Source organism: Aquarana catesbeiana, linkage group LG10 (assembly GCF_042186555.1).
Source record: "Aquarana catesbeiana isolate 2022-GZ linkage group LG10, ASM4218655v1, whole genome shotgun sequence".
NCBI lineage: Eukaryota > Metazoa > Chordata > Amphibia > Anura > Ranidae > Aquarana > Aquarana catesbeiana.
Window position 1 is genome coordinate 20,767,695 of NC_133333.1, and position 124,611 is coordinate 20,892,305.

General features: G+C 45.4%; 3 protein-coding genes across 3 annotated transcripts in view; 1 reads left to right on the plus strand and 2 right to left on the minus strand.

Annotated features, from left to right (window-relative positions):
• LOC141110429 (phospholipase A2 inhibitor and Ly6/PLAUR domain-containing protein-like) overlaps positions 1-3,018 on the minus strand; it is a 15,822-nt gene extending 12,804 nt beyond the window's left edge. The window contains exon 1 of the mRNA XM_073601774.1: positions 2,860-3,018. Coding sequence (XP_073457875.1) covers positions 2,860-2,908 — 49 coding nt within the window. The 5' untranslated portion in view covers positions 2,909-3,018. The remainder of the gene's footprint in view (positions 1-2,859) is intronic.
• A 17,994-nt stretch (positions 3,019-21,012) lies between these two features.
• Positions 21,013-32,239, minus strand: LOC141109944 (phospholipase A2 inhibitor NAI-like). Its single transcript, XM_073601197.1, has 5 exons — positions 32,191-32,239; positions 29,137-29,253; positions 27,159-27,305; positions 23,145-23,285; positions 21,013-21,616 (listed from the first exon to the last, which is right to left on the minus strand). The coding sequence occupies exons 1-5, from the start codon at positions 32,237-32,239 to the stop codon at positions 21,423-21,425; spliced, it is 648 nt and encodes a 215-aa protein (XP_073457298.1). The 3' UTR covers positions 21,013-21,422.
• Positions 32,240-60,601: 28,362 nt separating this feature from the next.
• Positions 60,602-117,309, plus strand: LOC141110430 (phospholipase A2 inhibitor 25 kDa subunit-like). Its single transcript, XM_073601775.1, has 5 exons — positions 60,602-60,732; positions 77,214-77,330; positions 90,028-90,177; positions 93,706-93,846; positions 116,814-117,309. Exons 1-5 carry the CDS (start codon positions 60,681-60,683, stop codon positions 117,005-117,007), a joined length of 654 nt encoding a protein of 217 aa, XP_073457876.1. The 5' UTR covers positions 60,602-60,680; the 3' UTR covers positions 117,008-117,309.
• Positions 117,310-124,611: the final 7,302 nt, after the last annotated feature.

The window sequence follows — 124,611 nt, forward strand, 5'->3', positions numbered from 1 at the left end:
AGTTGTACCTGTGCTAAAGCTACTTCATGGTCCCCAGCCGTGAACATATCTAGTTGTAACCAGGGCTTTTTTTCAGCTGGAACATGGTGGAACTCAGTTCTGCCACCTTTGGCTCAGGCCCTCTGCTCCCTGCTCACCACTATCATTTGTAAACACAGAAGTCCGGCTTCTGTGTTTACAAGTGACAGCGTGTCTCAGATCTGATCTCCTTTGCAGCTCCCACTAAGTGCAGGATGAGGACAAGGGAGATGCAGGTGCCCAAACTGCAGTGGGGTAATGGGCGGGAGGGGGGTATCGTGTGGTAGGCTGACCCCTCTGTGATTTCCATTTTTCCCTGGTACTCGGATGTCGACACCCCCACTAGATGATCTTGCTGCAAGTGAGAGGTGAAGCCACCTATAGTGTGCAGGGAGGTACTAGAGCCTCCTAGGTGCTTCAGCTTAATATGGCAACAAAAGAAAGACATGTTGAAGATGGCAGAGCTTTTAAGAAGGGGGAGGAGAATATGGGACAGTGTAGGTGGGGGGGTGGTCAAAGTTGAAAGGGGTGAAATTGAGTTGTGATTGGGGGATGCAGAGGTAAGCAGCTGTGAAACATGGCTGAACTCTGCACTGTGTGTGTAGTTAACTCCTGAATTCTGCATGTAGCGCACCCCTGAACTCTGCACTCTGTACATAGTGCACCCCTGAACTCTGCACTCTGTATATAGTGCACCCCTGAACTCTGCACTCTGTATATAGTGCACCCCTGAACTGTGCACTCTGTATATAGTGCATCCCTGAACACTGCACTCTGTATATAGTGCACCCCTGAACTCTGCATTCTGTATATAGTGCACCCCTGAACTCTGCACTCTGTATATAGTGCACCCCTGAACTCTGCACTCTATATATAGTGCACCTCTGAACGCCGCACTCTGTATATATTGCACCCCTGAACTCTGCACTCTGTATATAGTGCACCCCTGAACTCTGCACTCTGTATATAGTGCACCCCTGAACTCTACACTCTGTATATAGTGCACCCCTGAACTCTGCACTCTGTATATAGTGCACCTCTGAACGCTGCACTCTGTATATAGTGCACCCCTGAACTCTGCACTCTGTATAGTGCACCCCTGAACTCTGCATTCTGTATATAGTGCACCCCTGAACTCTGCACTCTGTATATAGTGCACCCCTGAACTCTGCACTCTGTATATAGTGCACCTCTGAACGCTGCACTCTGTATATATTGCACCCCTGAACTCTGCACTCTGTATATAGTGCACCCCTGAACTCTGCACTCTGTATATAATGCACCCCTGAACTCTACACTCTGTATATAGTGCACCCCTGAACTCTGCACTCTGTATATAGTGCACCTCTGAACGCTGCACTCTGTATATATTGCACCCCTGAACTCTGCACTCTGTATAGTGCACCCCTGAACTCTGCACTCTGTATATAGTGCACCCCTGAACTCTGCACTCTGTATATAGTGCACCTCTGAACGCTGCACTCCGTATATATTGCAGCCCTGAACTCTGCACTCTGTATATAGTGCACCCCTGAACTCTGCACTCTGTATATAGTGCACCCCTGAACTGTGCACTCTGTATATAGTGCATCCCTGAACTGTGCACTCTGTATATAGTGCATCCCTGAACTCTGCACTCTGTATATAGTGCACCCCTGAACTCTACACTCTGTATATAGTGCACCCCTGAACTCTGCACTCTGTATAGTGCACCCCTGAACTCTGCACTCTGTATATAGTGCACCCCTGTACTCTGCACTCTGTATATAGTGCACCTCTGAACTCTGCACTCTGTATATAGTACACCTCTGAACGCTGCACTCTGTATATAGTGCACCCCTGAACTCTGCACTCTGTATAGTGCACCCCTGAACTCTGCACTCTGTATATAGTGCACCCCTGTACTCTGCATGTAATGCACACGTGGTATTTAATGCCCTTTTACAACCTTCCCACTGTTAGTGAAATATGGATACACCCCATATTTGATGCAGCTTGGAGGATTTGTGTGGGGGAGGAGGGTTGTGGGGGGTCGTGGTTGAGTTCCTGCACTTATTCCCTGAGAAAAAAAGCCCTGGTTGTCACAGTTCTGCAAACTGTCTCATGGTTCTCAGCTGTGAGTGAAGGACCGTGTTGCTGCTGTTTAGAGCAAGAGAGAGTTGTCCTGTACAAAAAGACAAATGCTGCCTAGACTGTTTTATGAGCTGGACTGAATGGCTGTGTACCTGGCTTCCTTGGCATTGTTGAAGGGAAGAACCAATTAAATCTACAGCCGCCCCTTCAGGGGTAGCATTACACCAGTCTTGAGAGGAGCACTGCTGCTTACAATCCTCTTCCGTCTATGACATTTGGGGGTGTTTGTTTGAGGTAATGGAAGGTAAAATATAACCATATAATTGAAACATTAAACCAGGGGTGTCAAACTGGTGGCCCTCCAGCTGTTGCGTAACTACAAGTCCCATGAGGCATTGCAAGGCTGACAGTTACAAGCGTGACTCCTCCCATAGGCAGAGGCATGATGGGACTTTGTAGTTTTGCAACAGCTGGAGGGCCACCTGTTTGAGACCCCTTCATTAAACCCTTACCTTATGGGTGTTTTTTTTTTTTAAATATCCATTCATAAATTGTGGAAAATAAGGGTGAGTAGTGAGACAGGGGATAATTATATGTGTAGGTACAGGCGTATTTAAACCCCCAAACCTTTTGTTTATAGAAAAGTACCAGATTAGCAGTGATGAGCAAAGATTCATTTAGAAATATTGCACTTTTGCAAGCATATCGAGTGTCAATAATTGTCATGGCAGAAAGCAGGGATGTCCCCGAGTGCTAAGACAATCTTACCTGTAGAAGCGAGGCTGCAAATCACGAGCAGGAGTCCCAGAGGCTTCATGATGTTCTCTGTGTATGGATGGATGTGAGAACTCTATCTAGGAACAGCTCTGACGACCTTATACCAGAGAGACGTCAGGGCGGAAGACTGCAAGGTGAGGAGGAGGTACCTATGAGATATCGTCTTTCATAAGACGTGCCGTATATCGATTTTCACAATTGTCTTTTTAATACCTTCGATGATTATCAGCTTTAGTCTTTATTCAGCGGAATGTTCTACAAGTCTCAGCATGCCGGTTGGGAAGAAAATGTGAAACTCAAGGCAGGAACAAAAATGATCCTTGCAGTGCCGTACTATGTAATAAACGATCATTAATGTTAAACTAAACCCATCAATTTAGTTTTAAAAACAGTTCTATCCCCATCATGCCCTGATGCGAACCGTCACATCTGCTTGTGCTCTCATCCAAACTGTCAAACCATCAAAAGGCTGGTGTCATAACTGATCACATGTGCAGCACCATAGCAGTTGCAGGTCAAACAGAGACCAAGGTGGCGGCTTCCTTGGCTGAAAGTGATAGGGGGGTTTACTTCCGCTTTAAAGCAGAACTGCAATCTCCTCTCCTTAAGGCTGGATTCACACCCATGCATTTTTAGTGCTTTTTGCATTTTGTAGATTTGCACTACAGAAGGTGTTCAATAGGAAACCATGGTAAATGGATTGTAGTGCAAATCTGCAAAATGCAAAAAGCACTAAAAATGCATAGGTGTGAATCCAGCCTTACAGCCAAGGAAGCCGCCGTCTTGGTCTCTGTATGATCGACAACTGCCATGGTGCTGCACATGTGATCAGTTATGACACCAGACATTTGATGGTTTGACAGTTTGGTTGAGAGCAGAAGCAGATGTGATCGTTATCACTCACAAGTCACGGCATGCCTTGTAAGGAACTGTTATCAGAAACATTTGAAAGGTCAGAAAATAGCCACTTGCCGACCCCATAACCTGGTTATACGGCGGCAGAGCGTCTCTCCTGCACCGGATCGCATACCTAGTACATGATCTGGCATATCCAGGTAGGGGGCGTGTCTGGCTGCTGAATGACCGGGCTATTTTTTGCGATTCGGCACTGTGTCACTTTAACTGACAATTGCGCGGTCGCACGACGTTGCATCCAAACAAAATTTACGTCCTTTTTTCCCCACAAATAGAGCTTTCTTTTGGTGGTATTTTATCATCTCCGTGGTTTTTGTTTTTTGCGCTATAAACAAAAAAAAGAGCGACAATTTCGAAAAAAACACAATATTTTGTACTTTTTTGCTATAATAAATGTCCCCATTTAAAAAAAAAAAAAATCGATTTTTTCTCAGTTTAGACCGATATGTATTCTTCTACATATTATTGGTAATAAAAATCTCAATAAGCGTATATTGATTGGTTTGCGAAAAAGTTATAGCGCCTACAAAATAGGGGATAGATTTTTAGCATTTTTATAATTTCTTTTTTTTTTTTTTTTTACTAGTAATGGGGGCGATCTGCGATTTTTATCGGGACTGCGACATTATGGCGGACACATCGGACACTTTTGACACATTTTTAGGACCATTGGCATTTATACAGCGATCAGTGCAATAAAAATGCACTGATTATATGTAAAAATGTCACTGGCAGGGAAGGGGTTAACACTATTAACACGGTTAAATATGTTCCCCCTCTGTGTTCTAACTGAAGGGGGGAGGGGACTGTGTAGGAGAGATGACAGATCGCTGTTCATACTTTGTATGAACACACGGTCGGTCTCTTCTCCCCTCAGAGAACTGGGATCTCTGTGTTTACACACAGAGATCCCGGTTCTCGGTGTGTCACGAGCGCTCGCGGGCGCCCGCCGGGCACTCTCATCGGCCCCGGGGGGCGAGCAGCAGGCGTGCCCCTAGTGGCCACAGGGCGAAGCAACGTAACATAACGTTGTTTCGCCCAGCCGTGCCATTCTGCCGCAGTAAAACTGCGGCGGCTGGTCGGCAAGTGGATAAACACAGTACAAGCCGATCAACGGGTGCCGGCCAATGGATGACCGCCCCTCTAATCTCCATGCGGGGCGCATAGATAGATTTCTATGAGGTTTTTTTGTTTTTTTGTTTGTTTTTTTGAGGTTTTTTTTTGTTTTTTGAGGTTTTTTGAAGCACATGATTAGAGCCTGAGGCTCTAATTGGCTTCCAAAAGGTTGGGACATTAGCAAATCAACATTCACTATTGTCTTCCTGCTTCTCCTTCTGGCCAATCAGGACAGAAAGCGGGTCCTAAGACCAGATAGGCCTGAGGCCTATTGAAGGAGCAGCTGCTCCGAGCGCGTAGCCTATTCACATGCTCACTCACTGCCAGAACCCTCCCTCGGTGGAAGCCCCCCCCCCCCCGGAGTGTACCCGGGAGCCGTTGGATGACCCGTGACGTCACGCACATCTGCCGTGCGCTCCACGCCGGCCCCAGCTTCTCCCTGATGGCCACAGGTAGAACCTCTGGCTGAATAGCTTCCACCCGCAGCTCTACACCGCTGTAACACCATCCGGATTGGGGCTCGAGGAATCCATCAAGGACCGCCTACTCACAGATGAGCTTTTTATCTATGTTACTATATGATGCGTCATTAAAAATACATACTAATACTGCACTCAGGTGGCGCTTCCCTTCTTTACCCCCTTCTTGCCTACCACAGAGCCAGCTCTCTGAGGACAGCAGCCGCCTTCTAGATCAACCATTCCACCTGCTCTACTTAACCCCTGGACTGCCAGTACTACAGCCATGGACTAAATGCCTGGCTAACCCATATATCCCTACTATTGTATGCATTTTTCTGTACATGCGCTTACAGTTATTATTACCTTTATTAGGCTGTTTCTAGACGGGTTTAGTTCGATATTAAAGTGTACCTAAAGGCAAAACGTTTTAATTTAATTTTTTTTTTTTTTAGCTTTGGATGGAGTGGAGAGGGATTGGAACCCGGATTGGAACCCCTGTCAGGTTTTTATTGATGTCTGTGTCCTCATTAGGGAGATTCACCCTCTCTATTTGTCCCGTTTACTGTTATCACCAAGAGTAGAAGTAAAATAAAATCCCCAAATCCTGGTTTGTCACCAGAATCAGGAGGAAGTCTTACTAGTTCTGGTGACAACCAGGGATTCCCTCACTTTGGAGGGATTTCCTCTCACTTCCTGTTTTGGTGATGGGACAGGAAGTAAAGGGAAATCTCCCCAAATGGACACAGATGGCAAAAAAAAACTAAAAAAGGTTATAACCCTCCCTTACTCCATCCAAAATTAAAAGACAATTACTTCTACTTTAAGGCCAGTAAATAAAAGGTAACTATAGTAACACCCCCTAGGCCCATATATGACACACTAGCAATCCTGTTGCTAATGGCAACATACCTGAAAACGGGTCTAGAGCCTGGGCAAAGAGTCAACTCCCCTGTTTCTATGGTGATGTTTCCTCACCTCTTCCTCAAGTGTTTGGTAGTCTAGTGATGCTGTGGCTGGTTGGTTGCCGTTAGCAACAGGCTCACTAGCATGTCATAGGCCTCGGTTTGCCCAACCACTGTTCACTTTTGGTAAACATATACAAAAATATCACCTATCCTGGAGGTCTTACAGAACATTCACCGCCACTGGGTGCATACCTACTGGGTCCACCGCTGTGTCCAGATACAAAGAGGCTGCACTTCCTGTATTTTTTTTTTCAGGATATTCAACAAGCTTTATTGTAAGGGCCGACTCACACCAGAATGCAGTATAAACCACTTCCATACCACTTCATATGACATCCAGGGGATGCCCCCCCTCCTCCCGCCGCCCTCCGATGCTTCTACTGACTCGCCCGTGTAATCGGCGAGCCAGAGAAGGAATCCGCCGGCAATGGAAATTAGCCATAGAGAAAACCGAGGGCCAGATGGTCCTGTCTCTATCACTCTCGGAGGCCCGGGCGCGACGTTATGACATCATGTCTGGTGGAAGTAAACATTGCTGGGGACTGGGCTGGAAAGGCCGAGATTGTTTATTTATTTTTTTATCTCTGTCTTTCCTGCCTAGAGGAGAGATATGGGGCCCACATCTCTCCATAAAGAGGACCTGTCATGCCCTATTCCTATTGCAAGGGATGTTTACATTCCTTGTAATAGGAATAAAAGTGATAAAAAAAAAATGAAAGGGAAAGTGTAAAAATAAACAAATTTAAATAAAATAAACACTAAAAAAATTTAAATTAAATTAAAGCACGCCTGTCCCCGCGTGCTTGCACGCAGAAGCGAACGCATAAGTAGGTCGCGTCCGCATATGTAAACGACCTTCAAACCACACATGTGAGGTGTCACCACGAACGTTAGAGCGAAAGCAATAATTCTAGCACAGGACCTCCTCTGTAACGCCAAACAGGTAACCTGTAACAAAATTTAAATTGTCGCCTATGGAGATTTTTGAGTAGTGAAGTTTGGCGCCATTCCACGTCTGTGCGCAATATTAAGGTGTGACATGTGAGGTAACTATTTACTCGGCGTAACATCATCTGTCACATTATACAAAAAAATTGGACTAGCTTTACTGTGTTTTTTTTTATTCATGAAAGTGTTTTTTTCCCAAAAAATCGTGTTTGAAAAATTGCTGCGCAAATACCGTGATATTAAATAGTTGCAATGACCGCCATTTTATTCCCTAGGGTCTCTGCTAAAAAAACATATATAATGTTTGGGGGTTCTGCAAAATTTTCTAGCAAAAAAATGATGATTTTTACATGTAGGAGAGGAATGCCGGAATTTGCGCGGTATGGAAGTGGTTAATTGGTAAAATCAGACACCTTTCACACTGGGGCCGTGGCCATGTTAGTGCTAAAGCACCGTTCATTTTAGCGGCACTTTTGCGCTGTTTAAGTGGCACTTTTTGGCCGATAGCGAGGCGCTTTTAACCCCAAACAAGGAGCAATTTTTCTCAATAGTGCTTCTTATGCCTCATGCACACTGGGCATTCTAACCACCACAGGACCAGGCCTATTTTTTAAACTTGTTAAAATCAGTTTTTTTTGCTAGAAAATGACTTAGAACCCCCAAACATTATATATATATATATATATATATATATATATATATATATATAATGTTTGGGGGTTCTAAGTCATTTTCTAGCAAAAAAACTGATATATATATATATATATATATATATATATATATATATAATGTTTGGGGGTTCTAAGTCATTTTCTAGCAAAAAAAAATGATTTTAACAAGTTTAAAAAATAGGCCTGGTCCTGTGGTGGTTAGAATGCCCAGTGTGCATATATATATTTTCAGACACCCAGACACCCTAAAGAATAAAATGGAGGTCGTTGCAATACTTTATTTCACACCGTATTTGTGCAGGGGTCTTACAAACGCAATCTTTTTGGAAAAAATACACTTTTGTTAATAAAAAAAATAAGAAAACAGTAAAGTTAGCCAAATTTTGGAATGGCGACAAACTTTGACCCTTAAAAATCTCTATAGGTAACTTTTAAAAATTTCTACAGGTTACCAGTTAAGCGCTGCATTTAGAGGCCTCTTGCATTGTTTATTTTTTGCCTCTAAACGTCCCTCCATGGTAGCCTATGTGTCCATGCACATATAAGTGTTTACAGGCATTAAAAGGCAGAAAAAAAGCAATACCAGTGCATTCAGGAGCAGCAGCGTTTTGGCAGAACACCCACCTAAATGTGCCTAAATGCATGTAAAGGTCCTGCTAAAAAAAAAAAAAAAAAAATACGGGGGGGAAGGATTTCTTGGATTACCCCCGCTGTGTGCAGAGGTTTCTCCCAACAGCCCTTTCACTACTACAGGACACCTTAAGTGGAGTTCCACCCACTTTTACAACTCTTCAGCATCCCTCACTAAACTGTGCACTGTAAACAAATTGGATATTTTTTATTTTTTTTTCTCAGCACCTACTGTATATCTGCTGTGTTCATTTTTCACTTCCTCCTCCCTGGCCGCGGCCCGTCGCATCATTTCCTGTTTGCAATGCCTTCTGGGAAGGAGCAGCAACTTCCTCTGAAACTGCCGTTGCTATGGAAACCTGACCTGAAACCTGTTACATTGCTTGTGCTGCACTGAGCATGTGCGAGATCTGCAAAGATGAGATCCAGGAAGAAATACAGTCTGGCTTCAGATGCCCAGACTTAAGATGGCCACGGCCTGTTGTAAGTTTATAAAATAACAAACTACTGCTATAAACTAACAAAACAGACCTTAGTTTACAGACTAACTTTAATAGAATACATTAAGCTTGTGTATTATAGGGGTATTTTTATTTAAAAAGTATAATTTTGTCCGGAACACCACTTTAGTGATGTGGGGAGTGGTGGATCAAACCACTAAACACAGAGGGGATCAGGAGTCTGGCACTTTCATAGCTCCCAACTGTCCCTGATTTTGAGGGACTATCCCTCATTCAGAACAAAGTCCCTCTGTCCCTCTTTCCTCCTCATTTGTCCCTCATTTTGGTCTGATCTATAGCGTTGTATATAAAATGCACTACGTATCTATCAATAAGTGTTTTACAGTGCTAAACGAGTACTGTGCGTGATATTTTTTTTATTTGCACTAACATACAATTTTTCAGGACGAGCTTTCGGGGTATGTCCCCTTCTTCAAGGTCCAAGCAGTACTGATTCACAAATTTTTAAGCAGCATGTTAAAGAAGAAGAAAAAAAAAAAAAAAGAGAAAACCAAACACATACAAATCAATGGTAGTAAAGATAGCAGCAGAGTTAATGAGATAAGACAGAGGGAGAGCTATAGAATGGAGGGGGAGGGGGGTCTAGTCACAGAGGGGTCGTAAAACTTTAGCATAATGTGTAAGGAAACCGTTATATTTCGTGTCAAAAAGAAGTATCATTCTTAGTTCAAACGTTTTCCTTTCCTGGATAGTTCTGAAATTCCCTTTAAGAACTAAAAGATTGAGGTCTTCTATAGTGTGGTCCGGTTGTGAAAAATGATGTCCCACAGGTGTGCATAAACTGTCTTCTTTATGTTCTTTGATGGTATGTCTGTGCAAATTCATCCTAACTTGCAACTTCTGTCCTGTTTCACCAACATAAGATCCTTTGCTGCACCTTTTGCATTGGATGAGGTACACAACATTACTGGAGGTACAGCTGTATGATCCCATGATATTGAAGGTCCCATTTGTGTGTGTAACACTTTTGGATAGATTGATCTGGTTGCATAGTTTGCAGCATTTTTTATTGCAGGGTTTGCTTCCATTATTTGTGACTTCATAATCAGAGTGAAGTTTCCTGCTGATTAGTTTGTGTCTGAGGTTGGGTGGTTGTCTGAAAGCCAATAATGGGGGTTGTTGGAATATTCCTTTCAGAGTTTCATCCTCTGTTATAATGGGTTGTAAATCTTTGATTATCTTTTTGATCCTGATAAGGTCAGGGATTTAATTTAGAGTTCTCACTTAATATGATGCCTACATGTAAATCTGTTTTTGACTTTTTGGCTGTTGAACTCAATTGAAGCTGCTTTTGTTTTCTTGTAACTATATTGCCATGGTGTTGAAGCTTGTGTTCGTAGCCCAGGTGACTCCTGTTGTTGTTTACCCTTGCCCTGTGTGGGGGGCGGTTGAGCTAATGCTATTGTTTGTATAAAAGGCCTTTGAAAGAAGTAAAGGCAGCAGTCCATTATGCTCAAGAACTGATACACGGATTTCTGACTCTGTGTCTTAATTCCTATATGAAGCAATAATTTGACAAAGCAATATAAACATAAAGCAACTTATTTAAAAGTTGCCCCTAACATTTTGGCGCCCAAACAGGGACTCACCGATGATACTACAAGAGGTGGACGAACGCGGCTGACGGAACAAAAAGGAATAGGCATTCCGGGAACCACAGATCAAAACCTGGCCAGGTAAGAAAAAGCTTTATTTTTCTTATATTCTGTGCTCCCCTGATTTGTGCCTATCCGTTCTGTCAGTTACGGTTCTCCTGGTTTTAAAACACCAGCCTCTGTAGTGGTGAGTCTAGAATTACTGCATATTTTAGTTTATATTGCTGGAATTATTTGTTTGTTTTTGTTATCTGTGTTTGTCTTGTCTGTCTTGTTGAGAAAGTGAATGAGCCTTGTCAAGGATGGTATGAGTTAGAAGGGGATTGCCGAACTAAGCAACGGAATGCGCCTTACCTCACACGATTGGGAACCTGAGGGCTTGTGAGCTTGGGGGTCTGACGCTTATGCTTAACCTCACATCTAACTCATAAACCATAGACGGGTTGAGAGTATAAGCCCTGTCTGCTCCATAAAGCAGGGATAAGAGTGTATGAGAGGGATTCCCAGATACGGGAGGGGAATGAGGTCTCTATAAAGCCCGGAGATCTAGTCGGATACCTGGTCACTTCAAGGAATGCTTGTATATGTTGTAGTCGTCAGTCTGATCACAATATTTTGTCAGTTGACTAGCATATAAAGTAATTTGGTTTCAAGAATCTCATTTAGGAGAGGTTTTTAGTATTCTGGCATCCTAGGAGGAAAAGGCAACGAGGAACTAGTGTAACTTGGTTAAGTGTTTTATATTGTACACTAAGTGTCCCACACGCCACCTAGGCTGGACTGTCAGAATGGGCCAGAGGAACACAAAACCCCGTCAGGGAATTGTAGCGCATTACACGGTGCCACAGATAATTAAAAACATCTGTGGGGAAGATGAAGCACGGGACTTAAAGGATGTCCTTCGTAAATTTAAGGTGAAAGGAGCAGCGGGTTTAGACCCGGATGTATGGAATGAGATAAAAAGGGACAGACAAGGGGAGGTGTTAGAGAAGCAATGGATGCGTCAGATTCAATGCTTAATTAAGGTTTCAAATAGAGCGAAAGAAGAGGGGTGGAAATATAATCCAGATTGTAATGGTTGGGACATGAAAGATAGAAGAACAAAAAATGTTGAAAGCTTAAATAAAATTACTTCAACCATCCCACCCCCATACACTGATATAGAGAAAAATTCACACAAATCAGGGTTATATCCTGTACTTGAGGGTAGAGGATGGGTTTGCCAGATTTGTGGATCACAAAACCCCGAATGGGCACAAGAATGTGTACATTGTGGGGCGCAAAAACCTCACCCAGAACCTTTAGCCCCAGTACACGTCACCACACGAACGGTAACATTACCAAATCTCCAACACGGGGACCCAGACCATCCAAATGCGCCAGCCGTGGTTAATCGCAATGTGGCCGTACATACCTGGAAACCATGGTCGGCAGACACACTCATGGCTCTAATTCAGAATGCCCCAGACCCAGTAGCCAAGCCGGCTGCTTTTAGTAGATTTGTGACTCAGTTAATGAATACACATAGAGCAACTTGGCAGGACGGGGAAGACTTGTGTAGACATAAAATGACTTTAACTATGTTCAATCAGTTTATGACAGAAATAGGTCCACATAGACCGCCAGAAGTAGCTGATGGAGACGGCAATCTGGCAGCTGGACATGTTAGACATATAGACTCACGAGCGCCCTTTCTTGTAAGATTAGAAGCTTTTTGTCAGGCAAAACAGCAAGAGAGAGGATCCACGTCACCCATGAAACAACTGCCAGGGCAGACAGTATCAGACTTTTACTTATCAATGGAAAGTATGATGGCAGATGAAGGAATGGATTTAGCACTGCCAATTACAATCCGAACCTTCAACAGACAGTTTATGGAAGGATTAATTCCACAGATAAGTGAAAGACTGAAAGCCTGCACACCAGAGTGGAGGGCAATTAGAGATAGAGGGTCGTTGTTACAAAAGGCACAAGGTATAGAAGCAGATTTAGCAGAAAACAAAAGTCGAAAACATCCGGCAATCAATACGGTTGTAGATTCCCAAGAACCAAGCAGAGGTTCCTATCGCAAACCCCTTACTTGTTATTACTGTAACAAGACTGGCCACATCAGACGCCACTGCAGAAAGAGAATAAGAGATGAGGGAAAGGAGGGTGTTGATTACCAAGTTAATCAGAGAAGGAACTGGTCTAGGGACAACAATAATGATGAAGTCAGACGGCAGGGAGATGGTCCACGAGCATGACTCGCCCCAGTTTTAGAAAGATCCAAAACTAAGATGCTTAAGACTACTATAACGGTTGGTAATAAGAAAATCTCTTGTCCAATAGATACAGGCGCTTCACGTTCGTTACTTTCTGATTCTGAACTACTCCCTGAGCAAGAATCACCTGACACTTTATTGATAACTGGATATGATGGCATTTTAGCCGACGCGCCGCTCACAAAACCCTTAAAAGTTAAAATAGGGAATCATATGTTCCTTTCACGTTTTCTGGTATCTAGAGGAGCCCCCACTAATTTGCTAGGAGCTGACATTTTGCAGAAAATAGGAGCTAATATTACCTATCACCCAGATGGTACTGTCACCTTAGCTATAAACGATGATCAAGAACACATGGAGATGTGTAACCTGATACAATACCTGGAGGAGGAATCAGAACTGTCTGGTCCATCACCTCCAGATTTGGATCAGGTCTTGTCATCTCTTCCGGAAGAACTATGGGAAAAGCATCCAGCTGATGTTGGACTTTTGCCCGTACCTCTGGTTACCCTACAGCTGATTCCAGGAGCAGTGCTACCCCAACAAAAACAGTATTCACTCAGTGCACCCCAAGAGGCGGCCATTGAAATGCAGGTCCAATCCTTCTTAAAAAGTGGAGTTTTAAAAGAAGTAAAATCGCCGGCAAATACTCCTTTGTACCCGGTAAAAAAAGAAAACGATAGCCGGTAGTCCGGTCAAGTATAGGATGGTCCAAGACCTCAGAGCAATCAACAAAATACTAGCCCCAATGACACCTGTAGTACCCAATCCACATACGTTACTGTCACAAATACCCTCAACTAGTATGTACTTTACGGTTATAGATTTAGCAAATGCTTTCTTTTCTGTCGCACTTGCTGAAGAATGCCAACTATGGTTCGCATTTTCAATAAAAAAAATCGGCAACTGACCTGGACACGCCTACCTCAGGGTATGGCGCACTCACCTACCTTGTATTCGCAAGCATTGCAAACGGTGTTGGGAGAATGGGTACCACCAGATTCTTGTGTATTGCTGCAATATGTGGATGATTTATTGTTATGCTGCCCTGACAAAGAAACTTGTTTGGCCACTACCCTTCATTTGTTGCGATTTCTAGCAGAAAAAGGTTGCAAGGTTAATAGGAAAAAGTTACAAATGTGTCAGGAAAAGGTTATCTTTCTGGGACATTGTATATCACAGGGTACAAGACATCTCACTGAGGAGAGGGTTCAAGTGATAAAGGGAATGTTACCCCCACGGAATTTCAAACAATTGCGTATGTTTTTAGGTATTGTGTCATATTGTAGACAATGGATACCACATGCTAGCGCTTTGATGCAGCCATTATACGATTGTTTGAAAATTGTACCGTATGTGCTTACAGAAGTAGCTTATGAGTCGTTTGTCACTTTGAAAAAGCTATTGATTTCTGCCCCGGCCATTGGTATTCCGGATTATACTAAGAAATTCAATCTATACGTTGCTGAGATCGCTGGACACGCCACAGGTGTACTGACACAGGCACATGTAAAACAAAGACCAATCGCTTACTTTTCAGCAGCATTAGATCCAGTGTCCAGAGGTTCACCGTCCTGTGTACGGGCGGTAGCTGCAGTGTCAATTATTATAGATAAGTCATCAGAAATTGTTCTAGACAATCCAGTTGTAGTGCATACCACACATGACATACATGCAATCTTGTCTCAAGTTCAGCCCAAACACATTTCCATGGCTAGGCAATTAAGGTTACAGTGTACTTTACTTTTACCTCCAAATGTCACTTTTCAGCGCTGTACAACCTTAAATTTGGCTACCTTTTTGCCTCTTCAGTCATCAGATTTGGCAAGGGGGAATAATAGTGCTAATAAGGAAGGAGATGAGGACACTGACACTCTTCTGTTTGAGGAAGTAAATGAACAGGATTGTTTTCAGCTCATGGAACAGGAGACAATGGGATTCCCACATGTTATAGATACACCAATTTTAAACGCTGAGCACACTTTGTACATAGATGGTAGCAGGTTTGCTGATGACAAGGGTAAATATCACACAGGTTATGCCGTAGTGACTGATACACAGGTAATTGACGCACAGCCCTTACCAGCCCACATGTCAGCACAAGAGGCAGAATTAAAAGCTTTAGAACAAGCCCTAGAATACTTAAAAGGACGAGAAGGGAATATTTACACTGACTCTGCCTACGCTTATGGCGTAGCGCATGATTATGGCCACATATGGAAGGCTAGAGGTTATCTGACAGCAGCAGGTACACCTGTAAAACATGGAGAAGGGATTAAGAGAGTCCTGAACAATCTTCAAAAAGTTAAACGAGTGGCCATCATGAAAATAGCGGCACACACGAGCGCAAAAACAATTGAGGCAAAAGGAAATGCATTTGCAGATTTGACTGCAAAACAGGCAGCTCTAGGGGAAGGAAGCCCTGAGACCTTAGCAGCGGTAGAGGTGAGTATCCCAGAACCAACATGGCAGCAGCTGAGTAAATTACAGGAGCAAGCAGGGGAGAGCGAGAAAGATAAGTGGGTCAGTATGGGAGCAGCACCAGACCTTGACAATGTATGGAGGGAAGGGGGCAAAATATGCCTGCCTGCCTCTCTGTACCCAGCAATGGCAGCGGCAGTTCACCTACCCACACACGTCAGTTCCAATTCCATGTATAGGATTGTGAACCAAGGATGGCTCGCCCCTGGATTCAGTAGTACTGCGAGAAACTACTGTGCAGCCTGCCAAATCTGTCTCCTGAATAATCCAGGACAGAGAGTAAAAACCCCACGAAAACACCAGGTCCGGGCCCAATACCCCTTCCAGAGACTGCAAATTGACTACATACAAATGCCCAAGAGCGGCCCCTTTGAATTTGTTCTCGTGTGTATTGATTTATTCTCAGGTTGGCCCGAAAGTTATCCAGTAAAAACAGCTACAGCAAAAGCCACAGCTAAGAAACTGATCACTGAGTTAATACCTAGGTTTGGTCTTCCTGAAACTATAGAATCAGATAGGGGGACACACTTTACAGGAGAAATCATGCAGAATGTAATGACCATGTTAGGGGTTCAACAAAGTTTTCACACCCCTTACCACCCACAGAGTTCGGGATCGGTGGAGAGAGTAAATGGGACAATAAAGTTAAAAATACAAAAAGCCATGCAGGAGTTAAACAAGCCATGGCCTGAATGTTTGCCTTTGGCTTTATTCTCTATAAGGTACACCCCTACAGGGAAAACGGGATTATCCCCATACGAAATACTTTTTGGTAATGCACCTAGATTAGGTTTATACTTTCCACAGAGTATGCAATTGCAATGTGATAGTTTGACTGCATATGTAATACAATTACAACAACGTCTAACTAAGATCCACAAAAGTGTGTATTCTTCTCTTCCAGACCCTAATTCAATAACAGGTACACATACACTGCTACCAGGAGATTATGTATATGTAAAGAAACACACCAGAAAGACATTGGAGCCAAGGTTTGAAGGTCCTTATCAAGTGCTTCTGACCACAGCCACTTCAGTAAAGCTGGAAGGAAAGCCTACCTGGATACACGCATCACACTGCAAGAAACAACCCGAGAAAACAACATGATGAAATATCTACTTACATATTGTTTGTTGCAGATTGTTGTTTTACAAATACATGCATGGACTCCTGGTATTAATGTAATAGAGGTAGAGGAAACAGCAAATTTTAAATGGGTTGTAGATGATCCTAAAGTAGCAAATGATTCAGGATATGAGATGAATAAGTATTATGATGTAGGTAATTACACTGTTAAAGGACACAGGTACAATCACGAATATATGTGTATACAGGAAAATAAATAGGAAAATTAGGAGAATAGACAGGGCATACTGATCAATGTGTATTGACATCACCCACTCCTGCTAAACTCCTCTTCTTGAATTTAAGATGTTAGTAATACCTAGGGAGATGGGTTCTACCCCTCTGACAACTCGCGGTCAGGGAAAGGACTCTGGGGAAAAACTGACTAAAACTTATTCATGAGGACCCAGGGGGAAGGAGAGGATGATGTCAAAGGGGGAAATTGATAAGGTCAGGGATTTAATTTAGAGTCCTCACTTAATATGATGCCTACATGTAAATCTGTTTTTGACTTTTTGGCTGTTGAACTCAATTGAAGCTGCTTTTGTTTTCTTGTAACTATATTGCCATGGTGTTGAAGCTTGTGTTCGTAGCCCAGGTGACTCCTGTTGTTGTTTACCCTTGCCCTGTGTGGGGGGGGGGGGTTGTGCTAATGCTATTGTTTGTATAAAAGGCCTTTGAAAGAAGTAAAGGCAGCAGTCCATTATGCTCAAGAACTGATACACGGATTTCTGACTCTGTGTCTTAATTCCTATATGAAGCAATAATTTGACAAAGCAATATAAACATAAAGCAACTTATTTAAAAGTTGCCCCTAACAATCCCTTCTAGTGTTGGGTTGTATGTGGTGACTAGAGGTACTCGGTTATTTGTTTTTTTCTCTGTGTATTGGTGTAGATTTTCTCTTTGGGTTTTCAAGGCTGTGTTTATGCTGTTGTTGATGGTTTTGTCTTTGTAACCTTTCTTATGGAAGGAGTCTGCCAGTGTTTTTGTATGTGTTCGGTTTTCTCTTTTTTTTTTTTTTTTTTCTTCTACTTTAACATGCTGCTTAAAAATTTGTGAACCAGTACTGCTTGGACCTTGAAGAAGGGGACATACCCCGAAAGCTTGTCCTGAAAAATTGTATGTTAGTGCAAAAAAAAAAAGTATCACGGACAGTACTCAATTTTCTCTGTCACAATTGCACTAATACGGCTACAATCAAATCAAGTACAGTGCCAAACCAAATTTCTAAATTGCTGCATTTGTAAAATCCCAAAAGTCAGTATAAAAGGATAGTAGTAGTAAAAAAGCACTTGTAGGTTTAACCAATAATTTTTTGTGCAATTCTCGTTTAACCGCTTCAATACTGGGCACTTCCTCCTCCTTCCTGCCCAGGCCAATTTTTAGCGCTGTCACATTTTGAATGACCATTGCGTGGTTATGCAACACTGTACCCATATGACATTTTTATAATTTTTTTCCCCACAAATAGAACTTTTTTTTGGTGGTATTTAATCACCACTGGGTTTTTTATTTTTTGCAAAAAAAAAAAAAGATTAAAAATTAAAAAAAAAAAAAATAGTTTTTCTTAGTTTCTGTCAGTACATTTTGTAAATAAGTAATTCTTTTCCTTCACTGATGTGTGCTGATGAGGCAGCAATTATATTGGCACGGATGAGGTGGCACTGAAGGGCACTGATTAGGTGGCACTGATAAGGAGGCACTAATATGTTGCACTAATGGGCACTGATAGGTGGCACTGATATGCAGCACTGATGAGAACTGATGGGCACTGATAGGTGGCACTTATGGGCAATGATAGGCAGCACTGATGGGTGGCACTGATGATCAGGCACTGACGATCAGGCACTGATGGGCACTGAAAGGCAGCACTGATTTGTGTCACTAATGGGCACTGATTGGTGTCACTGATGGGCACTGCTGGGGCTGCACTGATAATCAGGGCACTGATTATCTGTACAGTCTCCCCTGGGAGGAGATGTCGCTGATCAGCTCTCCTCGCCTCACACTCTGCCAGTGTGAGACGAGGAGAGGCGATAAACGGCACTTCCAAATTTACATGTGATCGGCTGTGATTGGAGCCGCGTCATTGGCTATTTACTGAGATTGGGGTCATGCCGTGTCCTAGGGACATGCTACGCGCCCCCATGGGTGCGTAAGAGCGGTGACACTGGGGCAACATCATATGACGTTGTACCAGAACGAGAGGAGATCCTGCCCGCCGTCATTTTACTATACAAAGGATGGGAGGTAGTTAAGAGGGCATGACAGGGATGTGTTCTTTGCCTACATACTTTTGCTTTAGCGTCACTACTGCAGAGATGGTCAGCACAAGCAGCAGGAGAGCTGAGTATCCAGTTGCCCACTTTAAAGCAAAGCATAAGGCAGACCTCTGCAGCATGGTGTGAATTGCCACCTCATCCCTTTAAACCCGAACACATATTAATTACACAGGTTGTGTGGCTGATTAAGGTGGTAATTAAACTCACTTGGTGCCTTATCTGCATTAAATTAGCCTCAGAACCTGTGTAATTCATATGTGTTCGGGTTTAAAGGGATGAGGTGGCAACCCTAGGTATGAACGAGGCCTAACTGCAGAGTAAATTTAATTTACTGATCTATATATGACTGTATGCCCATAGTTTTTGGTTGCCTGGCTCTGGGAGAACTTACACTGCACATTAGCAGCTCTTCATGATTCACAGTAATGGGGCGTACACACGGTCGGACTTTTCAGCTACAAAAGTCCGACAGCCTGTCCGACAGACTTTCGACGGACTTTCGACGGACTTGCGGCGGACTTTCTAACGAACAGACTTGCCTACACACGATCACACAAAAGTCCGTCGAATTCTTACGTGATGACGTACACCGGACTAAAATAAGGAAGTTGATAGCCAGTAGCCAATAGCTGCCCTAGCGTGGGTTTTTGTCCGTCGGACTAGCACACAGACGAGCGGATTTTTCGACCGGACTCGAGTCCGTCGGAAAGATTTGAAGCATGTTTCAAATCTAAACTCCGTCGGATTTGAGGCTGAAAAAGTCCGTTGAAAGTCCGGAGAAGCCCACACATGATCGGATTACCAGCCAGCTTTAGTCCGTCAGCGTCCGTTGGACTTTTGTAGACGAAAAGTCCGACCGTGTGTACGCGGCATTAGGGTTATCTGGCTTTATTAGTTTCAGTACTGCATGGGGTATTTCTTGTAATATTTTTACAAAATATTATGGTAAACCCTTCTGTGAGCATGTGCCTCATTGGCATGCTCCTTGATAATATTTTGTCCAGATAGACCTAATGCCCCCTACACATGATTGAACTTTCCGAAAACAAAAGCGTGGATTTTTGTTCGAAGGTTGTTGGCTCCAACTTGTCTTGCATACACACGGTCACACAAATGTTGGCTAACAATTACAAATGTAGTGATGTACAAGACGTACGTGACATCTCCATTACGAACGCTAGTTATATCTCTGGCTCGTACTTGATTCCGAGCATGCGTGGACTTTTGTCCGACGGACTTGTGTACACACGATCGGAAAGTCCAACAACAAACATTTGTTGGCGGAAAATATGAGAACCTGCTAGCCAACATCTGTTGGTGGAAAGACCGACAACAAATGTTCGATGGAGCATACACACGGTCGGACTTTTCGCCAACAAGCTCACATCCAACATTTGTTGTCGGAAAATCAGATCGTGTGTACAGGGAATAAGACTTATACACCTGTGCAGATATTTCAACAGGATCAGCGGCCTCCTGTATTTCAACTGCGGATGATCAATCAAGCTTGGTCATCTCCTTTTCCCTGGAACAAGTAGAAATCATGACATTGGATTTGGATTATCAGATTCTGATAAGGCGCAGTGGTTCTGGTGATGCTGCTCTCAACCAAAAAAGGGGGTCTGTAAAACGGGGGGAGGGGGGGAGAGAGAGAGAGAGAGAGGGAGAGAGAGAGGGAGAGAGAGGTTTTAAAGCCCAACTCCAAGAAACTTGAAAATTCTTCTTACTTGCAGTAGGACTGTGCCCTTACACCACTGGGTAACTTGTTTAGGTCTAGAAACCGTGGAAAACTAGATTTAATTCCAATCATCAATCCTCTGCCCTGCTAGACCGGTCCCCACAGCATCCTCTCTCCCATGCTCCGCCAGTCTAAGGTCTTAAAATCATCAAGATAAAGGCAGGGTCCTTAGCTCCTCACTGGACATGAGGCAGCCAGCCAAGGGGCAGTTCACCACCAGAGCATTGGAGAGCATTGTTGCCCAGGGAAGCGAAGGTTTAGTTAAATAAAGTGCTTTTACTCCCCCCCCCAAGATTGTCTTTGAAGTTCTATTAGCTTAATGTCATTAGGTGACATTAGGTGAGGAATATCATAAATTAAACCTAATTATATAATAATTAAAAACTGTATATAGTTATTACAGAGTCTTCAAATTATATCCAAAGCCAACACTTTTTTTTTTCATTTTGGATAAACTATAGACCATTTAAAGCCCTTTTAATTTTTTTACCCCATTGGGAATATTTCCCTTACTTCTTGTCTCTGAGCAGAAAAAGAAGTCAAAGGAAAAATCTTTCCAAAGTGTCGGATGTTCCCTCTTGGACAGTTACAACTGGCACAAGTGTCCCCGCTGGATGATTTCTCCTCCATCTTTGTTCCAATGGCAGTTGTAAGATGTTGGATTTTTTGGGGACCGGGTCTCCAGAACGAAATGAGAGAAAGAAAATGTCTTTGTTGGGAACACAAGGCAATGAAAACATGACCCCATCCAAAACTAAAAAAAAAAAAAATTTGGCTTTTAATTTGCTTTAAAACTTTATTAAAATAATTAACAGTTATGACTTTCTTGTTTTTCTCATTTAGAGCAGCAGTGTGGTCAACAAGGCAACAGTTACAAAGTAGATGAGTCCATTGTACAGGCCAGCGGCTCCATTGCTGCAGTACATCGCCATGTCAACGTTTAAACCACTGAGAGAATCCTTCTGGTTGCCCAGTATATCACAGAAGCTTCCAGTGGTGCAGCCACGGATAGCTTCCTTCATATTGATTGTTCCTGGAGGAATGTGTGGAGGGAAATAAAAACACCACATTTAGGTAATATGATACTTTGTATCAGTTCATACACTGTTCATTAAAGGGTATTTCAAGATTGAATGTTTATCAAGTTTTTTATACTGTGGGGAAGGCCCTCATACTGGTCTATGTCACACATTGGGGGTCTATCCTGACTATTTGTCCTGGTGACCATTGGGTGGAGGGTCTACCCTAACTATTTGTCTTGGTGACCATTGGGGGGATCTACCCTAACTGTTTGTTCTTGTGACCATTGGGTGGGGGGATCTAACTTGACTATTTATCTTGGTGACTATTGATCTTTGGATGGGATGAATACCAACTTGTACTGTGACATACTGAAGCAGAGTATGATCTCCTCCCTTCGGAGACTGGGCCGCAGGGCAGTATTCCAACATGATAATCCCAAGCACACCTCAAAGATGACCACTGCCTTGCTAAAGAAGCTGAGGGTAAAGGTGATGGACTGGCCAAGCATGTCTCCAGATCTAAACCCTATTGAGCATCTGTGGGGCATACTCAAATGGAAGGTGGAAAAGCTCAAGGTCTCTAACATCCACCAGCTCCGTGATGTCGTCATGGAGGAGTGGAAGAGGACTCCAGTGGCAACCTGTGAAGCTCTGGTGAACTCCATGCCAAGAGGGTTAAGGCAGTGCTGGAAAATAACGGTGGCCACACAAAATATTGACCCTTTGGGCCCAATTTGGACTTTTTCACTTAGGGGTGTACTCACTTTTGTTGCCAGCAGTTTAAAAATCAATGGCTGTGTGTTGAGTTATTTTGAGGGCACAGCAAATTTACACTGTTATACAATCTGTACACTCACTACTTTACATTGTAGCAAAGTGCCATTTCTTCAGTGTTATCACATGAAAAGATATATTAAAATATTTACAAAAATGTGAGGGGTGTACTCACTTTTGTGAGATACTGTAATATATATATATATATATATATATATATATATATATATATATATGATGTACATGGTCCGAATATGGCCATATTGCCATATAAGGTCAATGATGTCACCAGCATTTTTCCGTGTTGTTACATGCAGCTGCGGGGCAGGAAATTCCACGGTCGAAGCTGATTGGGATGGCAGCCTTCTATCATGTGGCAGTTTCCCATGGGTTTGGCTGAACTAAGTTTCACCCAAACCCAATCCCTATTAAGGAGAACTACAGAAGCATTTTAGGATAAGGTTATATAAGGGAATACATGAGTTTGTATGTTTTGATCCCAAATGAATGGACTTTTGGACAAGTCCACCAAGCATTGACAACTGTCTAAAGATGGCGTTACCCTCCAAAACATAAATGGTATGCATTTGGAACATATTTAGGTACGAGGTGGTACCTTCACCTAAGAATTACTTTATGTCTGTAAATTTCATACTGTTAATTACAAAGCATTGTACTAGAGTAGTAAGATGTTAAAAATACAAGGAAGTGAAGAAATACAGCAAACTCTAGGGAATAGTCCAGGTTCACCCTCATGCAACGTACCAGTTAGTGTTCTAGCCATACGTCCACATTTAGTCTGATCCCCGGTGCATTCTATTTTATCCCCGGTATAACAGTAGTCAGATGAGTCCGAATAACATGTCCGACATGTCAGCCCGTTCTTTATTGAGCTGTCCACTGGTACTAAAGTAAAGCAAATGTTGATAAGCACTTGAACAATATTGTATATGAGAACCTAGTCAACAATATCAATGCTATCCTATAGACAAAGCACATTGTTTCTGCATTCATAATCCTGCCTGTTCGCCCATTTTTTTTTTGTATATAAAGTTCCACTTTGGGCTCATTTACACTTGCTTCAACAAGGCTTCAACAAAATGGTTGAAAGCATGGTAGCAAAGCAAAAGCAGGTGTAAACAGGACTGTAAGCTAACCATTTTATTTAGTGACGGGAGCTTTGACTGGCGTTCAGAGAGCTTTAACAAAGCCTGTCCGAAGCCATGTTTTGAAGCAAGTGTAAACTAGCCCTAAAGAGCTATTTTAAAATTAGCTTACAGATTCTGCAGCTGAAAACATCAAATATATATATATACACATATGTTTGAGGAGAGAAAGAAAGCAACAAGCCAGGGAGATGTAGAGGTAGAGGAGAAAGAATGCAATGCCCGTATAGACATGAATGTATATGAATGCTGGATTTTTTAATATTTAGCTCTGGTGATGAGCAAATTTTCCCAGGTTTGTGCTCATTTTGCCGGGAAGATAGAAATTGGCCAGTAGTTTGCTTTGGTTGCCTCTTTTCTTGCTGATGCAAAATGGTCCTGCCACTTGCTAATTTCTGTAGAACGGTGTTTCTCAATTCCAGTCCTCAAGGCGTCCCAACAGGTCATGTTTTTAGGCTTTCATTATTTTGCACAGGTGATTTGATCAGTTTCACTGCCTTAGTAATTACCACAGTTGTTTCTTCTGAAGGAAATCCTGAAAAAATGACCTGTTGGGGTTGCCTTGAGGACTGGAGTTGAGAAACACTGCTATAGAAAATGCCATCCTCTGACACACTTGATCGAAGGCTGGTTTGACACAGCTGCCTTATGAAGAGCTGACAGCCTATGTACCAAGTGCCCGGATGATCGAGAATGAATATTCGCTGTCCTAACACTGAACCGCCTCTCTGCCAATCAGGTGTTTGGGTCTGTTATTTGTCACCTGATTGGCTGAAACGACGCCTGACAGGAGAGGATGGGTGGTGTCTAATGGAGGGAACTGTTTGGAGGACACCGCTCACCACAGTCACCCACTGCCCCACCGAGACAGGGTAAGTGCCAGGCAGGCAGCGAGTGGGCGGGGGGTCACATTTGATGGCACAGTGGCTGTATTTGATGGGCACAGTGGCAGCATTTGATGGCACAGTGGCAGCGTTTGATGGGCACAGTGGCGGCATTTGATGGGCACAGTGGCTGTGTTTGATGGCACAGTAAGGCTGCAATTGATGGTTTTTCTTTTCAGTATTTTTCAGTTTGTTTGCGCCCCCCCAAAAATTTGTAGCACCAGCTGCCACTGGTCCCAACTCTATAAATTTTGAGAGCCTCCGTAGTAGAAGCACATACATAATAATGGGTAGGTAGAGCAGGGAGCCTACTCCTCCCTAAAGGCACAGGGACGTACTGGACACCCAGCAGATAGCACAATGGCAATGAAGATGTCAAGTGCTTCCCCTCACCAGTATTCCAACAGTACAAATGGCCACTGCCCCCACTTATAACTAGCATGTCGAAGAAAATCTAAGAAAGTTCCCAGCTCAACTTACCGACCAGCCTGCAACCAACCAAATTATCCTGTCTAACAGTATGAGTTAAAAACATGCATGCTCCTACTGCAAGATATTTTATTTCTTACTATCTTCATATATGAAATATGCTCTTGTGCACATATATTTGACTAATCATAGTGTAATGCCGCGTACATACGAGCAGACTTTTCGAACGGACTGGTCCGACGGACCGAGTCAGGTGGACAATTCGACCTTGTGTGGGCTTCATCAGACCTGCAGCTGACTTTTTTCGGTCATGTTTCAAATCTTTACGTCAGAACTCCGCCGGACCCAGTTCCTATAGAAAATTCCGCTTGTCTGTATGCTAGTCTGACGGATGAAAACCGACGCTAGGGCAGCTATTGGCTACTGGCTATCAACTTCCTTATTTTAGTCCGGTCGTACGTCATTACGTACGAATCCGTCGGACTTTGGTGTGATTGTGTGTAGGCAAGTCCATTCATTCGAAAAGTCCATTGGAAGTCCTTCAAAAGTCCGTTGGATAGTCCGTCGGACCAGTCCGGTCAAAAAGTCTGCTCGTGTGTACGCGGCATAACAGTTCAACTAATTACCGTATTACATTTCATTACCTTTGTGCTATACAGACCCTGGTTCTTTATATATGCCAGAACCCATGTGCACCCCTTTGAATAACTTCAGACCAGGCTTAGAACAGTTAATGTAATTTTACTGAAAAGACTTCGACATCACAGTCCAATATGAACAAGTCCAATCCCTAATCCTAACTCCAGTTGTGTGGCTGCCCAGGCATACCTCTATGAAGTGTTAGTCCATGCTGGTATTCTCCATTGCTTGGAAGTCCTCCAGAACCCCTGCACCTTTAGTGGACTGTAAGGCGCAGCATTCCTAATACCACGAGTCGAGGCAAGAGTGGGAACATGATGAACCCTGGACCTCAGCCTTCCCCTTTTATACCACAGGTGGGCTGACTGGAGTCAAAAAGCCCGGGAACTGAGTACACATAACTTAACCCTTTCCTCCAGCCTGGGCCAGCTGCTAACTCGATAAATCAGCATGACCACAGCCTGCTTATGAAACACCCTCCTAGGTAGGTTGCTAAGATGTACATACAGTAGTTCCATAGTTGCCAACAGTCCCGATTTCCCAGGGTCAATCCTGATTTTGGGACCCTCGACCCGATCAGGGGCCGTTAGCATGGCTCCTGCTTAACAGGAGACTGTGAGGTAAAATATAGCAGCTCTCCTTTCTAACAGGGAAGCTACATTTTTTTCATCTAGGGAGTCCTGTGTGTTTCACAGTTCTGCTGTATCTGTTGTGGATCATCTGTATCCAGGCAGTTTTGGAAATGGCTGGATGGACAGGAGTGACTCATGCAGATTAGTAGCATGAATATGAATGCCATCCCAGCCAATTACAGGCATAGGGTCCTCCATGCATGCTGGTAAGGATATTTATATCCGGTGAGACATACAGGAAGGGGTCTTTGCCCAGAGAGGAGAGTCCAGCTGAGGAGGTGGCACTCTGCCCTCCTCAGCACCTCCTGCCATGTGGCCTCATGTGGGAGGCCTGGAAGTTGGACCCAAGTGTTCTAAAGAGCTTACTGTGGGGAGCCGTGCCTGAGAGGATCTGTTTGAGACTCTGCTGCTGGATGAGTGAAAGGAGACAACCATTCGGTCCTGAGGCCTTGTGAGTACAGATTGCAGAGCTCTAAGGACCTTATTCTTTAGGCTATCCCTCTGTGCTAGGAAAGTCAGCTACTGGGTTCAGCAGAAAGGGGATACTGGCTAGTGTCCTGAAGAGCAACAGTCCATAATCCTTACAGAGGACTTGCTCAAGAGTGCGCGGTGCATCAAGTAGAAATTCCATAGTTCAGTAAAGAAGTTGTCCTCAATGTAATAAGTTGAATCTGGAGTATCTGAAACACATTCCCTTCCCTATCCAAGGTCTCAATAAAACATCAAAAACAACCAAAAACCCCTAGACTGATTACTGTAGTAACAAGCCTAAGTGTGTGCCTGGCTATGTAAAATACTGTGTGCCTGGTTGAAGAGCTGAACAAGAGAGGATACTAGCAGCTCCTACAGGGATGGCACTACACTTACATGCCTGTTGGCTGACAAGACCATTTTACTTCTTAGTTATCCATTGAAGAACTTAATCATGAAAGAGACAGAGAGAAGGTTAGAAAGAGAGCAATAGATTTTTTGGAATTTGGGTGTTGTCAAGTCTTTAATGATCCAGAAAAGGGCTCATTATGTACTTACGTTGCGGTGTGGGTGGATCGCAGTTATCAGTGGAACAGCATGAAGTTCCTGTCAAGATCTTGCCATAGATGAAGTTCAGGCTTCCAGTGACGTTACACTCACTCTGTGTTCCACATGATAAGGAATATTGTGGTGTATTTGTAGTTCCTGCATGTTACATAAGACACAGTATTACATCTTGGTAGATATCAACCACATGTAAATCAAGATCACTGTATTGTAGAGCAGACTGACATAATGTAGAATGTTTGATTTCTAAATTCCGATGGTCATCACTGAGCAACTAGCAGCGTAAGATGGTTTTAGCTTTTACTTTGTGTTAGCTGCAGTCATGTGGTCCGCAGTATAGAGAAAACTGTTTAAGAAGTTGTGTTATGGAGCAATTATACACTACACTATAAAGACACTGTTCAGGAAGTTAGATTATGGATGGTAATGCTATGAAAATCATGAAAGGTACCCCATGTGTGGACATTATCTTTATTCCAGGTAACAGGCCTCAGGCTGAGAACATGTAAGAAGGTGGGCCTCAGACCAGGAGTGTAAGTGACACAATATGGCAGAGTTCCTCTCTAAAGATAGGTACGTGTGTGTCCTATCTGGAGAGGCAATGGGCCAGCTTGGCAGGAATCTCAGTCCAATCCTGGTCCCTAACATGCAACCATACAGAGGCGTAGCTTGAAGCTTGTGGGCCCTGATGCAAAAGTTGACATGCCCCACCACCCACCATTTCCACCGTGCATGCAGATACACCCACCGCACGCCAAGATATTCAAAGTGTCTTAAGAGTTTTGAGTTCCCAGAGTTCCTCCTTACATCAGAAGACAGGGATCACAGCTGGAGAATAAGAGGACAGGGATCACAGCTGGAGAATCAGAGGACAGGTATCCCTGCTAGAGAATCAGAGGACAGGGACCTCTGGCAGGTCACTTGGCAGGGCTCCTTTCCCATCCCAGCACTGTATACAGCTCCCCCCCCCACACTAAGGGATGGAATCACATTCCTTTACACATTCCTTTCTGTCAGTCTTCACAAGGTGTATCTGGCTTTTATGTTGCCGTTCTGACCTGTAAAATTCTCTGCTTGGAACGGCAGTGTAGTTGCAGTAGGCAAATACACCCTGTGAAGATCGTGGCTGACTGGCTGTGTTGTAAAGGGATGTGATTTCAGCCCTGCGGAGGAGGAACAGTATAGAGTGCTGTAATGGGAAAGGAGCTCAGCAGCCGGGCATAGCATTCAGGGTGGAGGGGGTGGTCAGGGGGCTTGGGGGGGCGCAACTTAGATCTGGGGGGGGCAAAGCCATGTGACACAATATCTGGAGCATGCAGCCCCTAGGATATTTTAAGGGATTTGTTTTAGCAGTTTCTGAATTTTTTTTGTCAGTGTTGGCAGGTGTTGGGGGAAGGTCACCTCCCAGAGGTGTGTGTCTTTTCCCCAGTTGTCAGGGAAGTGGGGTAAGCAGACATGTGGGGGTACAAAGAATCCCAGCTGGTGTCTAGGAGACACTGAGCAGTGTCTTACCTCACCAGTAACATCCGTCTCATCGTGGCTACAGGAAGGCACTCTTCTCCTCCTAACTCGCTGAGCTTGGTTACCATTCCATGTTGCCATGACACAGCGCAGACACTTCCCCATCCTGAGCTCTTCTCACCCAATGCTCCTCTCCATTCAGGAAATGGCTCACAGCTTCTCCCCAGCCAATGAGAACGGAGGGGTGTGGACTGTGGAAGGCAAAGTGGAAGCCCAGTATTGGAGCGTGGCTGTGGGGCCCTAGGGCAGATCAGAGCTGGACTTTGTGGAGGATATGATAATATGACAGGGAGGCTGCAGGGGCGGGGTTGCGATTGTGACCCCTGCAACCCCTTATGCTACACCCATATGTTCTGAACACATAGGGGTTCCCGTGTATATAGTAATAGGGGAAGATCTGGAGGACAATAAGGACAAAAAACTATGTATAAGTCAGTGGCAAACTTACCCACTATGACCTCAGTTAAGGAGGCAACACAAATTTGATCATTTGGGCATGACACAGTTGGTTCCTTACAGGGTACTGTTGAAAAATGCCAACAATTTTTGCACGAGATTGAATAACCTGTAAAATAAAAGGCAAAGTATTTTAAAGATGATCCCCAGGCTACCCAATAAATGCACAGAAGTAATAAATATAGGGAAGCTTTTTTTTTAGCCTGTCAAAGGATTCATAATTTTGACCAGTCAGTACTGAGATTTACACAGCTGTGCCAGATAGCATAGCCTAACATATTTCCCTGTGCAGGTAAAGCAGAGTTCCACCCAATTCTGTGTTTATTAAAAGTCAGCAGCTACAAAAAGTGTACCTGCTTAATTTTAATAAACAGACACTCACCTGTCCCACGGTCCAGCAATGAGGCCGTCTGAAGCCTCGCTTTTCTCCTTCTCCTCTCCGCGGCTCCGGCATTGCAAGCGTGGGCACCCGGCTGTGACAGCTTACAACTTCACAGCTAGGTGCGCACTGCGCGTTCTAAATGGCCGGCCAGTCTTCTGTGACCTGTGACGTGTCCCAGAAGATTGCAGGGAAAAAGGGGGGAGAGGAGAACTTCTGCTCTGTGCCGTGGCACTGTCAAAACTAGGTACCCTCTCCCCCCCAAAAAAAATTACATGCCAAATGTGGCATTTCCGGGGGTTTAGGACAGGAGTCCTTAAAGCGGAAGTTGCACTTTTGGGTGGAACTCTGCTTTAAGTAATTAGGTTTGGTAGTGTCCCAGCCCCCAACCAGTGACTGGACAATGAGGCAACAGCTAACTGATGAGGTTATCTTTTCTCCCCTCTCTTACTGCAGCATGTTACTTGTATTCACATGTGCATCACAGTCTGATTCCATCTCCCAGGCTGAGCTTTTCTGTACACGGTATTAAAAGCAGTTGATATCAAGACATACAGTATCTCAAAAAAGTGAGTACACCCCTCACATTTTTGTAAATATTTTATGATATCTTTTCATGTGACAGCACTGCTGCTGAGTGTACAGCTTGTATAACAGTGCAAATTTGCGGTCCCCTCAAAATAACTCAACACACAGCCATTAATGTCCAAACCGCTGGCAACAAAAGTGAGTACACCCCTAAGTGAAAATGTCCCAATTGGGCCCAATTAGCCTTTTTCCCTCCCCGGTGTCATGTGACTCGTTAGTGTTACAAGGTCTCAGGTGTGAATGGGGAGCAGGTGTGTTAAATTTGGAGTTATCGCTCTCACTCTCTCATACTGGTCACCTGAAGTTCAACATGGCACCTCATGGCAAAGAACTCTCTGTGGATCTGAAAAAAAGAATTTTTGCTCTACATAAAGATGGCCTAGGCTATAAGAAGATTGCCAAGACCCAGAAAATAAGCTGCAGAACGGTGGCCAAGACCATACAGAGGTATAACAGGACAGGTTCCACTCAGAACAGGCCTCACCATGGTCGACCAAAGAAGTTGGGTCCACGTGCTCAACGTCATATCCAGAGGTTGTCTTTGGGAATTAAACGTATGAGTGCTGCCAGCATTGCTGCAGAGGTTGAAGAGGTGGGAGGTGAGCCTGTCAGTGCTCAGACCATACGCCGCACACTGCATCAAATTGGTCTGCATGGCTGTCGTTCCAGAAGGAAGCCTCTTCTAAAGATGATGCACAAGAAAGACCGCAAACAGTTTGCTGAAGACATGCAGACTAAGGACATGGATTACTGGAACCATGTCTTGTGGTCTGATGAGACCAAGATAAACTTATTTGGTTCAGATGGTGACAAGCGTGTGTGGCGGCAACCAGGTGAGGAATACAAAGACAAGTGTGTCTTGCCTACAGTCAAGCATGGTGGTGGGAGTGTCATGGTCTGGGGCTGCATGAGTGCTGCCAGCACTGGGGGGCTACAGTTCATTGAGGGAACCATGAATGCCAACATGTACTGTGACATACTGAAGAAGAGCATGATCCCCTCCCTTCGGAGACTGGGCCGAAGGTCAGTATTCCAGCATGATAACGCCCCCAAACACACCTCCAAGATGACCACTGCCTTGCTAAAGAAGTTGAGGGTAAAGGTGATGGACTGGCCGAGCATGTCTCCAGACCTAAACCCTATTGAGCATCTGTGGGGCATCCTCAAACGGAAGGTGGAGGAGCGCAAGGTCTCTAACATCCACCAGCTCCGTGTTGTCGTCATGGAGGAGTGGAAGAGGACTCCAGTGGCAACCTGTGAAGCTCTGGTGAACTCCATGCCCAAGAGGGTTAAGGCAGTGCTAGGAAATAATGGTGGCCACACAAAATATTGACACTTTGGGCCCAATTTGTACTCACTTTTGTTGCCAGCGGTTTAGACATTAATGGCTGTGTGTTGAGTTATTTTGAGGGGACAGCAAATTTACACTGTTATACAAGCTGTACACTCACTACTTTACATTGTAGCAAAGTGTCATTTCTTCAGTGTTGTCACATGAAAAGATAGAAGAAAATATTTACAAAAATGTGAGGGGTGTACTCACTTTTGTGAGATACTGTAGGAAGGACATAGGTTACTAAAACTAGAGAGTGCAAAATCTGGTGCAGCTCTTCATAGAAACCAATCAGCTTCCAGGTTTTAAAGCTGATTGGCTACTTTGCACAGCTGCACGAGATTCTGAGTGCCCCAGATTAGTAAATCTCCCCCTGTACATCGCCATCTCATACACAATAAATGTATTCCCTTGTGTCTTGTTTCCACCTCTTATCCATGTACAATGTTTGCATGGGCAGGGTTCTGTGTCCTATGGTGTCCTGTTATTGCTGAAATTCTTTTTGCTCTACAACTGGACGTATTTGTTTTTTTTTAATTGTATTTATCTGTACCAATGTTTGCATAATTGTGTATAGTAAAATTTTTATTCCCTTCCTTAAATATGCAGAGAGATGAAAAAGGTTTGGGTTTTACAAAATATTTTTCTACTTGCGCTTTAGTTTATGGTGATTATTTTTTTCTAAATTTACAGTTGTCAGTGAAATCCTAATTGTATTTCCTGAAAATGACAAAAAAACAAGTTACCTTTCGAAGTGAAAGCGGAGAGCACAAGCAGAATTCCCAACAGCTTCATCTCGACAGGTTCACTGAATACGCGGATGTCAGAAGTAAATACTACATAGGCCGTCCTTTATTTATAGCACTCAGGTTACAGAGGCTGGACCAGACCATCAGATAAAGAGGTAATAAAGTGTATATGGAAAGAGAAAAGTGTAAAGAATTCTAATGGCAACTAAAGTTTCCAAATTTAGAACCGTATATATATATGAGGGTGAACCTGGACTATTCCCTAGAGTTTGCTGTACTTCTTCACTTCCTTGTATTTTTAACATCTTACTACTCTAGTACAATGCGTTGTAATTAACAGTATGAAATTTACAGACATAAAGTAATTCTTAGGTGAAGGTACCAACTCGTACCTAAATATGTTCCAAATGCATCGCATTTATGTTTTGGAGGGTAACGCCATCTTTAGACAGTTGTCAATGCTTGGTGGACTTGTCCAAAAGTCCATTCATTTGGGATCAAAACATACAAACTCGTGTATTCTCTTATATAACCTTATCCTAAAATGCTTCTGTAGTTCTCCTTAATAGGGATTGGGTGAAACTTAGTTCAGCCAAACCCATGGGAAACTGCCACATGATAGAAGGCTGCCATCCCAATCAGCTTCGACTGTGGAATTTCCTGCCCCGCAGCTGCATGTAACAACACGGCAAAATGCTGGTGACATCATTGACCTTATATGGCAATATGGCCATATTCGGACCATGTACATCATATATATATATATATATATACCATACCTCCTATTCTCCTAATAGGTAGAAAATGATTCTAATGTTGACGTCTACGTCTCTCAGATCACTGTATGTTCTGTAATTTCTGACTAACATAATAAATATGACACAATAGTAATTTTTGGGGAAATTGTATGCGATTTTTTGCACAAATGTTGCTATCCAGTATTTCAAAAAAGGTGGCAAACCATTATATTGAATAAAGTAATATTTTATATTGACCTGACTAGACATGAAGCATCTTTTAATAGAAGCTGACAGCTATCATACATGACAAAGTAAAAAAAAGTAAAATGTCAGGCACCTGTGAATATCTAATTATTTTGGGGGTTCACTGAGTCACTATAGACAATTTAAAGGATATAGTGCAAAATATTATATTTAGTGCTGCTCTAAATCCAATAAAGTCTATCAAACAATGCATATATAAAGTGATTGTGAAAATTTATAGTGCAATCAAATAAAGTCCATCCATATATATGGTGTGCTGAATATGTGCAACTTTTGCTGTGCAGATTCCAGTGACACTCCGCGCTCCCCTCCTGGGTCCCCCCCCCCCACTCACCAACAGTAATCTTTCAAATCGCCAGGTTTTTATCCTGTATGTGGGTTAGGGTATCACCCTTCCTGCTCCTCCAATGATCAGGTTTCCATTGTGAGTAGACACGTGCAATTCGTTTAGTTACGAATTTGTTTTTTAACCATTTGCTTACAGGGCACTTAAACCCCCCTCCTGTCCAGACCAATTTTCAGCTTTCAGCGCTGTCACACTTTGAATGACAATTGTGCGGTCATACAACACTGTACCCAAATGAAATTTTTATCATTTTTTTCCCACAAATAGAGCTTTCTTTTGGTGGTATTTGATCACCTCTGTGGTTTTTCATTTTTTGTTTAAAAAATTTAAAAAGACCGAATTTAATTTTTTTTTTTTTTATATTTTGTTATAAAATTTTAAAAAGGGTAATTTTTCTCCTTCATTGATGTACGCTGATGAGGCGGCAGTGATGGGCACTGATAGGCGGCAGTGATGGGCACTGATGGGTGGCAGTGATGGGCACTGTTTGGTGGCAATAATAGGCACTGATCTGGTACATTGATAGGCAACACTGCTAGGTGGCACTGATTGGCACCACTGGTGGGCATTGATAGGTGGCACTTGTAGACATTGATAGGTGGCACTCATGGGCATTGATAGGTGGCACTGGTGGGCACTGTCAGGTGGCAATGTCAGGTGGCACTAGCAGGGGGTACTGGTGGCACGTATGAGGCATTATTGCCTCCTCCTCTTCGGGACCGATGTCCCTTGCTGATGAACCGGTGACCGGCTTGTTTTTCTCCTCGCACTGTCAGTGCAAGGAGAAAAGAAAAACGATCACAGAGCTTTTATTTTGATCATGTGATTGTCATTGGCTGACAGCTGATCACATGGTAAGGGGACGGGACCATATGACGGCCTCCCGGGAATTCAAGTCCACGCTGTAGCCGTCATTCGGTTATAGCGCGGATATCAAGTGGTTAATGAATTTTGATAAATTTGTTAATTCCCGAAATTTCCGAATTTTTCAATTTCCGAAATTTCAAATTTCCGAATTTGGAATTTCTGAGTTTTTGAATTTCCGAAAATGTTGCAGTCCCGATAAAAATTGCAGATCATCGCCATTACCAGTAAAAAAAAAAAAAAAAATAATAAAAATGCCATAAATCTATCCCCTATTTTGTAGACGCTATAACTTTTGCACAAACCAATCGATATATGTTTATTGCGATTTTTTTGCCAAAAATATGTAAAAGAATACATATTGGCCTAAACTGATGAAGAAATTTGTTTTTGTTTTAATTATTTTTTTTGGATATTTGTTATAGCAAAAAGTACAAAATATTGTGTTTTTTTCAAAATTGTTGCTCTTTTTTTGTTTATAGTGGAAAAAAAAAAACACAGAGGTGATCAAATACCACCAAAAGAAAGCTCTATTTGTGGGGGAAAAAGACATAAATTTTGTTGGGGTACAACGTGGCACGACCGAGCAATTGTCAGTTAAAGCGACGCAGCACCGTATCTCAACAAATGGCTTGGTCAGGAAGGGGGGAAATTCTTCTGGGGCTGGTTAAAATCAACTTCCAATACACTTACATACATCGAAAAGGTTTAAACTTGCAAAATTTGCCACCTTGGCATACAAACAACCATCCCTAGGTTTCCTTTGCTCGTCCCCGCTTGATGCGTTTCGCCCCTCCTACTGGGCGTCTTCAAAATTTAAAGCATATGGAAAGGCTACTTACCTGCTCTGTGCAGTTGGTTTTGCACAGTATTGCCTTGATCCTCCTCTTCTGGGGTCCCTCAGTGGCGCTCCTGGCTCCTCCTCTTCTTGAGTGCCCCGTTGGAGAGCGGCTCTCCCTCAGGGCACTTGTGCGCTCCCCCATGTCCTGCTGCTGCATCCATTAACACAGACAGCAGGACTGTTCCCCCCTGGCTCCCACGTCATTCGATTTGACTGACAGCAGCGGGAGCCAATGGCTGTACTGCTATTAATCTATCCAATCAGGACCGAGACACCAGCTGGAGCTGGTGTTCTCATTCCCCTTCGCTGGAAAGACCGGGTTCAGGTAAGTAAAAGCGGGGCTCTCTGGGGGGCAGCTAGAGGACAGGAGGTTTTTCACCTTAATGCATAGAATACAACCTTTTTAAAGAGGCGCTCCAGTCTCCACCCCAAAAACAATAAAAGTCAGCAGTTACAAATACTACGACATTGCGGCGGACACATTGGACGCTTTTGACACTTTTTTGGGACCATTGACATTTATACAGTGATCAGTGCTATAAAAAAAAAGCACTGATTACTGTGTAAATGTCACTGGCAGGGAAGGGGGCGATCAAGGGGTTAAATGTGTTCCCTGAGAGGTGTTTCTAACTGTGGGGGGGAGGGGACTGACTGGAGGAGGAGAGAGGTCGCTGTTCCTAATCACTAGGAACAGCAGATCTCTCTCTACTCCCCTAACAGAACGCGGATCTGTCTGTTTACATTGACAGATCCCCATTCTGGCTGTCTTCCCAGCGATCGCGGGTGGCCTGTGGACATCGGGTTCCCCGCCAGTGCAGCGGGCGCTCACGCGCCTGCTATAGCTCTTAAAGGACCCGACGTACAGCTACGGCGATTCGCAGGAAAGAGCCGACCTGCTGCCGTATAATGACGGCGGCTGGTCGGCAAGTGGTTAAAGATTTCGTCCTTTTGTCCCATTTCAGGGTCCCACCAATACAGGGTAGCCTCACTCTTAGCCTAACAACTACATCTACATGTGTATGGTCTCTCCCCCAACTCACAAGAGAACTAAGAGGTTCTCCTTTATAATAAGTGCTGTGGCTGTGTGCACATACCTTTGGCTGTGTTTGCACCCCATAAATGGATATTCAATATTTAGTACTTTTGTCACATTTTAGGGTTCTGCTACACGCAGGGGTCTCAAACTGGTGGCCCTCCAACTGTTGCAGAACTACAATTCCCATGAGGCACTGCAAGGCTGACAGTTACAAGCATAACTCCCATAGGCCGAGGCATGATGGGACTTGTAGTTCCGCAACAGCTGGAGGGCGGCCAGTTTGAGACCCCTGTCAGCTACAGGGTAGCCCCACTCTTAGTACAACAACTACACCTCCACATGTATGGTCTATCTCCTGACTCCTAAAAAAAACCAAGAGGTTCTCCCTTGTAATAAGTGCTGTGGCTGTGTTCACATACTTTTGATTGTGCTTGCCCCCAATAAATGGATATTAAAGATTGAGTCGTTTTGTCCCATTTCAGGGTCTCTCTACAGGGGAGCCTCATTTGCAGTTTCTTAAAAAATAAATAAGAAATAAAACACTGCATTACTATTAAAGAGATGGGTTGGCTCTTGCATAATATTTCCAGTTTCCCTTTAGCTCGCTTTAATTCAGCAATGAGACGTACGTGTCTCCCGCCACTGTGCTGCCACGGCTGATATCTTATCTCTGTCTTCTTCTGAGTCCTGTGTCTTCCAGCTGGCTTTTCCATATGCATGCTGGAGTTACATTATATCAGAACCCTACTCCATTCTTTCCATCTTACAGATTTATGGGCAGTCAAGTGCCTAAAGTTTCATAATTACTTGTCAGTTGTGGGAGATCTGGCAGTTGACAGGCAGCAATTGTCAGGGGCCAGAAGACCCCATGGCACTCCAGCCAAGGTTTAAGGCTCATACTTGTGCCTGATAGCCCCACTCTCTATTAGAGATGGGCTGAATACCCCCCCCTGTACAGTTCCCAGCAGAACTCCGGAACAGGGGAAAAGTTCTGCTCAGAACAGCGAACTCCATTGAAGTCTACGAGAGCCGAACATGAGAAATCAAAAATGCCCATTTTGATAGTTTATATGCAAGTAATTGGCCATAAAAGGGATATGGGGGTCCAGGTACTGCCCTGGGGGACATGTATTCAATGCAAAAATGTTTTTATTTCTCAGGAGCAGTGATTTTATCAATGCTTAAAGTGCAACAATAAAAATGAAAAATTGCTTTAAATATAGTGCCGGGGGGGTCCCCTTAGTCTGCCTGTAAAGCAGCACATATAGAACATGCTGCAGCAAAAATGAAATTTCTAAAGAAAAAAACATGAATCAAAGCACATTTAAATTGACTCACGTTTGCAGTTTCTGGCACCCGGCTATTGGAAAAATAAAATAAAGAGAGAAACGATGTGGGCCCCCCCCCAGTCCATACCAGACCCTTCGGGTGAATGGGAGCCCCCCTGCTCCAAAGCACCCATGCTTTGGGGCAGGCATGTGGCATCCATGTTTTATAGACCTTGCTTTGTGCACTGGTCCAAATCATTTAGTGGAGGAGGGTTATGGTGTGGGGTTGTTTTTCAGTGTTTGGGCTGGGCTAAGGCGTCGGCATACCAAAACATTTTGGACAATTTCATGCTCCCAACTTTGTGGGAACAGTTTGGGGGTTGTCCCTTCCATGACTGTGCACCAGTGCAAAAAGCAAGGTCCTTAACCACCTCAGTACAGGGCACTTACACCCCCTTCCTGCCCAGACCAATTTTCAGCTTTTAACACTCTCACATTTTGAATGACAATTACTCACTTATGTAACACTGTACCCATATGAAATTTGTGTCCATTTTTTCACATAAATAGAGCTTTCTTTTGGTGGTATTTAATCACTAGTGGGTTTTTTATTTTTTGTGCTATAAATAAAAAAAGACTGTAAATTTTGTGAAAAAAATGCCTTTTACTTTGTTTCTGTCATAAAATTTTGCTAATTAGTAATTTTTCTTCATAAATTTTGGCCAAAATTTATACTGCTACATATCTGTAAAAAATAACCCAATTTAGTGTATATTATTTGGTCTTTGTGAAAGTTATATTCTACAAACTATGGTGCCAATCACTGAAAATTGATCACATCTGATCAGGCCTTCAGTACATCAGGTGTATCTCATTTCGTGAGACACTAACAAGTACAAATACCCCCCAGATGACCCCTTTTTAGAAAGTGGACATTCCAAGGTATTAAGTAAGTAGCATGGTGAGTTTTTTTAAGTTGTAATTTTTCCCCACAATTCTTTGCAAAATGAAGATTTTTTTTTTAATTGTCATTTTATCAGGTTATTTCTCACACGCAGCATAAGCATACAACAAATTACACCCCAAAATTCATTCTGCTACTCTTCCCGAGTATGGTGATACCACATGTGTGAGACTTTTACACAGTGTGGCCATATACAGAGGACCAACATTGAAGTAGCACCTTCAGACGTTCTTACGAGCATAAATGACATATCTCATTTCTCAACCACCTATTACACTTTTGAAGGCCCTGGAGCACCAGGACAACGGAATTGGCCACAAAATGACCCCATTTTGGAAAGCAAACACCCCAACGTATAATCTATGAGGCATAATGAGTCTTTTGAATGGTTCATTTTTTCCAGAAGTTTTTGGAAAATGTGGAAAAAAAAATGAAAACACATTTTTTTTACACAAAGTTGTCAATTTATAAGATATTTCTACATCTAACAACGTATATAGCAAAAATTACAATCCAAAATATATTCTGCTACTCTTCCCGAGTATGGCGATACCACAGATGTGAGACTTTTACACAGCCTGGCCACATACAGAGGACCAACATTGAAGTAGTACCTTCAGGCGTTCTAGGAGCATAAATTACACTTCTCATTTCATTCCTACCTATCACACTTTTGAAGGTCCTTGAGCACCAGGACAGTGGAATTACCCACAAAATGACCCCATTTTGGAAAGCAAACATGCCAACATATATTCTATGAGGCATGAGCTGCAGATAGGTACTCAGGTACTCTGATGGGCTGCAGATAGGTACTCGGGTACTTTGAAGGGCTGGTGAAAGGTACTCGGGTACTCTGATGGGCTGATGAAAGGTACTCGGGTACTCTGATGGGCTAGTGACTGGTACTCGGGTACTCTGATTGCCTGGTGACAAGTACTCGGGTACTCTGATGGGCTACAGATAGGTACTCAGGTAATTTGATGGGCTGGTGACTGGTATTCGGGTACTCTAAGGGCGGTGACAGGTATTCGGTACTCATATGAACTGTGACAGGTACTCCGGTACTCTAATGGGCTGCAGATAGGTACTCGGGTACTCTGATGGGCTGGAGACAGGTACTCGGGTAACTTGATGAGCTGCAGACAGGTACTTGGGTACTCTGAAGGGCTGGTGACAGGTACTCGGGTACTCTGATGGGCTGGTGAAAGGTACTCAGGTACTCTGATGGGCTGGTGATGGGTACTCGGGTACTCTGATGGCCTGGTGACAGGTACTCGGGTACTCTGATGGGCTACAGATAGGTACTCGGGTACTCTGATGGGCTGGTGACTGGTATTCGGGTACTCTGAAGGGCGGTGACAGGTACTCAGGTACTCATATGGACTGTGACAGGTACTCAGGTACTCAGATGAACTGTGACAGGTACTCGGGTACTCAGATGAACTGTGACAGGTACTCGGGTACTCAGATGAACTGTGATAGGTACTCAGGTACTCAGATGGACTGTGACAGGTACTCAGGTACTGGGGTACTCAGATGGACTGTGACAGGTACTTTGATGGCTGGTGACAGGTCCTCTGTATTGGGGGGCAATCAGTGTGTGTTGGTGTAAATTGTAAGCGGTAACGAGATGTTACCGCAATCTCCTTCTCACGCACGATCGGTGTGTGAGGAGGAGAACCCGGTAACATCTCGTTACCACTCTATGTTTACATTTAGTGATCGTCTGTGAAAGGATCACAGCCGATCACGTGGTAAACAGATGGCCGGGTAATGGCTGTTTACCACGCATGCGCCATGCAAAGTGGGGCGGTGCCATCTGTGATCAGCCGTGACTTCATCACGGCCAATCATGTGGTAAACAGCCATGCCCAATGACTGTTCACCCCCCCCGGTGGTGAGCGGTTTCTCCGTGACACGCCGCCACCAAAGGTACAATCCTGCGCGCACACGATCGCGCGTATTACCTGTTTAAATGGACCGACGTCAAATGACGCCCGCCCAGAATGAGCGCCGTGCCGCCTGACCGTCATATGATGGCCGGCGGCAAGCGGATAAAGACATGGATGAGCGAGTTTGGGATGGAGGCACTTGAGGCCTGCACAGAGTCCTGACCTCCACCCAGTTGAACACCTTTGGGATGAATTCGAACGGAGACTGCGAGCCAGACCTTCTCGTCCAACATCAGTGCCTGACCTGATATATATATATATATATATATATATATATATACTATAAAATAAATAGAAACCTCATAAATAGCAAAAAAAATATACATTTTGGACTTTGTTGTTTTTTTTTTAGGTTCTTTAGATAAAAGAGGAAAATATGTCCAAATAGCAATAGACATTTTTGAGGAGATGGTACAGATTTCTGTTGCCTTTTTTATGAATGTATATGTAAAAAAAGAAAAAAAAAAAAGGATGAATGAAATAATCAACTCTGATAAAGCAAATTTATCCAGGCTTGCTCCATTCTGTCTGTTATTGGTCTATCCCTGGCTTAGGTGATTGTAGTGAGAGGATTCCCTATCCTGCAGTACAATCTGAGATCATGAGCTCATTCCATTGGGAATCTTTAGGCTCCTTTCACACTGAGGCGCTTTGCAGGCGCTAAAGTGCTAAAAATAGCGCCTGCAAAGCGCACCGAAAGAGCTGCTCAATGCACTCCAATGTGAAAGCCCCGAGGGCCTTCACACTGGAGCGGTGCGCTTGCAGGGCGGTCTAAAAAGTCCTGCAAGCTGCATCTTTGGAGCGCTGTAAGAGCAGTGTATTTACCGCTCCTAAAGCGCTCCTTCCCATTGATAATAATGGGGCAGCGCTGCACCCCCCTTTTTCGGCCGCTAGCGGGGGTTAAAACCGCCCCGCTAGCGCCGCTAAAATGACGGTAAAGCGGCGCTATATTTAGCGCCGCTGTACCGCCAGCACCCACACGCCTCAGTGTGAAAGTAGCCTAACATTCGTACTTTACAACTAAGCGGAATTCATTTTTTTCCTCTCGCAATTTGTAAATAGGAAAGGTGCACCCATTATCACTTGGACTTTGGCAAGCCAGTGGAAAAAAAAACAATGTGGGAGTCTTACAATGAACATGTAACTTGCGAAGTTTTCCAGGAAGTGCAATTAATCAGTAATAGTCTACATTACAAAGGCTTAATGTCTATTGATCCATGAGTAGTATACTTGCTCACTACATGCACACTATTCACTATACATTGTAAAGCTCAATGGCAGCCAACCCTTTTTTTTTTGTTTTGTTTTGGAGTTGGGAAGGTTTAAAGTCTCCAATGGATTTTTATTGCTAAACCCGAGGTGCTGGATCTTCAACTATTGATCTTGTAAATGGGATCAGTTGAACGTATAGAGCTTGAAAGCTCTGGAAAGCCCACCTTCATAAAGCAGGGTAAGCCCAATGCTGACCTTACACATACAGAATTTCTTTTTGAATGTCCAGGCAAGAAAGTAAACAAATTGCTCATCTGACCATTCCTGGTGCCTTCATGGACTTCACCACCAATTTTTGAATGACTTTTCATTCGAATAACATATCAATGTCTCCATTTTTGTAGAACAATCTTTCTGCTTCCCTGATTAAATTTGACAAGTCCATGCACATAAGGCTAGCTATGACTTTTCTCCATTGGGAGCGAATTCAATGATTACAAATTTGTTCATACCAGTAAGACTCTACAAAAATTTTCCACCCTTATCCTCAAATTGGTCGAACCCAGTTGTTGCATCGTCCCTTTTTGTTCTTAAATAATCAAACAAATGTTCTAAAACGTCGATTTTTTTCAATGAAGTTCTACAGGTGTAAGACAAATATAGAACTAAAATTTAATCAGCGCAAACCAGTAATAGCATACAATAAAAATGATTTTGCAAGCTGAACTCCAAGGGAAATTTCACAAATCCCCACAAAACAATATTAAAAAACAAACAGTGCAGCGCAAATAAATATAGAAACATGAAAGCATCAACGTCAGTGGCATCTCCAGCTTTCATATTTAGGGGGGCACATGGGGGGGCAGGGACAAAAGTAGGGGGGCAACTATAAAATGCAAATATATATATATAGATATTGGTATATATTGGTAATAGAGCGTATTTAATAGTGAAACAACTTTACCCAAAAAGTTTAGTCATGGAGGTAGCAAAGATGCCCCTGCTACCCCTTCAACCCATATTTTCAGGTAAAGCTCTTTTATAACTTTTGGGAACGTTTTTTTGTTGCCTGTACTTTTATTTTCAGATGATAACTGCTTCCCCTAGTTTCTTCTCATAGTTACACAAGAACAGGAAGTGAGCGAAAATCTCCCCAAAAGGGTCACTAGCAGGATAACTTTTTTTAACACTGTATATTAAAATTATTCTCCATATCTACTGTAATGGAAAGGGACTTTACACTGTGATGTTTCACTAGACTATAAATGGCAACATACAATAGATAAGGTTATCACTTCCATTGTTACTCATTTATACAACACAGAAAAAATTTCTTTAAGGAAAATGTAACTATTCAGTCCCTACCCTCAAAGGAGCATCCTGTACACTCTAATGCCCCTAGGGTGGTCATTCACATTCCCGCGATGGGGCCAAATAAGAAACCAAGTAAACCTTGGAATAACATACAAACTCTATGCAGATTGTGTGCTTCGTAGGAAACAAATTCAATACAAGACTGCTCAACCCAGGGGCAATCCTTGGTGGCAACTTTTCAGAAAGTCAAAATTTGCTTACTGCCAGTGGTCTGTGATTGGTGCTCTAGAGTACAGAATACGGCCAGATGTTCTTTTGCAGGAACAGTTTTTTTTTATTTCAACCAAGTTAATTACCGTATTTATCGGCATATAACACGCACTTTTTTCCCCTGAAAATCAGGGGAAAATCGTGGGTGCGTGTTATAGGCCGATCCCCGCCAATTTTGTGTGATCGGAGCGATCGCGGCAATTGCCGCGATCGCCACCGACATACACAGCCGTGTGTAGATTCAAATATGGCACCGAGACTGCAGGAATTCGTCGGAGCCGAGATACACATAACCGAGTGTTCTCTGCTTTTTTCGGCGCCGCTCACAGTCACGCCCAGTCCCGCCCTTGGACCTGTGTTATGTCCATCATAGGGCGGGACTGGGCATGACTGTGAGCGGCGCCGAAAAGAGCCGATGAATCCCTGCAGTCTCGGCGCCATATTTAAATCTACACACGGCTGTGTATGTTGGCGGCGAGTGCACAAAGCTGCACTGACAAGGCTGCACTAACAAAGCTGCACTGGGGCAAAGCTGCACTGACAAGGCTGCACTGGGGCAAAGCTGCATGGGCAAACCTGCACTGACAAAGCTGCACTAACAAAGCTGCACTGGGGCAAAGCTGCACTGACAAGGCTGCACTGACAAAGCTGCACTGACAAAGCTGCACTGGGGCAAAGCTGCACTGACAAGACTGCACTGACAAGGCTGCACTGGGGCAAGGCTGCACTGACACTGAAAAGGCTGCAGATGGACAGATAAGGCTGCATTGATGGGCATTTTAATGTAAGTTTTTTTTCCTTAAAATTCCCTCCTAAACTTGGGATGCGTGTTATACGCCGATAAATATTGGAAAATATACTTTTCTAAGCATCAATAGAAGTGTTTTAGTTTGTCCCACCCATGTCACTGTTGCTTTCCAGGGAACATTGTTCCACATATATATTTGAAAAAAATATAACAGGAAACATTAGTAAAAAAGGATTAAAAATTCTGAAGACTATAATTAAAAGACATAAAGACATGGATAAGCGAGTTTGGGGTGTTGGAACTAGACTGGCCTGCACAGAGTCCTGACATCAACCCGATTGAACACTTTCAGGTTGAATTAGAGCGGAGATTGCGAGCCAGGTTTACTAGCCCAACATTATTGCCTGACCTCACAAATGCACTTCTGGAAGAATGGTCAAACATTCCCATAGACACACTCCTAAACCTTGTGGACAGCCTTCCCAGAAGAGTTGAAGCTGTTGAAGCTGCAAAGGGTGGGCCAACTCAATATTGAACCCTACAGACTTATGCCCCGTACACACGGTCGGATTTTGTTCAGACATTCCGACAACAAAATCCTAGGATTTTTTCCAACGGATGTTGGCTCAAACTTGTGTTGCATACACACGGTCACACAAAGTTGTCGGAAAATCCGATCGTTCTAAACGCGGTGACGTAAAACACGTATGTCGGGACTATAAACGGGGCAGTGGTCAATAGCTTTCATCTCTTTATTTATTCTGAGCATGCGTGGCACTTTGTCCGTCGGATTTGTGTACACACGATCGGAATTTCCGACAAAGGATTTTGTTGTCGGAAAATTTTATATCCTTCTCTCAAACTTTGTGTATCGGAAAATCCAATGGAAAATGTGTGATGGAGCCCACACACGGTCAGAATTTCCGACAACAAGGTCCTATCACACATTTTCCGTCGGAAAATCCGACCGTGTGTACGGGGCATAAGACTGGGATGCCATTAAAGTTAATGTGCGTGTAAAGGCAGGTGTCCCAATACTTTTGGTAATATAGTGTATATTTAAGATACAGTTATCAGAATATATTGTATTTCAGGGTGGTGGTGTTTTGGCGATTTTACTACCTCACTTGTTCCCATGATCCTATCTGAGATTATAAATATAATATGTGAATAACACCTTTTGTCTATATCAGAATTAGACCTTGTTGCGTCTCTTTCCTTAATCAGATTATAAAAAACAACTAACCACTGTGCTAAAGAAAAATAAAATAAAAAAATCCAATTTATTTACGTAGAAGAGAAGTCGGCCATTAATCAAATCAAATATAATGAAATACAAAGTATATGGTACTACTCAAAAAAGAATTACAATCAAATGTAAATACAGAATGTTACCAATACACAGAGATAACTACAGAAAAGAAAGTTACAGAAAAAAAAACAAAGAATAATGTTAATACTTTATGTAGACATCCTGGTCAGCAGAAGTCTGGGCTCAATTAGAAAAAGACAGAGCTGAGTTGTGTCTTGCGTTTGCACCAAAGTTATGTCTTACTGTACCAGTCCATCTCTTGAGCTGTGGCTTTGGCTTTGGTTGGCAAACTTGGCATTCCTTCTATTCTTATCTCTTTTTAAAGGAGGGTTGACATCAAGTTCGGGAGAGCCCAAGTCAATGTCTTCAGCAGAACACCATCATTAAATGTAGTAAACCCCAACAATGAGCTTCTCTTGCATCATCCTGAGACAGAAGGTGGATCTTCAGTTAAATAAAAAGGCAAAAAAGTGCCAAAAAAATAAAAGTAGCCTTCCATAATCGTGGAGAGGATCTTGGTGGAGACCAAAAGCAATATATTTATTCCATTAGGACTTTCTTTTCCAACAAGCCACCAAAAATTGGTAGAAGATCACAAGGGTGGTTGACACAGAACATCAATAACATGTCAAAATCAGCAGCTCCACATTGTGCCAAAGCTTCTGAAGCAAGAACCGCCATAGTTTTTCTTTACAAGTGCAAGTTGAATCGTAAGTTAAATGTTCACAAATAAATAAATGTATCTCTTTTTTCTCTTATTTCAAGTGCATAATCCAAACCAGTATCCCGTGTGTTTGTTTTTAAGGTCCTCAAAAGAATAGACAGAGCAAGAACACAAGGAACACAAGGTTGGTCTGATTAACGGTAAAACACCCACTCCAACAGGCACCTCATCCCAAATGTAGGTAGATCAGGACAAGGAGGTTAAGGGGATTTTTGCGTTGCATCTTGGCACCGCAAAAATCCCCTTAAACTCTTTGTCCTGATCATTAAACAAAGCAAGTTTTTTAATTCCTTGTTATCTGTTGGGAAGCACATTTTTGGTGTCCTACTAAGAAACAGAGTTGGGGTCCAGATACAAGTGGCACCTTGAATCCTTGAGTTCTGAGCACCCTTTTGGTAATAACACAATGGCTTTAAAACAAATACTGCAGAGTTAAAGCACACAAAACACCGCCCGGGCGGTGACGTAACGCGTAGGGCGTGGCCGAGCACAGACGAAACCGGAAACTAGTAAGGAGGCGTCTCAAACGCCGCTCCTCAACTCTTTTATCTCTAAGGCTGTTTTTAACTTGTTTATATGTAAGAGACCACTTCATTTTTTAATAAATAGTCACTTGTTTAAACTTACTACACCATTGGAGGCATCTTTTCTCTCTCCCCTTCCTGTTCACACCACCGGACTGGTGGAGCCCAGGTGGGCAACCCCCTTTGTCCCTACATCTCACAGGTACTGCTAAGCAGAGGGATCGCTACAGTACCAGAGAAGTCCCATTTCTACACCATTATACTACTAAGAACAGAGAACCTGGTTTAGATGCCCTTAACAACTTTATCTAAGGTGAGAGTCTAGAGAGCCCGGTGCTACCGGATCACAAAACTCAAGATCATTTTCACTTTTTCACCCTTATCATATGACCCCAGTGGAACAGCACAACAAAGACTCTTAATATTGATTCACAATATGAACTTTTGATTTATTTTTATTGATTTGTATTTGATGCACATAGCACTTGGATGAATTATTGCACTATGGAGCACTTTTAGATATTGCACGTTTATATATTTGGAATTATCATATGCACTTTACTTGGAGGTGATAGATTTTATAGCGCGAAATCATTTTTTATTTCATTAAATTAGTGAACCACTGTGGATTTCCAACTTTAAAGTGAAAGTTCACCCTAGAATTATCCTATGAACATTAAAGAGATTGTAAAGGTTCAGTTTATTTAAATGTAGCGGTGCCCCCGTGTGGTCGCTGTATGCTGTAGTTCCATTAAAGTCTATGGGACACGAACATGAATAATCAAAAGTGCTAATTTTAAAGGCTTATATGCAAGTTATTGTCATAAAAAGTGTTTGGGGACCTGGGTCCTGCCCCAGGGGACATGGATCAATGCAAAAAAAAGTTTTAAAAACGGCCGTTTTTTCAGGAGCAATGATTTTAATAAAGCTTAAAGTCAAACAATAAAAGTGTAATATCCCTTTAAATTTCGTAGCTGGGGGGTGTCTATAGTATGCCTGTAAAGGGGCGCATGTTTCCCGTGTTTAGAACAGTCTGACAGCAAAATGACATTTCGAAGGAAAAAACCAATTTAAAACTACTCGCGGCTATTGCATTGCCGACAATACACATAGAAGTTCATTGATAAAAACGGCATGGGAATTCCCCACAGGGGAACCCCGAACCAAAATTAAAAAAAAAAAAAATGATGTGGGAGTCCCCCTAAATTCCATACCAGGCCCTTCAGGTCTAGTATGGATATTAAGGGGAACTCCGACCAAAATTTAAAAAAAAAATGACGTGGGGTTCCCCCTAAATTCCATACCAGACCCTTCAGGTTGGTATGGATTTTAAGGGGAACCCCGCGCCCAAAAAAAAAAAAAAAAAACGGCGTGGGGTCCCCCCAAAAATCCATACCAGACCCTTATCCGAGCACGCAACCTGGCAGGCCGCAGGAAAAGAGGGGGGGACGAGAGTGCGGGCCCCCCCTCCTGAACCGTACCAGGCCACATGCCCTCAACATTGGGAGGGTGCTTTGGGGTAGCCCCCCAAAACACCTTGTCCCCATGTTGATGAGGACAAGGGCCTCATCCCCACAACCCTGGCCGGTGGTTGTGGGGGTCTGCGGGCGGGGGGCTTATCGGAATCTTGAAGCCCCCTTTAACAAGGGGACCCCCAGATCCCAGCCCCCCCCTGTGTGAAATGGTAAGGGGGTACTTACCCCTACCATTTCACTAAAAAACTGTCAAAAATGTTAAAAATGACAAGAGGCAGTTTTTGACAATTCCTTTATTTAAATGCTTCTTCTTTCTTCTATCTTCCTTCATCTTCTTCTTCTGGTTCTTCTGGCTCTTCTGGTTCTTCCTCCAGCGTTCTCATCCAGCATCTCCTCCGCGGCGTCTTCTATCTTCTTCTCCTCGGGCCGCTCCGCACCCATGGCATGGGGGGAGGCTCCTGCTCTTCTCTTCATCTTCTTCATCTTCTTCTCTTCTTCTTTTCTTCTCTTCTTCTCTTCTTCATTTTCTTCTCCGGGCCGCTCCGCACCCATGCTGGCATGGAGGGAGGCTCCCGCTGTGTGACGGCGTCTCCTCGTCTGACGGTTCTTAAATAACGGGGGCGGGGCCACCCGGTGACCCCGCCCCCCTCTGACGCACGGTGACTTGACAGGACTTCCCTGTGACGTCACGGGGAATGCCACAGGGAAGTCCCGTCATGTCCCTTGCGTCAGAGGGGGGCAGGGTCACCGGGTGGCCCCGCCCCCCATTATTTAAGAACCGTCAGACGAGGAGACGCCGTCACACAGTGGGAGCCTCCCTCCACGCCAGCATGGGTGCGGAGCGGCCCAGAGAAGAAAATGAAGAAGAGAAGAAGGAAGAAGAGAAGAAGATAAAGAAGAAGATGAAGAGAAGAGCGGGAGCCTCCCCCCATGCCATGGATGCGGAGCGGCCCGAGGAGAAGAAGATAGAAGACGCCGCGGAGGAGATGCTGGACGAGAATGCCGGAGGAAGAACCAGAAGAACCAGAAGATGAAGGAAGATAGAAGAAAGAAGAAGCATTTAAATAAAGGAATTGTCAAAAACTGTCTCTTGTCATTTTTAAAATTTTTGACAGTTTTTTAGTGAAATGGTAGGGGTAAGTACCCCCTTAATATCCATACCAGACCTGAAGGGCCTTGTATGGAATTTAGTGGGACTCCCACGTCATTTTTTTTTTTAAATTTTGGTTCGGGGTTGCCCTGTGGGGAATTCCCATGCCGTTTTTATCAATGAACTTCTATGTGTATAGTCGGCAATGCAATAGCCGCGAGTAGTTTTAAATGGCTTTTTTCCTTTGAAATGTCATTTTGCTGTCAGACTGTTCTAAACACGGGAAACATGCGCCCCTTTACAGGCATACCATAGACACACCCCAGCTACGAAATTTAAAGGGATATTACACTTTTATTGTTTGACTTTAAGCATTATTAAAATCACTGCTCCTGAAAAAACGGCCATTTTTAAAACTTTTTTTTGCATTGATCCATGTCCCCTGGGGCAGGACCCAGGTCCCCAAACACTTTTTATGACAATAACTTGCATATAAGCCTTTAAAATTAGCACTTTTGATTTCTCCCATAGACTTTTAAAGGGTGTTCCGCGGCATTCTAATTTGCCGCGAACACCCCAAATTGTTCGCTATTCGGCGAACTTGCGAACAGCCAATGTTCGAGTCGACCTGAGTTCGACTCGAACTCGAAGCTCATCCCTACTCGCAGGGGTTTTGCAGTCCCCTTTGGTGTAGCAACCAATAGCTTTTGAAAAGAGTCTTTTTGTGCTAGTTGTTATTTAGGTGGACTACTGGTCCCAGTCAGTCCTGTGCAGACTCTGCCAACCCTCCTGGCTGCAGCAGCCTGTCTCTAATGCCAGCAACATCTCATTCTCTCCATCTGGCTTTACATCCACTCCCAACATGTCTCTCCCAGATCTCCTGACTGTGCCTGTCACTCACCGAACCACAGATGGATCCCTCCTGATGATTTGCCCGGCAGTGTTCCCCGCTGTTCCCCGCTGTCCTTATTCTGCTCCTGTTCGGGACACCCCTCTATGAGGGGTTCCTTCCCAGCTCTCCGAGCCCTGACCCAAGGTAACCCCCTCCCCTGCCCCAGAAAGGGGGCTCCTCAAAGGCCTCGACAGCCTAACACTTCATCACTCAGTTCTTCCACCTGAACACCCCCCCCAGCAGGCTGACCCTGGGTATATATAGGAGGCCTGCCCCCTGCCAATCCTAGTTGGAGTGTATCTGGGAGCCCTGACCAATCCCCATGTCACTCCAATGTTCTCTCCCCAGATCTTTTCCAGAACCTTCTAGAAACCAGAGGGAGGCGCCAGAGAGATGAAGTAACATGTCAGTCACCTGCTGCTGCACTAAACCACTCCCAACCCCAAGATCAAACCAACAGGCCTAGCTTTTAGCTAGGCCTGCCTAAATTTACCTGCACTGGCTGTAACAAAAAACAAACCTACCTCTAGCAACTACCTACGGTAGAGGGTGCTACATAAATAACAAACATTTTATACTTACCTGCTTTCTATAATGGTTTTGCACAGAGCAGCACTGATCCTCCTCTTCTCAGGTCCTCTGCTGGCGCTTTTGGCTCCTCCCTCCTGCTGAGTGCTCCCAGAGCAAGATGTGCCCTCTGAGGGCACTCGTGCAAGCTCGCTCTCAAGTCAGCTCTGTGTGTCTATGAGACACACAGAGCGCGGCTCAGCTCCGCCCCTGGCTCGCTTCTTAATGGCTGTGATTGACAGCAACAGAAACAAATGGCTCCCACTGCTCTGTCTCAGTGGGAGAGACCCCCAAAAGCCGCTGTTCCCGTGCACATTGCTGGATTGAGATCAGGCTCAGGTATTAGGGGAGCTGACGGGGGAGCTGACGGGGGAGCTGCATGGGGATTAAAAACCTTCAGCCCTTAGAACTATTTAAACAACAATATAATATATATATATAGCATGATCCTTGATAGATGGATCATACCATGGGGTTGATTTAGTAAAATCGGAGGGTGCAAAATCTGGTGCAGCTCTGCATAGAAACCCTTCAGCTTCCAGGTTTTTTTTTCCGTCAAAGCTTAATTGAACAAGCTGAAGTTAGAAGCTGATTCTCTGCCATGCACAGCTGTACTAGGTTTTGTACTCTCCAGTTTTAGGAAATCTCCCCCATGTCTGAATTCTGTCTGTGATTCCGTTGACCAGCAATTAGCCTGAAACTGAGGACCATTGACCAGCGATACCATGCAACTCATGGTGTAGATCAGGGATATGCAATTAGCGGACCTCCAGCTGTTGCAAAACTACAAGTCCCATCATGCTCTGCCTCTAGGTGTCATGCTTGTGGCTGTCAGAGTCTTGCTATGCCTCATGGAACTTGTAGTTCTGCAACAGCTGGAGGTTCGCTAATTGCATATCCATGGTGTAGATCCTTGCTCCATGCTATCTACATCTTGAGTTAGTAAAACCTGACTAGGGGCCACTTTTTCTGTGCTCTGATGCTGCCAAAGACGTAGTTAACACAAGGGGGGGACTCATCGACATCATGAGTTGCATGGCAGGTCGTTTCAAATGCTAATTACTGGATATTTAGAGCACAGATAGAAGTCAAACTCTGTAATGTGAACCTCTGCTTTATTATAAACTTTGAAGGAAATGTGCTGCCTCTGATACCACAAGATGTTCTATGTTACTTTTATTACTAAAAGCTTATTCTGTGCTCCTCTCTGATTTGGTTTTATTTCATTACAGGGATTTGGCTTCCTCTAAGCCAGGGGTGTCAAATGCAATTGTGGTCCGCATCTGCATTATGGTTCCCCTCAAATGGCTGGTTGTATCTGTATTGCCCTATACACACGATCGGACTTTCTGACAACAAAACCGTGGATTTTTTTCCAAAGGATGTTGGCTCAAACTTGTCTTGCATACACACGGTCACACAAATGTTGGCCCAAAATTCAGAACGTGAGAACGCGTGACATACAACACATACGACGAGCCGAGAAAAAGGAAGTTCAATAGCCAGTGCAGATCCTTCTGCTTGATTCAGAGCATGCGTGAACTTTTGTGGGACGGACTTGTGTACACACGACGGGACTTTCCGATAAGGACCTGCTCTCAAACACTTGTGGTCGGAAAGTCCGACAGCAAATGTTCTATGGAACATACACACCGTCGGACTTTCCGACAACAAGCTCACATCCCACATTTGTTGTCGGAAAGTCTGATCGTGTGTACGCGGCATAAGACTAGATGTCTAGAGCACCACACACCCTCTTACATCAAATGTCAAGAGCCCCCACCATCAGAAGTCAAGAGTCAAGGTATTCTCATTGGAGAAGGAGATGGCAACTGTTGAAGCTTAACCATCAAGTCAGGGAAAGTCGGTCCAACTTTGTCCTTGAGGACCAGTAACACATTTGTGAAGAATTCTCTGATTGATTTACCTGTAGTGAATGTTAAGTGAATGCCACATTCATGTCTTTAGAAATAAGCGCCCCCTCCCCCTTTTATGGAAAAAAAAATAAGCCCCTATAGGGTTTGGTTTTCTCTACCTGTTAGATCCGAAGCCTGGAAGAAACACGAGTCCTCATTCCCCGTACATTGCAGTCTTTCTGAAGTGAGGCAGTCGGTGTCTTGTGCCATGCAATTTTGACACTGCATTCCATTGTTACCTGAACTGTCTTCAGAAACTTTAGGGAAAAAGACCATGAAGACCATATAAATAAATGAAGCTCAATAAAGAGAATCTACCGCCAACCTAAAAGAACTTGCAGGTAAAAGCGCATAAAATCAAGTACTACAAATGTTTACTGGGAGTATTTGACTAATTGTGAACCTCTGCATAGACAACTTTTATATTTGATTAACAAGAAGGGAACGGCGCCAACACACTAATCTAATTAAATAATCACAAACCAGCGCTGCTCCTAGAATTAGTGTGATACTAATAACAATAAAGTAATAAAAAAAGGGCGCTAACTGATCAATCCAGTGTTAAATTAACCGCTTCAGCCCCGGAAGATTTTACCCCCTTCCTGACCAGAGCACTTTTTGCGATTCGGCACTGCATTGCTTTAACTGACAATTGCGCGGTCGTGCGACGCTGCACCCAAGCACACCTGCTCCGCATTCACACTTGAGACCTTGTAACACTAACGAGTCACATGACACCGGGGAGGGAAAATGGCTAATTGGGCCCAATTTGGAGATTTTCACTTAGGGGTGTACTCACTTTTGTTGCCAGCGGTTTAGACATTAATGGCTGTGTGTTGAGTTATTTTGAGGGGACAGCAAATTTACACTGTTATACAAGCTGTACACTCAATACTTTACATTGTAGACAAGTGTCATTTCTTCAGTGTTGTCACATGAAAAGATAGAATAAAATATTTACACAAATGTGAGGGGTGTACTCACTTTTGTGAGATACTGCATGTATATTTGAAAATTGATCAATCCTGATGTACTGACTGCCGATCTCATTTCTTGAGGCTCTAAAAATGCCAGGACAGCGCAGATATCCCTCAAACGATCCCTTTTTTAGGAAAGTAGACCTTTTGAGGTATTTAGTAAGAGGCATGGCGAGTTTTTTGAAGTTGAAATTTTTTTTGTCACATTTTTTTTTTTAAATAAAGAAATTGAATATTTTTATTTTTTTTTTACATTTTTATTAACTTTTTTTTTTTATTTACACCAGTGCAGTGCAGCGTCATATGCCTGGTGTGGCGGTGATCAGGAACACTGACTGGTGACAGTATGTTAAAAACAAAAACAAAGAAATTATAGAGCAGCAACTACCCCATTCTTGTTAAACGCAGCAGAAGCATTAATCCCGGAGCAATGGAAATCAAAGAAAATACCGACAATAAAGGATTGTCTCAGGGAAGTAGATAGAATCAGACTAATGGAAGAATTAATATGTTTACAAAATGATTTGGAATTGAAATGTTGTAGGACTTGGAAAAGTTGGCTAGACTCTAAACAATCCTTGATTTATTTGAGTTATATGGGCAGTGAGAATGTCATTTAGAAGCCCTCAAATAAAAAAAACAACATTTATAAAATTCAGCATTTCTTTTTTATATATATATTTTTTTCATTTTTATTATTTTTTTACATACTTTCATCAAAGTAGTTCACCACATTAACACTGTACTACTATGAGAGGTTGATCAGGGATTTCTTTTTGCCTATGCTGCCTGCCTGCAATAAAAGTACTGTCGGCAGTTAACAATTGGTTAAAGTGATTGTAAGGTAGATCAACCTACACCATTTGATTTTGTGTCGGGAAATTATGGAAAAAATTGTACTGACCCTTTCTGGTCAAATATTTTGTCCAGAGCACACGTATTACAAATATCAGGATTGACCGTTCACGATCCCTGTAGTCAAGAGGATTGGGAAGAGGTGACCAAATTATGTGGGAAACACAAACAGTACAATTATCCACCATTTCCCTATAATAAAGAATACATGATTGATTGTTATAAAGTGTGGTCCAAAGCTTTGAAGGAGTATAAAAAGAAATTCCCACAAACGATATATAAAAATCCCTGCAGTAGACCACCACCCACTGCACCAATACCAATACCACAAGTGCCCCCATCCACAAATCTCTTTGATCTGCCACCCCCCTTGGTCCCATATCCAGCCCCACCACCTAATGTCATGGCAAAGGTAGAAATTAAAGACAAGGAAGAACATAAAGACAGTTACACAAAACATAAAAAGAAATTATACCCCTCAGATGAATTAACAATGGGAGCCTTAATGGCTATAGCAGAAGAGAAAGGGGAGGATGGAAGAACAACAAATGGTGAGAGAGGCAGTCAACAAAATAAATACTATAGTGGAAGAGTTAAGTAAAGAATTAAAAGATCATCTAATAGATGAAAGGAAACGAACTATGAGCATAAAACCGAAAGTAAATAGGGAAAGGCGTATTAAAGCGGTTGTATACCTTTTTTTTTAACTTTTACCTACAGGTAAGCCTATAATAAGGCTTACCTGTAGGTAAAAAAATATCTCGTAAACCTGTACGGTTTAGGAGATATTCCCCTCGCAATGAGCCGCTGACTGCATGGGCGCATGCGCACAGGGGATTCTCAGCAGACAGCCCGGCAAACTCCAGAGCTTGCCAGACAGAAGTCTCCCATGTACATGCGCGGGAGTAACAACATTGCAGCTCCGGCCACTCACAGCGCCGGAGCCGCGATACCCGGAAGACACGCCGAGGGGAAATGTCAGCTCCCTCGGCGTGGACCAGGTGAGATGCCGGCGCCTCGTTCTAAGGTAAGTATCTCATAATGAGCTAGTATGCGGTGCATACTAGCTCATTATGCCTTTTGCCTTGCAGGTGTAGGAAAAAAAAAAAAAAGACAGCGGGTATACAACCGCTTTAAGGAACTAAGTCAGGAAATGCAAAAGGCAAGCAGAGATCTGTCGACACACGGACAGATGATCACGAGATCATCCAAAAAGAAGATAGAAGCACTGTTAGATGAAATGACCCCCGTTTTGTAACTGAGGACTGCACTGAGGGCTGTTTTATGGGAATTAATGGGACAGATGTCATACACAAAATAACACCCAAATTGTCTGTTAGTGACCTCAAGGGCCAAATACTGACTAAATCACAATTTGCCATTCTTGAAGCTTGCCCCCTATGTCTTATGGGCAGGGATCTGATGTCCAAGCTTGGTTTGAATATCAAATTTGACAGCCAAGGGGGAATGACCGCCAAATCACCTCATTGTGACCTGACTATGCCAAAAAGACAGGACTTAACTTTTTACTTCATGAGCTTCCCGGGACATTTGGAGGGACATGCCATTCGGGCTACGTCCAAAACTGATGTAGGTCATGTTCTCTGCACACCTTACGTTCCAACATTTAAACCAGATGCTTCTCCTACATACCAAAAACAATAACCATTGCCAGCGGAGAAAATCCAGGGCATAGAACCACACATTCAGGACTACCTTAGGAAAGTCATACTCAAACCTCTTATCAGTCCCTGGAACACACCGGTAAATCCAGTAAAGAAGGCTAATGGGGAATGGCGGATGGTGCAGAATCTTAGAGCTGTTAACAAGTGTATTCAGCCGCTGCCTCCATTAGTTTCAGATATCACTGGCATATTTGTCAATATTCCTGCAGAATCCACTATTTACACGGTACTAGACCTGTCTAACGCTTTCTTTAGCATAGATGTGCATGAGGATTTTCAACATATCTTTGCATTCTCCTGGAAAAAGAGTCCAACTGGTCAGTTAACCTGGGCACGTCTCCCAATGGGATATGTAGACAGTCCGGAAGCATTCTCTATGGTGTTAAAGGCCACCTTAGACGATTGGGTCCCTCCCAAGGGTTCAGTCCTATTGCAGTATGTCGACGATCTGCTGTTGTGTAGCATCGACGGTGCGCAGTGTGCTGTAGACTCTGAAAGCCTGATGAGCCACCTAGTACTCAAGGGCCATTTGGCATCTCGCAAAAAGATCCAATGGTGTCAAGAGAGGGTGGAATACCTAGGATGTATTATCTCAGGCGGGACCAGGATGGTATCCCCCGAGAAAGTCAAGGCCCTCACTTGCAGGGGCCCCCCAAAGGATAAAGCCGCTTTGCTTTCCTTCCTTGGTTCAATCGTATACTGTAGGCAGTGGATACCTGACTGTTCCTACTTTGACTCGATCCTGAGACCTGAAACAGTTATGCAGGCTCCCAAGACTGTCACATACACCAGTGAAATGACGATGGCTTTTAAGGCTCTTCTGCAATCCCTAGCCAGTGCGCCAGTGCTCGGCTTGGCAAATTACGAAAAGCCCTTTGCACTCTATTGTGTGGTCAGAGGTCCTGTCTTTGCTGCTATCTTAGCGCAAATGCACGGCACTCACTACCGCCCCGATGCCTATCTCTCAAAGAAAATGCCCATTGTTGTCCAGGGTATGCCAGCATGTCTGCAAGCCCTCGTGGCATGTACCATGACAGTAAAAGAAGCATCAAAAATCACTCTAGGAGCACCAACTACCCTGTACACCTCACACAGTGTCTTACATCTGCTGCAAAACTTATCAACACAACACATGACAACACAGAGGTCCTCTGGATATGAAATAATCCTCATGAATACACACAACCTTACTGTCAAATCATGTGCTGAAGTCACTCCTGCCATCAGACTGTTACATGCTCTACTTAAACTCCCGGTTGAGGCCGCTGATTGTCATGACTGCACACAGGACCTTCTCACTGTCACAGCACCTCGCAGAGATCTCTCTGACATACCCAACCCAGATTACCTAGATGTTTTTGTAGACGGTAGTTGCACTCGTCCCACAGACAGCACTTACAAAACGGCTATGCAGTGGTAACTCTTCCTGACATTGTCATTGACATACTACTGGCGATTCTATAACCTAGCTGATAGAATAGCCAAAGCTGCTGCCAATAAACAGCCACAACCACAAGACACAAAAACCCAGATGTTTTTCTCCACTGATTTCACTTCCCCGGATTTCCCAGGAGTAGCATCCCAGTTGCAGGCTAAGGCGGCTGCCACAGACCTGGATTACTGGGTGCAAGCAGGTTTGACCAGAGACCCTACAGGTCTCTGGTCAAACAAGGAGGGGATCATAGGAATACCTGAGAGTGTAGCCCCACAGATTCTGTCGTATTTACACGGACCGGGTCAAATACTTATGAAATACTTATGGGAAAATCAACCCAGAAAAAGCCACAGGAAGGAGAGAAAATTAACTTGTATTCCTTACAGGAAGAGCACGTGAAACATCTGGTAAGTAGCTTAACTGAAACCTACGACAAGGTTGCTGTCACTTTTCCTCCTCTTTCCACAGAACCAACACATCCCTTCATCCCGGGTGACAAGGTGCTGATAAAGCAACTCGCTGCAAGGAAACAGCCAGGTCCCATCTACCAAGGACTGTTTGAAGTATTGAAAGCTGCCAGAACTGCTGTTCTTACAGACCAAAGTCCACAATGGATACATGCCTCCAGGATCAAGAAGCACCCAGAAAGGAGTGAGCTCAAGCCCCTCAGAAGAAACAAACCACTCCCCAAGCCCGCCAGACTGCCAAGAACAGTCCAACCCCCCTATATCCCCCCTGAAGGTATCCAAGGGGTCCAAAGAATCCAATGACATTCAACTAATCCCAGCCCCACCCTTGTTCCCTCCCAAGGAACCCCGTAATTGGAAGTGTAACTCCCAACCTATTGCCACCTTTTCTTTCCTTATAATATGCATGGTATTACTGTTAACTGTATTTGGCTGTTGGATGGCTTCAAATTGTGGATTCCAAACCACCGAAGGGAACCACACAGGTAACAAGAATACACACATCCAGAAACGGTTACACAAGAACACCGCGATTTTGTTTCCTAAACGGAGCAGGGAGAGACATGTACAATGGTAGATTCTGCAGAGACTCTATAGTAAACTTTACCCTGGTAGATCTCCCATATGCTCTCAATGGCACTTTAGAAATCAGAGGCTTGGTAACATACAATATCTCTGACCCCAATGAAAGAGTAGGTAACATGTCCACTTACAACATTGCAAACTGTGTACAGGGCAACAATAGTGAATCCAGGGAATGGCTAACCAACACACACACGAACAGTTCCTGGATGGAAGAAAGGCAAGATGAGGAGGTTAGGGGATTCCTGGAATCCTTTTGCAGGCGTAGGAGGTTGGTTTGGATCCTTCTGGGAAAGTATAATGAATTTCTTTAAGAAGACGGGCATGATACTCATAATGATTGTGCTACTGGGAATAGCTGCCTATGCTACTGTCAAATTTGTCTTTTATCTGACTGGCAGAGTGCCTGATCTGGTGGATAATTTAAAGCCCCAGCCCCAACCTAAAACCTCCATGGCTATGTTCTACTCAGAACAAAGATGGTACTCTGAGCATGAGTGATCAAGGGGGATTGTAAGGGGAATGGTTTCCCTCATGCTTATATAAATGTTATGCCCCGTACACACGGTCGGACTTTGTTCGAACATTCCGACAACAAAATCCATGGATTTTTTCCGACGGATGTTGGCTCAAACTTGTCTTGCATACACACGGTCACACAAAGTTGTCGGAAAATCCGATCATTCTGAACACGGTGACGTAAAACACGTACGTCGGGACTATAAACGGGGCAGTGGCCAATAGCTTTCATCTCTTTATTTATTCTGAGCATGCGTGGCACTTTGTCCGTCGGATTTGTGTACACACGATCGGAATTTCCGACAACGGATTTTGTTGTCGGAAAATTTTATATCCTGCTCTCAAACCTTGTGTGTCGGAAAATCCGATGGAAAATGTCCGATGGAGCCCACACACGGTCGGAATTTCCGACAACACGCTCCGATCGGACATTTTCCATCGGAAAATCCGACCGTGTGTACTGGGCATTAGAGTGATGCCTTAAGTTGAAACTTTCCTTATGTTGTAGTTTGAAAAGTTTGAAATGCACTTGCAAGGCTTTTTGCAGAAAACATGCTATTTGCGATCAAGAGCTAGCAGGAAGCCGCTTGAGATCATAAGTGAGAGACTTATCTTGGAACATTGTCAAGACAGAAATATAGCATACCTCACACCACTTATTCCAATAAGTTTAGTTAAAGTTAAGAGGGTATATTTAGATAAGGGACTTTAGATATTAGATATTTAGATAAGGGACTTTTTAGTATATCTCTGGGCAGAATACTATGCAAATAGTCCAGCTCGAGCGAAGGAGGGGCGCATCTGACCCTTAACCCTTACATTGTTTATAGTGCAAAAAATAAAAAAAAACGCAGAGGTGATCAAATGCCACCAAAAGAAAGCTCTATTTGTGGGATAAAAAGGACGTACATTTTATTTGGGTACAGCGTCACACGACCGCGCAATAGTAATTTAAAGTAACGTAGTGCCGTATCGCAAAAAATGGCCTGGTCTTGAGGGGGGGGGGGGGTAAATCTTCTGGAGCTGAAGTGGTAAAAAATAACTCAAATAGCACTTTCAGTTTGTGGTGCTCAGATACAGTTTAGTTTCACGTTAGGGATATTTTTAACACAAATTGAAAACGTTTGGTAAAATAAAATTTAAGTTTTATACAAATGTTCAATTGTCTGTTGTATATGTGCACCTAAAAAGTCCCTCTTGTTTTGTTTTTGTTTTGTTTGGCTTTTGTTTTTTGTTTTTTCTTTGTTTGCTATACATTACTATACTATCAGTGTTTGTATTTTTTTTTTTATATACTGTTGCTTATGCTCAGGGGTCTTGAGGACCACAGATCTCGAAAAAAGAAAACAGTATCTGCGCCACAGAAACTCTTAAGGCGTGACCGCACAGCCAGTTTTTGCTTAAAAAAAGCAAAACTGGAACATGGGTTTGTCTCTACATAAGAAATATTCGGTAACATGCAGACACACGATCATGACATGTTTGTAACAGAATATAAAAATGACTCTGCAAAGTACACAGAAAGATAGTATCTCAGCTATGTTAGTGATGGATCTTGACGCCTCCCCCCACCCCACCCTCGGTGTAGTATATAAGAAGAGGTTTTGTAAACTGTCCTGCACTGGATGAAATCCAATATCCTTCCATCATGACAATGGCTTTAGTAGGTCTGCTGGTTCTCTTTGCTCTCGTACCTTCAGGTAAGGAATCCAATCATTTTGAACTTTCAATCAGCAAACGTGTATTTATTTTTTCCAATGCATTAATTTTTTAATCGATTTGATTCCTTTGTATAGTGATTTATGGTATAAACCGTCACATACGTTGTACATTTTTCAAATGCTCTATATACATGCCGAAGAACTATTTTCTTTGTATATTTGCCTTTTGTTTGAATTGATTTTATTTAATAAGCCATCAGTTATTAACTTTTTGTCCAATGTACATATATTCAACAATCTAACTTCCTGTTGGTAGCAATTTGTGACACAAACCATCCGATAATTGGTATATTTTTCAAAAATCATAAGCATGCTGTGAAAATATGTTCATTGTGTAGTATTTATTTTTTCTATGACCATTTATGTATTTACATTTACAAACACAAAAAAAAAAAAAAAAAATCAATTTCTTTCTTTTTTAATAAAAAAAAATAAAATATTATATATATATATATATATATATATATATATATATATATATATATATCTATCTATTTATAGTTTAGGAGGGCATTTTAAGGAAAAAATCTTTTAGAAATCTTTTAGAAAAAACAATGCAGCCTCATCAGTGTTCATCTGTAGCCTTGTCCATCATTGCAGAATGATCAGTGTCCATTTGCAGCTTGCCCAGTGCCGTTTGCAGCCTTGCTAAGTGCCATTTTCAGCCTTGCCCATTGTCATAAGCAGGCTTGCCCTTAGTCATATGCAGCCTTGCCCAGTGCAGCCTTGCCCAGTGCAGTCTTGCCCAGTGCAGCCTTGCCCAGTGCAGCCTTGTCCAATGCAGCCTTGCCCAATGCCGTGTGCCGTTTGCGCCATTTAAATCTGCCGCTCGTCACGCCGCCCCGCCTCCCTGCTGAAGATGAGAAGCGAGCGCTTCCGAAAAAGACCGAGCTGAGTATACTGTGTACTCGGCTCGGCTCCGCTCGCAGTCCCGCCCAGTCCTGCCATTGGACGGAGTGTTATGTCCATCAAAGGAGCTGGGCGGGACTGCGAGCGGAGCCGAGCCGAGTACACAGCATACTCGGCTCGGTCTTTTTCGGAATCGCTCGCTTCTCATCCTCAGCAGGGAGGCGGGACGGCAGGGCGGCGTGACGGCGTGACTGCGAGTGGAGCCGAGCACTCGGCTCGGTCTTTTTCGGCGGCGCTTGTTTTTTTCCGTCGGCACTCGTTTTTTTCCGCGGCACTCGCTGTTTTTTGGCACACAGAGAGTGGGAAACGGCGTATAACACACACCCACGATTTTCCCCTGATTTTAAGGGGAAAAAAGTGTGTGTTATACGCCGATAAATACGGTATATATATGTATGTGTGTGTATCAGTGGCGGCTGGTGCTCAAAATTTTTGGGAGGGCGCAAACAAACTGAAAAATTCAGAAAAAAAACCCCATCAATTGCAGCCTCACTGTGCAGATCAAAACGCAGCCACTGTGCACATCAAATGCAGTTCTCTAAATGGCTGACTTCAGACTGCGCATGCACAGTTCAGAATAACAGACTTTTTTTTTTCCCCAAAGTGTTTTACTGACAGCCATTTGTGAGTTGTGGTTGGCCAGGCTGGCAAGGGAGCCAGAAGTACTCGCTACTTGCTTCCCCGCAGAAATCGCAGGTAGTGCGGGTAGCAGGGCCAGAATTGGTGATGACAGGCCAGGCTACTGCTGAGCAAGACGGGTACTCTTAGGCTCAGTTCACACTGCAGCGAGGTGGGAACCCTGCAAATCCATGACCAGTGTAGGAACTAATGTCCCCAACTTCCACTACCCACTCTTTATTTACTACTCCCCTTTCCCTTTCTTATCTATAATAATTAGATAACGCACACAGGAGTTGTTTTGGAGTAAAACCGGCCATAGCAGCCTCCTTTATTATAAAATATAAAACCAACTTTTAAATAACTTTAAATAACTCTTTTAATGAACATTTTGTACAACTATGTATAACTTTTAACTGACAGTTCTTACACCTCCCAATCTTTGGTCTTCTGATGGCACTCTTAACTTCATCTCCTCCATTTTAACAAGTTCACCAAACACCATACACTGCGGTACATAATTTTTACCATACCAGGCCACCAGCCGTATTTAAAAAACAGCTCGGTGACAACACCCTTCCCGCAGTGTAACATCTGTCTTCCAGCCTCGCCTTCCGCTGTAAGAACAGAACACACCAGAGGGGCCCAGAATACTGAAAGCCCCCCACCATTTACCATCACCTCTTTGCATTTTTACCACCATCAGAGACCAAAGATGCCGCCGATAAATTGCTGCTATGACGACCACGATCCATTCACCTGTAATAAAGAAAAACAGAAACAGCAAACCAGAAAATACCCACAACAAACCAAAAAAGGGGGGGGTGGGTGGGCAACTTCCCCTTTGTCTGTCTCCTCACACTGCTCCTGCTTAAACCCCGCCTATTCCTTTTATATCTCCCCACCCCTAAAGTTAACTTCAATCCCCTCCCTCTTACTTCCTTTCCATTTTAACCCTCCGTTGTCTCCTGTTCCACCTTGTCATGCCCAGCCCTTCATTACCATTCCATATTTCCATTACCATTCCGGGCTTCCCTGTACGGGTTCCTGCATCGCATACAACTCGCAGGCAGTTTACACTGCCCTTTGCGAACTGCCGGGGGTGTCAATACAATGTTAATGACACCTCCAGTAAAGTTTGCATATCGCAGTGCGAACTGTGAATTTGGACAGGAATCGGATCACATGGGTGTGAACACCCATGTGATCCGATTCTGGTGCGGATCAAAAAATGGGTCCTGTGTGAGTTTGGTCCGAATGCGATTTCAGCCATTCACAGCAACCAGGCATGCAGAGAAAGCAGGGACGGGAGGTGTGCAGTCTGTGAGGCTGAAAAGGAGCCATTGCAGTGACCTCTGTTATCAAGCCCAAGTAGAGGAGTGCGAGAGCACAGGGAGGATCAGAGAGGCACTGTGCAGTGATTAACATTACAGATAGTAGCTGGCTGGAGGGGACTTCATTATCAAGCACAGGGAGAGGAGGGGGGAGCGCGTGGGAAGGATCAGAGGCATCTGTTTTGCAACTGCAGGGCTAGTGTTTTGTCAGGGACAGGCTGGATCACTTGATAGCAAGTGTACTCACTGGCACGGCTCTTCTACTTGCTGTTATCCCAAAGTTAGTGCGGGAGGGAGAGCCAGTGTGCAGATCAGACCAGTAGAGTTCTCTCTATGTTTGCTCCGGATCTTTTGTAACACAGGCAGGGGCGGGCTCAAAGCTCTCAGAGAGAAACCCCATGCCAAAACACATCTCACAGCAAGAACACCACAAAACCTCCAGCAGGTTTAAAAAATGTTAATACAGATCCCCACAACACAGCAGCGGCACTTACCTTGCTGAATGCTAACTGTGTTGTCCTCTCCTCTCCGGCGGTGTCTCCTTCCAGAAGCGATGGGGAGATCAGCTCTTCATACTTCCTGTTATCTCTTTCCCATTGCGCCCGGGACAGAGACAACAGGAAGTGACATCAAACCTCAGATGTCAATCAAACCGCCCAGCCATAGTAATAGTGGCGGGCGGAAGCCACTCAGCGCGTCAGAAAGCGCCCTAAGGCGGGATAAACGCCCGCAAATGAAGCGCTGCGTCTGCAATCTCGTGATTGCATTGACGTGGCGCTTCCCATAGTGCACTGTGTCCGGCGCTCGAGCACAGTGCACTATGTTAAACGACTTTTTTTTTTCTTAAAGGGGCAGTTTAAAAAAAAAATTTTGTGACTACACAAAAGGGGGGGGGGGGGGGCGGCACCCGGGCGCCCCCTATGGACGGGCCGCCACTGATCAGAGGACAGGGATCACCGCTGGAGAATCAGAGGACAGGGATCACCACTGGAGAATCAGAGGACAGGGATCACCACTGGAGAATCGGAGGACAGGGATCACCGCTGGAGAATCAGAGGACAGGGATCACCGCTGGAGAATCAGAGGCCAAGGATCACTGCTGGAGAATCGGAGGACAGGGATCACCGCTGGAAAATCAGAGGACAGGAATCACTGTTGGAGAATTGGAGGACAGGGATCACCGCTGGAGAATCAGAGGACAGGGATCACCGCTGGAGAATCAGAGGACAGGGATCACCGCTGGAGAATCAGAGGACAGAGATCACCGCTGGAGAATCAGAGGACAGGGATCACCGCTGGAGAATCAGAGGACAGGGATCGCCACTGGAGAATCAGAGGACAGGGATCACCGCTGGAGAATCAGAGGCCAAGGATCACTGCTGAAGAATCGGAGGACAGGGATCACCGCTGGAGAATCAGAGGACAGGGATCGCCACTGGAGAATCAGAGGACAGGGATCGCCACTGGAGAATCAGAGGACAGGGATCGCCACTGGAGAATCAGAGGACAGGGATTACCGCTGGAGAATCAGAGGCCAAGGATCACTGCTGGAGAATCGGAGGCCAAGGATCACTGCTGGAGAATCAGAGGACAGGGATCACCGCTGGAGAATCAGAGGACAAGGATCACTGCTGGAGAATCAGAGGACAGGGATCACCGCTGGAGAATCAGAGGCCAAGGATCACTGCTGGAGAATCAGAGGACAGGGACCCCTGGCAGGTCATTTGGTAGAGCTCCTTTCCCATCCCAGCACTGTATACAGCTCCCCCCCCCCCACACACACTACACAGGGCTGGAATCACATTTCTTTACACACGAAAAAGAGGGGGGAAGGTTGGGACTTTGAATGAGGTGCGCATGATGCAGCCCAATCACACTCACAGAGGTGCAAACATATGTATGTTTACAGGCCCGGATTTACTCCCTTTGCCGCCCCAAGGCCGGGTCCAGCAATGCCGCCCCCCCCCCCCCCCACACACACACACACCACGTCCTTTATCGATGACTTCTACAATAGATCAATTAAAAACATATCTCCATACACGAGAACACTGAAAATAACTGGCTTTAATTGTACAGACTAAAAATACTTCAGGGTAAGCGCACGAGGGGTAAGGATTTTTCGCAGGCAAATTTTCAAGGCAATGGCTGGTGTTAGTGCTTCAATCATCCCCGGCACCATGGTTGTTATGGTGTCAGGATAATTGAAACACATTATTTCTATCATTACATTGTAATATAAACTGAAATAGTTCAACTCACCATAATGCAGAATCATTGGGAGCCCTGAGCGTGTCATTTGCCACCATCTCTTGTCACTTGCCACTATGCCTGCCACCAGATGGAGATATCACTTGCCACGCTGCCTGCCACCAGATGGGGATGTCACTTGCCACGCTGCCTGCCGCCAGATGGGGATGTCACTTGCCACGCTGCCTGCCACCAGATGGGGATGTCACTTGCCACGCTGCCTGCCACCAGATGGGGATGTCACTTGCCACGCTGCCTGCCACCAGATGGGGATGTCACTTGCCACGCTGCCTGCCACCAGATGGGGATGTCACTTGCCACGCTGCCTGCCACCAGATGGGGATGTCACTTGCCACGCTGCCTGCCACCAGATGGGGATGTCACTTGCCACGCTGCCTGCCACCAGATGGGGATGTCACTTGCTACGCTGCCTGCCACAAGATGGGGATGTCACTTGCTACGCTGCCTGCCACCAGATGAGGATGTCACTTGCTACGCTGCCTGCCACCAGATGAGGATGTCACTTGCTACGCTGCCTGTCACAAGATGGGGATGTCACTTGCTACGCTGCCTGCCACCAGATGAGGATGTCACTTGCTACGCTGCCTGCCACCAGATGGGGATGTCACTTGCTACGCTGCCTGCCACCAGATGAGGATGTCACTTGCTACGCTGCCTGTCACAAGATGGGGATGTCACTTGCTACGCTGCCTGCCACCAGATGAGGATGTCACTTGCTACGCTGCCTGCCACCAGATGAGGATGTCACTTGCCACCATGCCTGCCACCAGATGAGGATGTCACTTGCCACGCTGCCTGCCACCAGATGGGGATGTCACTTGCCACCATGCCTGCCACCAGATGGGGATGTCACTTGCCACCATGCCTGCCACCAGATGGAGATGTCACTTGCCACTATGCCTGCCATCAGATGGGGATGTCACTTTCCACCAGATGGGGATGTCACTTGCCATGCTCCCTGCCATCAGATGGGGATGTCACTTGCCACCAGATTGGGATGTCCCTTGCCATGCTGCCTGCCATCAGAAGGAGGAGGGCGGAACAGCGGTGCGGGCAATGAGAGATGTCATTTCTCTCCCCCGCCGCTGCACCGCTGACATTACTAGCTACTCTCGATTTTTTTAAATATGGTGCCGGGCGGCGAAATCACGCTACTGCGCATGCGCCGCCTGGCCGAGCGCTTACGAGCTTTCCCGAGCCCGGCCGGCTTCGGAACGGCGCATGCGCAGTTGCGTGGTCGGCTTGTGGCCATCTTTTCTATGGGCACTGGTGCCCATAATAGACTTTATTGGGCAGCACGATAGGGGGGGGCAGCCGCGAAGTCGCTGCAGGAGCGGCGCCGCCCCCTACACCACTGCCGACCCGAGGCCTGGCCTCGGTGGCCTTGTGGCAAATCCGGCCCTGTATGTTTATTAAGGACCAATGATCAACATGGCATAAAAACGCATTGCATACATTAAACATAAAAAAATCGCATATAGACAATAAATCTATGTATATACAACCATAGGACATGGGTAGGTACAATTATGCATCTTAATCCCCCAAGCAAGATAAAAGTCATGTGAAGTAAAAAACATCTGAAAATTGGTCAATGTGTGTTTGATGCATCAAAGGCCCGACGCTGCGTTTCATGGACTTCAATCCACTCTTCAGGAGCCAGATGCATCTAAATTCTATAAAAAATGTATGAAAAGCAATATAGTTTCATAGGTCTAACAAGATCAGCAGAAAAGGGGGAAATGTGGGCATAATGGGCCATGCCAAAAAGGTTACTCACATGATAGCCAAAACTGGGACCGTGCAACAAAAACAAAGCCTACCAAGCCCCCGGCACTGTGCATGTGACCTCCTTGGTTGGGCGTCGCACACACAGACATCTGGTATATCAGCTGGGCTGACATGTGGTGAGCTTCTCTGGCGTTCGCCGAGGTTTTGCTCCACTGTGTCGTGCCTGCGTGACGCTGAGGGGGAGCTGACGTTCAATGCTGGGGCTGCATCTCATTCCCTGCTTCATGGTATTCAGAGATGGCGCTGATACAACCTATGCACACCCTGATCCTCTCCCATCTATGTGGCTTCAAACATCACATGTATCTTTCAAGGTAATCTTCCGGGTGCTTTTTTCAATCACCTTGGTGATATCTGCAGCTTATATCATCTCGTTTTTTGTTACTTGTATCATCATAGATACATGACTGTTGGATACCAGATGTTACTCTCACCATCTCTATACCCCCCTTTGATCTTAAACCCCTATAATTAAGACCACACCATTCGTTGGGGTATAAAAGGCCGTAGCAGCCTACTTTATTTATATAAAAATACTTTTTCAAAATTAACTTATGGAAAAAATTATCCATCAATAACCAAAACAATAACTTACGGAAAAAAGAGAGCGTTGGTCTGGGCAATAAAACCTTGACACTCAAACCGATGGCCATCACCAAAATTTTTTGGCACTGCAGTCCATCTCCAATATCAAAAATTAGGCCTCAAGCCGACAAGCTGGCTCAGAGACTGCCAGTGACCGCAGTGCCCCCATATCACTTCCCGGCTAACCTCCGTTAGCCGGGAACCAGCATCTGGACCCATACAACGTCAGGTCCCACTCTTACTTGCCATCTTCCTTCCCTTGCGCAGACCAACGCCCGCCACTGCCACGACTTCTCTTCATCTCACACCTGTAAAACAGTTAAAACAACCACCACGCAAAACATAAAAGCACAACAACCTTAGGGAGGGTGGGCGGGAACTTTCCACAACTTTCTGCTTGTCCCTCCCAGGGCGGGCCTCCTATTTATCAGTCCCTCCCTGTGTTATCCTCCCCCTCGGCACCATGTCTCCACCCTCTAATTCCTTAACCCTGTTACCTCCGTCATGTGCGCCTTGCACATACCTCATTTCGTTCGGCTGCTCCAGGCTTTTCTTGACTGTTGGATACCAGATGTTACTCTCACCATCTCTATACCCCCCTTTGATCTTAAACCCCTATAATTAAGACCACACCATTCGTTGGGGTATAAAAGGCCGTAGCAGCCTACTTTATTTATATAAAAATACTTTTTCAAAATTAACTTATGGAAAAAATTATCCATCAATAACCAAAACAATAACTTACGGAAAAAAGAGAGCGTTGGTCTGGGCAATAAAACCTTGACACTCAAACCGATGGCCATCACCAAAATTTTTTGGCACTGCAGTCCATCTCCAATATCAAAAATTAGGCCTCAAGCCGACAAGCTGGCTCAGAGACTGCCAGTGACCGCAGTGCCCCCATATCACTTCCCGGCTAACCTCCGTTAGCCGGGAACCAGCATCTGGACCCATACAACGTCAGGTCCCACTCTTACTTGCCATCTTCCTTCCCTTGCGCAGACCAACGCCCGCCACAGCACCCTAAGAGTAAAGCCTTACTCGCGGGTGCCCTCCCAAACCCGAAAAGCTCGCTGGATCCCGTCCTGCAATCCCAAGTTCCATAAATCAATTCCCACCTCATTGAGGTGGACGCCGTCAGCCCTCAAGTACCTCCAGGTCTCAAATTCCAACTCCATATGTCTTATGGCCAAACCCCCATTATTAACTACAAATTTGCTCACTTCCCGGTTAATCTTTCTCCTGGCCCTGTTAACACCTGCCACCGACCTGGCCATTCTCCACGAACTGCGAGCCACCATATCTGACCACACTATAATAGTATGGGGGAATTCCGCCATTAATCGCCGCACATCACATTTTATGTCCCGCGTGATATCCACCATTGTACGCAAACCAAGGTCATTACCTCCCGCATGAACTACCAAGATGTCTGGTGGTCTGTCCCGCTGGGCGTGGCGCTGCACTTCTGGTACTAATCGACCCCATAACATGCCCGGTATCCCCAACCATTTTATGCATACTTCTCTCCTGTTAAACCCCAACTGCCTGCCCCCATGTCGAGCATCTCCCCTTCTTGCCCCCCAACACACATAAGAATGGCCCATAATCCAGACCAATCTTGCCACCGGACCTGAAATTAGAAGAAGACAAGAAAAACTAACCACTAACAATTTAGTGATGAAAACCCACTAACATCTATAACTGAAACTGTAACGCCATAAAACTTACTGCAATATTTCTCTTCCTCTTCCTTACCTTCTTTTTTTTTTTTTTTTTTTTATATTCCTACCACCAAATGAGGACGTACATAAGATTGGAACCTGTTGGATTCCCACCTCCCAATACGTTTTACCGACTCCACGTCGAGACCATGCTTGGCTGCCTCTGTGGCAGCCCCAATCCTGAACGAATGTGAAGAAAATTCCTTTTCTTCCAAGCCTACCCCCTTCAAACATCTTCGAAAAACTACTGCAAACTGAAACCTGGATAACCAACTCCCATCCCGATGCACTAACAGGGAACCTTTGAAATCTGGACGTACCGCTAAAAATTCCCTGACCGTGGCCACCGGACACAAAGAGGAACCATGAACCGGAAAAACTTGGACCATCTTACCTTTTCCAACCTGATCCGTTTTTGACCTCTTGAAAAACACCTGCAAAATCTCCTTAACCAACTTTACATCCTGGCAACCCAAACCCCCTTCTACCTTTTTTGAAGGACTAACCAGTTCCCCTATCCTAAATGCCCCAAAGAACGCTAACACGAAAGCCACTTTAAACAACAAAACTTCGTACTCTGATGAACACACCACCTTTAATTGATCAACAACACCCCCCAAAATTTCGAAAGTAACCGGTCTCCTGGAGTCCCGCTTCACCACCGACCTCCTGTAGCCCTTTAGCACTTGTCTCACTCGAAAGTCTTTTGTTACGTCCGGCTGTCCCTGTAACTTGAACAGGAAAGCCAACCCTGCTAAGTTCGCGCTAATCCCAGATGCCGACCTACCTTCCTCCATTTTCCTAATAATGAAATATAGCAATAACAAATTCACTGCCTGCCCGATCGGTTCCTCCCCAATCCCTGCCACAAAAGCCAACCACTCTTTCCATACCTTTTGATATGCCGACCAGGTGCCCCCACTTACCGACCGCTCAATCCATCCTGCGGCGATTCTAACGCTATGTCCCACATCCACTCGGGACAAGGCACCCCGCGTTGCTCCGCTTCCGGCGCCAACTCTCGGAACCTGTCCCACTGGAATCGAGACAACGCGTCAGCTATCACATTTTCCACCCCCGGTAAGTGAACAGCATGAATAAAAATATTCAATTGTAAACATCTTAGCACTAGATGCTGTAGCAACCTGATCACTGGCGGAGAGGACGCCGTGATCCTATTAATCACCTGCACTACCCCTGGTTATCACCATGGAAACGCACCTTCCGATCCTTGAAAGATGCTCCCCATAATTCCACCGCCAGCACCACTGGAAACAGTTCCAGCAGCACTAAGTTCTTCGTGAACCCTCCTGCTACCCAAGATTGTGGCCAAGGACCAGCACTCCACTGTCCCTGAAAAAACGCACCAAAACCATAGGCACCCGCCGCATCAGTAAAGAGCTCCAAGTCAAAATTGCTGACTGGGCCCGACATCCACATTGCCCTGCCATTAAATGACTCCAAAAAGGTATGCCATACCCTTAAATCTTCCCTGTGCGTTTTTTTGATCCTAACGAAATGCCTTGGTGATTGTATGCCACTTGTGCTAGCCGCAAGCCTGCGGCTAAACACTCTCCCCATTGGTAGTATCCGGCACGCAAAATTAAGTTTTCCCAACACCGACTGTAACACCCGCAACTGAACTTTGTGCAAACCTATTAAACCTGCAACCTCTTTTTTTAGATCCTCCAGCTTGTCGTCCGGCAGCCTGCATTCCATTGCCTCCGAATCCAAAATTATGCCCAAAAATTTGATGACCGTGCATGGTCCCTCCGTCTTGTCCGCCGCCAATGGAATGCCGAATCTGTCAGTGATATGTGCCAACGTCGCCATGAGCACCGCGCAGATTCTGGATGCCGCCAGGCCGATACAAAGGAAATCGTCCAAGTAGTGAATGACCGAATTCACCCCTGACACGTCCCTCACCACCCATTCCACGAATGAGCTAAATTGCTCAAATAATGCACATGACATAGAGCAGCCCATTGGCAAGCACATGTCTACGTAGAATTCGCCATTCCAATGGCAGCCCAGTAGCCGGAAACTTTCCGGGTGAACCGGCAGTAGCCGAAATGCTGATTCCACATCTGCCTTTGCCATCAAAGCCCCCTTGCCGTAATGCCGTACCCATCCTACTGCCGCATCAAATGACGTGTACGTCACCGAGCACTCCTCCCGGCCAATAGCGTCATTCACCGACCCACCCTTAGGGAACGATAAGTGGTGAATTAGCCTAAATTTGTTGGGTTCCCTCTTCGGCACAACTCCTAATGGAGATACAACCAAATCTGCCAGAGGTGCTTCGGCGAAGGGGCCGCCCATTCTACCCATTGCAACCTCTTTCTTCAGCTTCTCTGAAACCACCTCCGGATGTTGCAATGCAGAACGTAAATTTTTTGGCACAGGAGGAACAACCGTTAACGTACATGGGATCCTAAAACCTAACGAAAAACCTTCCTCCAACAGGACTGCCGCTCTTCTATCCGGATACCTACCTAGAAACGGCCGCATCCTTTCCACTTTCACCGGAGTCCTCCCTCTTGTTTCCAGCGTCAGCAGTTCGTCCCTTACTTTGCTTAAAGCATCTTGACGCTGGGTGCGTTCCCCCGCAGCCTGTACACTCGTGTTTGTACTTGCACGTGGCCCCAAATTTGCAGGCCCCTGTGTTGTACTGCCAGCAACTCCCTTTCTTATTTCCTGCCGAATGTCCCTGGGCTGAAGGTCCACCGGCTCCCCCCTGAAAAAACTGGTTAGGAGCCCTCACCGTTGTCATCAGGCGCATCCACAGGCTGATGTCCTTGTGGTCCCAGCGAAGCTCCGGACGCACCGCTCTCCTCTGCCTGAACTGTTCATCGTACCGGAGCCAAGCTGTGCCCCCGTAGACTCTGTACGCTTCCCCTATCGCATCTTGATAACAAAATAACGCGGAACAGTGTTCCGGTTGTTTTTCCCCGATCACACTTGCCATGATAGCAAATGCCTGCAACCAATTCGTAAATGTCCTAGGTATTAACCGATATCTCCTCTTCTCCTCGTCGTCTTTTTTGGAGCTATCAGGTTTTACCCTGTCCAAGTTAAATTTCTCTAGGGGCAACAATGAAAAAATTTCTATGTACTCACCCTTCCACAGCTTCTCTCGAACCTCCTGCTTCAGGTGAGCTCCCAATGGCCCCTCAAAACACACATATACCTCACAACGAGCTGCGTCCCCCAATCTAGTTATATCCTGTCTACCCGCGACTTCCTTAGCCGCCACAGCATTGTCCGTCCCCTGCTTATCTCCGCTCACCACTGCCTCCAGCACCGCAGGTGGTGTCGCCACTGCTGGCAAAGCTACTGTTACATCTGCACTCCCCGTAGTCGGGACCCATGCCGCCGCCGGTACCGGAGCCGGCCGTTCCGCCGCCTCAAATTTCTGTACCAACTCCTTAGTGCCCGCCAAAAACCCCAATAAACCAGAAGCCCCCCCAGCAGGCCCAACGCTTACTGTACTAGCACATGACCCCCCGACAGTAGCCCCCATCCCTACCATGTCAGCACTAACTATAGTATGTCCTGATGTACAAGACTCACCGGGCTGCACAGGTACGATCCCATCAGCCGACCTTCCGCCCGCTGCTGCTGCTACTCTCCTGGAAGGGGGGTGCGCCTCCTCTTCCGATCCGGATCCTTCCTCCACCACGCCAGGGATGTCCTCTTCCTCCTCAGATGAGGGCCCGCTAGGCCTGCCGACCGTAGCTGCCGCAGCGACCTCCATGTTTTCCCTCCTCTGCGCAGGAACCGTTCCGCCCGACTTCCGGACAGCCTTCCCAGGACCGGTGTTGGAAACCGCAGTCCTGCCGGCCTCCGCTCTCCTGTTCCCCGTGCCCGATCGGCCTCTCTCTCCTCTGTACTGTTCCCCTGCTGCAGATGCAGGTGTCCCGGGCACTCTCCCTCTGGTCCTGGCCTGCGTTCCTGCTGGGCCGCCCGCCATGTTCCTGGGGGCGGGGCTTTCGTACCTTTTCGATCCTCTCCTCCTAGGCCTCAGCTCCGCTCCGTCCTCTTCCCGCCCCGCTGTCCGGTCCACTGCGGTCGCATAACCGCTGCTACCTTCTCCCCCAGCCGCTCGTTTCGACGGTGGGCCCGCTGGGAGCCCCGCACCGGGGCTACCCCGCTGCCGCTGTGCTGTCCCTGGATGCTCTGGGGAGAAACGCTCCGGCGGCCTAGAGCGGCGCGCTCTGTTGCCGGTTCTCCCACGTTCCACCGATAACCGCTCCTCACCTGCCAGTGCTGCACCGACTGCTGCCTGGAGCCAAGCTGTGCCCCGCACCGCCGCTTCATCCCTCAGCTGGGCCATGATCCGCTCTACCTCTGCCATGCTGCCTCAGAACTTTCCACAACTTTCTGCTTGTCCCTCCCAGGGCGGGCCTCCTATTTATCAGTCCCTCCCTGTGTTATCCTCCCCCTCGGCACCATGTCTCCACCCTCTAATTCCTTAACCCTGTTACCTCCGTCATGTGCGCCTTGCACATACCTCATTTCGTTCGGCTGCTCCAGGCTTTTCTTTTTATATATTTCCTACATTATAGAAGTCCCCTCCACTGCAGGTGTTGGTGTGTGCGGTCCGGTGTTCCTCGTTGAGGTCCCCCTTTCAGCTCCCGGGCCAGGCTCCATGGCTCACCCCTGGCTTTGTTTTTGTTGCACGGTCCCAGTTTTGGCTATCATGTGAGTAACCTTTTTGGCATGGCCCATTATGCCCAAATTTCCCCCTTTTCTGCTGATCTTGTTAGACCTATGAAACTATATTGCTTTTCATACATTTTTTATATAGAATTTAGATGCATCTGGCTCCTGAAGAGTGGATTGAAGTCCATGAAACGCAGCGTCGGGCCTTTGATGCATCAAACACACATTGACCAATTTTCAGATGTTTTTTACTTCACATGACTTTTATCTTGCTTGGGGGATTAAGATGCATAATTGTACCTACCCATGTCCTATGGTTGTATATACATAGATTTATTGTCTATATGCGATTTTTTTATGTTTAATGTATGCAATGCGTTTTTATGCCATGTTGATCATTGGTCCTTAATAAACATACATATGTTTGCACCTCTGTGAGTGTGATTGGGCTGCATCATGCGCACCTCATTCAAAGTCCCCACCTTCCCCCCTATTTTTCATGATTTTAAGGATGGGGGCGCAAACTTTCACTTGCGTCCCATTTAAAGTCCTAAGTCGCTTTTCCCCCCATTCCTTTACACACAGTCTGTCAGTCTTCACAAGGTGTATCTGGCTTTTATGTTGCCCTTCTGACCTGTGAAATTCTCTGGTCCGAATGGCAGTGTAGTTGCAGAAGGCGGATACACCCTGTGAAGATCATGGCTGACTGGCTGGGTTGTGGAGGAGGAACAGTATAGAGTGCTGTAATGGGAAAGGAGCTCAGCAACCGGGCATAGCATGCAGGGTGGAGCGGGTGGTCAGGGGGCAACTTAGATCTGGGAGGGCAAAGCCATGTGACACAAAATCTGGAGCCTGCAGCCCCTCAGGGTCCCCCGAGGAGGTGTTAAGGGATTTGTTTTAGCAATTTCTGAAGTTTTCTCTGTCAGTGTTGGCAGGAGGTCACCTCCCAGAGGTTGTTATGGCATCAGCTAGCTACCATAACCCCGGTATGTTCGTCTTCAGCGGGCGGTCCGCTACAGCGGTCTCTGCGGCAAATTCGCTGCGAGATCACTTTTATCAGGTGGCGGGAGAGGGCCCCCCTCCCGCCCCCTCCCGCCGCGATCCGGAGCTATTGGCAGCGGCGGAGGCGATTGCGTCCTGTCAGGTATGGAGACAAGTGATGGGAAGATGGCCCCCACCCGTCTCCATACAATTGCTGGGTGGAAGCGACGTCAAAACATCACTTCTGCCCACAGCTCTTAAAGTTCCATTTTATTTAAATAATTTTTTTAAATTACAATTTTTTATTTTATTGAATTTTAGTCTAAATATGAGATCTGAGGTCTTTTTGACCCCAGATCTCATATTTAGGAGGTCCTGTCATGCTTTTTTCTATTACAAGGGATGTTTACATTCCTTGTAATAGGAATAAAAGTGACAATTTTTTTTTTAAAACAGTGTAAAAATAAAAAATAAAAGGTAAAATGAATAATAATATTTTTTTTTTAGCGCGCCCCAACGAGCTTGCGTGCAGAAGCCAACGCATACGTGAGTAGCGCCCGCATATGAAAACATTGTTCAAACCGTATGTGAGGTATCGCCGCGATCGGTAGAGCGAGAGCAATAATTCTAGCCCTAGACCTCCTCTGTAACTCAAAACATGCAACCTGTGGAATTTTTTAAACATCGCCTATGGAGATTTTTAAGGGTAAAAGTTTGTCGCCATTCCACGAGCGGGCACAATTTTGAAGCATGGCATGTTGGGTATCAATTTACTCGGCGTAACATTATCTTTCACAGTATGAAAAAAAAATTGGGCTAATTTTACTGGTGTCTTATTTTTTTATTCAAAAAAGTGAATTTTTTCCAAAAGTGCGCTTGTAAATACGGTGTGAAAAAAGTATTGAGATGACCGCCATTTTATTCTCTAGGGTGTTAGAAATAAAAACAATATATAATGTTTGGGGGTTCTAAGTAATTTTCTAAAAAAAACTGTTTTAAACATGTAAACACCAAAATCTCAAAACGAGGCTGGTCCTTAAGTGGTTAAACAAAAAGCTGCGTAAATTCCAGAAAATGTACCATAGTTTGTAGACGCGATAACTTTTGCGCAAACCAATCAATATATGCTTATTGAATTTTTTTTTACCTAAGACAAGTGGCTGAATAAAGTTGGCCTAAAAGTATGACTAAAACTGAGTTTATTGTGTTTTTTTTTTAATAACAAAACATAGAAAATATAGTTTTTTTTTTTTTCATTTTTTTTATATCGCTAAAAATAAAAATTCCACAGGTGATCAAATACCACCAAAAGAAAGCTCTATTTGTGGGGGGAAAAAAATGGACAAAAATGTTGTTTGGGTACAGCGTTGCATGACTGCGCAATTACCAGTTAAAGCAGCGCAGTGCCAAATTGTAAAAAAAAGTGCTCTGGTCATTAAGGGGGGCAAATCCTTCCGGTCCTCAAGTAGTTAACATATGGTTTCAGGAAATTAATTTTAGTGCAAACACAACTGCTTTGGTCAAATGTAAGGACTGCTATGATCGATGCTCATTCTGTACTGTTTTCTTTTTCTCTCTTTAGGATACTCGCTCTCTTGTACACAGTGTGTTTCTTTATCAGACTCATGTACCGGCACCAGAGAGACTTGTCCTTCTGGCTCTGTGTGTGGAGCTGTATACACAGAAAGCTTGGCTTTGGGTAAGTTATTCAATAAAAATGCTGTGTGTATTTGATGTCAGTGTCTATGTATTTGTACTGTGTGAAGATCCTCACACAGTACAAATACATAGCTCCCAACTGTCCCGGATTTCGAGGGACTGTCCCGGATTTGGAGGGACTGTCCCGGATTTGGAGCAAATGTCCCTCTGTCCCTCTTTCCTCCTCATTTGTCCCTCATTTTGGTCTGATCTATAGAGTTGTACATAAAATGTAGAAAATAAAACAGAATCTGTTGCACTTAATAAAACATATAGTAGAAGCTGCTGACACAAAAATTGCTGGATACAATTGAAGAGATATCAATAGGAATGGTGCAGCGCTAAAAATATTAATGTAAAAATGTCCCAATAAGAACCAAAATAAATATGGTCAAACAAAAGTCCTCTCCGTCAGGAAGAAATAATACTCTAATCAGCGAGATCCATATTGAAAGGAGACACAGAAGAGAGATGAAAACACCGTCACCAACACCCAAACAAACTGACCCTTACCATCAGTGTATGGGTTATACACGTGTGTAGAAAAAAGGCAGTCTTCATAGAATAAACCAACGATCTTCTAATGGAGTAGCACCAACATATTCCCCTCTGAACTAAATGGAAGGCTTTAGATCTCCTTTTGGTAGCTAGATATTAAACCAAGTATACTCCAGTATGCATATGCACCTCAAGATCGTGGTACGTAGGGAATAAAAAGAAAACGCTCATTGCGCAATCTCCATAAACAAGGATGATTTATTGAAAAGATAAAAAACACTCACATTTAGTAAGAAGGTAACAGCAGTGTGAAGAGTCCAGCGCTTCTAACCACAAAGATGGCCACCGTGTCACCGTCCCACCACGTCCTGCGTCGCCAGTCTCTATCATCGCCCAACGTTTCGTCATCAACATGCGTCTTCAGGGGCGTCCCTGAAGAGGGGAATTTGTTGGTGCTACTCCATTAGAAGATCGTTGGTTTATTCTATGAAGACTGCCTTTTTTCTACACACGTGTATAACCCATACACTGATGGTAAGGGTCAGTTTGTTTGGGTGTTGGTGACGGTGTTTTCATCTCTCTTCTGTGTCTCCTTTCAATATGGATCTCGCTGATTAGAGTATTATTTCTTCCTGACGGAGAGGACTTTTGTTTGACCATATTTATTTTGGTTCTTATTGGGACATTTTTACATTAATATTTTTAGTGCTGCACCATTCCTATTGTATATAAAATGCACTTTTTATCTTTCAAAAAGTGTTTCCCAGCGCTAAACCTTTCATCCAAATTCTAAATCGCTGCATTTGTAAATATTAAAAGCCAATATAAGGGAATAGTAGTGGTAAAAAAAAATCCCTTGTGGATTTAATGAACCTTTTTTTTTTTAATTAATTCTCCTTTAAGGGGGTGTGGCAGGGGGTGTGTCTTATGCCTACATAGTTTTGCTAGTAGGTGTCCCTCATTCCCATCTCAAAATGTTGGGAGGTGTGCAAATACCAGTCTTCTGCCCCCTACACACTGTTTGATTTTCCTATGGAAAATGTTCGATGGGACCTTGTTGTCGGAAATTCCGACCGTGTGTAGGCTCCATCGGACATTTTCCATCAGAATTTCCATCACACAAAATTTGAGATCTGGATCTCGAATTTTCCCGACAACAAAATCCGTTGTCAGAAATTCCCATCGTGTGTACACAATTCCGACGCACAAAGTGCCACGCATGCTCAGAATCAAGCAGAAGAGCCGCACTGGCTATTGAACTTCGTTTTTCTCGGCTCATCGTACGTGTTGTATGTCACCGCATTCTTGACGTTCGGAATTTCCAACCCAATGTGTGTGACCGTGTGTATGCAAGACAAATTTGAGCCAACATCCATCGGAAAAAATCCATGGATTTTGTTGTCGGAATGTGCGATTGTGTGTACGCGGCATAAATCTGCAGTTGGGATTTGTTGGGCTTCTGGTGTGCCCCTCCACCTTTAAGGAGAAATGGGCTCCAACCATATCTACTCTTCTATCTATCGCTATATATCCTCTAACATGGACACTCTCAAAAATTAGGGCTGGGACCGCAATATACAGGACGACCTTAACGAGACAGTGCAGCCTTTGCATATATTTGTAAATGTTTTGCAAATAAAACCTCCATTTTAATGCAAAGAATTGACAGTGTAGTTTGTTTTGATTTTTTTTTGGAGGGGGGGGTTAAGTGCGCTGGGAAACTTTTGTCTTGTTTGTTAAAAGATTGCTATAAATTGAGATGGTTGCCATTTTGGTTTCACATTACAGTGTCCATAGGTGTGTGCAGGGGGTGTGCCATGTTTGCCTGGGCACACCCTAATCTCTACTGGCATTGCCGATTACCCCTACTGCCTGGGCTCCCCCCCCCGTTTTGGCCCCCCTCCCTACCCCGCAGTGCTGCTGGCTTCCCTCCTGTTTCAGGGAAAGGGGCTAGGAATTATGTAATTTACTTCCCCCTTTCTTTTCTAAATGTACACTTTGAACACACTCACTCACTATGTTCATTTATAACTGAGGCATAGTAAACTGCCCCCCCTGTACAAAAAAAGCATCCCCTCCCCCATGTTAAGGGCATGTGGCCGCTCCTCCCCCCTTTCCTGACCTGCCAGGCTGCATGCCCAGATAAAGGTCTGGTATGGATTTGGGGGGGGGGGGGCACGCCGTTTTTTTTTTTTTTTTATTTGGCGCGGGGTTCCCCTCCAAATCATACCAGTCCCGAAGGGCCAAACATGTTATACTTACCTCTTATGTGCAGTTGGTTTTGCACAGTGCAGCACAGATCCTCCTCGTCTCGGGTCCCTTTTTGCTGCTCCTGGCCCTTCACTCCTATCGAGTGCCCCCACAGCCAGCAGCTTCCTATGGGGGGGCACCCGAGCCGAGTCAGAGCTCTGTGTATCCATTCAGACACGGAGCCCTGACCCAGTCCTGCCCCCTCTCTCCCCTAATTGGCTGAGTGACTTTGATTGACAGCCACAGGAGCCAATGGCGCTGCTGCTGTGTCTCAGTGAATCAGGAGGAGTGTACTTAGACATTTGTGGACATTGCTGGAGAGAGATGGGGCTCATGTAATTAATTAGGGGGGGTGCAGGGGGGGGGGGGCTTCTACACAGAAAAGGTTTTTTTATCTTAATGCATAGAATGCTTTAAGGTAAAAAAACCTTCTGCCTTATAACTCCTTTAAGGGGACCCCCTGGGCACTACATTTAATGGAATTTTCCATTTTTAATGTTGCACTTTAGGCATAATTAAAATCACTGTTCATGAAAAAAACGATTGCTTTTAACAAAAAAAAAATATATATATATATATATATCAGGGGCGGACTGACAACTCATGGGGCCCCCGGGCAATAGGAGATTATGGGGCCCCCGGGCAATAGGAGATTATGGGGCCCCCCAGGCAATATGAGATTATGGGGCCCCCAGGCAATAGATTATGGGGCCACACAGTTTACACACACACTCATACAGTATAAGCACACAGACACACAATATACACACACACAGTATAAATAGGACTGGAGAGGCGGGGCAGCTATAATCTTGGGATTTTTAAAAAAACACAGATTTTTACAAACTGTCCCTGGTTTTATTGAGGCTGGCAACCCTGATGGGGCCCCTTAGTGGTAGTGGCATGGGGCCCTCGGTCAGTGCCCGAGTGCCCGAATGGTCAGTCCGCCCCTGATATATATATATATATATATATATATATATATATATATATATATATATATATATATATATATATATATATATATATACATGTCCTCCAGGGCTGTACCCGGGCCCCTATACCCCTTTTATGGGCAATTACTTGCAAATAAGCCTTCAAAATGGGGTTCACCGTTCGGGTTAGAACTATTCCCCTGTTCGGGAGTTCTGCTGAGAACCAAACAGGGGGGTGTTTAGCCCATGTTTAATATACAGTGTGTATATATATATATATATATATACATACACACAGTATTTCACAAAAGTGAGTACACCTCTCACATTTTTGTAAATATTTTATTCTATCTTTTCATGTGACAACACTGAAGAAATGACACCTTGCTACAATGTAAAGTAGTGAGTGTACAGCTTGCATAACAGTGTAAATTTGCTGCCCCTCAAAATAACTCAACACACAGCACGTGCTCAGCGTCATATCCAGAGGGTGTCTTTGGGAAATAGACGTACGAGTGCTGCCAGCATTGCTGCAGAGGTTGAAGGGGTGGGGGGTCAGCCTGTCAGTGCTCAGACCATACGCCGCACACTGCATCAAATTGGTTTGCATGGCTGTCATCCCAGAAGGAAGCCTCTTCTAAGGATGATGTACAAGAAAGCCTGCAAACAGTTTGCTGAAGACAAGCAGACTAAGGACATGGATTACTGGAACCATGTCCTCTGGTCTGATGAGACCAAGATAAAACTTATTTGGTTCAGATGGTGTCAAGCATGTGTGGCAGCAACCAGGTGAGGAGTACAAAGACAAGTGTGTCTTGTCTACAGTCAAGCATGTTGGTGGGAGTGTCATGTCTGGGGCTGCATGAGTGCTGCCGGCACTGGGGGGCTACAGTTCATTGAGGGAACCATGAATGCCAACATGTACTGTGACATACTGAAGCAGAGCATGATCCCCTCCCTTCAGAGACTGGGCTGCAGGGCAGTATTCCAACATGATAATGACCCCAAACACACCTCCAGGACAACCACTGCCTTACGAAAGAAGCTGAGGGTAAAGGTGATGGACTGGCCAAGCATGTCTCCAGACCTAAATCCTATTGAGCATCTGTGGGGCATCCTCAAATGGAAGGTGGAGGAGCGCAAGGTCTCTAACACCCACCAGCTCCGTGATGTCGTCATGGAGGAGGGGAAGAGGACTCCAGTGGCAACCTGTGAAGCTCTGGTGAACTCCATGCCCAAGAGGGTTAAGGCGGTGCTGAAAAATAATGATGGCCACACAAAATTTTAACACTTTGGGCCCAGTTTGGACATTTTCACTTAGGGGTGTACTCACTTTTGTTGCCAGCGGTTTAGACATTAATGGCTGTGTGTTGAGTTATTTTGAGGGGACAGCAAATTTACACTGTTATACAAGATGTACACTCACTGCTTTACATTGTAGCAAAGTGTCATTTCTTCAGACCCCATTCACACAGGGACGACTTGTCAGGCAACCTAGTCGCCTGACAAGTCGCCTCCCGTTCTGTGCTATGGAGCCGTTCTAAGGGGAGCGACGCAAGTCGCTCCGACTTAGAAAAAGGTTCCTGTACGACTTCGGGGGCGACTTGGGGCGACTTGCATAGACTTCTATACAGAAGTCGTTTTGCAAGTCGCCCGGGCAGTCGTTTGCAGGTCGCTGAGGCGACCTGCAAGTCGTGTTGCCCCTGTGTGAATGGGGTCTAAGTGTTGTCACATGAAAAATTAGAATAGAATATTTATAAAAATGTGAGGGGTGTACTCACTTTTGTGAGATACTGTATGCGTGTGTGTGTATATATATATATATATATATATATATATATATATATATTTTATTATTATACAGGATTTATATAGCGCCAACAGTTTGCCCAGCGCTTTACAACATGAGGGCAGACATTAGTTACATTACAATTTGTTACAATAGGAATCAGAGGGCCCTGCTCGTTAGAGCTTACAATCTACACATACCAGTATATATATGCGTATTCTGTTTCTAACCTTCTCTACAGGGGGGGGGGGGGTTGTGAAAGACAAGGGTGCTTTTTCACTATCTTAGGGGCTCTGATTGAGGAAGAAGGAAGTCAATGAATGTCCTCCTTCCCTCTCAGTTCTCCAGCGACAAGAGATATATGTCACCAGCATGCCAAGAAAATATAAGGGTCCAAAGCAGTGGGAGAACTATCAGGGTTGCAAAGGTTGTCTTGCCACCGGGCCCTGGTGTTCTGCCACTGTGGGGTTCCCCGGCCTCCTCTTGCTGTCCTGCCCCTGCTATTGACAGCGCTGGTCTGGCATCTCTTGGAATTTACGGGCTGGTTCTCCTGTCCTAAGGAGTTTTTTCAGTAACTGAGAGTCCTGGTGGAGTCCTTCCTGCAACTTGTTCTTCTCCCTGCCAATGAGGATGCAGGGGAAGGAGCAGATCGGGCGGCCGTGGTTATGTGAGCGCTCGCATTATGCAGTGTCAGCGAGCAGAGGGAGGGGGGTGGAATCCCCTGCAGGAGCTGACTGGGGACGCTCTCCCTCTCAATAGAGACTGTGTTACTCCAGCGGCGGCCCGAGTAAGATGCAACGCATCCGATATGAATGCAAACAAAAAAACATTGCCTTTTTTGTAAAAAAAAAAATGGTGGGGCACAGCATAATTTTGGGGGGGGGGGGGGTCAGTGCCCCCTCTGGCCCCCTCCTAGGAATGCCATTGAATCTAAGGTCCCTAACTCACATTCATATACTAGGAACAATTTTGGACAGAAGCCAATTAACCTACCAGCATGTTTTTGGAGAGTGGGAGGAAAGCCACGCAGTCACAGGGAGAACATGCAAACTCCAGGCAGGTAGTGTCGGTAGTGGTTGGGATTCGAACCAGCGACCCTTTTTACTGCTAGGCGAGAGTGCTACCCACTACACCACTGTGCCGCCCACTTTTTTTTTAAGCCAAACCTGGAAACTTTTAGCGGCACACAGTTTTTTTTTTTTTTGCTTTAGTATATAAAGGATTGTAACAAAAACAAACATTTTCTGATACTTGGGGACTTCAACCTCTGGGCAAACTCTACCCAAGACCCTATCGCGACCGCCTGCATTAACCAACTGGAAGAACTAGGTCTTCGACAACTGATAAATGCTCCCACGCATGGTTCAGGACACACTCTAGACCTCATCTTCGAACAGAATATGGACATCAACATATTTGACAACACACCGCTTCCATGGACGGACCACCACGCTATCAAGTTTAAAATCACCACCGACACCACCCTTCAAAAACAGAAACATATAACAACAACACATTGGAACAGATCTCAGAAGAAACTACACTCCGAACTCTTCAAAACCACTTTATCAAACAAAATACCATTGTTAAACTCAAACTTCTCAACGGAACAAACACTCAACTTCCTAAACAAGGCACTACTACAAACAGCAGACTTAGTGGCGCCAAAACGCAGAACACTCATCCGCAAAAAAAACTCCAGATGGTTTAATGACACCCTCACACTACTGAAACAAGAACGTAGAAGAGCTGAAAGGGCATGGAGAAGAAATCCTACCAAGGAAAACCATACAAAATACAAAGTACTCACTGTGAATTACCACAAAGCAATCTTCCAAGCCAAAAAAGAACATTTTTCAAACACCATCTCAACTGCCTTAAACCGACCGCGGGAACTCTTCAAAATAGTCGCCCAATCAATGAAATCTACCTGCTTAGAGCCCCCAGCAAACGATACTCAAAAACTCTGTAATGAGCTATCAAAGTTCTTCATCGACAAAATCGACAATATTCGGAAATCAATTCACCACAAAAAAACAACTCACCCACAGCAAGAAGAGGATATCGACACAAACATCACAAAACCACCAGATCTCGCTTTAACACCAATCTCCACTGACACGACTAGAAACATCATGAGAAGTCTTCGAGACAGCACATCTCCAAATGACATAATCCCCACAAAACTCCTGAAAGAGTGTTCCGACATTCTGGCCCCTACTATAACACACCTCATAAATCAGTCATTCAAAGAGGGGATTGTGCCAACCACTCTCAAGCAAGGTATCATCAAACCCCTACTAAAGAAACCCAATCTCGACCCTAAGGACCCCAACTACCGCAGACCAATAACAAGCCTCAACACCATCTCCAAGATTATGGAGAAAGCGGTAGTACAACAGCTACAGCGCCACATGGACACACACCAACTCCTGGATCCTCTGCAATCAGGCTTTCGCCCAGGACATGGCACAGAAACAGCACTTCTCAAAATATGGGATGATGCCCTCGAAGCAGCAGATGACGGAGAATCATGTCTCTTGGTACTATTAGACCTCAGTGCAGCATTTGACACAGTGGACCACAACACTCTACTCGCCCGCCTCACAGAAGTAGCAGGAGTCACAGACTCTGGGCTAAAATGGTTTGCATCCTTCTTAGAGAATCGCTCTCAGATAGTGAAACTTGGAGCATTCACCTCTGAAAGCCGGGCAATCTCCTGTGGAGTCCCGCAGGGTTCACCCTTATCACCAGTCCTTTTCAACATCTATATCCGCCCACTCCTCAAAATCATCAGAAAATCGGACCTCTCCTTCCACTCATATGCTGATGACACCCAACTGTACCTTTGCATCACCGGACAAAAAGACCACCATCAACAACTAGAAAAATGCCTCACTATGATAGCCGTTAGCTCCCTCAAACTCAACGGATCAAAAACAGAACTTCTTCTCCTACACGCTAACCAAAATGCCAAAAACAAGGTTCTGTGGACACCTCCCACCATCTTAGGACAGACCATCTCTCCGAGCACCAAAGTCAAGAGTCTCGGAGTTATCTTTGACTCAGAAATGACAATGGATGCACAAATAGGATCGGTAGTCAGTGGATCCCACCATCTTCTCCGCCTGTTACGTAGACTTATCCCCTTCATCCCAGAGGAGGACAAAGCAGCAGTAGTTGGAACAATCATCAATTCCCGACTCGATTACACTAACCCGCTCTATATAGGATTACCCCAATATCAGCTTGCGCGCTTACAACTCATCCAAAATACGGCGGCAAGACTGTTAACAGGAAAAAAACCCTGGTCAATTTCCCCATCCCTGAGGAGCCTACACTGGCTAACTGTAAAGAATCGGATCACATTCAAGACCCTCTGCCTCACCCACAAATGCATACAAGGAAACGCGCCTCAATACCTTCGAGAGAAAATAAAACACTACACACCCAATCGCAATCTTCGATCATCTAACCAAAACCTCCTTCTCATTCCCAAATACCGCTACAAAGCAAAGGGAGAACGTAGGTTAGCAGTCCAAGGACCTATGGAACGCACTTCCGCCCCACATCCGCATGGAAGAAAACCATCTGGCTTTCAGGAAAAAACTCAAGACCTTCCTCTTCTAGAAGCTGTCAACACCAACGCATTAACGCCTTGAGGCGATTCAGTTCGCATTTGCAGCGCTCTATAAATTTTTCATTCATTCGTTCATTCAACACACCTGGGATACCTTTGGGCATGCCAGAGAGAATATTAATGTAGCATACATAATGCCCCCTTCCCCTCCTGTCAGGTCCTGTTCTGAGCCACATTCCTGTCTGAATAATGTGCCCGGGTTTCAGGCTGACTGAAACCTGGACACATATTTCAAAATCAAAACCCAGACTGTCCGGGTGAATCCCGGATAGGTGCCAACCCTAAGTCAGTTTCATAAATGGTTAATGATTTAAAGAGAGCTGTAATCATCAGCAGGGCTGCTGATAAGGTAGTATTGGGTCCCATCAGGTCAAAAGGGGGACCCAGGCACCAGTGGCGTAGCGTGGGTTGTCAGCACCCGGGGCAAGGCAAGTAATTTGCGCCCCTCCCCCCCCAACCTGCGGACTTTTAGCTATCCCTGAGTCCCTTCAAATACAATAGTACTGACCTAACTGATTCCTATACTGACCACTACACTACATTGTCCACTACACTCACCACTATACTATACTGACCACTATACTGACCACTATACTATACTGTCCACTATATTACACTGACCACTATACTGACCACCATACTACACTGTCCACTATACTGACCACCATACTACACTGTCCACTATACTGACCACTATACTAACCACTATACTATACTACACTGTCCACTATACTACACTGTCCACTATACTACACTGTCCACCATACTACACTGAATGAATGATTTGTCAAGCGCAGCAAATGCGAACTGAATCGCCTCAAGGCGCTGAGATACATTCTCCGTTGTCAGCTTGTTAGAAGAGGAAGGTCTTTCCACTTCTAACAAGCTGTCCACACTGTCCACTATACTACACTATACTGACCACCATACTACACTGTCCACTATACTACACTGTCCACTATACTATCCACTACACTAACCACTACACTGTTCACTATACTACACTGTCCACTATACTACACTATACTGACCACCATACTACACTGACCACTATACTACACTGTCCACTATACTACACTATACTGACCACCATACTACACTGTCCACTATACTACACTACACTGACCACTATACTACACTATCCACTATACTACACTACACTGACCACCATACTACACTGTCCACTATACTACACTGTCCACTATACTACACTGTCCACTATACTACACTATACTGTCCACTATACTACACTGTCCACTATACTATCCACTACACTGTCTACTATACTACACTGTCCACTATACTACACTGTCCACTATACTACACTGACCACTATACTACACTGTCCACTATACTACACTGTCCACTATACTATCCACTACACTGTCTACTATACTACACTGTCCACTATACTACACTGACCACTATACTACACTGTCCACTATACTACACTGACCACTATACTACACTGACCACTATACTACACTATACTGACCACCATACTACACTGACCACTATACTACACTGACCACTATACTACACTATACTGACCACCATACTACACTGACCACTATACTACACTGTCCACTATACTACACTGTCCACTATACTACACTGACCACTATACTACACTGACCACTATACTACACTATACTGACCACCATACTACACTGACCACTATACTACACTGACCACTATACTACACTATACTGACCACCATACTACACTGACCACTATACTACACTGTCCACTATACTACACTATACTGACCACCATACTACACTGTCCACTATACTACACTACACTGACCACCATACTAAACTGTCCACTATACTATACTGTCCACTACACTAACCACTACACTACACTGTCCACTATACTACACTATACTGACCGCCATACTACACTGTCCACCACACTACACTGACCTCCATACTAAACTACACTATACTGATCACTATACTACACTGTCCACTATACTACACTAACCACTATACTGACCACCATACTACACTGACCACCATACTACACTGACCACTATACTGTCCACTACACTAACCACCATACTACACTACACTGACCTCCATACTATACTACACTACACTGTCCTGCCTACAGTCTCTCTCTCTCTCGCCCCCCCCCCCCCCGGCCAGTAACAAGACTCTCACTCACCTTCTTCTCCTGGCTGCATCGATCCGGAGGAGGAGAACACAGCGGCGGCTCACATTCTTCTCTCCCCTGCGCTCTGCTTGCTGCCATGTTCAGTGTCCAACGCCCTGTGATTGGGCGTATGGGGGTCATGTGCAGAGGCAGGACTTCAGGAGCGATCGAGGACAGGCCAGCCCTTCGCCTCACATGACCCTCATACACCCAATCACAGGGCGCCGGACACTTAACATGGCGGCCGGAGCGCGGGGACACAGAATTAGAAATTAGGAGGAGGCAGCCAGTGACACATACTTGCGTCCCCCTAAATCTCGCGCCCGGGGCCACGGCACCCCCTGCATCCCCCACGCTACGCCACTGCCAGGCACCCGCGGAGCAGGAGGGCCAGCTGTACTGTTTTATTGCAGACACTGATCCTCTTCTACCTTCCCCTGCAACGCTGGCAGCTTTTCCCTCCAGCTGCACTGCAGGGGATTGGTTCTAGCACATGCACCCCTCCCATATGCTGCCTGGGCCCTCCTGTGGGCCCCTTTCCTTGCAGTGCTCCCGGCTTCCCTCCTCTCCTGCCGTCAGCTGCTGCGGGCACACGGGGGGGGGGGGGGGGGGGGCGGGGGTTCGGCAAGAAAAGAGTGGGGGAAGATGGCAGTAAATATATGATTTATTGGCCCCTTCCGTTCCTGAACGCACACAGTAAGTGATTGGTACCAATCACTCCTGTGTCCATTCATCCCTGAAGCATAGTAAACTGTGTTTACTGTGCTTCAGCTTGTGAATGAGCAATAAGCTTCAGAGCTCTTCTATTTCATTAATCTTTGCACCTGAGGCCGCAAAGTCAGTGACTGATAAATCTATGATGTTCTCAGACACTTCCGGCCGGAGGGGAGGGGGCAGAGTACCTTTTAGGTAGGCTGTATGGAGCCCCGTGATTTCTAACAGCAGCCCTGATCTTAAGGATTGCTGCTCATCTCAGTTTTATAAGGCCCCTTTCACACGGGGAAGATCAGTTTTGACGGACTCCGCTTGCTCAGCAGGGGGGGATCGCTCCACTGATGCCCGCTGAGCAGGCAGATGACAGGTCCAACTCCGCTGACATTGCAGAGACGGACCTATCAGAGCCCTGCTCTCCTCTATGGGGAGATTATATGAAAACGGCCCGCCTGTCCATTTTCAATCGATTCGATCCGCTGGACGGATGGCGAACGTATCACCATACATCTGTTTTGAGCAGATCTTGTCGGATGGGATGGCAGGCGGGTGGCAGCGGACACACATCCGCTGACATCCGCCTCCCCATAGAAGTCAATGGATCGGCCTGAAAAAACGGACAGGCGGCTCGATCGTGTAAAAGGGGCCTAAAAGGACTCCTAAGTCGTTGTTTATTATTGTTGCAGATAATGATACTTTTTTTTTTTACTTGTAGGTATCATTGCTTCAAAATCATATGTGATGTCCTGTACACCGCAGAACCAGTGTGACATGAGAGGAAGTATGAGCCTTCCCCACAATGTGAGAGTGAAGATGGGGACATCGTGTTGTGAAACTGATGGATGCATCCCGACTCTTCCTTCCTGTAAGTGACTATCTGCTGTTTTCTTATACACAGTTAAATACACATATAAGGCTATTTTTACTTGCCATTTGTACTCCTGTCCATCCAATTCTGAGATTTACACAGCTCTTCCACACAGCACAGTCCTCATATTTTCAGTCCAATGAGAGCACCAAACTCTCATTGAGGGGGTTGTGAGCAATTCAATTAGCTGAAATGTTTCACTAGATTTAGTGTAATCAGTGCCAGGACTTGGTGATCTTGAGACCAGGGCGAACATGCCAAATTGGGACCCCCCCAAGATGTATGAGCTTTGTGTGTCGGTGAAAATCCCCTCCCTCAAAAAAATAAAATAAAAAGCGAGCACTAATCTGTATACTCATCCCCTAAGCATAAATGCCCCCTTTCCCAGTACAAGTCCCCCCCCCAAAAAAAAAAAACCTCCTAGCACAAATCCTCTCCCCCTCAAATTTTCCCTACAAGCACAAATCCTTTCCAAATTCCACCCTTCCAACACAAATCCCCCCCAACCCCCCATCCTAGCACATACCCTCCCCACAAATTTCCCCTCCTAGCACAACCCCCCCCCCCCCAAATCACCACTCCTAGCACACCTCCCCAAATTTGCCCTCCTAGAACAATTCTTACCCCCCCTGCGGCTCCCCAAATTCCCCTTCTCAACACAAATACCCTCCCCCAATCTCCTTTTGGTGCCCCCCACCTTACATGATGCCATAGCGGCTAGGGAAGCATCCTTCCTGCCAACCCCTTGTCCTCACCTCCTGCCCCTATTCCGCCCTCCTAGCACTAATATTCTTCCCCCATCTCCCTCCCAACACAAACCCCCCAAATCACCACTTCTAGCGCACCTCCCCAAATTTGCGCTCCTAGAACAATTTTTCTTCCCCTGCCGCTCCCCAAATTCCCCTTCTCAACACAAATACACTCTCCCAATCTCCTTTTGGTCCTCCCCACAACACATGATACCATAGCACCCAGGGAAGCATCCTTCCTGCCCACCCCTTGTCCTCACCTCCTGCCCCTATCCTCCTGCCCCGATTCTGCCCTCCTAGCACTAATATTCTTCCCCCATCTCCCTCCCAACACAAACCCCCCAAATCCTCCCTCCTAGCACAAATCCTCTTCCCCCATCCCCCTCCCAACACAACCCTCCCCCCCAAATCACCACTCCTAGCGCACCGCCCCAAATTTGCCCTCCTAGAACAATTCTTACCACCTGCTGCTCCCTAAACTCCCTTTCTCGACACAAATACCCTCCCCCCAATTTCCTTGTGGTGCCCCCCACCCCCCACCTCACATGATACCACAGCACCCAGGGCAGCATCCCTCCTGCCCATCCCTTGTCCTCACCTCCTGCCCCCATCCACAGGAATCAATATTTCAGGAACTGTGCAATTGAAGTCCATTTTTAGTTGACCATGGTACCATTTACTTTGACCTCTGAGAAGGTTATTGTGGGAGTTTTCCATGAGTGAAGTATTGTTTGGTCACACTAAATATAAAGCTGACAAGCTAAATTGCTGCCCTGGGAATGTCATAGATGGGTCTGTTTATTAGTACTGAATTCATTAAATTATAGACCCCTATCCATAGCCATTGCGCCTCCTTCCTTGCCAACATTATCTGAATCCATTTGATGAGTAGTCTGGAATTTACTTAGTTCATATGTAGTACGAGAGGAAGACATCATCGTCATCATCATCATCATCATCATCATCATCATCATCATCATCATCAATTTTTTAGGAGTTTTCTAACAGTAAGATATTGGTATTTTTTTTGGCAATGGAGGCCCAGATCTGAGTGACAAACTCAACCAGGACATGGGCTTTTAGAGGGGACTTCAGGGTAGCCTCTTGTCTACTGACAATGGGCCCTGACTTTTAAAGGGGGCTCTAGTCTTTGAGAGGTGTGTGCCCCGGGGGACCTTTGAAGTGGTTTTGCTTTGAATTTGGGTCTACGTCTCCCCGAAAAACACACAGACTCTGGGAACCGAGGACCTGGATACAGATTTGGGGTCTCTGTGGCCAAACCAGCAATGACTACTTCACCCCCCGCCATACTCAGAACAGATGTTACTATAATCAGCTCAAAACAACCTAACGCCGGTGTCTGCTGCTGTTATGTGTAATCTGTTTATTAAAGTAGTTCTAAAGACAGAAGGGTTTTTTTTATCATAATGCATTCTATGCATTAAGATTAAAAAACCTTCTGTGTGTCCCTCCTGATTCACTGAGAAACAGCAGCGGCCCCAATGGCTCCCACTGCTGTCAATAAAAGTCAGTTAACCAATGAGGAAATAGAGGAGGCGGGGCCAAACCACGGCTGGACTCGGGTGCCCCCATAGCAAGCTGCCTGCTTTGGGGGCTCCTGGCAGGAGGGAGGGGCTAGGAGCGCCGGCGGGGCACCCGAGAAGAAGAGGATCCAGGCTACTCTGTGCAAAACCACTGCACAGAGCAGGTAAGTATAACATGTTTTTACTTTTAAAGAAAAAAAAAACAAGACTTTAGTATCACTTTAAAGTATCTTTCACCTCATTTTATAATTCCCCATTGTGTGCCTTCTAGGTGTGAATCCCCATTGTTAATTGAGTCACCTGTTGCTTCTGTCTGCTAATCCTCTTGGAGATGTGACTAGCATTGTGTCCACTTTACTTAGTTACCAAACCTGAACTTCCGGTTTACTCGGCAGCCAACGGCGCCAAATTTTATAAAAAAAGGACAGTATTCAGAAACGCAGATCTTGCCGTTTTGAATATTTTTAAGTGCAGAGGAGGGGTTTGGGGTCTTTTAGACACCAGATCCCTCCAAAAAGAATACCTGTCACTGCCTATAACTGTCATAAGGGATGTTTACATTCCTTGTGACAGCAATAAAAGTGATCAGAAGTTTTATTTTATTTTTAAAGGGACAGTGTAAAAAAATAAATGAAAATAATATGAATAAAAAAAAAATTTAATTTTTTTTTTTAAATGCTCCATCCCTCCGTGCGCGCTCTATCCCTCCGTGCGCGCCCGCAAATTTAAACAGTGTTTAAACCACACATGAGGTATCACTGTGATTGTTAGAGTGAGAGCAAAAATTCTAGCACTAGACTTCCTCTGTTACTCTAAACAAGTAATCGTTAACAATTTTAAGTACCGTAGTTAGTCGCCATTCCACGAGTGTGCACAATTTTAAACCGTAAAATGTTAGGTATCTATTTACTCAGCGTAACATCATCTTATACATTATACAAAAAAGTGAGCTAAAAATTTTACTTAGAGGTGTACTTACTTTTGTTGCCAGAGGTTTAGACATTAATGGCTGTGTGTTGAGTTATTTTGAGGGGACAGCAAATTTACACTGTTATACAAGCTGTACACTCACTACTTTACATTGTAGCAAAGTGTCATTTCTTCAGTGTTGTCACATGAAAAGATATAATAAAATAGTTACAGAAATATGAGGGGTGTACTCACTTTTGTGAGATAATGTAGGTTCTGTTTAATTTTATGCCATGACATACCTGTTATGTTTTTTACCTTAGTGCCAAGGGACAGCTCAGGATCTAATGGATTGACATGCCGATCGTGCATGTCTGCTGACTCCACCTGGTGTTACACTTCAGATACGATGCAGTGTACGGGGGAGGAGAACATGTGTCTTCTCCAGACCACAAAACTATCAGGTCAGTATTACAGATCAAGCCAAAAAATAAAAAATAAATAGTTTTTACTCATTTTAAATTTTGAATTGCAGTAAAACGTGCTGAAACACCTTTATTAGTATGTGTCATGCTCCACGATACACACAGTGAGGTGCATTGGGGGTGCCATTCATCTTGACCCAAGAATAAAATGCATCTATAGACAGATTTTTAGACTTTGAGAAGGATCAGAACTCCTGTTTTGACTTCAGTCCTGGACTTCGTTAGGCCTCATTTACATTTGTGGTGATGGTGATAAAAATATGAGGTTGGGCCTCATTTTTACACCCCCCACCCCCAACCACTCCTCTGAGCTGCAAAGGCAGTGGACTACGGATCTGGTGTGGCAAAAATGATCCCTCCTGAATGGGGCTGCAACTGTATGCAATGGACATGGTTGGGGTGCAGTTATGTGGGTTTTTATGGATTAAAATAGCCAGGGTACAGACACAGGGGGTGCAGCTCAGCCATGCAGCTCTTTTTTGTTGAAGTATCATTGTATTGTGCTCCTTAAAAACAACCACACTGTCTTTTTGAGAGCAGCCTGTATTTCTCCTGAGGTTACCTGTGGGGTTTTTTCTTTGTATCCTGGGAAATTCTTCCACCAGTTGTGGCTGCAATCTTTCTTGGTCTACCTGACCTTGGCTTGGTATCAAAAGAGCTCCTAATTTTCCACTTCTTAATAAGTGATTAAACAATACTGATTGACAAATTCAAGGCTTTGGGTATCTTTTTATATCCCTTTCCATCTTTATAAATTTCCATTACTTTGTTACGCAGGTCTTTTGACTGTTCTTTTCTACCTCCTCATGGCTCATTGTCTAACCTGTTTCGGGCATCCAAGTAAGAGCTAATGATCTCATTGACTATTTATACACAGACACTAATTGTGATTTAAAAAGCCACAAATGTGGGAAATTAACCTTTTAATTGCCATTTTAACCTGTGTGTACCACCTTCTGTGTCCGTACCAAGGCCAAACATTCCAGGAGATGGAAACTTTTGATTAGGGCCATTTGGGTGATTTCTGTTATCATTATGATTTAAAAAAGTGTCCAAAAAACTATGTGATAATAAATGGCTTCATGTGATCACTATCCTTAAATAAAAGACAGTTTTTTTGTCAAAAGCTCTCAGCAAAGACTCACGGCTGAGACTTGCTGATTCATCCCGACAATAAAGCCTGGATCCTCCAGGTGCCTGGACTGACACCCGACTCAGCCTCTCAGCGATCTGCTGAGAGCCTGAGATGGCCGCTCCCCGCCCCCTCTCCACAGCCCAGCACTCCAATGAGCGAGAAGGGGGGAGAACAGAGAGCTGTGTCTGACAGTCTGCAGCTCTCTGCTCATTGAGCTCTGAAAACCGAGTGATCGGCTGTGTGCGATCGCTCGGTTCTCAGAGTAGAGGCGCTGGGGGAGAGATGCACCATCGGACTGAATGAATATGGAAAAAACCCCAAACCCGTACTCCTCGTCTAAAGGCCACCCAATAGCATATTTTACTGCTACAAGGCGGCTCTCCTATGCAGAATCATATATATATATATATATATATATATATATATATATATGATTCTGCACCGCAACAGAAGCGGAACTGTGGGTGTCGGGCAATCGATGTCCGCCGGCAACCCACCGATCGTGGGTAAAACACACAGGATGGGGATCTGCATATGTAAATAAGGCAGATCTCCGTTCTGACAGGGGGGAAGGGATGGATTTTGTGTTCCTGCAAAGCAGGGAATACATTTGATCTCTTCCCCTAGTAAAAGCACCTAACACAGTACATAAAAACACTGGTTAGGCACACAGCTAACCCCTAAATGTTTAACCCCTTCCTGTCATTAGTACAGTGAGCTGTTCCTTTAAAATTGTGAACACATGTGACTGTGTACTAAAATAACAGATTGGATGAATGAAATCAATCTGACTGAATCAATCCCATAACATATAAAGAACCAACCGGTGGCGGCCTGTAATGCAGGGGCGTCGCCCCCCCCATCCATGCGTCCGGCCCCCTAATCTACATTCGAGGCGCCGGAGGGGGTGGACAAAACAGGGGGATACCGTGGATGGGTGAAGGACACAGGGGGACACCATGGGTGGAGAACACGGGAACACCATGGGTGGGTGGAGGACACAGGGGGACACCGTGGGTGGGTGGGTGGAGGACACAGGGGGACACTGTGGGTGGAGGACACAGGGGGACACTGTGGGTGGGTGGAGGACACAGGGGGACACTGTGTGTGGGTGGAGGACACAGGGGGACACTGTGTGTGGGTGGAGGACACAGGGGGACACTGTGTGTGGTTGGAGGACACAGGGGAACACTGTGTGTGGAGGACACAGGGAGACACCGTAGGTGGGTGGAGGACACAGGGGGGGCACGGTGGGTTGGTGGAGGACACAGAGGGACACCGTGGGTGGGTGGAGGACATGGGGGGGGCACTGTGAGTGGGTGGAGAACACAGGGGGACACCATAGCTGGGTGGAGGACACAGGGGGAAACTGTGTGTGGATGGAGGACACGGTGAGTGGAGGACACTGTGGGTGGAGGTCACAGGGGGACACTGTGGGTGGAGGACACAGGGGGTGGGTGGAGGACACGGGGACACTGTGTGTGGGTGGAGGACACAGGGGGGTACGGTGGGTGGAGGACACAGGAGGACACCGTGGGTCGGTGGAGAACACAGGGGTACACTGTGGGTGGGTGGAGTACACAGGGGGACACTGTGGGTGTGTGGAGGACACAGGGGGACACCGTGGGTGGAGGACACAGGGGGACACTGTGGGTGGGTGGAGGACACAGGGGGACACCGTGGGTGGAGGACACAGGGGGAAACCGTTGGTGGGTGGAGGACACAGGGGGACACTGTACGTGGGTGGAGGACACAGGGGGACACCGTGGGTGGGTGGAGGACCCAGGGGGACACTGTGGGTGGGTGGAGGACACAGGGGGACACCGTGGGTGGGTGGAGGACACGGGGGGACACTGTGGGTGGGTGGAGAACACAGGGGGACACTGTGGGTGGAGAACACAGGGGGACATGGTGGGTGGGTGGAGGATACAGGGGGACAACGTGGGTGGGTGGAGGACACAGGGGGACACTGTGGGTGGGTGAAGGACACAGGGGGACACTGTGGGTGGGTGGATGACACTGGGGGACACGGTGGGTGGAGGACAGAGGGGGACACCGTGGGTGGGTGGAGGACACAGGGGGTGGGTGGAGGACACAGGTGGACACTGTGGGTGGGTGGAGGACACTGTGGGTGGAGGACACTGTGGGTGGGTGAAGGACAGTGTGGGGGGACACTGTGGGTGGGTGGAGGTCTGGTGGACACTGTGGGGGGAGAGGACACGGGAGGACTGGGAGAATATCACGGGCTTCCTGCGGTCCTGTTGGAGCCCGGGCCCCCTACACCACCTGTACTGTCTGCCGTCCGCTCCTGCGATGGCGGCCATGGTACCTCCAGACTCCAGCAAAGAAAAACAGCGCCTCACGGTCACCTGATGCCTGAATACCTCTCACAGCGCGCTGCTCCCCGCCGCCCCCTCCTCTCTTTTCGTCCATCCCAGGTGATGTCATGTACAAGCACCTGGGGTGGACGGGAGGGAAGGAAGAGCCGGCGGGGAGCAGCGCGCTGTGAGAGGTATTATTACAGACGCGTCCTGATCCCTGCTGGATGCTGCATGTATTGCAGATGCAGAGGCTCTCATGGGCCCCCTAGCTGCGCAGGCCCTCAGTACGTGCCCGATGGGTCAGTCTGTCTCTGGTCCCACTACAAGTCGCTGATTACCACCATTATTAGTATAAAAAAAATTATAAATGACATAAATGTATCCCATAGTTTGTAGATGCTATAACACCAATCAATATACTCTTATTGGGATTTTTTTTTTTTTTACTAAAAATATGTAGCAGAATACATATTGGCCTAAACGGATAAATAAATTTGATTAACTTTTTTTATTGGATATGCGTTTTTTTTTTCAAAATCGTCAGTCTTTTTTTGTTTATAGGGCAAAAAATAAAAACCGCAGAGGTGTTCAAATACCACCAAAAGAAAGCTCTATTTGTGGGGAAAAAAATTACATACATTTTATGTGAGTACAGCGTTACATGACTGCACAATTGTCAGTTTAAGCGCTTCAGCCCCAGAAGATTTGGCTGCTGAATGACCAGGCCATTTTTTGCCATTCGGCACTGCGCCTCTTTAACTGACAATTGCGCGGTCGTGCGACGCTGTAACCAAACAAAATTGATGTCCTTTTTTCCCATAAATAGAGCTTTATTTTGGTGGTATTTGATCACCTCTGTGGTTTTTATTTTTTGCGCTATAAACAAAAAAAGAGGGACAATTTTGAAAAAAACACAATATTTTGTACTATTTGCTATAATAAATATCCCTATTTTTTTTTTAAAAAAAAGCTAATTTTTTTCTCAGTTTAGGCCTATATGTATTTTTCTACATTCAAACTGAGAGGAGGAAGTACAGGGATTATAGCGGTGCCAGAACATACACGTTACACAGAGGTAAAAACCAAAAATATTTTATTAACAAAAATTCTTAAAAAATATCACAAAAACAAGGTGTGCATCATGAACTAGTATGTTTAAAAACAAGTATGTAGCGAAAATTTTTTACGAGACTTGGCCTTAGAGGCGTGGCGGCCAGTTCCGTAGATAGGTATTTAGATGTCCGACATGTTTCGCCAGTGATGGCTTCCTCAGGGACAGATGTTTGTTACCTATAACGCTACAGTTCAATCTATAGAAGAAAATTAACAATCAAACAAAATTCTATAATCAAGATTTGAACAGACGTACATGTAATACAAATAGATGCTTAAGAATGTTTGCAAGCTGTCAGACATGAATCAACCGCAACCACCCAAAGTGAACCCACAGAGGCCCCACGTGCACCAGGTGACAAATAGTCCCGCTCACCCCAGAGACCCCCACAGCCGATCCACCCTAGGATGGTAAATGTGTACCTGTAGGTCACCAGGGACAGGCGCAGGGCACCCGCAGCAAAGCCTCAAACACAGACTACCATAGATAGCTGCAGGGGGCAGGTGGAAGGACCTGACAGAAGTTATCTCTAGAAAAGAATAATAATGATAATGAATAGTTTTGTTTATAAAAACATTTATGGTGGGCTCTGGACAAGCCTATAAGAGGCGCACTGGGACTCACAAAGTCTCACCTATACTTACAATGATTCAATGGGCAGATTGCAGGACACCGATAAACGATTAATTCAAGGTATTGAAGATGCCATAAATCATATAGTGGGTATAGCGCTCTGAAGATAACAAAGAAGAATTCATGTGTACAACACTCTCATAGAAATAAATAGATACAGCCAGCAATGTCCATGAATCCATGGTATACACAGTTTGTGTGCTAAAATTTGTAAATACGTTGCACTTACTGTAAGGCTTAGTGCAATAGATTAAACAGACGGCTGGTATGGAGATTGCAGCTGGTTGTATCACCCAGTATGTCATGCTGAGAAATAGAAACAAGGCATGAACTCAGTTTGAGCATACTATGAGAGGGAGAGAAGAACTAGGTATTACGAAATGAAGCTATAGATTTAAAGTGCCTACCAAGCCGAGAAGTAGATAGCGGAGCGGTGTCCTGTAGATCCCTGGCGAGTGATTGGGCCAGGGATGCCGGCGTTCTTATGCCCCCCACACACATGCGGCGTCTGACGTCACCGCACATGTGAGCAGACAAAACAAAGCCATTGCGCATGCGCGACTAGCAGATGCCTCCGGGCCTACAAGGTTCAGAAGGCATAGCGGTGGTGTCCATAGTAACGTGTGTAAACACGTTACGGGCACGGCGCAGTATTGGACGGCCAGGCATAGCAGCCCAATACCTGGAGAGTGTTATGATCCTAGGATCGCCAGTGAGCAGTGGCTACCAACGGGTAGAGGAGGTACCAATGCCCTTGGGTGTCCATACAGCTGCAGTATATCCGTGGTATGGGGCTAAAGCACCGGATGAGTTCCGCGCCGTCACAGGGGGCCCACAGGGGCCACAATGCAGAAATTACCCAGCGGGTCCTGCAAAAGAGTGGGGGGGGAGGGGGAAAAAGCAAAGGACCAGGCACCGAAGGGGCACACCGGGCCCAATGGGGACGCGATGGGGAAGATGGAGATGAGTGGGCGCAAGCCTCGGATCAAGTTAAAGCCCCAAAGAGACGCCTGCACACTTAGGCAGATGAAAAGAGGGAAAGGATAGAAAGAAAAGGCTAGTAAGGGGGCAGGATCCCAGGCGTATGCCCACATAATATGTTCTGACAGCTCGCAAAGCTAATTACAATATTGTCAAGGTGCATAGTGTAACAACTGAGAGAGATAATAAGCTTTGAAAAGTTATCCACATATATATTACAAGGAAAAAGAAAGTTATTTATTTAGTGAAACCTACAGATCCTGTGTCTGATGTTGTAAGTCAAAAAATGACAGGCTATAAAAAATAGAAACTAGATCCAATTTAACCAAGGCGGACTCATGAATTGGGGAAAAAAGGGACAGACGGGAGAAATTCAAGGAATCGGCAAGTATATATAATACAGTCAAGATTAAAAGAGTGCTTATAACCAGCCCTAATACAGGCTAAATTAGAGAAATGACTTGAAACTGATATACTTGTTGAGCCCCGGATATCTGGTGGCTTCCAGAGTATGTATCCATTTTGTCTCCAATTGGAGTAATTTTTGATCTATATCACCTCCTCGGGCATGTGCAGGAATATGTTCCAAAGCGGTGAATCCCATAACATGGGGATCAAAGTTGTGAAAGTCCGCAATGTGTTGATTAATTGAGGTGGATGTCTTGCGTTTGTATAAGGGTTTAATGTGATTGCGAATCCGTACGCAAAATGGGCGTTTAGTTTTTCCGACATAGTAGCTGCCGCATATGCACGTGGCCAGATATACTACGCCGATAGTTTGACAGGTAACTTTGTGCTTGATTTTATGAATTTGGCCATTAGGGAGCGGGGTTTCACGTGTGTCATATATGAAATCACATATATCGCAGTTGCCACAGGGAAATGTGCCAAAAGCTGTTAAAGTAGAGTCAGATTTGGGTGCATGATGACTGACTGTAATTTTATCACGTAAAGATAAAGAGCGACGGTAAGTGATCTGAGGCTGGGATTTAATGTATTTTTTAATGGTATTGTCTGCAGTGAGAAGAGGCCAGAACTTATTTAAAATATCCCTGACCTCTTTATGGTGTTGGGAAAATTCAGTTATCACGCGGACGGGCTGAAATTTGTCCGCGCTTTTGTTAGAGTATATTAATTTTTTCCTATCCAATTTTCTCACTTTGTTGAAAGCTTGTTTCAACAATTTGTGACTGTATCCTTTTGTTTTTAGTCTCTCATAGAGATCCTGAGAGGCCACAAAGAAGTCCTTTTCATGCGTGCAATTACGTTTAATACGTAAATATTGATTATATGGAATACTATTTAACATAGCTTTTGGGTGAGCACTTTTTGCATGTAGAATAGTATTTCCCGAAGTTTCTTTACAATAAAGAGATGAGGAGAGATTACCATCCTGATCCAGTTGCAGTTCCAGATCTAGAAAGGTAATCCTTCTCTGGCTACATTCCATTGTGAACTTGAGGTTGTATGAATATACAGCCAGGGTTTCTATAAATTTAGAGAGGTGTTCCTGAGTACCAGACCAGAAAAAGATAACATCATCAATATACCTGTGCCATGACACCACGTGGCACAGGAAATCAGCAAGGCCAGGGTCGGAAAAAAGTTCCCTTTCCCACCCCCCCAGGTACAGGTTGGCGTAGGATGGCGCACATTTAGTGCCCATAGCCACGCCCTGTACCTGGAGGAAGTGGGAAGTGCCGAACATAAAATGGTTACGCGTCAAAATAAAACCCAAAAGATCAATAACAAAGTGACCATAGGCCTCAAATTTAGGGCCTCTTTCTTGTATCAATTTGGAGACTACTCTAATGCCATTGTTGTGGGGTATAGTATTGTATAGGCTTTCTACATCCAGCGCCACCATCCACGTATTGGATGGAAGGTGCAAGTCTCCCAAAATACGAAGAAGATGTATAGTGTCTTTTACATGAGAGGGGAGAGCCAGCACATGTGGGTTCAGATATTTGTCCACAAGCGCACTTGCATTTTCCGTTAAACTTAGACATCCTGACACAATAGAGATTTATGGAGTTTTGGCAAAGAGTAGAATGTAGGTATTCTGGGGTCTCGTACATTTAGAAATTTCCAAGTATTGACATCTATGATTCCTTTTTGATAGGCAGAGAAGATAAGTTCATAGTATTCCCTGGCAAAATTTTTGATAAGTGATCGTGAAATCGGTCGGTACCAGTCCTTATTGTCGAGGATGTTGCGGCACATGGATTCATTGCCGCAACATCCATAACGACCACATTCCCTCCCTTGTCAGCTGGTTTTATTACCAGCCCAGGGTGGTTCTGTAGGGATTTGAGAGCCGTTTCTCGGCAAGGGATATATTAGAAGGATATGAAGTGGAGAAATCATGATGTTTGATGGCGTTACTAATCTGTTCCACAAATGCCCAAATATTGGGGTTCACTGAAAGGTTAGGAAAGGAAGTGGATTTGGGTTTAAAGAATGATGGGGGAGGGAAAGACACTCCTGAGGCTACAATGCCATCACTATCCAAGTGCCCATGGCATTCGTCCTCAGTGTCACCCTCCTCCAAGAGTGTTAGTAAGTCCTCAATGGCTTGAATTTCGGCCAGTGTAGGAACCTGATTTTCTGGTGATGACTCTACTGCTTGAGTTTTTGCAGGTTTGTCAAAGATAACCTTGTACATTAGTTTTCTTGCAAATAGGTGGATATCTTTAACAAATTGGAATTTGTTAAAGTCCGCGGAGGGACAGAAGGTAAGGCCTAGTTGAAGTACTTTTATCTGTTGTTTGGTTAGAGGAAATGAAGAAAGATTTACAACGTCTAAGTCGTGCGTTCGTGCTGAGTGGAAACTATTGGGTGCTGGGATGTAGGACTCTGTGTTGAGTCCAGTGCTTGGGGTAAAAAATGGGAGCTAATTTTGGGTCAATGAACTGAGAAGCTGTAGGAAACATAGTGGTTAGAGTCAGGGCTGGACTGGGACAAAAATTTGGCCCTGGACTTCCTCATGACTGGCCCACTTTAATTTTGAGTGTCCCCAACAGCGCCCCCCTTACATCAGAGTGTCCCCAACAGTGCCCCCCTTACATCAGAGTGTCCCCAACAGCGCCCCCCTTACATCAGAGTGTCCCCAACAGCATCCCCCTTACATCAGAGTGTCCCCAACAGCGTCCCCCTTACATAAGAGTGTCCCCAACAGAGTCCCCCTTACATCAGAGTGTCCCCAACAGCGTCCCCCTTACATCAGAGTGTCCCCAACAGCGCCCCCCTTACATCAGAGTGTCCCCAACAGCATCCCCCTTACATCAGAGTGTCCCCAACAGCGCCCCCCTTACATCAGAGTGTCCCCAACAGCGCCCCCCTTACATCAGAGTGTCCCCAACAGCATCCCCCTTACATCAGAGTGTCCCCAACAGCGTCCCCCTTACATAAGAGTGTCCCCAACAGCGTCCCCCTTACATCAGAGTGTCCCCAACAGCGTCCCCCTTACATCAGAGTGTCCCAATCAGCAGCCCACTTCACATCACAGTCCCCACCAGCAGCTCCCTTCACATCAGAGTCCCCACCAGCAGTCCACTTCACATAGCAGTCCCCACTAGCAGCTCCCTTCACATCAGAGTGCCCACCAGCAGCTCCCTTCACATCAGAGTCCCCACCAGCAGCTCCTTTCACATCAGAGTCCCCACTAGCAGCCCACTTCACATAGCAGTCCCCACCAGCAGCTCCCTTCACATCAGAGTCCCCACCAGCAGCTCCCTTCACATCAGAGTCCCCACCAGCAGCCCACTTCACATAGCAGTCCCCACCAGCAGCTCCCTTCACATCAGAGTCCCCACCAGCAGCTCCCTTCACATCAGAGTCCCCACCAGCAGCCCACTTCACATAGCAGTCCCCACCAGCAGCTCCCTTCACATCAGAGTGCCCACCAGCAGTTCCCTTCACATCAGAGTCCCCACCAGCAGCTCCCATCACATCAGAGTCCCCACCAACAGCCCACTTCACATCAGAGTCCCCACCAGCAGCTCCCTTCACATCAGAGTCCCCACCAGCAGCCCACTTCACATAGCAGTCCCCACTAGCAGCTCCCTTCACATCAGAGTGCCCACCAGCACCTCCCTTCACATCAGAGTCCCCACCAGCAGCTCCCTTCACATCAGAGTCCCCACCAGCAGCCCACTTCACATCAGAGTCCCCACCAGCAGCTCCCTTCACATCAGAGTCCCCACCAGCAGCCCACTTCACATAGCAGTCCCCACCAGCAGCTCCCTTCACATCAGAGTCCCCACCAGCAGCCTACTTCACATCAGAGTCCCCACCAGCAGCCCACTTCACATAGCAGTCCCCACCAGCAGCTCCCTTCACATCAGAGTCCCCACCAGCAGCCCACTTCACATAGCAGTCCCCACCAGCAGCCCACTTCACATCAGAGTCCCCACCAGCAGCTCCCTTCACATCAGAGTCCCCACCAGCAGCCCACTTCACATAGCAGTCCCCACCAGCAGCCCACTTCACATAGCAGTCCCCACTAGCAGCTCCCTTCACATCAGAGTGCCCACCAGCAGCTCCCTTCACATCAGAGTCCCCACCAGCAGCTCCCTTCACATCAGAGTCCCCACCAGCAGCCCACTTCACATAGCAGTCCCCACCAGCAGCTCCCTTCACATCAGAGTGCCCACCAGCAGTTCCCTTCACATCAGAGTCCCCACCAGCAGCTCCCTTCACATCAGAGTCCCCACTAGCAGCCCACTTCACATAGCAGTCCCCACTAGCAGCTCCCTTCACATCAGAGTGCCCACCAGCAGCTCCCTTCACATCAGAGTCCCCGCCAGCAGCTCCCTTCACATCAGAGTCCCCACCAGCAGCCCACTTCACATCAGAGTCCCCACCAGCAGCTCCCTTCACATCAGAGTCCCCACCAGCAGCCCACTTCACATAGCAGTCCCCACCAGCAGCTCCCTTCACATCAGAGTCCCCACTAGCAGCCCACTTCACATAGCAGTCCCCACTAGCAGCTCCCTTCACATCAGAGTGCCCACCAGCAGCTCCCTTCACATCAGAGTCCCCACCAGCAGCTCCCTTCACATCAGAGTCCCCACCAGCAGCCCACTTCACATCAGAGTCCCCACCAGCAGCTCCCTTCACATCAGAGTCCCCACCAGCAGCCCACTTCACATAGCAGTCCCCACCAGCAGCTCCCTTCACATCAGAGTCCCCACTAGCAGCCCACTTCACATAGCAGTCCCCACTAGCAGCTCCCTTCACATCAGAGTGCCCACCAGCAGCTCCCTTCACATCAGAGTCCCCACCAGCAGCTCCCTTCACATCAGAGTCCCCACCAGCAGCCCACTTCACATCAGAGTCCCCACCAGCAGCCCACTTCACATAGCAGTCCCCACCAGCAGCCCACTTCACATAGCAGTCCCCACTAGCAGCTCCCTTCACATCAGAGTGCCCACCAGCAGCTCCCTTCACATCAGAGTCCCCACCAGCAGCTCCCTTCACATCAGAGTCCCCACCAGCAGCCCACTTCACATAGCAGTCCCCACCAGCAGCTCCCTTCACATCAGAGTGCCCACCAGCAGTTCCCTTCACATCAGAGTCCCCACCAGCAGCTCCCTTCACATCAGAGTCCCCACCAGCAGCCCACTTCACATCAGAGTCCCCACCAGCAGCTCCCTTCACATCAGAGTCCCCACCAGCAGCCCACTTCACATAGCAGTCCCTACCAGCAGCTCCCTTCACATCAGAGTCCCCACTAGCAGCCCACTTCACATACCAGTCCCCACTAGCAGCTCCCTTCACATCAGAGTGCCCACCAGCGGCTCCCTTCACATCAGAGTCCCCACCAGCAGCTCCCTTCACATCAGAGTCCCCACCAGCAGCCCACTTCACATAGCAGTCCCCACTAGCAGCTCCCTTCACATCAGAGTCCCCACCAGCAGCTCCTTTCACATCAGAGTCCCCACCAGCAGCCCACTTCACATAGCAGTCCCCACCAGCAGCTCCCTTCACATCAGAGTCCCCACCAGCAGCCCACTTCACATAGCAGTCCCCACCAGCAGCTCCCTTCACATCAGAGTCCCCACCAGCAGCCCACTTTACATCAGAGTCCCCACCAGCAGCCCACTTTACATCAGAGTCCCCACCAGCAGCCCACTTTACATCAGAGTCCCCACCAGCAGCTCCCTTCACATCAGAGTCCCCACCAGCAGCTCACTTTACATCAAAAGTCCCCACCAGCAGCTCACTTTACATCAAAGTCTGCGCCAGCAGCTCCCTTCACATCAGAGTCCCCACCAGCAGCTCCCTTCACATCAGAGTCCCCACCAGCAGCCCACTTCAAAACACAGTCCCCACCAGCAGCTCCCTTCACATCAGAGTCCCCACCAGCAGCCCACTTCACATCAGAGTCCCCACCAGCAGCTCCCTTCACATCAGAGTCCCCACCAGCAGCCCACTTCACATAGCAGTCCCCACCAGCAGCTCCCTTCACATCAGAGTCCCCACTAGCAGCCCACTTCACATAGCAGTCTCCACTAGCAGCTCCCTTCACATCAGAGTGCCCACCAGCAGCTCCCTTCACATCAGAGTCCCCACCAGCAGCTCCCTTCACATCAGAGTCCCCACCAGCAGCCCACTTCACATAGCAGTCCCCACCAGCAGCTCCCTTCACATCAGAGTCCCCACCAGCAGCCCACTTCACATAGCAGTCCCCACCAGCAGCTCCCTTCACATCAGAGTCCCCACCAGCAGCCCACTTCACATCAGAGTCCCCACCAGCAGCTCCCTTCACATCAGAGTCCCCACCAGCAGCCCACTTCACATAGCAGTCCCCACCAGCAGCTCCCTTCACATCAGAGTCCCCACTAGCAGCCCACTTCACATAGCAGTCTCCACTAGCAGCTCCCTTCACATCAGAGTGCCCACCAGCAGCTCCCTTCACATCAGAGTCCCCACCAGCAGCTCCCTTCACATCAGAGTCCCCACCAGCAGCCCACTTCACATAGCAGTCCCCACCAGCAGCTCCCTTCACATCAGAGTCCCCACTAGCAGCCCACTTCACATAGCAGTCTCCACTAGCAGCTCCCTTCACATCAGAGTGCCCACCAGCAGCTCCCTTCACATCAGAGTCCCCACCAGCAGCTCCCTTCACATCAGAGTCCCCACCAGCAGCCCACTTCACATAGCAGTCCCCACCAGCAGCTCCCTTCACATCAGAGTCCCCACCAGCAGCCCACTTCACATCAGAGTCCCCACCAGCAGCCCACTTTACATCAGAGTCCCCACCAGCAGCCCACTTTACATCAGAGTCCCCACCAGCAGCCCACTTTACATCAGAGTCCCCACCAGCAGCTCCCTTCACATCAGAGTCCCCACCAGCAGCTCACTTTACATCAAAAGTCCCCACCAGCAGCTCACTTTACATCAAAAGTCCCCACCAGCAGCTCACTTTACATCAAAGTCTGCGCCAGCAGCTCCCTTCACATCAGAGTCCCCACCAGCAGCTCCCTTCACATCAGAGTCCCCACCAGCAGCCCACTTCACATCACAGTCCCCATCAGAGAGCCCCCATCAGCAGCCCTTCACATCAGTGTCCTCCCTCTCCCGCATGTACTCACCGTTTTGAAGGAAGCTTCGTTCCTCTCTCCAGTCATGTGATAACAAGTGATAGGGAAGAGAGGAAGGAAAGTCTGCCGTTGGTCTATCTCCCCCTGCAGGCTGGAGGGAGCATAACGCCTAATGGAAGGAAGCTTCTCCTCCTGACAGGAGTGAAATTGCGATCACTCACTGTCAGAGAGGAGCGGCTCCAGGACTGTACCTGACTGGCCCACTGAGCCATCAGCCCATCAGAGTCCCCACCAGCAGCTCCCTTCACATCAGAGTCCCCACCAGCAGCCCACTTCACATCAGAGTCCCCACCAGCAGCTCCCTTCACATCAGAGTCCCCACCAGCAGCCCACTTCACATCAGAGTCCCCACCAGCAGCTCCCTTCACATCAGAGTCCCCACCAGCAGCCCACTTCACATAGCAGTCCCCACCAGCAGCTCCCTTCACATCAGAGTCCCCACCAGCAGCCCACTTCACATAGCAGTCCCCACCAGCAGCCCACTTCACATCACAGTCCCCATCAGAGAGCCCCCCATCAGCAGCCCTTCACATCAGTGTCCTCCCTCTCCTCCCTCTCCCACATGTACTCACCGTTTTGAAGGCAGCTTCGTTCCTCTCTCCAGTCATGTGATAACAAGTGATAGGGGAGAGAGGAAGGAAAGTCTGCCATTGGTCTATCTCACCCTGCAGGCTGGAGGGAGCATAATGCCTAATGGAAGGAAGCTTCTCCTCCTGACAGGAGTGAAATTACGATCACTCACTGTCAGAGAGGAGCGGCTCCAGGACTGGCCCACTGAGCCATCAGCCCACCGGGAATCTCCCGGTAGTCCCTATGGCCAGTACAGGCCTGGTTAGAGTTGGTTCACTTACCCATCTTCCAGTGGAAGCAGGAAGAGCGAGTAGTGCTGAGGTGGTAGAAGTGAGTGCCGGGTGTGCAGAGCGAGTGGTAGTAAGTGGTGGCCGTGGTAGTGCTCGTGTGAGCGGGGTAGAAGTGCTTGTGGTTTTTGGTTGGGCCCCTAAGGGCTTGGTGGTGTTGGTAATTCCAAAAGTACGTCGGATAGAGTCCGTGGAGGAGGTGGGTAATTCATTCTTTCTTTTTTTAGGGATACCGTCTTGAGAAAAATCGCGATATGTAGTAGATGAGCTGGAAGAGAAAGGGATGAAGAAAACATTAGGTGCTTCATTGTTATTTTTAGGTATATTTTCAGAGCTCGGTTTGGTGGCGGGTTTTTTTGGGGCATTCCCATCCCACCTGTATGCATAGCCATTTGTGTGGGCAAGTTTATTGCGTAAAAATTTGTTTTCTTTAGCATTGATTATCTCTACTGTGTATTCCTCAAGGTGAGCCCGGAGGTCCTTGTCCCTCTGGGCGAACCTCGGAGAAGACACGTCAGCAGCACGATCCGCGAGCCATTCATTAATGGAAATGTCAAGTAACGCTGATTCCTTATCATATTCTTGACAAAGCATGCTGATCATATTGAAAGAGCATGCTTGCAAGTTGTCTTCCCAGGCCTTTTTCAAGGGGTCAGTAATTTTTTTAATATTAGGGAAGATTTGAATTCTGAGTCCCCAGGGGACAATGTGATTTTCAACGTATTTTTCAAAATATGTCTTGTGCCAATAGACACGGACCTTCTTCTCTAATAACCGTTGGAATCTGATGAAATATTTGTCAAGTTCTGTGTCAGAGATATTGGAAGTAGTGTAGGACGTTTGAATTTTGGTCACAAGGTCCTCCCAAGCTTCCCCACAGAAATCCGCCATGATTTCAAAGGAAATAGCAATAAAATCCTAGAAAAAGTTTTTTTGGGAAATACAACTAAATATCAACAGCACATTCACAGTAATCAAAGATAAGATAGAAAGCTCAAAAAAATATTTTAAACAGTTATGTGAAGGTGTATGTGCTGGCACAGATACAGATGCTAGAGGACAGCCCAGCCAAGAAAATTGTGTATTCAAACACCAGAATTTCAAGGCTGAAATCAAGAAAAAATTGAAAGTGGCTGGGTGACCCTCGATATGATACGGCACCTCATCCCAATAAGTTGAAAAGTCAAACTGAGAGGAGGAAGTACAGGGATTATAGCGGTGCCAGAACATACACATTACACAGAGGTAAAAACCAAAAATATATATATTTTTTTTTTTTTTTTTTTAATTTAAGATTTTTATTATGTTTTTCAAAGAGAAAGAAAAATACAGAAACATCGCCAATTGGGCATACCCTGGCGTCTTAGCATTTATACAAACGGCAATGAGAAAAGAGCTTATTTAAGTGTAATTTTGCTTGATCTGAAGCAAACAAAAGAAACAATTGGTGAGTTATAAGTAAACAAGCATACTACAGACAACTATGGTAGTATAAAGGGTTATTGTACTAGTAGGTTAAGTACTGATTGGGGGAAACATCTCTGTGTAACCTAAATCATGGTATGACATTGTACCCTATATTACGTGTTTTAATAAGAGCCCGTGAGACCGTAATAAAATAGTAGGGGCTTATGTAAAAGCTAGGTGGGCTAGGGGTTGGGCTATTACAAGAGTGGTGTACTTCTAGAGTCCAAAATCCAGGGGTGCCAGTTTCTATTGAAGCGCTCAATGGACATGTTGGCTTTGGCAAAAGAGAATTCCATCTGAAAGTGTTGGTTGAGTAGGTTAATAGCATCTTTAAGTATAAAAAAACCAAAAATATTTTATTAACAAAAATTCTTAAAAAATATCACAAAAACAAGGTGTGCATCCTGAACTAGTTCAGCCACTTTCAATTTTTTCTTGATTTCAGCCTTGAAATTCTGGTGTTTGAATACACAATTTTCTTGGCTGGGTTGTCCTCTAGCATCTGTATCTGTGCCAGCACATACAACTTCACATAACTGTTTAAAATATTTTTTTGAGCTTTCTATCTTATCTTTGATTACTGTGAATGTGCTGTTTAGTTGTATTTCCCAAAAAAACTTTTTCTAGGATTTTATTGCTATTTCCTTTGAAATCATGGCGGATTTCTGTGGGGAAGCTTGGGAGGACCTTATGACCAAAATTCAAACGTCCCACACTACTTCCAATATCTCTGACACAGAACTTGACAAATATTTCATCAAATTCCAACGGTTATTAGAGAAGAAGGTCCGTGTCTATTGGCACAAGACATATTTTGAAAAATACGTTGAGAATCACATTGTCCCCTGGGGACTCAGAATTCAAATCTTCCCTAATATTAAAAAAATTACTGACCCCTTGAAAAAGGCCTGGGAAGACAACTTGCAAGCATGCTCTTTCAATATGATCAGCATGCTTTGTCAAGAATATGATAAGGAATTAGCGTTACTTGACATTTCCATTAATGAATGGCTCGCGGATCGTGCTGCTGACGTGTCTTCTCCGAGATTCGCCCAGAGGGACAAGGACCTCCGGGCTCACCTCGAGGAATACACAGTAGAGATAATCAATGCTAAAGAAAACAAATTTTTACGGGATAAACTTGCCCACACAAATGGCTATGCATACAGATGGGATGGGAATGCCCCAAAAAAACCCGCCACCAAACTGAGCTCTGAAAATATACCTAAAAATAACAATGAAGCACCTAATGTTTTCTCCACCTCTTTCTCTTACTACATATCGCGATTTTTCACAAGACGGAATCCCTAAAAAAAGAAAGAATGAATTACCCACCTCCTCCACGGACTCTATCCGACGTACTTTTGGAATTACCAACACCACCAAGCCCTTAGGGGCCCGACCAAAAACCACAAGCACTTCTACCCCGCTCACACGAGCACTACCACGGCCACCACTTACTACCACTCGCTCTGCACACCCGGCACTCACTTCTACCACCTCAGCACTACTCGCTCTCCCTGCTTCCACTGGAAGACGGGTAAGTGAACCAACTCTAACCACTATGTTTCCTACAGCTTCTCAGTCCATTGACCCAAAATTAGCTCCCATTTTTTTATCCCAAGCACTGGACTCAACACAGAGTCCTACATCCCAGCACCCAATAGTTTCCACTCAGCACGAACACACGACTTAGACATTGTAAATCTTTCTTCATTTCCTCTAACCAAACAACAGATAAAAGTACTTCAACTAGGCCTTACCTTCTGTCCCTCGGCGGACTTTAACAAATTCCAATTTGTTAAAGATATCCACCTATTTGCAAGAAAACTAATGTACAAGGTTATCTTTGACAAACCTGCAAAAACTCAAGCAGTAGAGTCATCACCAGAAAATCAGGTTCCTACACTGGCCGAAATTCAAGCCATTGAGGACTTACTAACACTCTTGGAGGAGGGTGACACTGAGGACGAATGCCATGGGCACTTGGATAGTGATGGCATTGTGGCCTCAGGAGTGTCTTTCCTTCCCCCATGATCCTTTAAACCCAAATCCACTTCCTTTCCTAACCTTTAAGTGAACCCCAATATTTGGGCATTTGTGGAACAGATTAGTAACGCCATCAAACATCATGATTTTTCCACTTCATATCCTTCTAATCTATCCCTTGCCGAGAAACGGGCTCTCAAATCCTTACAGAACCACCCTGGGCTGGTAATAAAACCAGCTGACAAGGGAGGGAATGTGGTCGTTATGGATGTTGCGGCATATGAATCCATGTGCCGCAACATCCTCGACAATAAGGACTGGTACCGACCGATTTCACGATCACTTATCAAAAATTTTGCCAGGGAATACTATGAACTTATCTTCTCTGCCTATCAAAAAGGAATCATAGATGTCAATACTTGGAAATTTCTAAATGTACGAGACCCCAGAATACCTACATTCTACGCTTTGCCAAAACTCCATAAATCTCTAAAAAAAACCCCTGGTCGCCCTATTGTGTCAGGATGTCTAAGTTTAATGGAAAATGCAAGTGCGCTTGTGGACAATTATCTGAACCCACATGTGCTGGCTCTCCCCTCTCATGTAAAAGACACTATACATCTTCTTCGTATTTTGGGAGACTTGCACCTTCCATCCAATACGTGGATGGTGGCGCTGGATGTAGAAAGCCTATACAATACTATACCCCACAACAATGGCATTAGAGTAGTCTCCAAATTGATACAAGAAAGAGGCCCTAAATTTGAGGCCTATGGTCACTTTGTTATTGATCTTTTGGGTTTTATTTTGACGCGTAACCATTTTATGTTCGGCACTTCCCACTTCCTCCAGGTACAGGGCGTGGCTATGGGCACTAAATGTGCGCCATCCTACGCCAACCTGTACCTGGGGGGGTGGGAAAGGGAACTTTTTTCCGACCCTGGCCTTGCTGATTTCCTGTGCCACGTGGTGTCATGGCACAGGTATATTGATGATGTTATCTTTTTCTGGTCTGGTACTCAGGAACACCTCTCTAAATTTATAGAAACCCTGGCTGTATATTCATACAACCTCAAGTTCACAATGGAATGTAGCCAGAGAAGGATTACCTTTCTAGATCTGGAACTGCAACTGGATCAGGATGGTAATCTCTCCTCATCTCTATCGTAAAGAAACTTCGGGAAATACTATTCTACATGCAAAAAGTGCTCACCCGAAAGCTATGTTAAATAGTATTCCATATAGCCAATATTTACGTATTAAACGTAATTGCACGCATGAAAAGGACTTCTTTGTGGCCTCTCAGGATCTCTATGAGAGACTAAAAACAAAAGGATACAGTCACAAATTGTTGAAACAAGCTTTCAACAAAGTGAGAAAATTGGATAGGAAAAAATTAATATACTCTAACAAAAGCGCCGACAAATTCCAGCCCGTCCGCGTGATAACTGAATTTTCCCAACACCATAAAGAGGTCAGGGATATTTTAAATAAGTTCTGGCCTCTTCTCACTGCAGACAATACCATTAAAAAATACATCAAATTCCAGCCTCAGATCACTTACCGTCGCTCTTTATCTTTACGTGATAAAATTACAGTCAGTCATCATGCACCCAAATCTGACTCTACTTTAACAGCTTTTGGCACATTTCCCTGTGGCAACTGCGATATATGTGATTTCATATATGACACACGTGAAACCCCGCTCCCTAATGGCCAAATTCATAAAATCAAGCACAAAGTTATCTGTTAAACTATCGGCGTAGTATATCTGGCCACGTGCATATGCGGCAGCTACTATGTCGCAAAAACTAAACGCCCATTTTGCGTACGCATTCGCGATCACATTAAACCCTTATACAAACGCAAGACCTCCACCTCAATTAATCGAAACATTGCGGACTTTCACAACTTTGATCCCCATGTTATGGGATTCACCGCTTTGGAACATATTCCTGCACATGCCCGAGGAGGTGATATAGATCAAAAATTACTCCAATTGGAGACAAAATGGATACATACTCTGGAAGCCACCAGATATCCAGGGCTCAACGAGTATATCAGTTTCAAGTCATTTCTCTAATTTAGCCTGTATTAGGGCTGGTTATAAGCACTCTTTTAATCTTGACTGTATTATATATACTTGCCGATTCCTTGAATTTCTCCCGTCTGTCCCTTTTTTCCCCAATTCATGAGTCCGCCTTGGTTAAATTGGATCTAGTTTCTATTTTTTATAGCCTGTCATTTTTTGACTTACAACATCAGACACAGGATCTGTAGGTTTCACTAAATAAATAACTTTCTTTTTCCTTGTAATATATATGTGGATAACTTTTCAAAGCTTATTATCTCTCTCAGTTGTTACACTATGCACCTTGACAATATTGTAATTAGCTTTGCGAGCTGTCAGAACATATTATGTGGCCATACGCCTGGGATCCTGCCCCCTTACTAGCCTTTCCTTTCTATCACTTCCCTCTTTTCATATGCCTAAGTGTGCAGGCGTCTCTTTGGGGCTTTAACTTGATCCGAGGCTTGCGCCCACTCATCTCCATCTTCCCCATCGCGTCCCCATTGGGCCCGGTGTGCCCCTTCGGTGCCTGGTCCTTTGCTTTTTTCCCCCTCCCTCCTCCCCCCCCACTCTTTTGCAGGACCCGCTGGGTAATTTCTGCATTGTGGCCCCTGTGGGTCCCCTGTGACGGTGCAGAACTCATCCGGTGCTTTAGCCCCATATCACGGATATACTGCAGCTGTATGGACACCCAAGGGCATTGGTACCTCCTCTGCCCGTTGGTAGCCACTGCTCACTGGCAATCCTAGGATCATAACACTCTCCAGGTATTGGGCTGCTATGCCTGGCCGTCCAATACTACGCCGGTCCTTCCACCTGCCCCCTGCAGCTATCTATGGTAGTCTGTGTTTGAGGCTTTGCTGCGGGTGCCCTGCGCCTGTTCCTGGTGACCTACAGGTACACATTTACCATCCTAGGGTGGATCGGCTGTGGGGGTCTCTGGGGTGAGCGGGACTATTTGTCACCTGGTGCACGTGGGGCCTCTGTGGGTTCACTTTGGGTGGATGCGGTTGATTCATGTCTGACAGCTTGCAAACATTCTTAAGCATCTATTCGTATTACATGTACGTCTGTTCAAATCTCGATTATAGAATTTTATTTGATTGTTAATTTTCTTCTATAGATTGAACTGTAGCGTTATAGGTAACAAACATCTGTCCCTGAGGAAGCCATCACTGGCGAAACATGTCGGACATCTAAATACCTATCTACGGAACTGGCCGCCACGCCTCTAAGGCCAAGTCTCGTAAAAAATTTTCGCTACATACTTGTTTTTAAACATACTAGTTCATGATGCACACCTTGTTTTTGTGATATTTTTAAAGAATTTTTGTTAATAAAATATATTTGGTTTTTACCTCTGTGTAATGTGTATTTTCTGGCACCGCTATAATCCCTGTACTTCCTCCTCTCAGTTTGACTTTTCAACTTATTGGGATGAGGTGCCGTATCATATCGAGGGTCACCCAGCCACTTTCAAGTATTTTTCTACATATTTTTGGTAATAAAAATCGCAATAAGTGTATATTGATTGGTTTGCACAAAAGTTATAGCGTCTACAAAATAGGGGATAGTTTTATAGCATTTTTATTATTATTTATTTTTTTACTAGTAATGGCGGTGATCTGCGATTTTTATCGGGACTGCGTCATTATGGTGGACACATCGGACATTTTTGACACATTTTTGGGACATTGGCATTTATACAGCGATCAGTGCTATAAAAATGTACTGATTACTGTAAAAATGTTACTGGCAGGGATGGGGTTAACACTAGGGGGTGATCAAGGGGTTAACTGTGTTCTAACTGAAGGGGGGAGGGGACTGTGTAGGGGAGATGACAGATCTCTGTTCATGTTTTGGATGAACACACGATCCGTTTCTTCTCCCCTCAGAGAACCAAGAACTATGTGTTTACACACACAGATCCCAGTTCTCGGTGTGTCACGAGTGATCGCGGGAGCCCGGCAGTCTCGCATCGGCTCTGATGGGCGAGCAGCGGGCAGCGCGTGCCCTTAGTGGCCACAGGGTGGAGCGACGTTATATAACGTCGTTTCGCCCAGCCGTGCCATTCTGCCGCAGTAAAACTGCGGCAGCTGGTCGGCAAATGGTTAAATAGCGCAGTGCCATATCACAAAAAAATGGCCTGATCATTAAGGGGGTAAACCTTTTGGAGGTCAATTGGTTAACTTCACAATTTTCAATAAAAATTCTCTTTTAAGGGGGGGAAAAAAAGCACATTTGGAGCCTCCAGTTTTAGGACCTTATTGACATGTTTTGGTGTTAGAGCCCTTTCACACTGGGGCGGGGGCGGCGTCGACGGTAAAACGCCGCTATTATTAGCGGCGTTTTACCGTCGGTATGCGGCCGCTAGCGGGGCGGTTTTACCCCCCGCAGGCGGCCGAGAAAGGGTTAAATACCACCGCAAAGCGCCTCTGCAGAGGCGCTTTGCCGGCGGTATAGCCGCGCTGTCCCATTGATTTCAATGGGCAGGAGCGGTAGAGGGGCGGTATATACACCGCTCCTTCACCGCTCTGAAGATACTGCTAGCAGGACTTTTTTTACCGTCCTGCCAGCGCATCGCTCCAGTGTGAAAGCCCTCGGGGCTTTCACACTGGAATGCAGGCAGCGGCACTTTCAGGTCGGTTTGCAGGCGCTATTATTAGCACAATAGCGCCTGCAAACCGCCCCAGTGTGAAAGGGCTCTTAGAGATGAAATTGCCATTTTGGTTCCAATCTTTTCATTTATTTTTCTATTTATGTTTTTACAGGCAGCATAGAAGGATCAACAGCAATGCGTGGTTGTGCCACAAAAAGCCTCTGCGATTTAGGTAGCCAATCTAGTAGCAGCCAAGGACAATCCATGGAGGTTAAATTTATCTGCACTAGTGGAAGTACTGGACTCCAGAAAGGCTTCTACCTCCCAGCTGTGATTTGTATTTTCTTTTTAAAGTTATTGATCTGAAATGAAAAACATTTTTATTTTTAGACCAGAAACTAAAAAAAAAAGGTTGATTTGTGGAACATATGCTTTTTTAAAAAAATCTTAAGTAGTAGATAATTAAAAAAATAAATAAATAAACGTTTTAATATAAACACAATTGATAAAGTTTGGCTGAGCACAGATTACATGAAACATATAGAGGCACTAGATTGATGTAAATTTCACTTTTAGAAATTTCAGTGTTTGTAAATTGCTGATGTATTTCATATTTTTCACCGTATGAATAAAACAATTTATGTTACAAATAAAAAAATGTAATACAATTTTTTTTTTTTTTAGCGGCCTACAAATTTACAACTGTCTCGGTTTTATTTGGAAATCCAATGTGCATAACAGAGGGAAGAGTTTGTGCCCCATCTGAAATTCGTTCTGCATGTATGGTCATGGTATATACTTCAAATGCCGCGTACAGACGATCGGACATTGCGACAACAAAATCCATGGATTTATTTCCGACTGATCAAACTTGTCTTGCATACACACGGCCGCACAAATGCTGTCGGAAATTCCGATCGCCAAGAACGCGGTGACATCCAACTCGTACGACGAGCCGAGAAAAATTAAGTTCAATAGCCAGCGCGGCTCTTCTGCTTGATTCCGAGCATGCGTGGAATTTTGTGCGTCGGAATTGTGTACACACGATCGGAATATACGACAACAGATTTTGTTGGCGGAAAATTTGAGATCCAGATCCCAAATTTTTGTTGTCAGAAATTCCGACAACAAATGTCAGATGGAGCCTACACACGGTCGGAATTTCCGACAACAAGCTCACATCGAACATTTGCTGTCGGAAATTCCGACCGTGTGTACGCGGCGTAAGGCTTAGTTTACATTTGCAGTTTGGGAGGGGGTGTAGTACAAATAGGCATTGATTCTACTTAACCCCCCCCCCCCCCCAAACGGATAACAATATTCTCATGGCCAGGGTTGTTGTTAGAAATCACAGGGCCCCATACAGCCTACCTGACAGGACCCCCTGCCCCCCTAAATTACAAAAATTAAAACATTTTTAAAATCATTTTTTCCAATTTCTAAAAATGTTTTTTTATAATTTTATTTAATTTTCTTTCTGTATTTTTCAAAATTTTTAATAATTTTTTTCTACATTTTTGTTAGACTCCTGACAAGTTGTTTTTTTAGACTCCTGACATCTCACCTTTGAGACAGGCAAAGGAATCGTGGACACGGATTCTTCAATTCCTTTCTCTGCAGTCTCAGTTGCACTGAAGAAGAATGAACAGCAGACAGAGGCTCCTCCCCATTCATGAACCGAAGCATCGTAAACACAGTTACTATGCTCAGTTATGGATGCACACAAGAGTGATCTGTACCGATCGCTCACTGTGTCCAATTCAGAAAAGGGAGGGGCCAGTAAATGACATTTTTACAAATCCCTTCCCCCAATCTCCATCCGCCTGTGTGCCCGCAGCAGTTGGCGGCGCTGCAGGGGACCAAGGACGGGGGTGCAGTGGGCGAGGCAGCACAGTGACAGCAGGAAATCAGATGTGGGCAGCCCAGAGAGGGGGATTGGTGTGGCAGGACTGGAGGAAAATTACAGGATGATGCACTGCAATCTGTGTCTGTGTCTCTCCCTCCAGCAGCTTAAAGCCAGGGGGAGGGGGAAGAAAAAAAAAGCTAGGGGGAGGGAGAGACACAGACACAGTGTATCATCCTGTAATTGTCCTACCGCCCGCTGCTCCAGTCCCCCTGCTGTCTGGACCCCCCTGTGTGACCTGGCCCCCCTACGGGAGATCCAGTGTTACCAGCCTATCGGCAGCCCTGCCCTTGGCACATGTTCGTGGAGTAGGCCAGGGGATAGCGAGTGCTGCAGCAACACCCAGCTGGAGGCTGGAAACTTCATAGATCAGTGTACATATTTGCCAGCACACCATGGATCTTCAAATTACGTCCCAAGGTTTTATTCAAAGCAATCGCATCACAGAAGAAGAGTGTCACTTTTTGAAATCATACAGGACCCCTTCGTCAAGCATGCAATATGTGCATACAGCAGTGCAAAGATATTTAAAGTAAAATCCACCAATCAAGAACAAGCTAAAAGGAGCTGCCCCCCCCCCCCGCCTAAACAGTCAAACAAATGGTCAAGAAGGGGTTTGCAGTTGAAGGAGGAAATTTACTATCACTGTGATAGGGATGAGCTTCGTGTTCGAGTCGAACCCATGTTCGACTCGAACATCGTGTGTTCGGCCATTCGCCGAATTGCGAACGATATGGGCCGTTCGCGCCAAATTCGAGTGGCGCGTCATGGCCCATAATTCACTGCGGCATCGCAGTGCATTGCTGGCTGATGATTGGCCAAGCATGCACTATGACCCGCATGCTTGGCCAATCACAGCGCCGTCTGTACAGAGAGCTGTAATTGGCCAAAGCCAGGGTGGCTTTGGCCAATTATGGCTCAGGGGGTTTAGTACATGCCCCACACTATATAAGGCCGCCTGCACGGCGGCCCTGTGCAGTGTGTTCCGGCGTTAAGAGACAGAGAGACAGTGTCATTTGATTTAAGTTAGATAGATTAGGCAGGACAATCAATGAGTTAGCTGCACTTACAGTGTATTGTGTATATATATGCATCCCAGGTGTTGTGTGTATATATATATATATATATATATATATATATATATATATATATATATATATATATATATATATATATATATATATATATATATATATATATATATATGTACACTGTATTCAGTTTAGCTAGATCCATTCCTGTTATTATCTTCCTACTGACAGGCAGGCAGGTGTTGTTACAGTATTTACAGCTACCTGAAGAAAATTGCTGGTGTTCTTCTGATCCTATTAGTACCACAGTCAGGCAGCTACAGTATTTACAGTTAGTGCAGTGCGACCTCCTCACAGTGTTCAGCTAAAGCTACAAGTTAGTGTAGTGCGACCTCTGCACAGTGTTTAGCTAAAGCTACCTGTAGAAGGTTGGTGTTGTTTTCCTGATCCTATCACTACCGCAGGCAGCTAAATAAGCTACAAGTTATTTTTTGGCGAGCTCTGCACAGTGTTCAGCTAAAGCTACCTGTAGAAGGTTGGTGGTGTTTTCCTGATCCTATCACTACCGCAGGCAGCTACATTATTTACACGTTAGTGTTGTGCGACCTCTGCACAGTGTTCAGCTAAAGCTACCTGTAGAAGGTTGGTGGTGTTTTCCTGATCCTTGTCAGGTCTCTCACTTACCAGACCAGAGAGTCCACTTGGGCAGAGGGTAGGCTCCCTTATGTATCCGACTTGCGGCCCCTGGTAGAGCAGACAGGAAGCACACAAGTGCGGAGTGGTATGAGAGCCTGTGCAGGAGTCCGTATTTCGGAAGCTAGCAGTCTTCAGACAGCAGGTGATGGTTAGAGGCACAGGCAACGGATGCTGGGCAGGAGCTAAAGACAGGTCAATGCACAGGCTGGGTTTGGCAACAGGCGGGCAGCAGAGGTACAGGAGGAGCAGGCAGAAGCAAGGTCAAAACAAGCCGGGGTCAGATGCAGGCGGAGGTCAGAAGAATCCAAAGGCAAGCCGGGTCGTCAACAGATCAGGAACTCAGGAACTCAGGAACACAGGAACTAGGAACAGGAAACAGGAAACAGGAAACAGGAAACAGGAACTAGGCACAGAGCTGTTGATCAGGCAGCACTGATCAGAGATAACAGCAGACCTAAAAAGGCTGATTGGCGCCAAACGGCGCGCTCGTGCGCGCGCCGATATGCACAGACGCCCGCGCACCCGCACGCGCCCGAGCGTGCCCCCGGACACCGGCGCGCACACCAGCACCACCAGGCACAGCGCGGCCAGCCAGACTAGACATGCCAGTGCCCCCAGAAGCACGCGTCCCAGCACGCACAGGAACGCGCGCACCAACGCGCCCCCGCGCGCACCGACGCCCACCCAGGTAACCTCTCTGACAGTGCCCCCTCCTCAAGGGCAGACTCCGGATGCCCAGCTGGGCCAACTTTGAGGCATGAGAAACTTTGAATGACTGCAAGAGCTCTCTGGCATGCAAGTTGCTTTCTGGCTCCCATGAGTTGTCTTCAGGCCCATAGCCCTTCCACTTTACGAGGTATTGGGTTTGGTTGCGTCTTCTTCTGCAATCTAAAATTGCCTCCACCTCAAACTCCTCTTCGCCGTCAACTAGGATAGGCTTGGGTGGACCGATACTACGGCCAACAAAGGAATTGGGAGTAACCGGTTTCAAAAGAGACACGTGGAAGACTGGATGTATCTTCAGGGAGTTAGGCAGGTCAAGTTCATAGGCCACGTTGTTAATCTTCCTCTTAACTAAGAAAGGACCCAAGTACTTAGGGCCTAGTTTTCTGGACGGACAGGCCAACTTCAGGTTAGCGGTGGATAACCAAACTGGGTTGCCGGGTTCCAAGACAAGCTCTCCACGCCTCTTCCTGTCGAACATCCTCTTGTAGTATTCCTGAGCCTTGGCCATGGTGTCCTGTAGTAGTTTATTGTTTGTTGAAAAGAAATCCAAAGTTTCAGACACTGCAGGGACGGAGTACTCGGGTATTGACCCAGGCAAAAAGGACGGATGGAAGCCATAATTAGCATAGAATGGTGTTTGATTGGTAGCTGAGTGCAATGAATTATTGTAAGAGAACTCTGCGATAGGGAGCAGGGAGGCCCAATCGTCCTGGGAGAATGCAGAAAAAAAGCGGAGATATTGCTCCAAGGTCTGATTCGTCCTTTCAGTTTTCCCATTTGACTGGGGATAATAGGCCGAGGAGAATGCTAATTCAATTTCCAAGGAGCCGCAGAGGGCTTTCCAGAATCTGGAGGTGAACTGGGCACCACGGTCAGAAACTATGTTCGTTGGTACTCCATGTAATCTGATAATTTCTCTGATAAAGATAGTAGCTGTTTCCATAGCCGAGGGAGTACCCTTCATGGGAAGGAAATGGGCCATCTTAGACAGCCTATCTACCACAACAAAGATGGAAGAAAACCCTTCTGATGGGGGGGGTTCAACGATGAAGTCCATTGAAATCATGGTCCACGGCCTCTCTGGGACCGGTAAAGGTTTTAACAGACCCCACGTCCTTGCCCGGCTATTCTTGCTTCTGGCACAGGTATTACAAGAATCAACATACTCCTTGCAATCTTTAACAAGATGAGGCCACCAGAAGGTACGTTGTACTAGATCGATTGTTTTACGTGAGTCAAAGTGTCCAGCCAACTTGTGATCATGGCAAAGTTCTAACACCTGTACTTTTAGCTCCTCAGGGACCACAATTTTGTTTTCATACCAAAACAGCCCATCTTTGGCACGAGCTTCAGCAGGTAGTGTCATTCCCATAGAGGCCCATCTAATTTGAGAGACAAGATCTTCTTGAAGCAGCAGGAAATTCCCAGAAGGGAGGATGGTGTCTGGAGGTAGGGCTTTTTCTGAGTCGTGGAACATGCGAGAGAGTGCGTCAGACTTGACATTCTTGGATCCGGGTCTGTAGGTAATGTGGAATTGGAATCGCGAAAAAAAAAGTGCCCATCTGGCCTGCCGAGGTTTTAGTCTCTTAGCCGTTCTCGGGTATTCTAAATTTTTATGGTCTGTGTAGACCAAAATGGGGTGAGCAGCACCCTCCAGAAGATAACGCCATTCTTCTAAAGCTGCTTTGATGGCTAGAAGTTCCCGATCTCCCACGTCGTAATTCCTTTCTGAAGATGAAAGTTTACGTGAGAAAAACCCCACAGGGTACAGGAGAGCTTTGGCGCCTTGTCTTTGCGAGAGCACAGCTCCTACCGCAATTTCGGATGCGTCAACTTCCAATACGAAAGGTAGGGCAGGATTGGGATGTTTAAGAATGGTGGCTGAGGTAAACAAAGCCTTGAGTTCTTCAAAGGCCAGCTGCGCCTTAGGAGTCCAGCAAAACCGGGTCCCTTGTCTGATGAGTTCAGTGATGGGGGTTATTATCGAAGAAAATCCTTTGATAAACTTCCTATAGAAATTGGCGAAGCCAATAAAGCGCTGTACTCCTTTCTTATCTACAGGTGCAGGCCAATCCAGGATAGCGGATACTTTTTGAGGGTCCATCTTGATACCCTCGGGAGAGATCACCAGGCCTAAAAACTGAATAGATTGGAGCTCAAACTCACATTTTTCGAGTTTGGCATAAAGCCCATGTTGCCTGAGTCGGGTAAGTACATTTCGTACATGTCTGCGGTGGTCGATCAGGGAAGCGGAAAAAAACAGAATATCGTCCAGATAGACTATGACGTACAGGTCCAGAAAGTCACGGAAGACATCATTAACGAAGTGTTGGAAGGTGGCTGGTGCGTTACACAGGCCAAAGGGCATGACGAGGTACTCGAAGTGCCCGAATCGAGTATGAAAAGCCGTCTTCCACTCGTCCCCCTCTCTTATGCGGATCAAATTGTAGGCTCCGCGGAGATTCAACTTGGTGAAAACTGTAGCGGACCCCAATCTTTGAAACAGTTCAGGTACTAAGGGTAGCGGATATCTGTTTTTTTTTTTTTTTTTTTTTTTTTCTTCCACTTCAGCGAAAATTTTCCGAGAGACATTATTTCAACTTTATGTGTCAAACTTTATCTCTTCTCCTTTTTCACATCATTGTGGATTGTTTCCGTCACATCTTTATTATTTTTCCCTTCTAGGATATTCTTAAATATTTTTAAAAACCGGCGACAAACCGCCTTCTATAATTATAAACCCTATTATTATCTTATTCTCTCTCAGTTCCTCTTATTTCCCCCCACCCCCCCTCCCCCTCCCCTGTGTCTGGTCCGTTCCTTTATGTTATTTATTTATCCACTTGGCTCTGCACCTGTTCTTTCTTTTATCCTATCTAAATAAATATCCGAGACTTTGTAGTTTTTCCAACTTTCCCATCTACTATTATCCCCTTTCTCTCCTCCTTCCATTTTGTAGTGATAATCTATTTCCTTTAGCCAGTTTCTAATGTCTGGTTTTCCACTTTTTAGCCAATTCTTGGGAATTAAGGCCTTGGCCGCATTCAGGAGGTTAGGTATTATTGATTTTCTATATTGTTTCTTAGGTTTATTGTAGATATGGAAGAGGCATGTCCAAATATTTTGTTCTATTTCTTCTCCAGTTATTTCCTTTATGTTGTTTAACACTTCCTTCCAGTACTCCATTATTATTGGGCATTCCCACCATATGTGTATGATCGTTGCTATTTGGCCACATTTTCTCCAACACAAGGAGGTTCTATCTTGATGGAATCTGTGTATTCTTACTGGGGTCATATACCATCTTGATACTAGTTTATAATTCATTTCTATGGTCTTCATGTCCCAAGCCTTATTATATCCCATTTCTATCATTTTTTCCACTTTTTGGTTATCTATTTTTAAATTCATTTCTTTTTCCCATTGATTTATATATTCTGGTCTTTCTTGTGCTTCCAAATCTGTCAGTATACTATAAATTTTTGATGTTCCGTTTTTTAATGGTGTTTCATTGCTACATAGCTTTTCCAGTGCAGTTAATTTTGTTTCATCTCTCAGTGGGTGTGGTATTGTGCTTACTAGGTGCCTTATTTGAATATAATTCCATTCATTCA

What these genes read in the sequence shown, in the direction of transcription:
- LOC141110430 (XM_073601775.1), top strand. Translation starts at nt 60,681, where the DNA reads ATGACAATGGCTTTAGTAGGTCTGCTGGTTCTCTTTGCTCTCGTACCT. An exon ending in CACAGAAAGCTTGGCTTTGG is followed by an intron (nt 77,331 to 90,027) that starts GTAAGTTATTCA and finishes TTTTACTTGTAG; the next exon opens with GTATCATTGCTTCAAAATCA. An exon ending in CCAGACCACAAAACTATCAG is followed by an intron (nt 93,847 to 116,813) that starts GTCAGTATTACA and finishes ATGTTTTTACAG; the next exon opens with GCAGCATAGAAGGATCAACA.
- LOC141109944 (XM_073601197.1), bottom strand. Translation starts at nt 32,239, where the DNA reads ATGAAGCTGTTGGGAATTCTGCTTGTGCTCTCCGCTTTCACTTCGAAA. An exon ending in CTTAACTGAGGTCATAGTGG is followed by an intron (nt 27,306 to 29,136) that starts GTAAGTTTGCCA and finishes TGTAACATGCAG; the next exon opens with GAACTACAAATACACCACAA. An exon ending in TATGGCTAGAACACTAACTG is followed by an intron (nt 21,617 to 23,144) that starts GTACGTTGCATG and finishes ACATTCCTCCAG; the next exon opens with GAACAATCAATATGAAGGAA.